Consider the following 143,059-nt stretch of genomic DNA (forward strand, 5'->3'; position numbering starts at 1 on the left):
GTAAAAATAGTGTATTGCAGACAAAATTAGAACAAGAAAACTAAACAATTTCTGAAAGAGGGACTAAATGCCTAAAGAAATATCAAAGTTTGCAAAAATTGCCCCGTAGCGTACTCATTTTACCAATTCATTTTCAACCAAATTAGTTTTTGACTTGATGGGCTGTTGTTACCTTCATAAACCTTTTCCTGGGGCCTGTCTGGATGCCAAAAGTGACTGGGTGGTAGACCACATATCTGCCGACCCCATCTCGCAGATGAGGAAGCAGAGGCCTAGGGCAGGGACTGCGCCAAGGCTGTGCAGAGATTTGATGCCCAGTGAGGACTTACACCTGGGGGGGCGGGGGTGGGCACAGGTGTGTGTGTGTCAGTGTTCACTGCAGTTCAGAGCCAGTTAAAATTTGAATTTCAGAGAAACAATGGATCGTGTTTTAGTATAGGTATGTTACAGGTATTGCAAATATTGTTCCTTTGAAATTCAAATTTAGCTGAACATCTTATATTTTATCTAGTGGCCCTACTGAGAGTTTACCCTGTGCAGATAGGACCCCGGGTGTCCCCTCTCTGCTCTCCATCATCCCCACTGGCCCTGGAGATCCTCCCAGGCTCTGTATAGACCCAACTCTGACCCAAACACCCAACCTTGCAGCCCCTTTAGCTGCCTCTCTTCTCTCCACAGTTGATCTTTCTGTCTCCTTAGCCACCACGTCTTCACTGTTGTGGCCACTCTCCATCCCACCAGCTCATCAAGTCTGGTCTCTTCTCACACCCAATTCGGGCCACAGCCCCTTCGAGCTCCTGGCAGCCTGTTGGCAGCCCAGTGTATGGGCATCTATCTCCTCCTCACCTGCTCCTTCTCAGTCACCCACGTGTCCCCAGAAGCCTGCCCCTGTCTCTTGCCCCCATTCCTTCCCGCTTCCTGGCAATCCCATTGACTCTCATGGTGAAGGCCCAGGTGCTGATATCTCCTGTTCTCTTTCTTTCTCCAGCTGGAACCCTCTCCCAAGCTCAGGCCTACTGGATGCTCCAGGGCCTCAAGGACCCTAGGTTGGCTACTTTGCTCTTCTCTTTGCTTAGAACCCCTTGATGGCTCCTCAGGCCCTTGGGATAAAGTCTGATCCCGTATCCTGGCAGACAAATTCCTTCATGGTCTGCCCCTGCTCACTTCTCCGGCCCTCCCTCTGAAAGCCACTCACAGTTCCCAGGTTTTCTCACAATCCCATTGGGCTTCAAATCATCGTCCTCCTCCCACCCTCCCCCACTCACCTTGGTGGACTCAGCGCCCATGTCATCTCTTCTGGAAAATTCTTACCTCCCTCCAGCCTGGCTTAGCTGCTGCCCGTATTCCCTCCATCTTATCACAGTGTATCCTAAATCACCTGCCATTTATCTTATCTCTCCCAAGAGACAAACAGGACTATGTCTTCTCCATCTCTGGTCCCCAGCACCCGGCCCAGTAAGTGAGCTTAACCACTGACTTCAACATGGATTTCACCTTCCTCCCTCATCAGCCTGATACCAGCCTAATCCAACTTTGCCCAAGCTCTGACCTCATCCTAGACCTCAGCTCCACTGACCCTTACCTCACCCTCATCCCTAAAGCACACACAAGAAAGGATTAAAGGCAGGTGTCCCCCATGTCCAGGGTACATTCTCCTGTCCCAGGAAGGACAGCATCCTGAGCCCACTTGAGTCTGCAGAGGTGAGGGGCGGAGCCTCAGAGTGTGTGTGTGTATGTGTGTGTGTGTGTGTAGGGGGGGGGGGTGTTGGGGGCAGGCAATGAAAGAGTTTATTCCTAAGGATGACTTCTGATTCAGATGGCAGCTGACCCCTGCCTCTCCCTGAAGCATGACCTGCAGGACAAGTTGGGATGGGGACCTGGGCAGCCCAGGTTCCAGACCTGGCCTGGTCTACTGGCCCCCTCTAGAGGACAGTCCTATTCCAGCTCTTACACTGCCTCTCCACAGGGAGTTCCCTGGACTTACTGTCTCCCACCTATTAGTCCACTTCATGGGTCTCCTTACAATTTGCAGACCAGCAACCATTCCCTTTTGTCTCAGCACAGGGTCACCTGTTTAAATCCCGAATTGCCTCATCCTTGGAGGCCCAGGTATGCTCCAGCTCCACAAGTCCTCTCAGAAGGCAGTGGGTCCCCGGCTGGCGTCTGACCCCACCTTAGTCACTGAGCTCCTGCAGCCCTGGGTCGGAGCCCCATACTCTGGTCAGCTTTGGTTCCTCCACAGGGGCCTCACTTGCTATCCCCAAGGGAAGTGTTTTCGAGCACAGGGCCTAGGTGTCCCACCCCTGCTTAGATGGGGGCTCCCAGAGGCTGAGACCCAGGCTTCTTCTCTCCCACTCCAGATTAGGGACCCCCAGAGGACGGGGCTTGGCTTTCTTCCTCCCCTCTCAGACTGGGGTTTTCCTGCAAATATGGCTCATGTGTCCTCCTGCCCTTCAGACTGGGTAAGTCCAGGGCCTGAGTCTCCCCTTCCTCCTTCAGAATAGGGGCTCCCTGAGGACTGACCCAGGGTCTCCCCTGAACCTCTCCACCTGGTTGTTGATCTCCAGAACATTCTAATCCACATTCTGCACAGCTCTCCCCACAGCCAGACGTGCAGGAGCCTCTGGAGCCTCCCCTGGGCCTGGGGCCTGGGAGGGCTTCCCCTGGGTCTGGGCTGGACACTTGGCTTGGAGGACAGGTCCTTCCTCTGGGACCGTGAGGCCCAGCGCCCACCCTGAGCTCCATCTCTGACCTCACAAGGGCTGTCTCAGAACGTGGTTTCCATGGCACTGCTGGCAGGAGAAGTGATGCTATTCTGGGCAGTTCATCTGGACTTGGCTCAAGTGGTACGGGCCAAACCCCTGCTCCACTGACCTCTCCTCTGGAGGAGAAGAGCAGAGCAGAGCAGCACTTGGAGCCACCCCAGGAGGGCTGAGGGGCGGGCCCTAGACCAGGGACACAAGGACAACGGAGCCCCAGCTGCGGGAGCAGCCAGAGCTTGGGACAGTCATGGAGAAACAAGACTGAGACCTGCTGTAACTGAGAAGGCCCCCAAGTGGACGCTGAGAAAGAAGGCCTTTCAGCAGAGTGAGTCTGACTCTAGGGCAGGGCTGGGACAAGGGGGCCTCTTCTGGGACCCAGGCCTGGGAATGCCATTCCTTGGGAACCATATGGGGAAGAGGTGACCATGTGACCATTAGGGGAAGAAACCCCAGTTGGGAGGTGAAAGCCTGGATGTCTGTTCTGGTTTAGTCCTGAGTTGCTGCATGACGCTCTCTCTGGGCTTGTTTCCTTACCTGTAAATTGAATGCTGGGAGGATCAGTGGTGGAGCAGATTGGGAGGATGTGTGGCGCTGGGCTGTCAGCAGGGTGAGGGGGTGGGGCCAGGAGAGAATGGAGACCAGCGACATTGGATTGAAGCAGGAGGGATGAGAATCAGAGAGATAGGTTATTGCTGGCGTTGCTGGAGTGGTCTCTCCCCCTTGAGAGGCTGGGGCTGGGGCTAAAGGGGTTCTGCAATCAGACTAGGGTGGTGACTGTGCTGCAGCTAGAGGGAATTGGGCTAGAGAACAAGGGGGATGGGGAAACTCAAGTTATATTCGTGCTGCCATTTCCAAGGAAAATGGGAATATAAGGAATTTCCAGGAATGGTGAGAAGGATAAACCTTGCTCTGAGGGGGGTATGGACTAAATGAATTTTTAGAAGCTCATCCTGTGTGCATATGTGTGTGTAAGAAAGAGGCCCTGGAAAGCCACAGTTTAAGTCAGCAGCAAGAGGGCTTGAGGTTAGACTCAAGGCAATAATAGCCACACGTGTGAGGGTGGAGCCACTGAGGGGAGTCTGTGGTTATCCCCACTGTCCAAAGTGTGTGTCAGACCTGGGAAGGTCAGAGGAGCTCTGAAGGGCCTGGTCCAGAGGTTAGGGTCCTGAGGACAGCATGGGTAGAGGGGGTAGGACTCCAGGACCTCTTCCCATTGGCTGAAGCACATCCAACCGCATGCCTACTCCCTGCCAGGTTGGCTGGGTTGAGGGGTTGGAACCAGTAGCAACTGGTCCTGTGGCTTCTCCTGGAGGCTGAGGTCTGATGACAATGTGGGGCCAGGTTCTGCACCCCCAAGCCCTAGTGACCTCTCTCTGCTTCCACAGTATCTAAATATCTCTGCCAGAATGACGCAAGCAGACAAGAAGAAGCGGTAAGCACTCACGCATTCCCCTATACCAGCCCCCCATCTCCCACCCCCAGTGCACCCAGTGCCCTCTCTGTCCCACTCTAAGCCTCTCCCTCATGCCAGCTGATGCCCTCAGTAGCTCATGGAGCCCAGAGAAAGGGCTTCTCCCACCTGTGCCTATAGTGAAGCACAGGCTGGGCCCTGGAGTGAAGGGAAGCTCAGAAAGACCTGGGTAAGGATCAAGGGGTTGGTCAGTGGTGGTGCTCAACTGAACTAAACTCACTACCTCTCACCCTCTCAGGCTCAGGTTCCTTTGGGGTGAAATAGAGGCCAAAGTCCTTGCAATGGCCAAGGGCCTACCTCCCTAGTCTGTTTCCTCTCTGACCTACCCCGACCCCAGCCCAACTCTGCCCACTCCAGCCACACTGGAGCTTCTTTACCTCAGCCTTTCAGCGACTGTTCCTTTGCCTGAATTACTCTTCCCATAGTTACCTGTGTCTTTGCTCAAATGCCACATCTTATTTATTTATTTATTTATTGAGAGAGAGAGAGAGAGAGAGAGAGAGGAGATTGATTTGTTGTGCCACTTATTTATGCATTCATTGGTTGATTCTTGTCTGTGCCCTGACTGGGAATCAAACTTGCAATCTTGGTGTATCAGGATGATGCTCTAACTCAGAGGTAGGGAACCTCCGGCCCTTGAGCCATATAAGGCCTGCGAAATCATTTGGTCTGGTCCTGCCAAGGCATTAGAGGTGAGTTAAATGTTTGACCAAATACAGCAGGCTAATTTTTAAGTTGATAATTTTGCATGGCTCATGGATGATGTTATAAATATTCAAATGGCCCTTGGCAGAAAAAAGGTTCCCTACTCCTGCATCTAACTGAACTACCTGGCCAGGGCTCAAATGCCACATTCTCAATGCGGTTCACTCTGACTGCTCTATTTAAAATCACACCCCACCCCTTTTTCCTTGCTCTATCTTTCCCCATAGGACATACTTCCTGCTCTATCCACCTTTCCTCTGCCTCTGTGGCACCTTCCCAGGACTGTTCTTGGGTCCCTGACTGCTTCAGGCTGCTCATAGGCTCTTCTTCGGGGCTAAGGAGGCCAGTCCTGGGGGCAAGGTGACCATACATGGTGATGCGTGGGAGCTGGAGTTGGATGGGAGCCAATGGATCATCCAGGCAACTCTATATCCCTCCAATGCGCAGCCCTGGGTTTGTTTTCCTGGGATAAGGACAGAGCAAGGACTGAGGTGGGTGAGTAATGAACATGGGGCCCCGCCAGAAAAGTAAAAGGTGGTGTATCCATGCCTGGTTCACATTTCTCACTCCCTCTGTTTACTCTTTGCTGTTGTGCGGCTGGGGAGATTTAAGAAGCCTGGGGCAGTGGGGGTGATGTTGCTATCCCAAGCAGGGCAAGGTAGTAAGTGCCTAGTGTCGGCTTCAGGCAGTCAATGGGGAGGGTCACCAGTCTTAACACGCACCAAAGGCCACACTTAGAGTTATCTCCACCCCTCTTTCTCCTCTTTAGCCTCTGCACCCCATCTCCTCCAAACTCAAGCTCTATCCCACCCCACCCCCAACAGATGATAGAGCCTATAACTCACTTTTTCCTCTATCCATCCAATCATGAGTTTATTAAATAAATATTTATCAAGCATCTACCATGGGCCAGGCACTGCAGAAAGTTTTGGGGATCGAATGGAAAGACAGATGAATTCCCCAGTTTTTATTCATCCCACTATAGATATTGGAACACCTATGTGTCTGGCACTGTGCTAGGCACTGAGAATATACCAAGGAGTAAGATCCTTCTTTCCTCTCGCCCTTTCTCTCATTTGTTCACTCACTCACTCACTCACTCACTCAACATCTGTTGTGTTGACCTGGTTTTGAGTGGGTGCACTTTGCAAACCCCTCATCTTTGGCAGAACCTGGTGCACATTTCAGGCCCGAGTGCTGTTTATAGAGCCTGGGAGCAGACTTTGTCTCACCCTGTGCTGCGTGCAGAATGCCTTTCGGTTGTCAGTCCTGCCTGATGTCTTGCCTGTGTCCTCAGGTACCTGGTTCCTGCAGGCAGGCAGATAGACAACTGAGTTCCACCTTCCTCCCTGCTCTCTCCCACTTGCTTCTCGCCCGGGGCTCCTTGGCACCACAGGTTGCACCAATCAGATCCCCAACTGCCCCTCTGCCAAGTGGCCTTGTTGGTGTGGTCTTCCCACTGGTACAGTCCCTACCAGAAAGAATAAGAGGCATAACCCGATTATCTACCCCCAGTCCCGCTCCATGTCCCCGTGGCACTCAGGTGTCTTTGATCCCAGCTGTCTCAGCAGCCCGGAGCAACAGGAGGTGTGTGTGTGTGTGTGGACAGTCCATTGGGTTACCCATTAACTCAGCCGTGAGTCAATGGGCTGATGAGTAGGTAGCAAGTGTACTTGAGTCTCACTTCTGCTTATGGGTTTGGGCTGCTGCTTCAGGTCCACCCGCAAGGTCAAGATGATCCCGTCGCCCGTGGTAATAAGGGTGCAAGCAATACTGCAGAAGGAGATGGTGCGAGAGTTCCTGGCCGAGCTCATGAGCACATTTGTCATGATGGTGAGTGTCATGATGGGGCTCTGAGGAAGGGGCACAAACCCAAGAATTCATGAGGCTGGGGCTCAGTGAGGGCAATCCATGACCCCTCCCATTGCTGGCCTCCTGGGTCACATTGCCCATTCCCGTCTCTGATCTGGGAGCCTGAGGGGGAAGCGTAGGAAAGTAAGGAGAGAGCTCTGCCTTTATCACCGTCTTTTTGGGAGAGAAAGGGCTCATACTCTGTGGAGGCAGAACAAAATTATGGGCTGGGGAGTGTCAGGGGGCATGACTGGAGGTGGGGAGAAGGGACACCAAGAGGAAAGAGATTGGAGAGAATGTTGAGTGTCAGGTTTTTTCTTTTTGTTAATACTTACCCAAGGATATTTTTTCCCATTGATTTTTAGAGAGAGTAGGAGGGAGGGAGGAGGGGGGAGAGAGAGAGAGAGAGAGAGAGAGAGAGAGAGAGAGAGAGAGAAACATCGATGTGTTATGTGCCCTTAACCAGGAATTGAACCTGCGACCCTTTAGTGTGCAGGCCAATGCTCTAACCACTGAGCACACAGGCCAAGGCAAATGTCAGGTTTTGAGAATTAATACTGAGGGCAAAGGGGAGACACTGAAGGTCTTCAAGCAGGGGAATGATATGGTCAGATTTGGATTTTTAGAAGGAAATTCTGGGAGTAGTGTGGAGTCTCAACAGAATGGGCAAGGCTGAGTGAAGTGAGGGGAACCAGTCAAGAGACTGTTGCAAAGACCTAGGATAAAGAATGGTGAATGGTCCAGGGATAGAGAAGAAAGCACATGTTTGAGGCAGTTGTAGACAGTGGAATCAAGGAGGTTTCTTAAGCCATAGATGTGGGGTAAGTGCCAAGGGGGCCATTCTGAGCCCTGGGCCCAGCACAGGGAGAGAGGTAAGGTCAGTTTGGACATGATCAGGTGAGGTGCCCGGGAAGAAATCTAGGAGGTGGTTGGTTATAGGGGCCTGGAGCTCATGACAGAAGCTTGGGCTGGACTTATGGAGTTAGAGTTCATCAGAATATGGGTGGTGGTTAAAAAACTGTTCAGTGAGAGTGTATATGAAGAGACAGTACGCCGAGGAGAGAGAATGAAGAATGGCACACAAAGGGGCCTGGGAAGTATCGGCCAGAGAGGTGGAAGGAGAAAGTGGGCGGTGACTGGTGACAGGAGTGTGGGGGGCCCACAGGAGGGAGTGGTCAGCAGACAGAGAAGGTGAGAACTGACCAGGGTCCATGCGGTTTGACAACATGGAAGTCACTGGGGACCTGGCAAGGGCTCTTTTAGTGGGTGATAGGACAGAAACGAGACCTCAACCAGGAGGTGCCGTATCTTGCAAACTCCCTCCTCCCCTGCTTCAGCTCTGCCACCTTCCCCAGCCAGCCTCTGCCCCTGAGGTGTAGCCATGCTTGTCTGCACCTTAGGGAGACCCAGGTCCATAAAAAGAAGGGGCAGCCTCTGGGAAGAAAAGTAAAGGCAGCCAGGAGCACGCCAGAGGAAGTGGGAAGAGAGGCAGGGTGTGTGAGACAGTGTAAGTGTGCCTGAGTGAGTGTGTGTGCACGCACGTGAATATGAGTCTAACTGCGTGTGTGTGTGTGTGTGTGTGTGTGTGTGTGTGTGTACACGTGCGCACGCCCCAGGATAGGAGATGATGGGACTTATGGAGCCCAAGGGACTCTGGATGCCTGGGTTCTTATCCTGCCTGGAGCAGATCTCTCTGTGCCTCGGAGTGTGCCTTCTCAGTCATAAAATGTGCTGAATGGGGCCTTCGTGGGCTTTGGAGATGGGTTTGAATTCTGGCTCTGCTACCTTCTCCCTGTGTGATCTTTCATAAGTATCTTAACTGTTAGCACTCCAGCTTCCTCGTTAGTAAACATGAAACTAACATTGAGCTGGCAGACTTGTGTGAGGAAGACCAAGAGCCCAACACCCAGTTCACATGTAGGACCCCTGTGTTGGTGTCTGGTCATTATGACACTCTCTCTCCCTCCCCCATTACTCACCTTCCTGCTTGGCTCCTGAGCTACGAGGACAGCACTGGATTCTGTCCTGCCTTAAAACAGGGCAAAGTAATTCATTTATGACAAAACATTCCAGTCCCATGAGGACTTTTAAACCTTGGAACCCTGGAGGCAGGAGGGTGCTCCTTGGAAATCTCTTAGGGAAAAAGGCACCACCCATTGATGCCTGCCCATGTCTGTGTTTATCTTCCTTTTATGGAGATTATTATTGAACACCTATTGCATGCCAGGCACTGATTCTAAACTAAGTCCCTTACGTGCAATACCTTCCCAATCCTCAGAGTTCCCCCCTCTGAGAAATTATCCCCATTTCTCAGAGGGGGAAACTGAGACTCCATGAGACTGGTACTTGCCCCAAGTCACATTTTAAGATAAAATTAAATCCAGTCTAGTCTAACATCATGGTCTTGACCCTTAACCTCTATGCTCTGTGTCTTTGTTTAGTGATGACAGGATTTCTAACACCCTGGTTTGTTAACGAGCCCCCAGCTGAGATAAGGCCCTCACTTTTGGGCTCCAGATAGTCCAAGACCTCACTCTCAGCCTTGTTTTCCCCATCTGTAGAGTGGGAGCAGAAACATTTGCCATTCAGAATTGCTGTGAGAATTAAAAGAAGTAACACATGCAAAAGAACTTTGGGAGGTTTAAGCATTGTGTTATTGTTTTTTGTTGGGCCTGTGCCAAATTGATAGGAAGTTCAATGAATCATCAGGGTAAAGGTTTTACAAGAGAAGCAAGTGTGACCTTGGGCTCCATTTACTGTGGCCAGGATGAGGGAAATGGGCTGTTCTACTCAGTTCCTCTCTGCCATCTATGAGAGTGTTGTCCTCGAGGCTGGCCTTCTGACTGTTGGAAGGACTTGGCCACATTCACTGACCAGGAAGGGAGGAGCTGCGCCATCAGGGATCTGAAAAACCAGCTGTGGACGTGAACTGGACCATAGGGCAGGGGTGCAAACTTACTCGTTCCAGGGGCCAGAGAGAGCAACTCAGAGTGGAGGGGGCCTGACTGCAGAGTGCCGACCTGTGCAAGGACACAGCTGCTACTGCTCCAGCTGTTGCCATGCAGGGTGGAATGTGGGTTTGCATTAGGCTTCTGATTCCTCAAGAGAAGCTGAAACTTCTCATTGTCAAAACTAAGTTATCGAAACCAAGCACGTGTGTTGGATGGATTAGGCCCATGGCTGCCACTTAGCAACCATGACACAGGAGACCAGGTGGGGTTTATTCGCTCATTCATTATTTTTAGCAAATGGCTCTGAGCTCCTTGGAAATAAGGACCCTTGGTCTTCAGACCTTCCATGCTGGCTCCACTCCCTGCACTTCCTGACACCTCCCAAACCTGTCAGTCTGTCCTGACCTCACTCCCCACTCCCCACTCCCACAGTCCATCTGTTCCTGTCATTTCCTGCCTCATCCTACCCTTGGCCCTAAGCTGGCCCACTTCTGGGCCCCTCTGCACCTGTCCTAGGGCTCTTGAGGAACCCAGTGGGCCCTGCTCACTGCCTCTGCCCTACTCTATCCAGGCTATTTCACTTTTCCTCAGACTTCCCCAAAGCTGCTCTGTACTCTGCTTGTTTTTTATTTTATTATTTTTTCTTTTTAAAGATATACTTTTATTGATTTCAGAGAGAAAGAGGGAGAGAAAGATAGAAACATCAATGATGACAGAGAATCATCGATTGGCTGCCTCTGGTATGGCCCACAGTGGGGATCAAGTCCACAACCCAGGCAGGGAATTGAACCGTGACTCACTGGTTCATAGGTCCACACTCAACCACTGAGCCACGCTGGTTGGACTGCCTGTTTTTTAAATCAGCAAATGGCTTGGCCTCCAGCTTGAAAGAGAAAACCATCAGGTGGGCTTCTGTGTCTGGCTCCTTACCCACCTGTCCCTCTCACCACCAGAACACACCTACCTGTGTATCCACATTTCTCCCCCTCCATTCAGGCAGGGCCCCTCCTTCAATCCTGTCAGTCCCATCCCTCAGTCTATTGAGATACTTTACCCCGTCCTTTTTCTCTCTCCTTCATCTCCAGCCTCTCCCTCTCTCGATCTTAACATACCAAAGTCTCTCTACTGAAAACAGCACAACACAGAATTAGACATCCCTCCCTTCATCCCATGAGCCCCTTCATTTATCACATTCTCGCTCCCTTCCTTCTCAGGCAGGTTCACAAAGGGAGGCCTACACTGGAGCCCTTCAACTCTTCCTCGCTACCTACTCACCTCTCAGCCTCTAAGACCTGGCTTCTGTCCTCATGGCCTCATGATACAGTGCTCATCACATTATTAATGACCTCTGATTGTCACATCCAAAGGGAGGCCTTCTCGGCCTTCATGCACTTGACCCAAAGGTTACACCGGACTGTGTGGACCACAACCTTCTTGGAAACTCTGCTTCTCCCTGATGTCCAGGATACACTCTCTCTCTGTTCTTCTTTCATTTCAACACCTGCTCCAGCGAGCATTTCTAATGCCCTCCAGGCTCAGCCCTCAGATGCCTTCTCACTCTGCGTCCTCTCTCCTGCTTTCGTCCTCCCTGATGGCTTCAGAAGTAGTCCTCATGTCCACAGTTCTCCAGGTTATCTTTTTCAAAAACTCTAGAACTATCAAAGGGAAATATAATATGAGTCATATATGTAATTTTAAATGTTTTAAAGAGGTAAAAAGTGACAAGTGAAACAAATTTTAATAATTAGATTTAATCCATAGAGCCAAAATATTACCAGTTCAACATGCAATCAATATACAATTATTAATAAGATTCTACATTCTCCTTTTCCTACTAAGTCTTTGATGAGTTTGTACTTTACACTTAAAGCAGCTCTCAGTTGGGACTAGCCACATTCCAAGCACATAATAGCCACATGTGGCTGGTGGCCATCACATTGGATGATACAAATCCAGACTCTGGCTCCCAGCAGTCTGGACATCTAGAGGTTCCTCGGAGTCAACATGTCCAAAACACATGGACTTTTCAAAGGAAGTGCTGAGTGTGGCCTTAAAGTAGACTATCCTTTTGTCAGGATCTAGGATCAGGTATTCCAGACAGAGGGAATAGCATATGGAAAAACACAGAGGCGTGCAGGGAGCAGTGTGGTTGTTTGGTTTGAGGCTGTCTGGCATAGGTGACTGCTTGGGATTCAAATTCTGGCTTACTACACGCAGACTGCGTACTTTGGCCAAGTCACTCAACTTCTCTAAGCCTTGGATTGTTTATCTGTCAAATGGGGAGATTGATAGTACCTAATGCATATGTTGGTGTAAGGGTTAAAGGAAGTGAGAGATGTAATGTTTACCAGTGCCTGGCACATAGCAAATTTTCAATAAGTGGTTATTATTACTTAGCGGTAATACTATTGCTGAACATAGAGAACACTGGAGCAGATACGAAACTGAGAGGCAGAGATTATAAAGAGTCTTGAATGGAGGCCTACTGAGCTTGGACTTTATCCTAGAAATGAAGGGGTGCCAGTGAATGTTTAAATGAGGGGCAGACACGATCAGACCTCTGTGTTAGAAAGGTCACTCTGGGTGCAAGAAGGAGGCTGAAAAAGATCTGGGAAGAATGTAAACAGAAGTGATTGGGTGTCGGGGAGGAGGGAAAGCTCTCATTTGTGACAACCAAGTTTCTGGTTTGGCCACTGAAATGGGGAACATAGGATGAGGATCACATTTTCTGAGATGGTGAGCTTTCAACAGAGAGTCCAAGATGCCTGTGGAACACCCAGGCTTCCAGCGGGTATCGGGAAACAGGGATGGGGCGCCCAGGTGCAGGTTTTGGGAATTTTAGTGCGGGAGGCATAGCTGGAGCCATAGACCTGGTAAGAAGACTCAAGAAGAGTGACTGGGGCGAGACATGAAAGGGGCCAGGGATGAAGCCCTGGGATCATCTACACTCATGAAGCAGATGAAGGAAAAGGATGTGGGAAGGAACTGTAGAGAGGGAGGGAGGGAGGAGGAACACCATGAGGGAGACATGTCATGGAGGCTGAGAGGAGGGACTTTCCAGGAGCAGAGTGGTTAAGAGAGTCAAAGTCAGCAGAGTCAAGTAAGATGATGTCTGAAGGGACCTTTGGGAAACCAGAGGGCCGGAGCCCTCTGAGAGCTGTAGTCTTGGTGAGATGTGGAAGCAGAAGCCAGATTGAGGAGGGAGAGCAAGGGAATAAAGGAGCCAGCCAGTGGGTTCTTTCCTGGAGCCTGACAGGAGGGGGAGAGGTATCCACAGGTGGACAGGAAGGCTGGGCTGAGGTGGGAAGAATTACTTTTAGGAAGGAAGAGACATGAGTCTGTGGGAGCCAGTGAAGGGGAGGGTGGACGATACAGGCAAGAGGGAGGCCTCTGCAGAGGAAGGGAGAGGCTGGGTGCAGGTTTGAGAGCTGAAGAGATAGGCAGATATAGACTCAGATGGGTGGCCGTAGGAGGTGAGGGCCTAGCTTCAGGCCTCTATTCTCCCTGCAAAGGGGGTCCATGGGGGTGTCACCTGAGGAGATCCAGCAGGTAGGGATGGATAAGAGCTGCAAGTTCAGGAATTACACATGAGGGCAATGGAAATGTTGCTAAGGGTGCGAGTCAGAACCCCACTGGCTCCCAGGACTGATGTGGCAGAGCCCAGGCATGAAGTTTGGAGATCCCTTGAAGAATCTTCCTTCAGGCTAGGCTTGAAGTGTGAGATGCTCTGAGGTTCAATCCACAGCAGCCAGGTCCGCCTCAAGGCCCTGCCATCCCCTGAACTTCAGGTGGGCTTGGGGTCTAGGGGTCTGGATGTGTCCATAAGAGCCTCTGTCTCCACTATCCCACTTGGGCTCCTTTTACACTCCCACCCCGCTCTCACTGGTCAGGTCTTAGAGGCCCTGACAGGGACAAGTAGGGAGAGGTCATGAGGAGGGAAGTCTCCGGAGGAAGAGGGCACGGCAGAGGGTCTCCCAGGGCGATTTGGGGAGGTCCAGGGCACAAGGGTGAGGAGCCCGAACTGAGCTCTGAGCCCTCCTCTGAGGTTGGGGCTTCTGGGAAGGCAGTCCTCTCAGAGGCCCTCCCTCGCAGGTGTTTGGCCTTGGCTCCGTGGCCCATATGGTTCTAGGAGAAAATTTTGGGAGCTTCCTCGGTGTCAACTTGGGTTTTGGCTTTGGAGTCGCCATTGGAGTGCACGTGGCAGGGAAAGTCTCTGGTGAGTGAGCCTGGGCCCTGACCGACTGTCAAGGCCAGGGATCCCCGGCAGGTTCTTCCTGCCCACCTCCAGCCATCCCCTTCTCCCAGCCATCCCCTTCTCCCAGTCATCCAGCGCCTCACCCACTGCCCACTTGGAGGGAGAATACCCGAAGCTCCCTTCTCACCCAGACTCTTCAAGAGCCTCCTTGACCCACCAGTTTTACAGACTGGGTCAACTTAGCCAAGCTATCTAATTTCTTCACTCCTCACGTTCCTTAATGATCAAATGGAGATGGTGGTCTCTGCCCCGGGTCCTTGTGAAAATTAAGTGAGAGTGCACTGCATAAATGCTTGCCTCATTATTACTGTTGGGGCTCTCAATATTGTTGCTGTTGTTGCATCTGCTCTCACTCTCCCGACACACTTGCCCACCCTGCAGGCGCCCACATGAACGCAGCGGTGACCTTCACCAACTGTGCACTAGGCCACTTGCCCTGGAAGAAGTTTCCTGTGTATGTACTGGGTCAGTTCGTGGGTTCCTTCTTGGCTGCTGCCAGCATCTATGGCATCTTCTACGGTGAGTGTCCTGTCCTGGGTTGTCCACTTCTGGCCTCAGCCTCCTCCTCTGAGTTATGGGCAGAGCTGATCTCAGTGTCCTGGCCTGTGAAAATGTCTGGGAGAGAAAAGCCCTGGAGATGCTCCCAACCCCTGCCTCCCACCTTATTTCTGGGACTACAGTGGGGTTGATGGAACTAGGGGAAGTTTCACACTCTAATTCGTCTCCACAGCAGCCATTATGAACTACTCGGGCGGAAATCTGACAGTGACTGGCCCTGTAGCCACTGCTAACATTTTTGCCACCTACCTTCCTGAGTACATGACATTGTGGAGGGGCTTCCTGGATGAGGTCAGTGGTTCAGGGTGGTTGTCCCTCCACAGGCCCTCCCCACCTCAGGAAGGGACCGGCAGGCAGCCCCTCGCCATAGAGGGATAAGAACTCTGATGGGAACTGTACTAAGATATATCTCTGCCAGGGGGTTCAGCCTGGGAGCACTGTTGAGGCCCTGGTTTGGCTAGGGGGCCTGGGTGGCTGCTATGGCATCTGCTCCACAGGTATTCGTCACGGGGATGCTCCAGCTATGTCTCCTTGCCATCACGGACAAACGTAACAACCCAGCCCTGCCAGGGACACAGGCCGTGGTGATTGGCATCCTTATTGTTGTCATTGGAGTGTCTCTGGGCATGAACACAGGATATGCCATCAACCCATCCCGGGACCTACCTCCCCGCTTCTTCACCTTTATTGCCGGTTGGGGCACAGAGGTCTTCAGGTACTGCCCTGCCCAGCCCACTCCGAGTTTTCTGTGGGTTTCCTTCATGTGGAGGGGTGGAGGTGATATGAGGAACAGCACAGGAGTCCTGCAGAGCTGCCAGTTGGTCTGGGGAGGCAGGAGCGGGTCCCGACCGTCCCTCTGATTAGCACGGTTGCAGATCCTGCTTCTGGACTGAATGTAACTCCTGCCCCAGATCAGCCCCTGTCCCTGAATCAGGATGAAGCTGACCAGTGTTTCAGGCTCAGGGGTGACTCCTGGGTTAGGATGGGGGTCACTCCTCTACTCTCAGGCCTAACCCGTCTCGGCATGAGGTGGATGCAGCTGCTGTTTCGGGTATCGGCCCCCTCACCAGGCCTCTGCCTCTTGCCTGCAGGGATAAGAATTGGTGGTGGGTGCCAGTGGTGGCACCGCTCCTCGGTGCCTACTTAGGTGGCATCATCTACGTGGTCTTCATTGGCGCCACTATCCCACGGGAGCCCCAGATATTGGAGAATCCCGTGGAGTATGAAGACCACCGAACACCTGTACTGCCCAAGACCATGCCTCACCAAACTGTGAACTCCTCCTGTGCCTCTGTCTCTGTGTCCCTCGACAACAGAACTCCAGTCCAGCCTGTCCCACCCTTAAGTGACAACATCCAAGAACAGCAATTCTAAGTAAGATTATTTGTGACCCCATCCCCACCACAATAAAGCCTTGTCCCACATTGGCACCCTTGCTTCCTGGGTGCCTCCTATGGTTAGGCTTCCCTCCTGGTTCTTCCAGGAACTCTAGGGTTATGCCCTAGCCCAAAGCTAGAGAATGGACCTAAGAGGCCTCCAACTCCTTCCAGTCCTGGGAGCTGTGGCGCCCCCTGGGGGAGAATGGGGAAAGGCCATAGGAAGAACAGAAGATCAAAAGATGCCAGGCACAGAACAGTGGACTTTCAGGCATAGGATAGGAAAGGGATGGCTTGGGGAAAGACCAACAGCTAGCTAGTGGGCAGTCAGTTCTGGGGATACCCTGAGCTGCTACCCCGAGCTTCCTTGGGATAGGACTCAAGACTCTTCCTCAGTTTTGGCCAGTCCTTGCACCAGATTAGACAAAGCCCAAGCATGATGTAGGTCAGAGTTTCTCTCCTTTTGTTGTTGTTGTCATTATTGCCCTACCTCACAAGCCATATATATATAATTTTAAAGATTTTTTATTGAATTCTAGAGAGAGAAAGAAAAATATCGATGTGAGACTAGAACATTGATCAGCTGCCTCCTACACACCCCCTACCAGGGATTGAGTTGAAACCCAGGCATGTGCTCTGACCAGGAATTGAACTGGCAACCTTTTGGAACACAGGACGATGCTCAACCAACTGAGCCACATCAACCAGGGCTAGACCCCTCATCTCCCCCATTACATGATATTTTAATACTATAGATACTAGGATACTGTATATCTGTTTGTGTATTTTACGTATGCCTGTGCTTTATACAGAAATAGTAAACTTTTTCATTTACTCCTTCCAATAATCCATTTTCTCTCTCTTGGGGGCAAAATTACCCCCACCCATGAAAATGCTTGATGTAGATAGACGGAAAGTATGTAAGGGGTTAGAATCCTCTTCCTTATTCCTGGTGTCAGAGCTGTCCCACGTTAAGAAACTCCAGAGCTAGAAAAGAAGATGCAGAGAGGCAAATCCTTCTAAAAGGTGTAGAGACAGGAAAAGGCCTCATGGAGTTCAAGAGGATAGGCCCAGAAGTTGGATGGAGGTAGGGCAGCCAGGAGACACCAACTCTGGGGCCAGACAGGAATCATCCTACTTTCTGGGATTCAGAAGGCAGCATTATCCATGGTTCCCATCATTGCTTGTGTGTTTATCCTTTCAGCAATTATTGAGTACCTCCTGTGTGCAGGCCTTGAGTGGAGGAGGCTGGGTCTTTGCCTTCGAGAAACACAGTCTAATGGGGACAGGAGTCAAGAGCTAAGGGGTGGAGAGGGGGCTACATGGAGACTGTGGGGCTCATAGAGGGCTCACAGTCTGGCCTCAAAGCTGAAGCCAAGGATGGCTTCCCAGAGGAGATACTGCAGAATTGGGGTGTATCCTTTCAGGGGTTGGCTGCTGCACTTTACAGATTGAGGGGACAGGGGGCAGAGGAGGCTGGGCTTTCTTCTGGAGGTGGGGACACGGAGAGAAGAGATTTAGAAAGTCCTCCTGAGCTGCTGTGTGCAGGTTGGTGGAAAAGGGAGATATTGGGGCCTGCAAGCAAGTATGGTGAGAGGCAATAATCCGAGAGGAGCAGCAGCGCACCTAATAGGTCAGTGCTGGTGGGTGAGAAGGGTTTTGCTTAATAACTAGGACTTGGGCTGGCACTGGATGAAGGAGTGGGTGAGGACAAGGCAGGAGCCAGGTCTTACTTTCAGTTTCTGGCTTGGGCCTGTGACACTGGAGATGTCTCCGCTGAGAGCAGAGCCTGGGAGGGAACTGGTTTGGAAAGGAAGATGACAAGTTATATGGTGGACATGTTGAGCTGGAGTTGTCTATGGGACGTGAAGGGCAAGAGATGTGTAGTCTTGGGCAAGTTACTCAACCTCTCTGGGACTTGGTTTTTGTTATGTTATTATTACCTACCATTTGCATTGCTGTGGATATTCAATGGAATAAAACATATATAATGCTGAGAATAGTGCTTGGCACATAGTAAGTGCTCAATAAACAATTATGTCTTTTGTATAGTCTGGAGTTCAAAAAAGAGTTGAAGAATGAGATTGAAAAAGTTGTGGGTGTGTGGATATAGCTGGGGCCATGGGAGAGTGAAAGGGTCAGTGAGCAGGATCTTAGGAGCACAGCCAGGAGGAGGCTGAGAGGTGTGCAGTGGGCACCTCAGGAGATTTGGCTGAAAGGGGCCACAGAGTGGATGGTCAGGGGGCATTGGAAACAATCCAAATGTCCATCTACATGGGAATAGATAGGTACATTGCACTACAGTCACATACAACAGGTTTGATACATAAATAAAAACTAAGGCACAATAGCTACCTGCAACAAGGAAATATTTTGGAGGCATAAAAAGCAACGCAGTAGACTGTATACAGTATGACACCAGTTAGACTGTTGACAAACATGCAAAAGTAACATATTCTTGGAGCAAACACATGATAAAACTACTTTAAAAAAGCGGGGAGGGGGAGGGAATGATTCTTCCAGGGATATAGGATTATAGAAATGGGAGATGAGATGGGGAGGAGCACAGGGGTGGTGCAAGCTATTAATAATTTTCTAGTTTTGGAGTTGGGAAAAATTTATGGGTTAGATGATTGTGCTTTTTAATATATAGCTGATATATACACCTACATGGGTTTCATGTATTTTAAAAGATGAAAAATGGCTATAGCATGAGAATAGGTGGTGGGAAGACTATAGGGGACCCAGGGAGAAAGGAGAGAGGTATGTCTGACATCCCAGAGTGGAGAGCTTAACCAGGGAACAGGCCTGGGGGCCACAGGGAAGGGCCCACAGCTGGAAGTCCCAGCCAGCTGCTTCCCCCTGTGACCCTGGATAAGTCTCTCTTCTCCTCTCTGAACCTCAGTGGCTCTGTGAACACGAGGAGAGTGGCCTTTCTAATTCCTGGTGGTTCAGAGCAGCATAACCATAAGGCCTCAGTCACAGGTAGGAGAGGCATATATGGGCCCCAGGGTTCTGGTTGCTACCCTCCTCTGTCCCTCACTGACTACTTCAGCCTTCTGGCATCTTTATGTCCCTGGGAGATGGTCTCAGAGCCAAGGCAGCCAGTGGGTCCTCCAGAACCCCTGCCTACTGTCCACTGCTCTGCCACAGACCTGCTCTAGGCCTGTTGCCATAACATCCTGCAGATTCTGATCCCAATGTCAAGCTAGATGAGCCTGACCCATCACAGAGCACTTCAGTAGAGCACAGACCCCTTTCATTCCCTTGGCAGATGTTGGCTGAAAGCCTATAGCATGCTGGACACCATTGCAGTGCTGAGGATACAGGAACAAAGAAGATTCACAAAAGTCCTTGTTCTCATTAGAGCTGATATTCCGTGCAAAACGTGTTAGAAGGAAAAGCAGGAAATGGGGATAGGAAGTGTGTGGGTATAAAGACAGGCCTCACTGAGGTTACTCTGAGTAAAACCTGAAGGGGGTGAGGAAGTGAGCCATACGGACACAGAGGAAGAGCACGCCAGGCTGAGGAAAGAGCCAGTGCTAAGGTTCTGAGGTGGGAACATGGAGGGGCCACTGCTGGCATGGGGAGGGGCGGGGGGGTGAAAGAAAATGAGGTCAAAGAAGAGGGATAGGATAAACTGAGGCCAGGCTTAGAGGAGAGGTGAGACCAAGGCTTAGGGTAGAGGGCGAGGGAGGTCCCTGGAGGAGAGAGGCAGGTTTCACTGCAGGGAGGAAGAAAGGAAGGACAGGATAGGAAAGAAAGCAGGATTGGGGGGGGGGGGGGGGGCAGGTATCATGGTGCCTGTGGTTTCTTATCTGGGTTCTCCTCTCTCTCAGGAGCGCGCGCACACACACACACACACACACACACACGGAATCCCTCCTGTAACTACTCCCTGGCTGGACCCAGGAAACATACCCGTGCAGCTCTGGGAGCCAAGCTAGGACATGAGCCGTGGGAGTCCTGGCTCCACTCCCAGGCCCAGTATGGGCTGGATGTGTGACACGGAAAGGATCCCCTCCCTTCCCTGGGCCTTGATTTCCCTATCTGTACAATGAGGCCTCAATCTGTTGGTGTCTGGGGAGCCCCCCAGCTCTAACTTCTTCCAGAACTTGGAAGCCTCATGTTATACTAGTTCCCTACCCACCCCATGCCCTATCCCAGCTGAGGCTGTAGAGGGGGACAGAGGTGGGGCAGAAAGAACTACTAGCTCTAGACCAGGCCTCTCCAGAGCTTTGCAGATAAAGGTTTGCTGCTCAGCCTAGTGGTCCTGGCTTTGGGAAGAGCCCTTACTCCCTTGTCCAGCCTGTTCTCCCACCCCCACTCAGGGCCTCTAGGGGAGAGGCACCCACAGGTAGCACCCTGGTCTGGCTGGTCTGTCCCTTGGGTGGGGTTTTGCAGCCCTGGAAGGGGTGGGAGTAGCCATCTCAGGCCAGGCTGGGGTGCGAAAACTCTCAGGAGGAGGAGGCTATGACCACTCAGAGCCCAAATCTGACCTCGGCTCCTTACCCACCTCTATGCTGACTCTGGAGTGGGAACAGCCATGAGCCCAGACCTCCTGTGCACCACAGAGACCAGCCTACGGCACCTAAGAGCACAGAAAAAGGCCAGTACACCTGGATCAAAATACTAGCTCTGCTTCTCACTAGCTGTATGATCTTAGGTAAGACAGGACAATTACAGTTCCCACCCCATAGGGCTGCTGGGATGACAAAATGAGCTATGCCTGGCATGTAGGGAGTGTGTTTGTTGTCACTCTAAACCTTCTTATAGATCTCATGCCATCATGCCCATCTCATATCCAAGGAAACTGAGGCCTGGGGAGATTGGCTCAGTAAGGGGTAGAGAGTAGGGATTTTAGTCCTTATTGATATGATCTTGGCTAGTTGTTTTTTTTAAAAATCCTCACCTGAGGACATTTTCATTAATTTTTATAGAGAGAGGGAGAGAAAAATCAATGTGAGAACTACTGATCATGCACCCTGACCAGGGCTGGGGATTGAACCCACAACCTTTCAGTGTGTATGGGATGACACTCCTACCAACTGAGCCACACTGGCCACGGCAACCTTGGCTAGTTTTTGTTTGTTTTTTAAATATAGTGGAATGCAGTCTGTAAACATGCATATTACATACAGGTACAGTTAAAATAACACTAAAAACAACAATAAGAACCACACAAATGCATAAATCCCCCCAAACACTCAAGTGCCCCTCATCAAACTTTGGCAGGTCATTGAACCTCTTGGGCTTCAGTTTCCTCATCTGTAAAGTGGGATAATGAGGCTCAGAGGAGTAAGGTGCTTCAGGTTTCAGTTTTGTAATCCATGGTGATGGAGCAAGGTTGAAGGCCGAGTTTTTTTTATTTTTATTTTTTATTGATTTCAGAGAGGAAGGGAGAGGGAGAGATAGAAACATCAATGAGAGAGAATCATTGACTGGCTGTCTCCTGCATGCCCCCTACTGGGGATCGAGCTGCAACCCAGGACCCTTCAGTCCCCAGGCTGATGCTCTATCCACTGAGCCAAACTGACTAGGGCAAGGCCAAGTAGAGTTTTCCAGACTTCATGGTCTCCCCTTGTGTCTGTGCTCAGGAGCCAAGGGCAGGAGGACCTGGGTGAGTGGGGGCTGTAGGCTCAGGGACTGAGAGAGAAGACACACAGCTTAGGGCCAGGCATACCCAGGCACAAAGATGAGGCCAATAAATCTACAGTTGCACCTTTGAGTCCTTCAGGGACTCAACCACATACCTGCTGACCGATAAGGATTCCTCACATGGGGGTCACTACAGCTCCCTACAACAGCCCGGCTAGGGCCAGCAAGAATGTGTTCTTGCCTTCCCCACACCCCATACCCAACACCCCACATTCCCTTGCCTGTGTCCTGGCTTCTGGCCCCAAGTGAAGAGATATTAGAGAATATGAACTAAGGGAGGTCCATTACTAGGGTTAGGAAAACTGGATAGGTGGTGGACGTACCAGGAAACAGTCTGAAGGTTGGACATGCTAGATTGCAGGGGCCTGTGGGACATTCAGGGAAGATATGGGCCTGAGCTAGAGAGAGAGCTTTGAAGCCCAGGGTGGCATTTGAAAGCTTGCAGATGGTGGATCAGGGAGGGATGATGAAGCCCTGTGGAGCACCTATGTTTAAGAGAGGAGGAGGCCAAAGGGAAGGAGGCACCCAAGCTCTATGATGTCCCCTGGATCTGGAGCCTGAATACTCTAGGGCCTTAAATGAATTGTGTCCTGGGGCCTCAGGAGGTTCAGATGAGTCAGGGCAAGAGAAGCCCACACTCTCCTAGGAAACTTGGAAGAAAATCCCAGAGACCCTCACCCCACAGGACTCCACTTAGTTCCAGTTTCAGCTCTGGTTCTGGGAATCTCTGACTCTTGCCCTGTCTGTAGCTTGCTGCCCTGTAGATTGTAAGGTGCCCAGGGCACAGTTCTCAGAACCCTTCGCTTTCACAACCACCTCCGCACCCCAGCCCAACATGATCTCACTAACCTTTAAATACCATTCTATGCCAACAGCTGCCAAAATTAGATTTCCATCCCAATTCTGTATCCAGGCATTATCTGTGGCCTCCCATGTACAACCACCTACTGGACAGATATTCTTCTCCCAAGCCTGCTCTTCCCACACTGTTTCCTGTTTCAGTCAATGGCAAATTCATCTTTCCATTACTCAGGTCAAAACTTTGAAGTTGCCCTGACCGGTTTGGCTCAGTGGATGGAGTGTCGGCCTGCGGACTGAAGGGTCCCAGGTTCGATTCCAGTCAAGGGCATGTACCTTGGTTGCGGGCACATCCCCAGTAGGGAGTGTGCAGGAGGCAGCTGATCGATGTTTCTCTCTCATAGATGTTTCTAACTCTCTATCCCTCTCCCTTCCTCTCTGTAAAAAATAAATAAAATATATTTAAAAAACCGAACTTTGAAACTATACCTTCCTCCTCTCATACCCCACTTTGCAGCTACCAGCAAATCCTATAGGTGTTACCATTTCTCACCACCCCAGGTTTGAGCCACTGTCACCTCTTACTTATATGATAGCAGTGGTTTTCTGACTGGTCTCCCAGGCTCTTCCCTTGCTCTAACTCAGCTCTACAGCACCTGGAATGATCCTTTCAAAATATGAGCTATAGCTTATCATTTACTTCCCTGCCCTGTCTTCCAGTAGCCTTAAGGGCCCTGGTACTCTCTCCCTTATTCATTCCCTTACAGCCTGTAAGGAGGCAGGTATAACTTCAGAGTTTTAAAAAATTTTTTAATTGATTTTTTACAGAGTAACTTCAGAGTTTTTGACCTGAGAAAAAAGGAAACATTGATGAGAGGGAAACATCCATCAGCTGCCTCCTGCATGCGCCCTACTGGGGATCGAGCCCACAACCTGGGCATGTGCCACAACCAATAATCAAACCAGTGACCTCAACCACTGAGCCACACCAGCTGGCTTTTTTTTTTTTTAAATACTGGTTCTCTCTGCAAGAAAGAGGATCCAAATAAATAAAATCAGAAATGAAAGAGGTGAAATAACAACTGACACCACAGAAATGCAAATGATTGTAAGAAAATACTACACAACTATATGCCAACAAACTGGACAACCTGGGTAAAATGGACAAATTTTTGGAAACATAAAATCTCCCAAAACTCAGGAAGAATCAGAAAACCTAAACAGGCCCATAACTACTAATGAAATTGAAACAGTAATTTAAAAAAACTCTCAGCAAACAGAAGTCCTGGACCGGATGGCTTCACAGGGGAGTTTTACCAAACACTCAAAGAACTAATACCTACTTGTATTGTCCTCAAACTATTCCAAAAATTTCAAAAGGGAAGACTTCCAAGCTCTTTTCACAAGACCAGCATTAACCTAATTCCAAAGCCAGATAAAGACACTACAAAGAAAGAAAATTACAGGTCATTCCCTGATGAACATAGATGCTAAAATCCTCAATAAAATATTAGCAAATCAGATCCAGCAATACATTAAAAATATCATATTCTATGAGCAAGTGGGATTTATTCTGGGGATGCAAGGCAGTACAATGTTAATAAATCAATAAATGTGACACATCACATAAACAGACTGGAAGACAAAAATCATATGATCATATCAATTGAGGCAGAAAAAGCATTTGACAAAATCCAACCCCCATTTCTGATAAAAACTCTCAGCAAAGAGGTAATAGAGGGAACATACTTGAACATAATAAAGGCCATATATGACAACCCTATAGCTAACATCACATGGGCAAAAACTAAAAGCGTTTCCCTTAAGAACAGGAAAAGACAGGGATGTCTGCTTTCACCACTCTTATTCAACATAATACTGGAAGTCCTACCCACACTGATCAAACAAGGAGAAAAAATAAAAGGCATACAAATTGGAAAGGAGGAAGTAAAACTATCATTTGTAGATGACATAATATTGTATATAGAAAACTCTAAAGACTCCATCAAAAAACTCGTAGATTTAATAAATGAATTTAACAAAGTAGCAGGATAGAAAACTAACATCCAGAAATCGATGACATTTTTATACCCTAATAATGAACTTTCAGAAAGAGAAACTAAAAAATTAATCCCATTTACCAGTGTAACAACAAAAATAAGATACCTTAATCAAGGAAGTAAAAGACCTACTCAGAAAACTATAGGACACCGAAATAAGAAAAAGAGGAAGATACGAAAAAGTGGAAGCATTATATCAAACTATACTACAAAGCCACTGTAATAAAAAACAGCCTGGTACTGGCACAAGAACAGGCATATAAATCAGAGACCCAAGTAATCGACCCATATCATTATTGTCAATTAGTATTTGACAAAGGAGGCAAGAGCATACAATGGAGTAGAAACAGTCTTTTCAAATAAATGGTGTTGGGAAAATTGGACAGGTACATGCTAAGTAATGAAACTAGACCACTAACTTACCCAGATAGAAGAATAAACTCAAAATGGGTAAAATACTTAAATGTAAGGATATATGTATGTGACTAAAACCATAAACATCCTAGAAGAAAACATAAACAATAAAATCACTTACATCTCACTTAACAGAATTTTTGCTGATATATCTCCTAGGGCAAGAGAAATAAAGTAAAACAATAAACAAATGGGACTACATCAAACCAAAAAGCTTCTACACAGCAAAAGAAGCCACCATCAAAATGAAAAGGGAACCTACTGTATGGGAGAACATACTTGCCAATGATACATCTGATAAGGGGTTAATTTCCAAAATATATAAAGAACTCATATAACTCAACAAAGGAAGACAATCCAATTTTAAAATGGGCAAAGGACCTAAACAGATAATCTCCAGAGAACATACAGATGGCCAAGAGACATGAAAAAATGCTCAATATCGCTAATTATCAGAGAGATGCAAATTAAAACTACAATGAGATATCATCTCACACCTGCCAGAATGGCTACTATCAATAAATCAACAAACAGTAAGTGCTGGTGAGGATGTGCAGAAAAGGACCACAGTACACTACTGGTGGGAATGCAGACCAGTACAGTCATTGTGGAAACAGTATGCAGGTTTCCTCAAAATATTAAAAATGGAACTGCCATTTGACCTAGAGATCCCACTTCTGGGAATATATCCCAAGAAACCAGAAACACCAATCAGCAAGAACATATGCACCCCTATGTTCATAGCAGCATTATTTACAATAGCTAGATCTGGAAACAGCTAAGTGCCCATCAGTAGATGAATGTATAAAAAAGCTGTGGTACATTTACACAATGGAATACTACATGGATATAAAAAGAAGGATCTCTTACCCTTTGCAACAGTATGGATAGACTTGGAGAATATTATGCTAAGCAAAATAAGCCACTCAGAGAAAGACAAATATCACATGATCTCACTTATATGTAGAATCTAATGAACAAAATAAACTGATGAACAAAAAGGTCCAGAGACATGGATGCACGGAACAGACTGATAGATTTCAGAGGGAAGGTGGTGGGGGTGTGGAGATTAACCAAAGAATTTATATGAATGTATGCATAGCCAATGGACACAGATAATAGTGCTGTGAAGGCCTGGAGTAGGGTGGGAGTTAGCAAAAAAAAAGGGGTGGGGGGTGGGGGACATCTGTAACACTCTCAAGAATAAAAAACAAATTAAAAAATGAAAACGTGATACATTCAAGCTAATAAACTCTTCTAAAAAGTTTTAAAGAGTTTTCATGAGGCAAAGTGTAAAACACTCCCCCACACCATCCCCAGGCTGAGGATATATACTGCCCTCTCGTGGCCATTATAGGAAAACCCCTCTGTTGTGGGCGGGGGAGTTGCTGGTGTTCTCAGCATTTGTACAGTGTAAACTTTCTTGTCTTGACCTCATGGGTCATGCAATCTCAGGGCCTCCAGTGTGAGCTGCCACTGCTCTGTGTAGTGGAGAGGACACAGGTCTTGGAGTCAGACCTAGCAGGAATATTAGATTTCCAGTTGTTAACTGAGTGATCTTGGGTTACCCCACTACTCAGAGTATACTAGTGAAATGGGGATAATAAGAATAGCTACCTCATGGGGCTTTGAGGAGTAAAATATGAACACTATGCTTAGTGCATATTATGAGCTCAGAAGAGATACTTGGGAAAGTGTGGGTACATAAGGACTTCTGACTTCTTCACCCAGGTGTCAGACTTGGGGTGTGTGTGGGGTAAGGGGGTGTGTGTGCGTCTGAAAGCCTCAGCCCCTATCAGAGCAACTTTGCGACTGCTCTGTTCCTTCCCTCTAACTGAGCTGCACTTGAGACAGTCCTGGGACAGGCTCCAGAGATGTGACCGTGCTGAGATGCCAAATGACACTGGCAGACTCTCCAACCTCTAAGACCCTGTCTCTCCATGACCCTCCCAATGGCTCTGGGCAGTGTACAAGGAGGAACTATTACCCACCCGCCAGATGGGGAGACCAATGCCCAAACACTGGAAGCAAAATGCCTGGAGTCACACAGAGCTGAGGCAGCCAACTGGGCATCCTAGCAGTTCAGCTGGGCTCTCTGCACCCAGGTCTCCCAGGAGGCTGTGCAGCATGAAGCCTGTGGTGAGGGCAGCCCGAGCCACTGGGAATATGCCCAGGCAATTGTTTGGGAAAGATGATGCACCTTATCCTAAAGACTCAGGCCCCTCCTGGCCTAGGGCAGCTCTATGTTGGGAAACCCAAGGCCTGGATATCCAGTCCTGGCTTGGCACACACAAGTGAGATCCCATGGAGCCTTGTTCCTTCGGTCAGGGCCTTTGTAGACAGGGGCTGGATGGGCTTAGAGAATGCCCTGGGGAATTGTGAGCTCTAAAAGGCCTCGAGAGATGGTAGGGGACATCTGTGCTGGGGTCATGTGGGGAGTTTGGGAGAATTTGCCTGATGAGTGTGGCAGAGGTGGCACAGCAGCAGGTTCTCCTTAGAGAATAGACTCCAGGCTTTTAGGCATGAAGCACAAAGACAGGCACCATGTGGGAAGGACATGCCAAACCTAAATCTCAGGACCTTTGGTTTGAAACTTTGCACCTCCCTCACAAGACCTAACACCGCCCCTCCCTCCCCGCTGAGGCCTGGCTGGTCCTGTCCAGGACACCATCCAGGGGTGCTTCAAACAGACCTGCAACCTGGAGGGCTGCTTTCATCTCCAGTCCCACACACAACCCCCTACTGCACGCCAGGCGGGCACCACTATTGAGAGGAGTCAGCTCTGCCAGAGGGAATTCCAGAGATAAGAACTTGATTTCTGGAAAGCTCTGGCCCCACAAGCAAACTCCTGCTGGAGAGTGTGGGGCTAGAGGGGGGAGCAAAAATACACCCGATTCTTGGGGAGTAAGCGTGGAGTCTTGGTCCCCACAGGCTCTATGTATGGGGTGGAGGAATATCTTTTCCTTTGGTCCACATTCATGTGGTCTTGTCCAAAGCCACTGCTCAATGGAGAATGAGAAGCAGCTTCTTTTTGCTGAGGGGATCTGGGGTCACTTTGGCGATGCGGGGGCCGGCTCCCTGCTGCTCCCCGGCACCCTATCCTACCTCCTGGATCTCCTGAAATCTCTTCCCTCTTTGCAGCACCAGTTCCCACCACCCTTATCCTCTCACTTGGATCGCTCCCAGAGCTCTCAGCTGGGCCTCTTACCTGTTATTCCTTGGCAAACAAAGTCCATGGCCACATCTGTTGTTTTTGTACAACCCACAAGCTAACAATAGTTTTCACATTTTTAAAAGGTTAGGCAAAGGAACAATATGTTGTGACATAAAAATGACATGCGATTCTGATTTTATAAAATTGTTATTAGAATGGAGTTCTAATACTCACTTGTGTATTGTCTGTGGCTGCTTTCACACTACAATGGCAGAGTTGTACAATGGTAGCTGCAACAGAAACTACAGTTCTAAGCCTCAAATATTTACTATCTGGCCCTTTACAGAAAATGTTTGCTGGCTCCAGCTCTAGATCATGAATCCAGCCAAGCTGTTCTCTTAGAATCCCCCATGGCTCTCAAGTTGACCAGCCTACACTTTCAGCTTCATCACCTGTACTTCCAGTTGTCTGCCCACTCTGGGAGATCCCTTCCTCAAACCCACCACAAGCCATACACCTGGGCTTGCCTCATGCCCTTTACCTTCACTTGGCATACTTCTCCTCCATAGGGCAGTCTGCTATCTCTAGAAGCAGCTCAAATGCTTCCTCCTGTTTCTCTTCCTCACCAGAGGTCCTTCCCCCAACATGAAAGCTAACCTAGTCCTACCATCCACAAAAAACTCCTTGTATAACACTTCAGCTTTTAATAAGACTAATGAACGATTTCTGCCAGACCAACCCATTCCACTATATATATTCAGGTATGTGTCCCCTACTGGATTACTAACTAAAGAACAGGCCACATCTGCTCCCCACAGCCCTAGTACAAGGCTGGTGCTAAGTAGGCACACAAGTATTCACCTGAAGAGGCATGCTCAGCACTCTAACCTTTTACTTGGCTAGTATTATGGAGACTAAAGATGCTGACATATTTTCCAGATATCAAGTATAATTTTTATAAATGTTCAGCACCTATGATAGGTTAGGTACCTCTACCTATGTTATCTCATTTAATCACCACCACCCTGGTGAGGTAGTTTGATACCTCCATTCCACCAACTGGCAAGTTGTTATATGACAGCTGGAATCTGAAATCAGGTTTCCTGCCTCCTGCTGATTCTGAGATGCTCTCAATATACAGTTCACCCACTAAACCCATTGATTAAAAGATGTAACAAATGCCTGTGGGCTTCCTGTTGGGTATAGGGCCACTGAACCTGTGCTAAATGGGCCCACATAAGGTGGTTTTATAGATCATCTCTTTCCTCCAATTTTCTGTTCCCACAGCTGTACCTGATGCTTTTCAAGGCAGATTGTCTGGGTTGGACCAAAGGCTAGCCCTGCTCTGTGAAAATTAAGTGCTAGTTTTGTAAAGTCATTTCTCAAATCTCCTGTTGATCTGGGCTTGTGGCTTGTTTTGGAGCAGAAGGAAGTTGGAAGTTTGGCCTCTGTGCTGAGGGTGCCAAGGGGGAGGGCCAAACTGGTAATGCACCTGCCTTAAAGGAGCTTAAAGTACGCCTCCAGGGGCTGCTGGGATAAGCCCTGGACTGTCCACATACTTTTCTGACTATTCAAACAGAAGTTCAGCGCTCAGACATAGGGAGAGCTAATATGGCTGCTGAAGGCCTGGGAGAAAGCAACACAGGCAAGATAAGTCTACCTGAGACTCTTTCTCAACCAGAGAGAAGGTGCTGGGGCTACTCTGGTCACACATTGAGGCCACAGTGTGAACGTGGCAGGAGGAGCTTGTTCTCGGCCATCATGGTGGATCGCTGAAGTGACTGTCACCAGACACGCTCAGTGATGTGGTATGAGGTGCTCCCTGGAGTCTAAAACATGGAATTCTTTAAAGCCACCCAACTTCTCTGCTAGGTCTAGAACTAATAGTACTGAGAACCATTAAAATAAGCTCAACTAGATATATCTATGACAGTTTTTGGCAAAAGACTGACATAAGATAGCTGGGTTCAACACAACACATGTGATTCTGGATATAGTGTATCAAATTCAATGTTTGATATTTCAAACTGAGAAGTCTGCTTGTGTCTGTGATCAATCTGGATTAAGAAAGCAAGGTACATCTAATGTCGCAGGCATTTTCAGGAGATGGATGGATAACTGGGATAACTGAGGCTATGACTAAGTGTCATAAAGGGGGTTTCAGGCTAATATTCTGGTTTGTCCAAATCAAGTCCAATGTCTAAGCCTCTGAGCAATCACAGTGAAGGTGTGAGGAGCTTCTGCAAATACATGACTGAATCTCTAGTGACTGTGCAGCCAGCATCTGGCTGCACAAAGACACTTCATACAGAGGGATCAGAGGACAGGGGATTTCTGACACACTCATGCTTTGAACGTATCAATATAAGACAGTATGAGAGGCTGTAAGTCCACCAGGAAGTTGGGAATAAGCATGATTTATCTGCTGGCAAATGAATCCCCACCTAATCATTCTTTCATCTAAGTGCATCTTGAGCTTCTCAGTCCTGGACATCAAAGTAGTCAATTACAGCCTCCTTTTCTATCTTCTGTAAATTATTGCTCCCAGGATTCCTGAAAAGCAAACAAAGAATAATCCATCTTTTCTTTCTGGGGGAACCCAGATTCAGGTCTTTAGAAAGTTAAGGATTGGGTGATTTATCATTTGTGAAACTCTGATAACAGAGCCCTAGCTGGTTTGGCTCAATGGACAAAGTGTCGGCCTGTGGACTGAAGAGTCCCAGGTTCGATTCCTGTCAAGAGCACATGCCTGTGTTGCGGGCTTGATCCTGAGTAGGGGGCATGCAGGAGGCAACTGATCAATGATTCTCATCATGATGTTTCTGTCTTTCTTTCCCTCTTCCTTCCTCTCTGAAACCAATAAAAATATATTTAAAAAAAAAAAAGATAGCAGGGTCTGCATGAGCAGAAATTTGGTGATGGGTGCATGGGGGTTTATTATATTAATACTATTTTCTCTATTCTAAAAATTTTCAAGAACACAGTTTTATATAAAAATTAAGCAAGCAGCCGAAACCGGTTTGGCTCAGTGGATGGAGCGTCGGCCTGTGGACTGAAAGGTCCCAGGTTCGATTCTGGTCAAGGGCATGTGCCTGGGTTGCGGGCACATCCCCAGTGGGGGGTGTGCAGGAGGCAGCTGATCGATGTTTCTCTCTCATCGATGTTTCTAACTCTCTGTCTCTCTCCCTTCCTCTCTGTAAAAAATCAATAAAATATATTTGAAAAAAAAAAATTAAGCAAGCAAAGGCCGGGGGGAGGGGAGCGGGGGGGGGGGGGGGAGACAGCATGGCATAAACAGGCCAATGACTACACATGGTTATGCCCAGGTGGTACTGGAGGCGGCTGTGGAATAGTATGTAAAATACTCCACCTGTTTCCAAAACCACTGCCCATGTAGACCGCAATCTGCGCTGACTGGAATGTAGGCCACCTACTTCCCAGTGATGATCGGGACTGACACTGGGGGCTACATGGCCCCAGACGCTCCTGCTGGGGCTGTGTCCAACGGGCAACACCCAGCTGCTCTATCTGTCCCAGGGGAACAGCGGTTGCTATGACCCTTATGTTGACCCTATAAACTGCTCTACCCATGCTCCCAGAGGTTTTGTGTAGGAGGTACTGCCAGGGCTTCTGTGTGGAAGGCCAGAACAGCAGCAGGAGCCCTATGGGTTTCAGAGCAACTTTCAACAACACTGCTTCATCACAGTAAGGCAGCCAGCCTCCCTCTGCCAGGGAGATGGGGAGGGACAGTGTTCTCCTTGCTCCTGAGAGAACACCTGGCAGACTTGCTGTTGCTTGCCAATGTGGTTTTCCTTTTTTCTTTTTCTTTTCTCTTTAAATTATGAATGCATGTTTTTGTTGTAAAAATGACTCAAATCGTATGAAAGTAGAGCAAAACATGAAAGACCCCCTCTTTCCTGCCAACCCCCCACACCAATCTTACTTCCATCCAGAGTAACTGTTGTAAACTGCATGATGTTCCTCAATCATCTGGTGTGACAGGCTGAATCCACTTTCCAGTGTCTCCAGCTACACCATGGAAATGACATCATAACTGACCTTCCTTGAGGGGAAGTGGGCATAGCAAACATCAAATGGGAACCTCTCTGGCATGATAAATGTGTCTGACATCCAGTGAAACCTTATATATTTGAACATGGAACCCCAAGGCCAGGCCTGAAGAAGCCACCAATGGCTGGGGCAGCCCAGGATAGCTCAGCCCTGCTAGCTTCTCTGAACAGCCAGGACCCTTTGGAAAGCAGCTGAACAATCCTTACTTGTCTGACTGTCTGTGATGAGGAATTGGGGGTGGAGGCCGTGCCTGCATTTCCTTTTCAAGTACACTTGTCAACGTGGTAGTTGGACAAACAGACTTCCCTCTGATAAAAGAACACAAAATATTAAGAAGTGAGAATTTTTTGTGGAGACAGGCAGACAGCTAGAAATCCCGTCCATGACGCTATGATGTTGCTGAGCACTCTCTGATATGACTGTCTCCGCTCAGGCATGGTCACCTTCATTTAACCCTCGTCCCTTCCACCACCGGTTACCTGCTTTTTCTCATCTCACACTTAATCCTAGATCCTCCTTGTCCCCTCCTGTGTCACACATTACTGCCCCCGTTTCCTCTAATGGCAAATGCTGAGTCACAGTGCAGCATTCTTTCTGTTTCCATCATGCCAGAAGGGAAAAAGGGACAGATGTGATGAGCAGGCCCCCAACCCACGCCCTCAGGGTCTGCTCCCTCAGCCTGAGGAATGCTGCTTCCCGTGACCGATGTGGATCTGGGCAGACGTGAGGCTTGTATTCTTTAGGTGGGTCTGTTCTGTGGATTGAAGCTTTGGCTCTCTGAATGGACTTTTAGATCACCTCAGAGTGGCTGTCCCAAAGGAGAACTGTTCTTCCAGGAGAGGAAGTAGGAAAGCAAACACTGACAGACTGCTTCCCGGGTCCAGTTTGCTCCACCAAGCAGTTCCTCCTATGATGGCAAGACCAACCCACCTGACTGCAATGACTACGACATTGCGCTTCGGTTCACTGTCATAGCTCACGCTCTCCAGGCCGTACACTTGGGCCAGTTCGTGGATGATCCGGCGATGGTCTCTGTTCATGGGAGGGAAGAAGTGGCTCTTCTTATTGTTCTTTCCCTATATTACGGGAAAAGAGAATGAGTGATAAATTATCTTGGAGTCCAAATACGCTTACAAAGTGCCTTCCCCCCACACCAGAACAGCCTGGGTCAATAGAGAGGCAGCTGAGTTTTAGAGGCCTACAGTGCACAGCACTTCACTGACTGCCAAACAAGGACAGCAGTTTGGGAGGATGAGGGCTGATGCACTTCATCTACTGTCAGCCACACAGTAGTAGCTGCCTAGGTGAGGGACAAAGGTAAGTGAACTAAGACTTAGACAGTGATTGGCTTCTCCTGAGGAGGCCTATAAGTGTGGAGAGGGTGATAATCCCAAGAAATGACTAAATAAATATAAGACTTACAAAACAAGAAAATCTCACTTCCTAAAAAAGTACCTTCTGCAGTAAAAATCATTTATATGCAGATACAGACACCCAAGCAGAAAAATACATTTGCTCAGGCCCAACCAGTGTGGCTCAGTGGTTGAGCATCGACCTATGAACCAGGAGGTCACAGATTCCCATTCAGGGAACATGCCTGGGTTGCAGGCTTGACTTCACGGGCAGCCATGCAGGAGGCAGCCAATCAATGATTCTCTCTCTTCATTGATGTTTTGATCTCTCTCTCTTCCTTCTTCTCTGAAATCAATAAAAACATACTAAAAAGAAAAAAGAAAAATACATTTGCTCAGGTTTCCTAATTAGAAGAGGAACAATTATTCCATTTCCTCCTTTGTGTTAGTATCCTGCTGGGAAGTGAGAACAAAGGGAGGAATGGAAGGGGGCAAGACAGATGGTGGGAAGGAAAACTTCATTAGATATGAAGCTAAAGCATCTCATCCTCACTCTGAATCCCCACTGAATGAAGAGGAAGCCACTGTGTAGCTGGCTGCTTCTGACTAAAGACTTCTTTTGCTTAAGCTACCTCCTCAACATCCCTGGCTGCCTTCAGGAGAGAGGCCTCAGTCTCTCTTTTAAAAAAAAATTTTTTTTAATTGATTTCAGAGAAAGGGAGATGAAGAGATAGAAACATCGATGAGAGAGAATCATTGGCTGCCTCCTGCATGCCCCACACTGGGGATCAAGCCCGCAACCCAGGCATGTGCCCTGACTGGGAATCAAACGGTGACCTCCTGGTTCATAGGTCGACACTCAAACACTGAGCCTTGCCGGCTGGGTGAGGCCTCACACGCCTGAGACTCCTAAAAAAGTCTATGCCGTTACTCTTCAGCTCTAGTCAGCCATCTTTTTACTTTTACCCAAGGATTTCTTTTCTGCTTTTGGAGTAATAAAGAACTAGTGTGTCCTATTATACAACAGCCCTTCAGAGGGCCCAGCACGTCTCCCTAAGTATCTCACATAGTCTTTCAACTATCACTATTGAAAGCCCTTGTCCAGGTTTCTTCACCCACCCTTAGGCAATGAACTAGGATGTTTATTTACATGTAATTTTACTGCAGATATCTTTCCTAAACCAGGACAGGGGTTCTGTGGATATTATTATGGCTGGGCTTTTGGGAAAGGCAAGAATCCTTAAAAGGAAGTTGTGACTTTTCTACAACTACTCTATACCAAGAGTGTTTCTGGGACTTGATTTTTTATCAAGCTGGCCTCAGAGATATGTCCAATGGTATGTTTTGACTTCAACCTTATCCACGGCTTCCACAAGGGCTTTCATTTCCTTCTCAACGTCACTGACAAACTTTAGGTCCTTCCTGAAATGAGAAATCACGACAGTTAACTTCATCTGTTTCTACTCTTTGAAAATCCCTCCTGCCCACCCTTTCTGCCTATAAAGTGGGGACAGGGGTAAGCGAACTAAATGAACTATAATGGACAATGTGAGCAAAAAAACTGCAGAGGTCAGGAATTGTCAGATAACAGAATGTTGATTATGACTGAACTAAGAAAGAGAAAACAAATATGAGAAAGGAGAAGATGGAAGAAGAAATAGCCATCAGAGTGCTAGGAGATAAGTGGACAATAAGAGCTGTTACTGCCCAAGTGAGGCCCCATGTGACTGAGACCTGGGTGGACAGAGTTGGCATTTGGCCAGTGTTTAGGCTAGTCCAGCCCTGAGAAGGCCCAAACACCTGCCATAGGGGACACACGGATGGGGACACACACACACACACACACACACACACACCAAGTTCAATTCTTCAAGGGATAGTTCTGAGAAACCAAGAGAAGGATTTTTATTAAACATCATATAATATCCTGTAACAGATACATAAACTTTAACTCGCTCAATCACAGGAGTACATATTAGTTCTATCTTAAAAGACCAAACATTCTTATAAGCCACAATCAAGAAAGTCAGTAACAAGTTACATACCTGGCATCTTCTTTCAAACTGTCACTAAATTTTGATGCTGAAGAACGTACATTGAAAGGATCAGAATCATCACTGATATGAAATGCCTCTGCTAACTGCCTAAAAATAAGAGAAGAATATGTAAATAAAAGGAAAGGAGGGGGAAACTATCTTACAGTAACACAAAGTGCTCACCATGTCCCAAGTTCTTTATACATTAACTAGAGGCCCAGTGCATGCATGAAATGTGTGCACTGGTAGGGTCCTTAGCAGCTGCCGGCCGCCCTCCCTTCCCCCTGATGGCCCCGCCCCCTGGTCCAACTCCCAGAAGACCTCCTGGGAATTTGACCAGGACAATTTGCATACTACGCTTTTATTATATAGGATGATCTCATTTTGGTAAACCCGATTATTAAGGAAAGAATAATAACAACTTGGGACAAAATATAGTATTGTCTTCACAGAAGAAAATAAACAAGACAGATCTATGTGGGTCCAAGCAAGCCACAGGATAAGATAACATTGGGGACTTAGATTTTTTGGTGAAAAGAAGGCTGGGGGTTTGAGAGTACTGGAAACGGTCAATGAGGGATGAGGTTTCACCTAAACATTAAGTAGACCTATAAATATTAAAATTAACATCACATTATAGAAGTCTGGAAAATAATCCTGTTAACAACATAAGCACTGCATTTTTGTACATTTCCCTCCCAATAAATACAATGCAATCAGTGCATATAAAACTTTGCCTCTTTTTCTCCCCTATCATTATGTGATTAGCTTTTCTCATATTACTGTTTAGTTTTCACACATACTGTTTTAATAATGCGTAATCTTCTAACTATGTATATCCCGAAATTTACTTAAACCTCATCCCTCATTAAATAAAATAAAGGTAGCACTACAGAGCACTGAAAAAAGAATGTCTTGTTAAATGGTACTGGTCAAATGAATATTCATATGAAAAAACACTGAGTCATGACCATCCCTCCTCATATACCATGATCATAAAATCAGTCTAGGTCAACCATAGCTCTAAATGTTAAAGGTAAAATAATATAGCTTCTAGACAGTAACAAAGAATGTCATCATGACCGGAGAAAGACAAATATTTCTTAAATAGGACATAAAAAGCCCTACTCATTAAGGAAAAGACTGATAAACTGGACTACCTTAACATTAGAAACTTCTGTTTGCCCTAACCAGTTTGGCTCAGTGGATAGAGCGTCAGCCTGCAGACTGAAGGGTCCCAGGTTCGATTCTGGTCAAGGGCATGTACCTTGGTTGCAGGCACATCCTAGTAGGGGGTGTGCAGGAGGCAGCTGATCGATGTTTTTCTCTCATCAATGTTTCTAACTCTCTAACCCTCTCCCTTCCTCTCTGTAAAAAATCAATAAAATATATTTTTTAAAAAAAGAGAAACTTCTGTTTATCAAGATACCATGAAGAGAGCGAAAAGGCAGGAAGTATGAAAAAATACAATATATAAAACCAACAAAGGTCTCATATCCAAAATATATAAAGAACTCCTACTAAACAATACGAAAAAAGCCAGACAACACAACTTAAAACTATGTAAAAGACTTGAGTAGGCACTTCATAAAAGACAACATCCAAATGACTAATAAACATAGGAAAAGGTTCTCAATCTCACTGGTCATCAGGTAAATATAAGTTAAAAGCTCATTAACAGCAGGCTACACATCCATGAGGAATGGATTAAAGTAAAAATACTGACAATTCTAGGAGCTAACAAAAATGTAGAGCAGCCCTGGCCAGTTTTCCTCAGTGGTTAGAGCGTTGGCCCTCGAACCAAGGGTCAAGGGCACGTACCTCGGTTGCAGGTTAGATTCCATGTCCTGGTTGGGCACATGTGGGAGGCAACCAGTTGATATGTCTCTCTCACATCAATGTTTCCCTCTCTCTCCCCCTCCTCCCTCCCTTCCACTCTCTAAAAATCAATGAAAAAAAAATATTCTCAGGTGAGAATTTAAAAAAAAAAAAAAAAAAAGGAGCAATAAGAACTATGACCCTGCTGGTGAGAGTGTAATTGGTACAACCATTTTGGACACTGTTTGGCAGAACTGAATAGAGCTGAACATATGCATACCCTATTAATCCCTAGAGTGCCGGGGAGCGCAATCTCGCTCCTTCTGTCTTTCGCCAAAAGTGCCGGGAGCACTTTAACATTATATGTTTTGTTCAAATTTTTTTTCTACTAGTATTTTATAATACAATCAGCAAACAATATATGTCAAAGATGAAAACAAAATGTAGTAAAGGTTTCCTTAAGTTTTTGAATATGTAACTTCATTTACTTGCGATTCATAATTTTTTTCTTAAACTGCTGTAAAATCAGCAAAAATGCCTTGGCAATTTTAGCATAGTTCCTAGGATATTGGTTGGCACTCAAAGGGTTAATAAGCAATTCTACTCCTAGGTTTATATTCAATAGAAACAAATACATGTATGCACCAAAACAAGAATTTTTTTACAGAACATTATTTATAATAGCCCAATGCTGATAACACAGATATCTATTAATGGTAGAAAAGATTATGATATATTGATACAATAAAATAAGTGGGAATGAAAATGAACAAAGTACTGCTAGATGCAACAACAGGAATGAATGTCACAAATGTAATGAAAGAAGCCAGACAAAACTAATGCAAGCTATATGATTTCATCATTTATATAAATTTCAAAAACAGACAAAACTAACCTAAAGTGTCAGAAGTCAGAATAAGAGGTTATATATCTCTGTGGAGTACAGAGAGGATTCTGGCAATTTTCCATTTCTTGACATGGTGCTGATTATAACACTGTATTTACTTTGTGATGACTCACTGATCTATGTACTTCTGATCTTCTACATATATATTATACTTCAACATGTAAGTTCACTAAAAAATTTTAAGCCTCAAAAAAAAAATAATTTTAAGCCTCTTTTCTCCAGTGGAATCAGGAAGTCTGCTAGTCATGGATAAGCATGCTGTGCATGTGATGTTTATACCGTGCCCAAAACCATACGAGCTCATGTTTCAGAAATATGCTGAAATCGCGTTAAGTACTTTATCCTTAGATACTTCAATTCTTGATGATCAAATTTCTCTTGCTGTCCAATAGCAGGAAAATACGCAGAGCAGGAGCGAGTGAATGTTGAAGGGTTGCTTCCTCCCAGTAGTTTCACAGAGCTTAAGGACAATTAGGAGAACAGCAGTTGACATTACTTACTTTTTCCTTTCTAAAGCTGAACACTCCTCATCACATTCCAGCCTTGGGAAGTAAATGAAAAAAAATAAAGTCAGGGCACAGGTTTCACAGTTTCTAGCTAGTAGTAAGATCTTAGTTATTAGTCAACCTGGAAACAGAGCAGACTCTAGGCCAGAGGATGGCTGGATGAGGTCCTTGTCAAGGACGGGTGGGCAGGCCTCTGAGTTATGAAAGTTGAGAAATCCTCAGAAGGGCCTCAGAGTGTCCCCTGCCTGCTCAGTCCTCAAAAATGCTCCCAGTATCCCTCTGACAGCCCCACCTCCACCTCCTGACACAGCTACCACTCTGGTTCTCTGTTCTCGAGTGGGTCGGGCTAAACACATCTGCGCCTCTGCTTCCTTTGGCTACTGGCTGGAGTGAGGCCTGGAAAAGTCTCTTCTAGGCTCAGCTATACACTGAGTAGAATTCATTGGATTGGATTGTGTGTAACTCTTAATATCAAAGGTTTGTTGAATACCTTTGTGTACATGGCTTTTCTGTGAGGTACTGAGAAATGAATTGTTCTGGCCCTTTGGAAATTAAGCCTAATAGGAGAAAGAAGGCATAGCCACACATTTTTAAATTACCTGGCTTGCTCTAGCCAGTTTGGCTCAGTGGATAGAGTGCTGGCTTGCAGACCAAAGGGTCCCGGGGTCAAGGGCTCCTCCCCGGCCTGGGCCCTGGCCCACGCCCTGGTTGGTGCGCATGCAGGAAGCAACCAATTGATGTGTTTCTCTCAAATCAAGATTTCTCTCTGTCCTTCCCTCTCTCTTCCACTATCTCTAAAAATCAATGGAAAAATATTCTCGGGTGAAGATTAAAAAAAAAAAAATTACCTGGCTTGGTGAATTTCCTTCTTAGTAATTAACTTGCTGATCTCCACTGAATCTCCAAGCTGCATGTCTGTTATTTTAGAGGCCATGGAAATAGCAGCTATTCTGAAGTATAAAAAAGAAAGGTAAGAAAAGGCATTGCAGTTTCACAAGAACTTCCTCATACTAGCTCAGTGATGGCGAACCTTTGACACGTGTGTCAGAGGTGACACACGAACTCATTTTTTTGGTTGATTTTTCTTTGTTAAATGGCATTTAAATATATAAAATGAATATCAAAAATATAAGTCTTTGTTTTACTATGGTTGCAAATATCAAAAAATTTCTATATGTGACACGGCACCAGAGTTAAGTTAGGGTTTTTCAAAATGCTGACATACCGAGCTCAAAAGGTTCGCCATCACTGTACTAGGCACACAGAAGACTTCTTTCAAGGCATATCTATCACTCAACAATTTGTGTGACCTGGAAACCCATCTATTATAAACTACTTACATGCTGATGGCATATCTCCTCAATCAGATTCCTAGCAGCTAGCTCCACAGGACACTATGAGACAATCCACTCCTCAGTGCTCCCTTGAACATCCAGGGCAATGCCTGGGACTCTGGGGGTATCCCAACACTGCCACTCTCTGTTGTCTGCGTACTCCTAAAGTCCTATCTCCATGGCACATCTCTGTATCCATGGCACACAACCATCCATTCCTAACACTTCCCCTTCTGTGCTCAGATCCCTGTGTGAACACATGGGTCCCAAGATTTCTGGAGGCTACAAAGACGGTCAGAAACCCCCACCCCAGGGGAAGAACACAGGACTTGGTCCTAGCTGTGCCACCACAACTGGAAGGGCATTAAAATAACTTCAGGACATCTTCCCTTCTGATTTCATGGTGTAATAAGACCAAAAGGGAGAGAGAGAGGAAGAAGGAGGAGGAGAAATAAAGAGGTTATTTTATAAATTAAAGTTCAGGAAGGAAAGGTACATAAAGCAGAACCTTTTCTTTGAACCAGAAAAATGAAATTCAAGAAAATTTTCTTAAAAACTTTCCAACTTTTACAAAAGTTGCAAGGATCCTACAATAAACATGTGTATTCCCTTTACTTAGATCCACCAATTGTTACCATTTAGGTAGCACTAACCTTTGATAAGTACTGGATGCTTCAGAGCAAATCATGATCTCTTTTCTTCGTCCACATTCACACTGCAGCTCAATCTGAAAGAAGATTAACAAGGAGAGACATTTAGTACATGGCAACCATGTGAATAGGCAGCTTTCCCTTTTAAAGCCTCTCTCAAATCAAACCACGGCAAAGAGAGAGACAGTGAGTGGCTGCCCTCCGAGATGGAGGAAGTTAGCCTCACTGCAATCTAAGTGATAGCTGAGATGCCCCTTTCTGGGAACTACTCTTATCCTTAACCCCACCTGAAAGGACAGGCCTAGAATGGAGTTTTTACCACTGAACCAGAGACACACATCTGACCCAGAACCAGTCAAGGTCTAACCAACTATTCCTCATCCCACTGCTTTCACGTCCTCAGGGGGGCCTTGCTTAATCCCTCAGACCATGTTAGCCCCCTTCTCACATACTCTCACAGCTCCCTCTACACGGGTGTAATACTCCTTCTTGACACCAATCATAATTAATTGAGTAATTAATTATCTGACCCATCTAATTGAAGGGATCATGTGTCTCCCATTCACTGGTATAGTCCCAACACCTAGCAAAACATCTTGCACAAAACAGACCTTTATATATTTAAAAGGCCATTTCAAGGTGGGCCGACAGAAATCTATGCAATTTATTCCACCTTTCTCTTGCTAACTTAACTTGCAGTTTCTTGCAACCAATGACCTCTGATAAGGATGCATGCCCAGGCGCCGCTACAGGCAGTTCTAGACTCATTAGCAGCCTGAGAACCAGAGTCTATGCTGCACCTGGAGCTGGGAATACACACCTTGGCTTTGCAAGCAGTCACGGGGCAGGGTGAGCTGAGGTGGCAGGGTGCCATGCAGGGGTGGCCACAGTCAGCTCTGGGGGTGGTGCAGGGCTGCTTGCAAGCCTCATCCACAAGACACTCTCCTTTGTGACAGAGTCTCTGACACCTGTGCATCCCACACGGTAGCGCAGCACTGCAGGGTAATCCGCAAGAGATATCAACCAGGTGACACGGGATGTTGCTTCGTAACTAGGAGAGAAGGAAGTAGTCAGATTTTTTTCATCTCCATGTGGGATTTGGGGTGAGTTTTAACTTTCTATCTAAACATTTCTAAACTTTCAAAAAGAACATCTTTTCTTTTTTTTTGAAAAAAAATATTTTTATTGTTTTCAGAGAGGGTAGGAGAGATAGAAACATCAATGATGAAGAGAAAGCTGCCTTCTGCACGCCCCACACTGGGGATCAAGCTCACAACCTGGGCACGATTCACAGGTCGATGCTCAACCACTGAACCATGCTGGCTGGACAAGAACATTTTTTTCAAAAAGTAATTTTTATCTGAAAAAAATTAGGCGACTTTTCAAAGTCTGAAAGTTTAGTTAAAAAACAAATATGAACCTTATTTAATAATGCTTGTTAAGATACAAAAGGATATATGGGAACAGCCAGGTATGACTTGGGATATAAACTTCCCAAGGTGGGTAATAAGCATATGAAGCCACATAACTAGGAGTATTTGAAATGCTGTGACCAACTGGGGGATCAGACAATCTTTTCCCTAGGGCACTGAGTTGACAGAGAAATCCTGAGAGCTGGGGCACTGATGGCCCATGGCTTCAAGCTGCTGGTAGGGCTGTTTGTGTGTTGTTGTGTTTTTATTGATTTGGAAAAAAGAGAGAGAGAGAGAGAGAGAGAGAGAGAGAGATATTGATTTGTTATTCCACTTATTTATGCATTCATTGGTTGATTTTTGTATGTGCCTTGACCAGGGAATCAAACCCACAACCTTAGCATATTGGGATGACACTCTAACCAACTGAGCTACCTGGCCAAGGCAGGACTGTTACATATAATTAAATATTCAACTCTCCTCGTATCTCCTAACTCATAGTCTCCACAACTTTAGACAACTCTGTCATTTAAAAAATTAAGTCAATCAGCCATTGTAACTCCCAACTCATTTTTTCTTAGAAATGCCTCCTTCTAGGATTCCTCACTCCAGGAAAAAGATGCAGAAATTGTATTCCTAGGGAACCAAAGGTTACTTTTATATAATCACTCAAATTCTTTCAAGAATTCTCAAAATGAGAAACATACTTTGACTCCAGTGACATATAATTATCACTTTTGAAGAGGACTCTGAAGTCTAGGGTGTACATGCTTGTAACACTTTGGAATCAGTATTTTGGTAGATTATAGTTCCCAATCATTAAACACTTACCTACTCTACTACCAGGGTGCTGGAGGTAATTTTTGCACATTAAGTGCCCTCTGCTGTCCCCTCCCCTAATGACTTGGCTATATTCTCATTACCCTTTAGGATGTTATTTCGTGTGTGTGTGTAGTATATAGTTATGCAAAGTATACCTTAATATACTTTTATATACTTTTTTCCTTTTCCTTTTATATTTTTTACTGTTAATCCTCAACCAAGGATATTTTTCCATTGATTTTTAGAGAGAGTTGAAGGGAGAGGGAAAGACAGAGAGAAACATCGATGTAAGAGAGACACATCGATTGGTTCCTCCTGCACACACCCCAACCAGGGCTGGGGAACCTGCTACCAAGGTACATGCCCTTGACCAGAATCGAACCCTGGATCCTTCAGTCTGCAGGCCGACACTATCCACTGAGCAAAACCAGCTAGGGCAATGATGGCAAACCTTTTGAGCTCAGCGTGTCAGCATTTTGATAAACCCTAACTTAACTCTGGTGCCGTGTCACATATAGAAATTTTTTGATATTTGCAACCATAGTAAAACAAAGACTTATATTTTTGATATTTATTTTATATATTTAAATGCCATTTAACAAAGAAAAATCAACCAAAAAAATGAGTTCGCCTGTCACCTCTGACACACCTGTCATAGGTTCGCCATCACTGATATAGGGCATGCCTTAATTTTTTTTTTAAGTGTCAATAGCAAACCTCTGCTTCTTGGGAGTATTAATTTTGAGAAAAAATGAGACTAACAACTCAAAGTAATTCAATAAAAATAAATCTCTGGCTGGAATAATGAACATGACAGAGAAAACTTACCTCATGTTTGCCCATGCACCATTTCTGAGTTAGGAAAGTACAAGGCGGACACTTCTCTTCGCTATGACAAGAATGATATACTATAGAAAGAGAAAGGAAAAATTAGAAATAGTGGTTAAATAAAGCCACATAAATTATTACACATTATAATGGCGTATGATAGGGAACTTTTATACTTGGAGTACTTAGCACAGCCCCATGGTCTATCCATTCTACTTATTCTTTTGGCTCTACCTTACACAGCAACTGCTCACTTCTGCTCAGACACCTTTGTTACTCATCCACCTAACATGCTTCCGCTGACCCCTTTCAATTTCCTTGCTGCCTATAAGAGGCAGTTGATCCAAACTTACGTCCTACAACAAAGCCTTCCTTAGCTGACCACACCCTGCCCTGAGCTCTCTGACAACCCCCAATGTCTTAGTTCTTACGTGGATGGCTTACTGCCATGTTATCTGGCCCATCTTCATGCAATAATTAGTTGTGTTATGTGTACTTAATTACCATCCTCTTCCTCTCAGGGAGAATGTAAGAATCTCAAGGTCATGGGATATTTTTTCTTCCTCTAAATCTCCCTCTGTGTCTCACAGCATATTGGATATACCAAAATCACTCAAAAAAAGTTAAAGGAATGCTGAACAAAAGCAGGCTAAAACAACAAAATTCACAAACGGTTAAGTTCATACTATGGACATTAACCAACAGGCTTTGGACTCCAGCTGTAACATCTGCTAATGAGTGTAAAGGAGAGTGGGTGAGAACTGGCTTGAGCATTTACTTCATGCTGGTGTAAACACCACAGCAGGGGCTTGCAAACTAAGCTGGGATGGCCATCCTAAGATCCTCATGGAAGAAACTTTTCACTTCAAAAAGTACTGGTAGGTGGAGGGATAAATGGTGATGGAAAAAGAAATAACATAAAATAAAACAAAGAATTTACTTAGCCCTAGCTGGCTTGGCTCAGTGGATAGAGCGTCAGCCTGCGGACTGAAGGGTCCCAGGTTGGATTCTGGCCAAGGGCATATGCCTGGGTTTCGGGCTCGATCCCCAGTAGGGGGTGTGTAGGAGGCAGCCGATCAATGATTCCCTCTCATCACTGATGTTTCTGTCTCTCTCTCCTTCTCCCTTCCGTTCTGAAATCAATAAAGAAATATATTTTTTTTAAAGAATGTACTTAATTCTGTTTTACTTTATTAACTTAAAAATTGAGAGCTAGTTGTCTAATTGTCAGTATGAATCAGATGGCCAAAGTCACCATCAAATCTGGTGACCTGAGTAATTTCAGGTTTGCCCCTGGGTCTTGGTTAAATGAAATGATGGACCTCATATGGTCCTAGAGCAGTGGTTCTCAACCTTCTGGCCCTTTCAATACAGTTCCTCATGTTGTGACCCAACCATAAAATTATTTTCGTTGCTACTTCATAACTGTAATGTTGTTACTGTTATGAATCGTAATGTAAATATCTGATATGCAGGATGGTCTTAGGCGACCTCTGTGAAAGGGTTGTTCGATCGCCAAAGGGGTCGCGACCCACAGGTTGAGAACCGCTGTCCTAGAGGAAAGCCAGTGACACAAAACTAAATAGATATGAAAACATGGGTGATGAAATAAAAAAAAAAAAAAAATCTAAAAAAAAAAAAGGAAACATGGGTGATGATAAGTAGCTTTTGGCCTGGTGTCTGTAGCAGACCATTAGAGAGAAACTGGAAACAGTTTAAATGTCCAGCAACATAAGTTATGGTCCATCTATGCAACAGAACACTCCACTGCCATTGAAAAATCTATTTGTAAAAAATATTAATTGATAAGGAAAAAGGCTAAAATTACAATAAGAAGAGAAAATGTTAGTTAAAATGAGTAAGTTCAACCCTAGTCAGTTAGAGTATCAGCCTGTGGACCGAGAGGTTTGGGTTTGATTCCCGGTCAAGGGCACAGCATGTACCTCAGTTGCAGGTTGGATCCCTAGCCCTGGTTGGGGCATGTGGAAGCGATCTCTCTCTCTCTCTCTCTCTCTCTCTCTCCTCCTCCCCCACCCTCGTCCCTCCCTCCCTCCCTCCTTTCACCCTCTCTCTCTAAAGATCAATGGGAAAAAATAACCTTGGTGAGGGTTAAAAAAAAAAAAGAGAGAGAGAGAGAGAGAGAGAGAAAGTTCAGTAGAATCCCACCTTTATTTTAAAGGGGAAAAAACAAATATGTATTCTGCCCATGAAAAAAGATCCCCAGCCCTGACTGGTTTGGCTCAGTGGATAGAGTGTTGGCCTGTGGACCAAAGGGTCCCAGGTTCGATTCCAGTCAAGGGCATGTACCTTGGTTGCGGGCATATCCCCAGTGGGGGGTGTGCAGGAGGCAGCTGATCGATGTTTCTCTCTCAATCGATGTTTCTGACTCTCTATCCCTCTCCCTTCCTCTCTGTAAAAAACCAATAAAATATATTTAAAAAAAGAAGAAAAAAAAGATCCCCCAAAATACACACTAAGTTTAATTCCTAAAAGAAGACTTAAATGATATTTCAATGTTTTGACTTTATCTTTTTTCTTTCTTTTTACATAATAAACATATATTGCTTCTATAACAACAAAACTCGTTACTTTTAATTTTGTAAAAAGATGCTCAACTTTGAAATATGCACCAAAAGTGGAGGTCACAAGGAAAGAAAAAAAATGTCCCTGAAAGACAAGACCAGTGAGGGCTTCTCCTGGCCTTTCAGGTGTGTTTGACATCTAATCACAGATCCATCTTCACAGAAGCAGCTTCTGAGCAACTGTGGGGGCAAGGGGTGCCATCACAGCATGACCTCAGAACAGTGAAGACCATCATGCAACATTCTAAATGACATGGTGTGAGAAGGCTGGAAGGTGTGGAGGCAAGGGGATGGGACCCACCTGGATGGTCACAATCATGGACTCTGGCACAGGTTTGGGTACACACAGGGGGCCTGGTACCACAGGGAACTGGAGGGTAGATCACTGATGCACCACAGTGGCAGGATAATTCATCAAAACCTGGTGGAGCAGCGGGTGAAACAAAATAACCCTTCATGAGTTTGGGATGAGCACACACATATTACACACACACACATATACTTTTTTTTTTTCTTTTTGGGGCTTATATTTCTAGAGGAGAATAGGCTACTATTTTTTTTTTTTAAATCCTCACCTAAGGATATTTTTTCCATTGATTTTTTTAAAGAGAGTGGAAGAGAGAGGGAGAGAGAGAGAAAAAAACACTGATGTGAGAGAGACACAACAATTGGTTGCTCCCGCATGCCCCCAACCAGGGCCGGGAGCCTGCAACCGAGGTACGTGCCCTTGACTGGAATCAAACGACCCTTCAGTCCATAGGACGATGCTCTATCCACTGAGCCAAACTGGCTAGGGCTAGGTTACTTTTTATTTTTTAAGTTTGTATTTTGTGAAAAGTGTGGAGCAGACAGATATAAAGTGTTTCATTTTTATCTACAATGAACTCTAAGACCATGAGCTTAAGACAGTGTTATATGTATTTTATAAATAATAGATCTATAGGCCATCTCTTTTTGAGAGAACAACATGAGACTTCCACTAAAGGTACAGCTCTTTAACTCTTTTGGTTAGGAAAATGATAGAGATTATGAGAGCACAGTAACAAACATACAAAAATATACATTTGATATAAACCTCAGAGAGCCACTGAAGCAATTAAAAAAATTTTTCATAGTATAATCAACATCGATGGTGCTTGACATATAAAGTTGAAATGAAGCACAGAGCTACATGTGAGTTTATTAGGCACAGGTTATAAGCCAAATCAAAATGAGAGCTCACACGGGACAGTTCTAAGAAGCAGCCCACTTAACCCATAGATCCCAAGGGGAACCAGTTCTCCAACTCGAGGTCTTGATAGAGGCCAGGCCTTTTGATCATGGTTCTCAACTGGGACACTAGAGTTTGGAAATGCTGGAACCTCTAGAATCTACCACTGCTCTTTTCTAGTCAACACTCTCCAGCAAACCCTTCAAAGGTTAGACGATGTGGTAGAAAGAGCCCTGTAAATACAGTCAGGAGACTTAGGCTCCTAGTTCTAGACCTATTATTTATTTGCTCAGGGACTGTGGGCAAGTCCCTCTGAGCTTTTTGGTCAAATGAGGATACCAAACTTTTACCTATTCACTCAACAAAATTATTGTGAGGATGAGCTGATATATGTGAAATAGCTGGGTAAAGGGGGCCATGTATGTTTTTCTGTAGAACTCCATGTGTGTGATCTGTAACAAAACACTGACTCAATGCCTTTTTGAAATGAGATGAGCCTAGCATTCCAGAGAAGACATAATTATGGGAAATCTGACTTGGGCCAATCTTTTTTAAATTTTATTTTATTGATTTCAGAGAGGAAGGGAGAGGGACTGAGAGAGAGAAACACCAATGATAAGAGAGAATCATTGATCGGCTGCCTCCTGCATGCCCCCCTACCGGCGACTGAGCCCGCAACCCAGGCATGTGCCCTGACTGGGAATTGAACCAGTGACTTGTGGGTTCCTGGGTCAACGCTCAACCACTGAGCCATACCAGGCTGGGCTTAGGCCAATCTTTTAATGCAGCAGTTCTAAAAGTGCCCTGTTGATCCTTAGGGATCCCTGAGAGTCTTTCAATAAGTCCACAAGGTCAAAATTATTTTCATAATAATACTAAGATATTATTTACTTTTTCTACTATGTTGGTGCAAAAACAAAAAACCTGCCAGGGCCTTAGTGCAAATCAAGGCTGCAGGATCAAACTGTGATCACTGTATTTTTCACTGACAAGTACTTAATAGTAAATATAAAAATGTCAGTTTCACTTAAGAAAGTTCTTGATGAAGCAGCAAAAAAACAAATAAAAAAAACCATCCTTGAATCTTGAATATGTATATGTTAATATTCTGTGGAATAAAATGGAGAATCTGCATATAATGCACTTTTGCTGCACACAAAAAACTCGGGTTGTGCCCTGGCCAGGTGCTCAGTTGATTGGAGCATTGTTCCATATACCAAAAGGTTGCTGGCTGATTCCCAGTCAGGGTTACATACCTACGTTGTAGGTTCAATTCCTGGTTGGGGGAAGTATAGGAGGGTCATAATAGGTGGTTCTCTCTCACATCAATGTGTGTGTGTGTGTGTGTGTGTGTGTGTCTCCCTTCCTCTCTCTAAAATCAATAAAAACATGTCCTTAGGTGAGGATTTAAAACAAACAAACAAGCAAACAAACAAACAAAATGGGTTTTGTTTTTTGAAGAATTGCACTTCTCTGGGTTGTGAGCTAAAGTAACTTTTTTTTTTGTCTAAAGTTTTACATATGTCTTTTTCCCAACTGACCCCCCCACACACTTTTTTTTTTTTTTTTTTACACAGAACACCATTTTTACTTGAAATAATGACTGACAAACTATGGTTATTCAGACTTGGATATTTGGCAGACAGTTTATAAAAAATGAACAAAGTGAGCCTGTCACTTTATGAAAATGACTTTGCTGCCAACGATAAAATTCAAGCTTTTGAATAAAAATAGAATATTTGAAAATATGTAATTATCACTATGATGAGCTTGACAATTTGCTAATACTTTTCCTAAGAGTTTTCTGATGATAATTATAGTCGTGAGTTTTTAACAGTATAACACAAAATTTGTCAACACTTCAAAGATATGCATAACCCAGTGAACAACTCTTTTCCAAATGATCAATGTATGACATTGTGAAGTCATGCATGGGTAAAAGATCCATTCAAAATACAAGAAAAACCAATGAATTTCAATGTGACCGAGAATAAAAACAAAAACACTGACTTAAGTACTTTCTGAAATGAAGTTAAGTTTTGGTGTAATAGCAAAAGAGAATACCCACAATTATTTGTAAAAGTTCTAAAATACTCAATTACTTATTTAACTAACTGTGTGAAGCTGCATTTTTTCCATATGCCTCAACTATATTGCAATAGATTGATATAGAAGCAGATATGAGAATCGGCTACCTTCTATTAAATCAAGCATCTACTCTAATTTTTTTGAAAATATAGTTAAAAAAATTATTATTTATGTTAACATGCAATGGTAACTACAATTTAAAAAAAAAGAAGTTAATATTTTAAAAATCTCGTTTTAGCGCCTCATATGGTAAACATAGATAACTATAACTCACATAAAAAGAGTTCTTTAGGGTTCTCAATAATTTTTTAAGAATGCAAATAAGTCCTGTGGCCAAAAAGTTTGCAGACTATTGCTAATAATACAGAGCAGTATTTTCAACCAGTGTGCTACAAGAATTTTTAAAACATGCAATACCTATTTAGTCAGGGGCATTGACCTCCTTTCCCTTAGATTGTCAAATAATCAAATAATAAAATGACAACAGCCAACACAACAATAGCTGTCCAGTGTGAATGTCCTGTCCTGACCATAAATATACAGGTCAATAATACAGTTGCATCTTATTGGTCACATAGCATAAGGTTGCATCTGATGGTTAATTGTTGGTACCAAAAATTCTTATAAACAGGTATAGGCACCTGATTTTTTTAAATGTCACTTTGGAGCAAAAAGGGTAGGTAACTACTTTTTTGTGTGTATGTAAATCAATCAAAATTATACCTATATTTTTTGTCAGATCGGCAAAAAATATAATACATTTCTTGGTGTGCTGCAGAATTTTAGTAATTAGCTTATGTGTGCCATGAAATGAAAAAGGTTGAAAATCACTGATAGAAAAATTGCTAAGGACAGAACCTGGGTCTATAATATTTAAGAAGCAAGTAGCAAAAGAGGTATCCATTAATGAACCTGACTCCATCTTAGGATCATTGCCTACATCCCACGTTTCATATATTTAGGGACAATATAGCACTAAGAATAACTTTTTTTTTCTTAAAGTCTTTTTTATTTTTATTATTATTTTTTTGGTTAATCTTTACTCGAGGATATTTTTCCATTGATTTTTTTTAAGGGAGAGTGGGAGAGAGAGAAAAAGACAGAGAGAAATATCGATGTGAGAGAAACACATCAATTGGTTGCCTCCTGCACAAGCCCTGATCACAGCCCGGGCCAGGGAGGAGCCTACAGCCAAGGTATGTGTCCTTGACCAGAATCGAACTCTGGACCCTTTGGTCTACAGGCTGTCTTTCTAATCACTGAGAAAAACTGGCTAGGGCACGGAATAACATTTAAAAAAAACTTAATATATCTGAAATATTAAGACTTACTAGTTCAGTAATTCATACCACTCTAAGCATATCATTCTCTCAAAATATATTATGCCTAAATTCCCAGAAAATTCTTATAATAAAGTATACAGTGAAGACACTCACTGGCTTGCCAGCATGTCTGGCAGTTCCCACGATGACAAGGTTCTTCACATCTATGAAGGCCACAACGAAGTTTCCTCCCACAAATCAAAGGACATTTGTGCTCCTTATCCTAGGAAGAGGATTATATTTGTTTACAAAATTATCTGTTTTGTTTTTCATAAACAAGATAAATAATAATAATAATATATAGATTATTTATATAAAAACCTAAGCGACCATTGCTATGACACACACTGACCACCAGGGGGAAGACGCTCAACACAGGAGCTGCCCCCTAGTGGTCAGTGCACTCCTGTGGTCCGCGCCCTCCCACCCCCACCCCGAAGGCCAGCCCTAATGGGTCCCGATTGGCAGCCAGGCCGAGGGACCCCACCCATGCACAAATTTGTGCACCGGGCCTCTAGTAATAATAAAAGCTCTCCATATTTATGAATGAAATGATGTCTGACTTTAGCTTCAAAATAATCAGGGGAGGCAGAGTTAGTGGAGATGTGGGTATATGGGACTAATAGTTTCTCTGCTTTTGTGTATGTTAGAAATTTTCAATAATAAGAAGTCTTTAAGCCTTCAAACACTAGCTTATAAATAAGTCTTGATATACTGTACAAATTTATTACTCTTCACCATGTCAATAAAATTTAAAACAATTATGTATTTTTTATATATACACACATTCACATAAATGTATTACGTATGTACCAGTATAGGTGCATTACCTTGCTACTGGTACTGTGTTATCTGACTGCCAGGAAGTGTTTTCTTTATTTAGTTCCACAGAAGTGAATATTACAGAACTAAAACTTGCTCCTTTCAACAATGCCACACACATTTTACCTACTAACTTGACCCAAGGAGTATATGAAACCTGAAGCCCGAGTTACTAAGCACAGGCCAGTCTGTGTGCTGGGACAGCACACAATCTCCTGTGGAGAACTGCTCATCTAGCAGTCTTGAGCTCTGGGGCCTGAGGCCTCTGTCTTTCGTCTTTTTCTTCCTCCATGTTGCCACTGACTGACATTTTAACCTGACTGAGGTCAGCTTGATTGGGCAGCTCTCTGACTCCTGCTCAGGGAGCCCCTTCCAGTGATTTCTAAATCTGGGCTGCATTCCAGATGGCCGAGGCTTCCAGAAGCCCAGCTCCTGAATGAATGCAATCTGACTGTGACTAATGATAGGGCCACTTACCACACAGCATATCTCATTACATTTATGCCGTCCACACAACCTTTTCTTGCTACACCGCTTGTCGCACATAAATGTAGCATCTGCTGTGGACAATTGAAAAGAAAAACAAAGCAAAGGCTATAACATATATCTGAGTGACTGCAGGCTTAAGCAATACATATATAATAATGAAAATAAGCACTGGCCGGTGTGGCTCAGTTGTTTGGAGCATGATCCCAGGCTTCAAAGGGTTGTGGGTTCAATCCCAGTCAGGGAACATACCCAGGTTGTGAGTTTATTCCCTGGTCAGGGTGCCTGTTGGAGGCAACCAATTAATATTTCTCTCTCTCTCCCTTTCTCTCTCTAGAATCAATTAAAAATTTAAAAATAATTATGTAAATAAGTGGTAAAAATGTTAATAGTGAAAAATGCATATTAAAATAAGATACCATTTTTTACTTGCCAAATTGTCAAAAAACAGAAAACAGGACGACTAATATACTGTATGTGTGAAGGTATGGAAAAAAGGCATACATATTTAGTGATGAGAGTATAAACTTTTGGAGTACAAATGTATCTATTAAAAATTTAAATAGTGCCCTAGCCGGTTTGACTCAGTGGATAGAGCCAAGGACTGAGTCAAGATTGAAGGGTCCTGGTTTTGATTCCAGTCAAGGGCATGTACCATGGTTGCCAGCTTGATCCCTGGCCTTGGTCAGGGTACGTGTGGGAGGCAACCAATTGATGTGTCTCTCTCACATGGATGTTTCTCTCTCTGTCTCTCCCTCTCCCTTCCACTCTCTCTAAAAAAAAAAAAAATTAAGTGGTAATTTCCATTTTAAGAAATTCTTCCTACAGATATACTTTCAAAAAAGGTAGGACACTAAGAGCCCAATAACAACAAAAACATAAATTAGATTTCATCAATATTAAAAACTTTTGTGCATCAAGGAACACTTTCAAGAAAGTGAAAAGACTTTCCCATTTGACTACCATATTTTCTCCTAATAGATTTTAGTGGCTATGCTTATGGGACAGATTAAAATTGCCATGATCTAAAGAGGGAGGATGTTTTTGTGACCTCCTCTTATATTAAATGACTAAACAGAAAGAAGAAAAAAAAGGGGGGAAAAACAACCCACACACAATGGGAGAAAATATTTGCAAATCATGTTTCATAAGGATCTAGGATCCAAAATATATACAGTAGGTCCTCGGATTACGTCAGAGATCGGAACCCACCTACATAAGCACCTACGTCACTCACATGGAGCACATACACAGCAGTAATGAAGTGAAACAGTAAAAAAAATTTAAAAGAAAGATAACAATTCCTGACCTTTACTTGTGGTAAATAAATAATAAAAAACATAAAGTACATATGTACATATGTCAAAATGACAGAACTTTTTTTTTTTAATAAGTAAATGAAGATGGCGACATAACCACAAAACATAAACCGAGGACTGTCTGTAAAGAACTCGTACAACTCAACAACAACACAATTTGAAATGGGTAAAGGACTTGAACAGATTCTTTTCCAAAGATATAGAAATGGCCAAATAAAAAGTTCAACATCATTAGTCATTAGGGAAATGAACATCAGAACCACAACTTAGCACTTCACATCCACTTAGGACAGATATAATAATATTAATAAAAATAAAAAACAGAAAATAACAAGTGTTAGGGAGAAATTGGAACCCTCACTGCTGGTGAGAATGTAAAATGGTATAGCTGCTGGCTGAGGCCCTGGTTCCAGGTATCCAATATCCTATAGAGCCTTAAGGGGGACAGGCATCGAAGTCTGTGTGTAAAAAAGTTTGCTTCATTAGTCATGGGTGGTGTAGCTCAGTTGTTTGGGTGTCATGCCATGCCCTGAAAGGTTGCTGGTAAGATTCCTGGTCAGGGCACATGCCTGGGTTGCGGGCTCAATCCCGGTAAGTGTGCAGGAGGCACCTGGTTGATGTTTCGCTCTCACATTGACGTTTCTCTCTCTCTCTCTCTCTCTCTCTCTCTCTCTTTCTCTCTCTCTCTCTCTCTCTCTCTCCCTCTCCCTTCCTCTTTCTCTAAATATCAATAAAAAAATATTTTTAAAAAAGCTTGTTCCATTAGATATTAGTTACCTTCACTTCTCTTCAATATTTTATTACGAAAAATTTCAAACATATAAAAAAGATTAAACAATTTTACAGTAAACACTTATATGTTCACTACCTAGATTATACCATTAGTTCCATTAGTTATTTTTCCACATATCTATTTTCTACGCACCCATCAATTTATCTTTTTTTAATGCATTTTAAGGTAAGTTGCAGACATGAGCACACTTCCCCTAAAATTGTCAGCACTTCATTAATAAGAATTCAATTTGTTTCTTCCTTTTCTTATGAGGTAAAGTTTACATACAATGAAATGCACGAATGTTAATTGTACCTTCACTGAATTTTTACAAATACATAATCCTAGGAACATTACCTTTACCCCAGAAAGTTTCCTCATGCCCCTTCCCAGTCATACCTTCACTTTTGAGACTGGTACATGGAAGCTCCTATGGAAAAAGAAAAAGTAACTACTTTGAGAATAAATGAAACAAAACAACTATTGTATAATGCTAAATGTAACATGTATATCCCAAATGTACTCTACTTCTCTGGTAATTTATTCACCAACTTCACTATCTGGAGCAAGATTAGCCCAGTCCCTATATTAATATGCTTTACTTACAACAAGGCCCCAGGCTTACTAATTTTTCATGCAAATATAATTTTAACAATCTTTGTGGTCTGTCCTCCAAATGCACAGATTAGGTATTATAAATCTAAATGGAAAGAAGGGCTGCTAAAGGTAGGCAAAGCAAAGAGAAATAACTGCCTATTAAGGGTATATACAGACAAAACAATAAAAAATTGAAAATATGTAACAATCCGGTATCATTTAATGCAGGAGCAAACAACTCTACACACTTAAGAGCATTACTGACAACCTAGCTGGACTGCAGCGAAGTGGGATTAGAGTACGTACACCTGTGGCATTCAAAGTTTTATTACTGTGGTTTGCATTGTGTGAATGGTCCCAAAGATCTATCACATGTAATTTTGTTGAAGCATGATCCTGAATAACATGAGGCTGGTGCGTGGGGAACAAGCCAGTCATTTGGGGTAGAGTGAACCTGGCTGGCTGTCCAACAACTACATTTGTATTTGGCTTTGATGCCATTCATTTACAGGTTGCATTGTACTCAGAAATAAGTAAAATGATAAAAACATTAGTTCTTAGTAAAAATGACCCTGAAAATAAAAAAGGGCAACCACTAAAGTTGATAATAGAAGTGAAGAGGTCAAAGAAATTGAAGCTTTTGGCTAGAAGATGTTTTAGATAAATTAATGAGTTGGCTAGGTTTGATGATACCAAAAAACTCCCTATATGCTCTCTAGAGATATAAAGCAAAGGTGACTCATGACATTGCCTGAGTGAGTTTTTCAGTTAATGCTAATCCTGGGCTGTACAGAGGAAATGACATGCTGGAGTGGTATCTACAACTGCAGGGAAAGGCAGAGCTCCCATGAATCTCTATAACAAATATGAACTACTAATAAAAACTTAAGCACAGTATTCTTTGTAAAGAGGCAGTAATATATGCCATATATTTCTCAAAGACTCCCACCAAAGTGATTAAAACAACCTTTGAAGCTTTAAGAAATGTTTTACTTATCTAGAAAACTTACTTACATGGAAAAGGTCATTCCATTACAAAAGACAATTCATGAAAAATCTACATTCATGAAAAATCTGGCTGGACAATGAGTTGATGATTACCAGCATTTCGAAGAGATTTTTTTTTTTTACTTTGTCAAAGGGTTGAACAGAATTCTTATATTGAGAGTGAATTTGTATAGCAATTTTACAATAAGGCTTTTATTTGCAAAAATTTACACATAGCTTTTTAAGAATACTCTCACTGCCATAGGGTCCACTATTAGAGGGAGTGAGGACACAGAGTGAATGAGAAGCAAAAAAAAGGTGAGTGAAAAAAGGATTACTAGGAAGAAAGAAGCAAATCGACAGTAACCATTTTGAGTTCATGCGTCCCAACATTGCTTGTGATTCTTTGTCACAGAGAGCACCTCTGGACATTACTAAATTTGTGATTACTAAATCATAGCATCTCAGACTTCCAGTTGTATTTACAAAGCATAAAGTGGCCTTCTACCTGACATTCAGAACTCCTTTCTGCCCCTTGTATTCTGTGGTTTCTTTCAGGAAAAACAAACAAAAACCCTACAATGCTCACATAACTTTTGCAGGTAGACAGTGGTTTTACATTTTGTATTTTATTCTGAAACTTAACTATTAATGCATCTCCCAATTATGGACTATATCCTCAGAATCATTTTTAAGTCAGCTGGTACCCAGACCTTGGGCTGTATTTAAGAAATAGAACCAACGGCTCAGAATTTTGTGGGCACCCCAGCCTGTGCTCTGCTGGGACGGGGCCGGCATGCACTGAAATGACTAGTAGTAGGTCAGAGAGCAGGGTAGATCAACATTCAGTTTGTTCCTCAAGTTGATTACCCAAAGACTTCCACAGGAAGGCTTCCTGACTCTTCTGGTACAGACAGAGGAATGGGCACTAAGGCCTAATTTCAAAATGGTAAGACACCCTTTTTATAACACAAAGTCCAATTCAAACTGCCCAGGGTAGAAAGTAGACACACTGATTAACTTGTCAACTTATAAAACAGTTGTATAATAAGTAACCGTGACCTTGAGAAGTCTGACTTCCGTTACTGGCTTCTGGGAGTTAATATTGAAGCCCTTGCAATATTATGCCAGATAAGAGTGTCATTGTTTGTCTGGGGCCTTGGGTCACAAGTAACTTGGGTTCTAGTCTAATAATATGATTTAGGGTCAGGATGGCCACACTGGATAGTCTTAGGGTGGGAGATGACCACACTGGAGAACCAATGATGTGATTTAGGGTGGGGGCTTTGGGCCACACAGTATGAGTAGACCTCTGGAAGGACTGGAGACTGAGATCAGCTACATTGGCAGTCAATCATGCCTATACAATGGAACTTCAATAAAAGCTGGGGGAGCTTCCCTGTTTGGCAATACTCCACTGTACACCCTGATGCTGAAAAAGTAACAATGTTCCAACTCCATGGGGAGAGGACAGCTGGAAGCTTCACATTTGGTACTTTCTCTGACTCTGCCCTACATGCCTCTTCCTTTGGGTGACTTTAATCTGTATCCTTTTCCTGTAATATACTGTAACAATGACTATAACAGCTTTCACTGAATTCTGAGAGTCCTTCTAGAGAATTATCAAACCTTGAGGGTAGTCATGTGGACCATTCTAATTCAGCAGTTGTCTAAACTCTTGCAGTAGGTGTCAGAAGTGAGGGCGATCTTGTGGATTATGTTCCCTCTAACTTCTTAGTTAATTCTTTGCATCAGTGCTATTGTTGTTCTCTTCCAGCATCTAGCATTATCACACTTGATTTGCTGAGCTATACTTGTCTTATCCCCATGACTGGCCTCTGAGCTTTTATTGCCAATCCCCTCTCCACCCCAGATATCTATCCTACAACCATAGTAGGTGTCAGTATACACTGGCTAGACTAAACAAATCATACATAGTATGACAAGAATAAAACTGAGGTTATTTTGATCGCCCCCCTCTTCCATAATCACCAATGTAAAAGGCATTGGTGGCAAAAACTATCATTTTTTAGGATTTACCTTTGTTCTGAAAGAGCATCTGCAGGAAATAACTGATGTGCGAGAGCATGGTCCACAGTCTCCTTCATGGCAGAGCTTTTCACAGGTATGAATGAAATCTTTAATAAAAATGAAAAGAGCTAGGAATGAAAATTGCAACAACTCATTGCAGATTCCCCCACTCATTAGCTACACTGGTCTGCTACCTCTGTCCCCTAAAACTCCAGAATCAGAGTTGAGGGAAGAAGGATATCATCAATGCTTTCCCCCCTATTTTCCCTTCATCCAGGAGGCTGAGCCTTTTCTAGCAAGGACAGAGTCCAGCAGTAGTCACGGCAATATGCTTTGGATTGCACGGTGCTTTGCCTAAGTAAAAGAACAGATCTGTTTTGCCCTGTGTGGCTCAGCTGGTTGAGCAATGTCCCATGTACTGAGAGGTCTTCCATTTGATTCCTGGTCAGGGCATATGCCCGAGCTGTGGGTTTGATCCCAGGCAGGGGCAGTGCAGGGAGGCAGCCAATCAATGGTTCTCTCTCACCAATGTCTCTCTCATTTCTTCTAAAAATCAATAAAAAATTTTTTTTTAAAAAAGAATACATCTATCTCTTTCCTTATTTAGGCCCCAAGTCTCCAGGTTATACTTAAATCTCCTTAAAATTGTAGCCATGGATGATGTTACTAAAGTGCTCCTGACTGGAAATCATTGGAGAGTCAAAAATGATAAGAAGCCACGATCTACAATCTCATAGGCTCGAACTCTGTGAACACCTGGTGATAGATGGCGTGCCATTCATGCAGTTAAGCAAGGTTTAGGACAATTCCTGTCTCAAGGACCCCTCATAGTCTCTTCAGTTTAATTGTATCTTTGATTCTAATGTCTATTTCCCAAAGGTAACATATAGTTGGATCTTGTTTTTGTTTAATCCATTCACATTGTTATTATTGATATTTAGATATACGCCTGCCATTTCACTTATAGTTCTTTAAAAAAAATTTTTTTTAATATATTTTTATTGATTTCAGAGAGGAAGGGAGAGGGAGAGATAGAAACATCAATGATGAGAGAGAATCATTGATTGGCTGCTTCCTGCATGCCACACACTGGGGATGGAGCCTGCAACCTGGGCATGTCCTTTGACTGGGAATCAAACTGTGACCTAATGGTTCATAGGTCAATACTCAACCACTGAGCCATACCGCCAGGCAAGAGTTATTTTCTTAATGGTTATTTTAGGGCTTACCATATGTACCTTATCAGAATCCACTTCAGATTTAAATAACTAACCTAATTCCGGTGAGATATAGAAGGCTTATTCCTATATAACTATATTCCCTCTTCTCTTTTGTCATATTATTGTTAAACATAGGACAGCTATATGTTACAAACCCAATAATATACTGTTATTACTATTTATATATGTTATGGTCTATTAAAGAAGTTGAGAAAAGAGAACAGTATATATTTATAGTTTGTTATATTTATCTTATTAACCATTCCTGGTGTCCTTCATTTGTTCCTGTGAATCTGAGTTACCATCTGGTATCATTTCCTTACTCCAACACAACATTGATCCCACCCACCTCCTTTGTGCTGTTATTATCAGATATATTTCCACAAATAATCCAATTACATACATATTATTTTATACAACTGCTTTTTAAATAAGTTGAGAAAAGAACTTGGCATTCCCATTATATACTGTACTACAGGCCCGATGCAGGAAATTCGCGCAAGGGGCTCCGCCCTCGCAGCCACAGTGGCTTGCCTCGCCCTTGCAGCCCCAGCTTCCCCCGTAAGGACATCTGGAGGGTCGTTCAGCTGTCCGGTCTAATTAGCATATTACGCTTTTATTATTATAGACTAGAGACCCGATGCACCAAATTTGTACAAGAGTAAAGCCTTCCTTCCCCTGGCTGCCAGCACTGGCTTCCGTCTGGTACCCGGGACCGGGGCTTCCCTCCAGTCCTGGCTTCATCCGGAAGGATGTCCGGAATCACGTCCAGAATGATGTCCAGTCTAATCAGCATATTACACTTCTATTATTATAGATATGTTGGTGTGCTTAAAAATGTCCCACATTTCTCTGAGGCACTGTTCATTTTTCTTCATTCTATTTTCTCTGTTCTTTGGATTATACAATCTCTATCAACCTATCTTCACATTCATTCATCCTTTCTTCTGCCAAGTCAAAAATACTGTTGAGCCCCTTTAATTAATTTTTCATCTTAATTATTGAACTTCTCAACTCCAAATTTTCCATTTGGTTCTTCTTTATAATTTCCATTTCTATTGATATTCTCTATTTGATGAGACACTGTCTTTATACCTTCCTTTACTTCTTTAAGCATGGTTTCCTTTAGTTCCTTGAACATGATACCTTGATTTTTGTTAAATCTGACAAAGGTCACTCTCACAGAACACAGAAACTTTCTGTTGCCTGTGTCTTTTTCCATTTCTTTGCATACTTCATAATTTTTTGTGGCAACTCTGGATACTGCTTTCTTTCTCTCTCTCCATAGTATTTCTGTTGTTGTTTATCTATTTTGTGACTTGTCTAGGCTACTTTAGTGAAGTCTATTTCCCCTCTGGTATGATGTCCTTGGTGTCACCCTTTGGATGGCAGAGCCTGGGATGACAATGGTTTTAGCAGAGCTCTCTCTCTCTCTCTGATCACTCAGTTAAGTTGTCTGCCTCATTTGGTACTACCCTTACTCTTGAGACTCCACTAATTGCTGACTGGTTGCTCTATTGTTTTCAACAATGCCTTGAGGCATAAATTGCTCAGCATCTGATCCAAGGAAATTTGGGCAGGGGTCGTTTTTGAGGCAAGTCTATGAAGTTTGTTTGACCCCAGAAAGGCTCCTCTTTGCCATCTCTTCCCATTTTTTTAAAAATTTTTTATGGTGGACTAGTTGGCCTACAGTTTAGCTTGTTGCTCTTAATTAAGAGGAGTTATTGTTTTCTAAAGGACCTTAGCCCTGAACTTTCCCCCACACTCTGTTTCAAATTGAAGTCAGTTCCTTTGGGGAACACTTTGGAGCTTGCTTTCTTATAAACTGCCTCTTCCCCTGGGACGTGTAAGCCACTATTTTGGATGCCAGATGGGATAGTACTCTCTGGTTTTCTTTGCTTAATTCTCGTAGTGTTAAACCTCTTCCCTGCAAGTGAGCCAAGGTGAGGGTGACTGGGCCCAGTATTCTCACATATTGTGATTAGGGTAGAACATCCGACTCATGGGTAAAGCTGTATGAAGGAAGGAAGCCCCCAATCTCTCAGCTGTGCTTACCCAAATTTTAACCTCTTTAACCTGGAGTTAGAGGGCATGAGAAATGCAGTAGTCTGCTCCACCCAGTAAAAAACCCTTGATTGGGAGCTGAGGGCAGAGGAAGCCCTGTCTTCTTGAGCACACCCATCCTGAATGAAGCTTTTGTTAAGTGCTGAGCTGGGGGTGGGGGGAAAGGAAGAAGGAAATGGGTTGTGACTCAAATGACATAGATTCTTGCTGTTCTGAGTTTTAGTAGATTTTCTTCAATAAATATTTCTTAATTGACGTATGCCTGTAGAACAGTTTCCAGAGACTTTAAATGGTTGGTTTTTTAAAAAATAGTTTTTGCCAGCTATGCTTATTTTGCTGGGGAGTGGGTCCAAATAGCTGCTCATGCTACCATCCTGATAGCAGAACTCCACCTAGTCTCTTGTACTAAAGCTAAATGTCTAGACTGGAAATTTCCTCCGGTGAGATACTAAAAGACTTAAACAAGCTTTCTACAGATATGCCAGATCTGAATACACTTGATTTTGAGCTTCCCAATCCAACTCAACCTAGTTCCTTAAAAGTTTGTCATGATTAATTATCCTTGAATCCCTTGACCAGGTCAGTTCATACTAATAGTTACTATCCTTTTCTTGCTCATGTCCCTTTGCTTTACTCATTTAATATTTCGTCTTTCTCTCATTGCCAACAAGATATCTCAGCCTCCGAGTAGGATTTCTGGTGATTACATATGAAATTCTTACAAAACTGACTCATGTGCTTTCTGAGAAGGGAAGATCTTTACCATCCTTCTTGATTTAAAAATCATTTGATCTCCATCTCTATCTCATAGGGCTTATCTGAAGATAATCCAGCTGGTACAAGGAAGAAGTGTCTTCCCTCCTCCTCCCTCCCTCCCTTCAGAAAGAAGTTGCCAGGTCATTGCAAAACTGTACATGTATATTTCCTAAAGACTGCCTCAGAAAGTCTCAGTTAGAAACTCAGACTAGTACTTTATAGCTAAAACTTTGGTTTCTGTATCCAAGTAATCAGAAGCCACAGGTCAGAAGAAAGGAAGAGCCACTAAAGGTAGGATAATCATTGACAAGAAAAACAACAACAAGAAGTTTTAACAAAAGATAAAACAATTCAAACTGCTCATTGGTATGGGGAAATAGCCTGAGAAACCTCAGCAGTCTCTGAGGGCATCACTGTATTCAGCATAATACAGTAACCAAGGTTCAGAAAAATGATGACTCTGGGTCATTAATGGGAAATAAATTTTCTTCAGTTACCTCTGTTTAAAGAAAGAAGATAATTTTAGAAAAATGTCCATCTAAAATTATGCTCAGAAGTATTATCCTCAGCTAAATGGAAAACTTTGCTATAAAGAATGACATTTGAGTGGTCCAAATGGCTAACGTTTTAGTGTATTTAGAATTTTAGTTAAGATACTCCTATTATATGAAAATGCTTTTTTTTTTTTTTAAATATATTTTATTGATTTTTTACAGAGAGGAAGGGAGAGAGATAGAGAGTTAGAAACATCGATGAGAGAGAAACATCGACCAGCTGCCTCCTGCACACTCCCTACTGGGGATGTACCCGCAACCCAGGTACATGCCCTTGACCGGAATCGAACCGGGGACCTTTCAGTCCGCAGGCCGACGCTCTATCCACTGAGCCAAACCGGTTTCGGCTGAAAATGCTTTTAAACATTGAACCCTGGATTAGTAAAAGTATATCTGGAGTTTGCTCCTCCCCCTCTCCCCCATAGAATAGTATCTTAACACAAGTGATCTGAGTTAGCAATAAAATACCCAAATCAGAAAGATAAATCACTTGGGCAGATGTGAATTTTCTTAACTATATTTGAGGAGGAAAGGATATGTGCTCATATAAATTTGATCCTAATATTTAGAAAAACCTCTGATATTATAACTAGGATTTAAAATGATTTTGCTTAAGTAGTCATTGCTGCCAAACATTTACATTCATCTGTCTACTAGTTACCTGAGGAACCACAAGACAGAGGCTTGCCACACACTTTTCCACATGTAGGGACAGGATCCATGCACGTTTTCCGACCACTACTTCCAAGTTCTAGCAATTGGCTGAGTGGAGTTTGCCCACAAGGGCAATAGCGTACCAGATGGGGGAGCCGTGGGCACGGCTGGCAGGGCTGAGGGTGGCACACCTGAGAACACATGTGGTTCCCACATTTCAAATCCCTGTTAAAAAACAACAACAGACTATTACACAATTGTTGCATAAAATACAGCTTTATTCTAACTGAGAAAAACATAAAAACCTTACTTGCCACATATCTTTAAACAGCCAAAATCCCCAAATCCATCGGACTTTCCTATGTCCGTTCCACATAACACATCTCGAGAGGTGTTGCCACAGTAGCACACTTTAGGACATAATTTCAAAAACATGAGATTAGTTACCTGTATGGGTTCTTAAAATATTCCAAATAATCTATAGGAAAACACAAAATACTATTCATTAGTGTTGATCAGACCTGATGCAGAAATGAATGTGGCTTACACAGCGGCTCTAAGTCCCACCTAAGAGCTTCATTATATAAGGAAATAAAAAATTATGTGACACTCTTGTGCCTCTGCAGCATATCCTGAAAACAGTAATAAAGTGAAGCAAGACTCTAAATTAAGCAACTAATATCTGGTCCATAAGGCCATAATTGAAAACCAAGAATTGTGAGCTGAGTTTGAAGTAATCATGTTCAAGTATTCACACTAAATCAAAATTTTCAATAATTTGAGACTTTTATTTGTTAGATAGGGAAACTAGTCTAAAATCTATAGATTTTTCTGTGAGTTCAAGAAACAATGGATTCCTTTATTTCTTGGGGTCAGCAATGAATGCGTTATGTTTAAGAGTTATGTTTCTGATGTATTAATAAGTAACAAAGTCTGATAAGAATTTTCATCAACTTACATAATTTTTCTAAGTGTCACTTTACATTTTCAATTTATAATGAAAATTTATCTCATTAAAATCAGTCTATGCAAGCCCTAGCTGGTTTTGCTCAGTGGATAGAGCGTTGGCCTGCGGACTGAAGGGTCCCAGGTTCGATATTGGTCAAGGGCACATGCCTGGGTTGCAGGCTTGATCCCCAGTAGGGGATGTGCAGGAGGCAGCCGATGAATGATTCTCTCTCATCATTGATGTTTCTATCTCTCTCTCTCTCTCCCTTCTCTAAAATCAATAAAAAAATATTTTTAAAATCAGTCTATGCAAATATACCAAACCCTATATAATAAATGCAGTCCAGAAGAGAAGAAAATAGAAATTATGCAGATCTAATGATGCTTTCCTTCTTTCTCAGTATAGATATCTACTTGCACAGAAAACCAACATCAGAATAAATATAACATTATAAAATCATAGCAAATCTTAAATGCATACATTTAGTAAAACATAAAATAGAATGCTTCTAACAAAACATCAGAAATAATACTCATAAAAACTGTATTAAAAAAATGTATCTTTGTCCAGCCAGAGTGGCTCAATGGTTGAATGTCCACCTACAAACCAGGAGGTCACGGTTGGATTCCTGATTAGGGCACATGTCTGGGTTGCAGGCTCAATCCCCAGTGGGGGATCCACAGGAGGCAGCCGATCAATGATTCTCTCTCATCATTGATAAACTAACTCACTCACTCTCTCTCTCTCTCTCCCTTCCTCTCTGAAATCAACAAAAATATATAAATAAAATCAAATCTACTGTCCAGCCCTGGCCAACTAGCTCAGTTGGTTAGAGCATTGTTTGGATATGCCAAGGTTTCTGGTTCAGTCCCCAGTCAAGGCGCATACAAGCATCAACCAATGAATGCATAAGTAAGTGGAACAACAAATCGATGTCTCTCTCTCCCTAAAAAAATAAAATAAAATTTATTGTCCAAATTCTATAAGACAATGAACTATACTGGTTTTATGAAACAAAAATAATGAAAACTATCTAAGCATTAATATATATCTCTAGTTCTCTCTGTCCAAGGCGCAAAGCTAACAGTCTTTGTGACTACAGGTTTGAGACGAATCCATGTCATCAAGAAAACCGTAAATAAGGCTCCAGAAAAGTACACAAGTATTGCTGGATGGTGTGTTCACCACTTACCTTGGTTCAGTATGATGCGGCAAGGCTGGCACTGACCCCCATGGCACAGCTCAGCACAGTGGTGCTGACCACAATTCAAAACATTCTCACATGGATTAGAACAGTGGACTGAGACAGCCTGACCACAGCGAACTGTGTGCCTGTAAAGACAGTAGGTGTAAAGACAGCACTGGTCTAATGTTGGACATTAAGTTCCTGTTTGACAGCTAAACTAGTACAAGCCCTCCCCCAAAAGCTACTAAACCTTTCTCTTGACCCCGTTTCCCCCACTTTTTGTTTCCCTCCTCCAATCCTTATCTCCTTAATTACTCTGCCCTTCTCCACTAGCTTCTTTTTCCTCCTTTGCTTTCCTTACTTCCCATTCTGCCTCTCTGTCCCCTATTTTCTGACCACTGAGGAACTGAAAGCTACTCCTAAGTTTTTGTTATATGCGATTTCTTCTGAGTTCCCATGAAGCAGCATGCAGGAGGGGAAAGGGCCTGGAGCTCGCACAGTAACTTATAGATGGCAGTAGGAAAGTTGGAAAGGTGTCGCTAAATATACATTCTCAGAATGAGAATGGCATCTCTTGGGACTTGGCACTTTGGCATTTTATGTAGCTATAAAATTTAAGAACACACTATATGTGACTTTGATTCAGGATGGGGAAATCATTCTGGCTTTGTTCTAATAAACATTCTGAGTTATCAGCTAGTGAAGGACTTGAAGCCAGGGCTTTCAGACAATTGTCTTCAGGTCTCTTTCCAGTTTAATGACTTAGAACTTGGGAGTCTATTCTCCTACATGAAAAATTTTATTCTATCCCCTACTCCTATTTCAAGTACATATTTTGTTTTAAAAAGTCACTGTTATAGCCCTAACCCGGTTTGGCTTAGTGGAGAGACCGTCGGCCTGCCGACTGAAGGGTCCCAGGTTTGATTCCGGTCAAGGGCATGTACCTTAGCTGCAGGCACATTCCCAGTACGGGGTGTGCAGGAGGCAGCTGATCGATGTTTCTCTCTCATCGATGTTTCTAACTCTCTATCCCTCTCCCTTCCTCTCTGTAAAAAAATCAATAAAAATATATTTTTTAAAATGTCACTGTTAGAGATTTAAGACGATCAGTTGCCAGTGCTCAGCATCATGGCTAACATCAACCCCTTGAGGAAAACACTATCATCTCTACTTTATGGTAAGAGAACGAGGCTCAATGAGACGAAACAACTTGCCCAGGTCAACTAGTTAGTGGCAGAGCCCAGATATGACCTAGTCTTTCTGACCCAGATCCCTTGTATGTGACTCTCAGGCAACACTGTTACCCTCCTAAGTTTAGTAAACATTAAACAAATGCATATTATTGAAAATCTGCCTGATCCCATTTCGTTGAATGGTTCAAAAATGATTTTATGGTCTTCCTGGGCCTCAGAGACATTCCACAGTTATCTGTGATATTTGCACTGACGATGCAGGAGAAATTATATTGTAATGAAAAAAGGAGAGGCTCTGGGGTCACTTATTATTTCATTCAACACTATTCACTGAAAACCTCCTAGATCAGCCGTGGGCAAACTACGGGCCCGTTTGAAATGAATAAAACTAAAAAAAAAAAAAAAAAAGACCGTACCCTTTTATGTAATGATGTTTACTTTGAATTTATATTAGTTCACACAAACACTCCATCCATGCTTTTGTTCCGGCCCTCCGGTCCAGTTTAAGAACCCATTGTGGCCCTCGAGTCAAAAAGTTTGCCCACCCCTGTCCTAGATGCCAGATACTATGCTAGCCACAGGTAAATGGTTCCTGCCTTCTAGACCTAAAAAGGCCTGGGTTCAATTCTGGTTCTTTCACCCAGTAGAGAAGAAAAAGAAGTCCCTGTCACGTTGGCTTTTCTTACCAAAAAAAAAAAGTATTTTTATTGATTTCAGAGGGGAATAGAGAGGGAGAGACAGAAACATCAATGATGAAAGAGAATCATTAATCAGCCACTTCCTGCACACCCCCTACTAGGGATCGAGCCCGAAACCTGGGCATGTGTCCTGACCAGGAATTGAACCATGACCTGCCAGTTCATAGGGCAATGCTCAATCACTGAGCTGGGCTGTCACTAGGCTTTTCAATAAGTAATCTCACTGTGCATAGAACTTCATAATCATTTATAAGATTGCAGAACAGGATCGAGGCAGCAAAAAAAGCTACTATTTAGAGAAAAGTACTATTTATGCCTACATTTATTTATTAATGGTAGTAAATAAGTACTATTTACACCTACCCACTAATTTTTTATTTTAGAGATTCACACTGAAATGATCAATGAGGAAAAATAAGTCTTCTTTAGAGTACAATTCTAACTTTACCTGGTTCGTCCACATTCACATGTTTTAGTCGTAAAGGCGGGACAGGGTGGGCAAGGTCCAGGATGGCAGAGACTAAAAAAGAAAAACTTGGATGAATCAATCATACATATAAACCAAATCTGAACAAAGCTGCCCCAGCTGGCTCCCATTGTAATATGGCAACAAATGCATCTACTAAGAAATGTTTTAGTATTTGTCTAAAGTTTTGATTAAATTTAAACAAAGACAACAAGAATGTTTTTATATAAAAAGAATTAACAGCATTATCATCTTTAGGATATTTAGCCAGAAAAGTAAAACCCAAGTCAAAATACTTGTTTTATTTGGGTCTGATGGTCAGAGATGACATTTCCAAATATGGTCTTGGTCCACTTAGTGCAGTGTGCAGGGATAAAAATTGCTTGCCATTCATTTGAATGGCACGATGGCCAATGGAGTCTTTTAGAGCCTGAGCAACATAATAGAGCTCAATTTATTAAGTCCATGAGAAGTACAGACATTTTCTCATCAGCTAGTGAAATAATAACCAGACAGTGGGCTAATGATGGAAACAGTTGACATGAGGGGAAGAAGCCAAAGAAAAAAAAATAAGCCAAAGAAAAAAAAAATTACAGAATGGAATTATATATTCAAATAAATACTGCCATCTTCAAAGCAGATAATCTGGGGATGTGCCCGCAACCAAGGTACATGCCCTTGACCGGAATCGAACCTGGGACCTTTCAGTCCACAGGCTGACGCTCTATCCACTGAGCCAAACTGGTTAGGGCAGCCACCACACATCTTGATTGTAAGACCTCAGGTTCAACATTTACTCCTGCTCCATGCAGAAGTACCGAGATAACATTCTGATGTCTGTTTCACTCTTACATTTCAGTAATATAAGCAAGAATTACCATTTTCTGACCACTTACCCCATGCCAGGCTCTGTACCAAGCCTCCTATATGCATCAATTCATTTAATAATCACAACTCTAAAGTTCTACAAGTTCATATCATTATTATAGTACAGACTCAGAGAAATTAAGTAACTTGTCTAACATCACATAACTGTTAAGTGACTCAAACCCAGGAACTAAGCCTTGGTCTGAGGTCAAAACTTGCAGAAAATGCATTGTAACTGATTAATTGTTTATTATTGCACATTTATCTTACTATTTAGACTGAATATGTTCTAAAGCTCTCTACTTATTGTAGGGAAGAGATTCACATCCTAAACATACTGCCAACAGGACCCTTCACAATTACCTTCCCCCAAACAGAACTCTGTCTTATATACTCTTTTTGACCTGGATATCAGTGGGGGATGTTTCGCCTTGGAAGTCAGCAGAGTAATATAGTGAGAAGAGCACTGGCTTTGTAAATACCAGCTCCATCATGTCCTAGCACAGTGACCTTGGGCAAGACATTTGGCCTTTCTGAGCCTCATCGGTAAAACGGAGATGACAAATATCTATATACATCACTGGACTGTTTGAAGGATTCAATGACTTAACTTTTATAGGATAAGTGCTCAGTAAATGATACTATATTGCCCTTTACTCCATTGTGTTACATGCTAACCAGATATGTACACTCAAAGCCATGAGCAAAATGTGTCCATCAAGAATGCCCAGGGAGCCCTAACCGGTTTGGCTCAGTGGATAGAGCATCAGCCTGTGGACTCAAGGGGCCCAGGTTCGATTCCAGTCAAGGGCATGTACCTTGGTTGCGGACACATCCCCAGTAGAGGGTGTGCAGGAGGAAGCTGGTGGATGTTTCTCTCTCATCGATGTTTCTAACTCTCTATTCCTCTCCCTTCCTCTCTGTAAAGGATCAATAAAAATATATTAAAAAAAAAAAAGAATCCCCAGGGGTTTAGTATTCCAACTTACAGATTACAGGAATGTGGGCAGTCCTGTCCAGGCTGTTTCTTTCTACAAACTTCACCACAACTATGTGGGATTTCATTTCTGCTCCATTCAGGATTCTTTACCTTGCCTAAAACACATCAGATCGAACAGTCAAATGGTACAAACTTCAAATGCATCCTAGACTTTAATGAAATAATACAACATAACTAGACAGCATGGAACATCAATGTGGTTTTCATTACTTCAATAAACATATTATCCCAAATCCTAAAATAACATGTTGAATATAATGCTATTAATCAAAAGCTTCACTGAGTATGATAAGTCTTAAATGGTGGATTACCTGGAAAAGATAAATACAAGGTTATTTTCACTTATAAAAATGCCCCTTTGACTAATGGACACATTTAATCCAAGAAAAACACCTACAAAATAAGCCTTCTATAAATGGGCCCTTGAATGAATATGGGAATATCTCTATAAGGGCCAAAAAAAAAGGGAATAAGGGAAGAGAGCAAAGGGGGGGCGGGGGGAGGCAGAGAGAAGCAGTAAGAGATGGAAAGAACAGAAGTACCCTATTCTAAAGTAGGCATGAGGGGGCTATATTTTTATAATTAATGTCACTCCGCAAATGTTTAGTAAGCACCTTCCGTCAACTGAGCATAGAGGCAAGAAGAGTAAAACTGAGGCACAGGACTCCTCCTTGCCCTAGAGCAGGGGTGGGGAATATCTGGCCCACGGGCCACATAAGGCCCACAAAATCATTTGGTCTGGCCCTGCCAAGGCATTAGGGGTGAGTTAATAAAATGTTTGACCAAATATAGCAGGCTACTTTTTAAGTTGATAATTTTGTATAGCCCACGAATGGTATTATAAATATCCAAATGGACCTTGGCAGAAAAAAGGTTCCCCACCCCTACCCTAGAGAAATTCTCTTGGACAATTTACACCCTAAATCAGTGGTCACCAAACTTTCGGACCTCACCGGTTGGCGACCACTGCCCTAAATGATAGTCTGTCCCCAGTCCTTGGGCTCTGCATTTCTCTCTAGTCTCTTTCAAAACTCTTATTCATGCTGTGAGGCTTTCATATACCTAAAGGCCAATGATCTCCAAATCTACATTTTCTGCATTGCCCTGAAGTCTCAAGTTTCAGTCCTACTTGTCCAACCATCTACTGAACATCCATACTTGGTGTTTCAAGTCACCTCAAACTGCCTACATCTGCAGCCAAAGTTAGCATCTTGTCTTCCCTCTTACACCTCTCATTCCTTTTTTAAAACCTCTCATTCTTCAGTGTTCCCTTTTTCTGTCAGCAACAGCATCACTGTCAGAGTCACACATTGATTTTTAGAGAAAGAGGGAGGGAGGGAGACATATCGACTGGTTGCCTCCCTCATGTGCCCCATCTGAGTGACTGGGCCAGGACTGAACCTGCAATCCAGGTACATGAACTAGAACCTCAGACTCTTGGGTGTGTGGGCCGATACTCTAACTACTGAGCAACACTGGCCAGGGCGAACTGAGCTATTTAAAAACAGGAAGAGTATTCCGTAAAGAGGGAGAGCACAAGGATAGTTAGTAATGCTGGTCTATAGAAAAATCTCTCTACTATAAACATTAATGACTGACTCATTGGGTTAAAATAAAGTATACTTCAACACTACGTTCCGTATGCTGCTCAAATCTGGACTATCAAAATTATTACAGCTAGAAGTGAGAAGAAGCCCATGTCTATACCTGCCTTTGCCATTTGGTCAGCTCTAGTCTAAAGTGAAGACCAGGGAGAACTGCACCACAGCTTGGAAATAGCATGAGCCTGGAGGACAGGATGTAAAGACCCTTCTCCAGAACACTCTACCAAAGTCATAAAGGTCTGTGACTCTATCTGTTTGATGGACAACATGCATATGTCTAGTAGACCCCTGTAGCTTTGAAGTCTTATTAGTAACTTCTAAAACATGCCTAACAGACCACCTCTCCTGGGCTGGGAACTGAAGTACAATGCATGAAGTGGATGCATTGTATGTAAAAAAAACTTACCACAGAAACAAGTGTAGGTATTAGGAACATGTGCAGAAACGTTCTGACAGGCAGGGCACCGCCAACCACTCTGGCCATCTGCCAAAAAAAGGGGGTAGAAAACAAAAATAATTTCCTTTAAAAAGCACACATAATTTTAAAAAATTTATACCTATAAGAAGCTATAACATTGAAGCAGTGGTGGTAATTTCCATGTTAAGGATTTAGACATTAAAGAAACAAAATCACAATTCTGAATGCCTTGCTTAAATACTGTATTTAGGCTTATATTTATATATAAGGACTTTAGATACAATGAATCAAGTGGGTATCCATTTTGTTCTTTATTTAACTGAGATATAAATGACATATAACATTATGTGAGTTTAAGGTGTACAACATGCTGCTTTGATATGTTTACATACTGCAATATGATTACCACAATACAATTAGTGTTAGCAAATACCTCCATCTCATCACATAATTTTCATTTCTTTTTGTAGTGATAGGAACATGTGGTTTTAGCCTCATCGGTAAAACGGAGATGACAAATATCTATATACATCACTGGACTGTTTGAAGGATTCAATGACTTAACCTTTACAGGATAAGTGCTCAGTAAATGATACTATATTGCCCTTTACTCCACTGTGTTACATGCTAACCAGATATGTACACTCATACACATATATTTAAAATATATTTTAAAAAATATATACATATGTACACTCAAACACATATTTCTCATTTTGTTAAAATTTATTTTAGAGAGAGAGAGAGAAGGGGGAGAAGAAAGAGAAAGAGAGAGAAAGAAAGAGAGAGAGAGAGAGATAGATTTGTTGTTCCACTTATTCATACACTCACTGGTTGCTTCTAATATGTGCCCAACTGGAGTTTGAACCCACAACCTTGACATATTGGGATGAAGGTACAACTAACTGAGTAACCTGGCCAGGGCCTATTACAGTATTTCTAATGTCAAGGTAACCATTATCTGAATGTTGGCTTGAAAAAAAAGAAAAGGATAAAATATTTAAGTACATGTATGAAAGCCCAGATATCTTAAATTGGAAGAAGAGCCACAGTTCAGAAAGCATGTTATTAACATTTGCATTACCCATAAGTACTAGTATCCTTTGAGAAAAGCCCACAAAATACTATGGAGAAGATTTCTTAAAGGCAAAACAACTTTCAAGTATGAATTAAACAGAGGCTTTCTATAAATTTTCTAAAGCAAACTATACAAGAAATGTTTTCTATAGTTGCTACCTGGATAAAAACCACCATTTTCAGTAGACGTGACTGATTTTATTTTACCTTAAATATATTTTAACATTGTTTTGTTTAGCTGGTTTGAGATCTACAGCTTAATACTGGCCATCTGAAATATATGATTGAGATAACATATTCTCCCTGCAGATAAAATATTCAAGAAGAATTAAATAGCTTTTTAAAAAGTGAATATATCAAATGGGTGAGAATAACTACTCAGAAGAGAGAAATGACTGACCTGCTTGAGATGCTGGAGACCTTGCCCATTTTTTAATGCAGTTCAAATGAAACACGTGGTAACAGCTCTGACAACTCCAGACTGGGGCCGTGACGCGAACCAATTCACAGCACACCATGCACTCATATTTTTCTGTAGTTAGTTGTTCAACTAGAGAACCTGTTTAAAAAACAAAACAGATAAACTCAAATATAGAAAACCAATCCTCACTTTAGTCAACCAAAGATCAGCAAAGCATTTCAAAGAACCCAAACACAGAGGTTTTAAGGGATGTCTGAATCTGTTCAGAGACAGGCCAAGAGGAGGCAGGAATATGCTGAGGTAGAAGATTTAGGAAGTAGGTATTCAGGTGGGAATTCCCACAATTGAGGAAACATTCCTAAGAAACGGCCCATCAATGCCCCTCATCACACAACTTGAACATCCACAGGAGCAGCACACTGAAGGGCCCTGCCTTGCCCTACTTAAACTGGGGTGCTCTGAATCGACCAGACCCATGGATTCAGGCTAGGATGGGGGTCTGAATGGTCAACTGCAAGAAATTGAAGCCTGGATAGCTTCCCAACAATCCATGGTGGTGAGATAGTTCTTGCCCTGAAAGTCTTTTTTTGATTCTCTCAATAAAGATATGCTTAGTGCCTATCACAAGCGCATAGTAGGGTTACTAGACACAAAGAGAAACAGTCCCTGGCGTTAGAAGCTCGCCATCTGGTGAGAAAGACCAGTGTAAGGCATTATAAGAATCCTCTCAGACTTATTCCTCAATATCTTCACCTACTTCCAGACTTTTTCCTCAGCAAAAGTCTTTCTATCCCAAGTATAGTCAGGTGCTCTCAGAGATGAGTGTATAAATATAAATACATATATTTTAGTTCATACTTTAGGCATTTATTTCACAATGTTATTTTGTTTTTAAGTCCAAATAGGTTAGAAGGATAAAATAACCTTAAATTACCCAACCGAATGCTGTGTTAACGCACTTTATACATATTATTTAATTCTCTTAACAAGGTTAAAATATTATCATTTTATAGATGAAGAAACCGAGGCTCAAAATGATTAAAATCACTTACACAAGGTACAAAACTGAAATTAAAAAGCCAAAATTCAAATTCATTGCTATATGACCCAAAAGCTCACATTTTAATCCTTTAATGGTATTAGCTCTCCTAAGATTACTTTGTTTGTCCAATTTAATAACAAAAAAAATACAAACCCGCAGGACTGTATGCTCTGTGAGGCAGGGACAGTGCCTCGTCTGCCTTGCGCACTGTAGTACTCCCAGTTTCTGACATATACCATGTGCTCAATAAATATTTGTCAGGTGACTGGATGAAGGAACAAATGAGTCAAGGAAGTTACATTTTTAAAAAAATACTCCATCTTTGCATCAAACTCAAAGGGAAGTTCAGCACAATTAAGGACTGAAATACACCTTTCCACTGGATGTGGCAATAGGAAGCCATTCATGACCTTACCAGCAGCTCTGAGTCACGTGGTGATGATGGCAGAGGAATTAGAAGTTAATGAAAATAGGGAAAGGGGTGGGGGGGCGGGCGAAGAAAGGCAAACAACTCTTGATTTGATTGTAATGGAAGGATAGGAAACACTACAAGGGAGGTCATATAACAGGGTAAGTTTTTCTTGTGGAGGGTAGAACAGACTTGGGAAGATCTTCAGCTTGAGAACATGGAATTGTAAATGTGAAAAAACTGATGCAAGGAAATATAGGAGGAAAAAGTCTAGAGTAGTTTTAGATGAAAAGGAAGGACAGCTGACCAAAGTCATACAAGAGAAAATAGGCAGTCCTGAAAGCCAAATGAAGTTGGAGACCACTATTCAAAAATATTTATTAAGCCCTGGCCAGTGTGGCCCAGTTGGTTGAACATCGTCCCATGCACCAAAAGTCTGCCAGTTCAATTTCCTGTCAGGGCTCAGGTCCAGAGGGTTCAGTTCCCGGTCAGGGTGTGTATGGGAGGCAACCGATCGATGTTTCTCACATTGATGTTTCCTTCTCTCTCTCCCTTCCTTTCAATCTAAAATCAATAAAAGCACATCCTAAAAAAAATTTACTAGAACCTACTGTCAGGTACTCTTTTTTTTTATTGCTTAAAATATTACAAAGAGTAGTACATTTGTCTCCTTTCCCCCCCAACCCCCGACCTTCCCCAGCCTCCCCTACCCCCCAGTGTCTTATGTCCACTGGTTATGCTTATATGCATGCATACAAGTCCTTTGGTTGATCTCTTACCCCCTCAACCCTCCCAGCCTTCCTGCTGTAGTTTGACAGTTTTTAAAAAAATATATATTTTATTGTTTTTTTTACAGAGAGGAAGGGAGAGGGATAGAGAGTTAGAGACATCGATGAGAGAGAAACATTGATCAGCTGCCTCTTGCACACCCCCTCCTGGGGATGTGCCCGCAACCAAGGTACATGCCCTTGACCGGAATCGAACCCGGGACCCTTCAGTCCGCAGGCCGACGCTCTATCCACTGAGCCAAACCGGTTAGGGCGACAGTCTGTTTAATGCTGCTCTGCCTTTGTATCTATTTTTGTTCATCAGTTTATAATGGTCTTTATTATACATAAATGAGTGAGATCATGTGGTATTTTTCTTTCACTGACTGGCTTATTTCACTTAGCATAATGCTCTCCAGTTCCATCCATGCCGTTGCAAATGGTAAGAATTCCTTCTTTTTTACAGCAGCATAGTATTCCATTGTGTACATGTACTCAGGCACTCTTTAGACATTTAGGATATCCAGTGAACAAAACAGACAAAAATCTTCTGCCCTATGAAGCTTATTATCTAGTGGGGGAAAGTAGACAATAAACAAATAAATTATGAAAATATGTAGCATCATCAAATAGTGATATGTTGCTATGGAGAAAAATAAACCAGGAAAGGAGGATAGGGAATGCTAACAGTGGGGGAAGTATGGTTTTAAACAAGGTGATTGTAGAGGCTTTCCTGAGAAGGCAAATTAATTGCAGCAGCACCAAATCTGTACTATTATGTAATTTCCTGGAACAGCATTCTGTTACCCAGGAAGAGGAAAGATAGACTGCACCATCAATCCAGGGATGTGATTCTACCAAACGGTTTGGCAGAAGGATAATACTTCAAATGACCTACGATAAGATCCGCCTAGAGAGGGAATACAGGTGGGTAGGAGGCTGGCAAAACTGGTAGTGGGTGGAAGAAACTGAAGGAGCCAGAAGGACAGGAATCTATGGTCAGAGAGTGGAACATAGACTTTAATATTTCAGAGATGGGGCATTTCCAAGATTATTTCCCTGGTAGTGGGTATGGAGATGGAATGAAGGCCAAAGTCCCTGTGGTTAACAATATCAAAGAACTTGAAGATGGCACAATGCACATGATCACTAAAGTTACTCAGAATAACAGCAAGATATATGGTAAATTAGTTCACAAATTTGAACATGCCTTAGAATCACCTGGAGGCTTGTTAAAAGGTAAGACTGCTGGGTCCCAGAATTTGTTTAGTAAATCTGAGATGAGGCCCAAGAATATGCTTTTCTAACAAGTTCCCAGGTGTTGCTAATGGCTGCTAGTCTGGAATTACACTTTGAGAACCACTGTGGTAAAGAAAAGATGTAGCTATTAGCATTAATGAGGGCTGGGAGACCTGGAGGCTAATAAATGATAAGATATGTCGGGTGATGTAGTTACAAGGTAATGTGGCATTAGGTTCAATGAAAGAAGGATTTTAAAACAAAGGTAGAAGAATGATTTAGTCTGTCTCCATCAACTACCTGCATTCCTTCAACAGCCTCCTAACTTGTCCCCTTGCTTCCTTAAAGCCTAATCTCCACACAGCAGGCTGAATGCTCATTTTAGAATGTTAGTAAGATCATGCCATCCCTTTTCCCAAAACCTTTCAGCTGCTTCTCATGTTCTTACTCAGAACCAGATCTAAGAGCCTCACATAATCCAGCTCACGTGATTTCTCTGATCTCCTCTCCTAACAGCTTCCCCACTACCTTCACTGCTCCCGATCCTGCCCTCCCACCCATCTAAACCTGTTTCTGCCTCTGCCTAGAATGCTCTTCTCCAAAGAGCCACAGGGTACACTCCTTCGCTTCTTTCTGGTCTCTCTTCAAATGTCTCATCAAAGAGACCAACCTTTCCTAAACTAGTGCCCCTGTTACCCTGTCCTCTTAACCTGTTTTATATTTCTTTTTAGCTTATCACCTACCTGACAAATTAAAAATTTAAGTGCTTTCTACTTGTCTTCCCTACCAGAATGTAAATCCCATTAACACTGTATTTCTACTATCTAGAACTGCTTGGCATACAGTATTTACTCAGTAAATATGAATACAGTGTTCTCAAGAATATGTAGGGATGTGAGGCCAAGAAAGATTTGTTAGGCAGAACTCTAAGATGGCCTCCAAGACTCCCACCCTGGGGTATGCATTTCCTGTATAATCTCCACCCCTTGAGTATGGTGGGCTGATCTAATCAGGAGAGTCCTTTTAAAATAGTCTAGAGATCAGAGACAGACATCAGAGAGGTTTGAAAAATCTATAGCAGATGCTTTCCTATAGGCCTTAAAGAAGTAAACTACCAAGTTGTGGAGAGGGCTCATGTGGTACAGATTAGCAGGTGGCCTCTAGGAGCTGAGAGTGACCCCCAGGCAATAGCCAGCAAGAAAATGGGGAGCTCAGTCCTACACACAAAAGGAACTAAATCCTACCAACAACCAGTGAGCATGAATGAGGACCCTACACCTCAGATGAGATTGCATCCCTGGCCAAGTTTCAGTCCTGTGAGATTGAGTGAAGAACTCAGCTAACCTGGACCAAGACTCCTGATCCACAGGAACTGTGACATAATAAATTTGTGGTATCTTAAGCCACTACATTTGTGATAATTCATTATGAAACAACTAGAGGCCCAGTGCATGAAATTCGTGCACGGGTAGGGTCCCTAGGCCTGGCCGGTGATCGGGGCCTTCCAGCTGCTGGCCAGGGCCTTCCTTTGTTACGTGCTGCCCCCTGGTGGTCAGCACACGTCATAGCGAGCAATCGAACTCCCACAGGGACACTTTGCATATTAGCCTTTTATATATATAGAAGATAGGAGACCATTAACCAGCCTTACAAATTCAGAAACAACTCTGGTATAACATTGCCTGGCTTCACAAATAAGTTGAGGCCCCAAGAATGACTGCCTGGTGAAGCAAATTAGAACTAGAAGCACTGTTTTCACATTGGCCTATAAAAACAGACTCAGGCAGGTGGTGGCTTCACATGTTAGGCTGTATGTCACATTAAACTGGAGGGAGATGAAAACTGTGAAGGTCCATGAAGCTATTTGGTCTAGGTCAGTGTTCGGCAAACTGCGGCTCGGCAAACCGCAGCTCGCGAGTCACACATGGCTCTTTGGCCCCTTGAGTGTGGCTCTTCCACAAAATACCGGCTCTTCCACAAAATACCGACTTCTGCACGTGGGCCACGAAGTTTCAATCGCACTGTACAGGCGCGGCCGCACGTGGTATTTTGTGGAAGAGCCACACTCAAGGGACCAAAGAGTCGCATGTGGCTTGCGAGCCGCAGTTTGCCAACCACGGGTCTAGGTGAAATATATCCTCAGGGCAAAATAAGAAGTGTCTTCAAATATTACGAGAAGATGATTTGCAATGAGGGGGAGGGGAACTCTAAGGAGAGAGACTAGTTGCTGTGGAGCTCCAGAGGCCAGAACTTGAACCAGAGGATAGAAAGTATTTATAGTAAGGAAGTTTTCAGTTCAATGTAAGGAAGAACTTTCTAACAGTCAAAAAAGATACAGTCTCACCAGGCCAGCGTGTCAGTGGTTGAGCGTTGACCTATGAACCAGGAGGTCACGGATTTGATTCCCATTCAGGGCACATGCCCGGGTTGCAGGCTCGATCCCCAATAGGGGTGTGCAGGAGGCAGCCAATCTATGATTTTCTTTCATCATTGATGTTTCTATCTCTCTCCCCCTCTCCCTTCCTCTCTGAAATCAATAAAAAATAAAAAAAAATAAAAATACGGTTTCTGCTTCTAAGGAGCTTATAAATAAGTGAAGAGCACCGACACATAAACAAATGGTGGTTTTCAGTGTAACTGCTATAATAGAAGCATGCATATGTAAGGGAAAGACATATCACAGGGCTGGAAAAGATTTATTTTATCTGTAGAGGTGAGAAAAGGTTTCCTGGACATGTGACTAAACTAGCTTTTGAGAAATGAGTAAGAATTCACCAATGAGCTGAGTGGTAGACATTCTAGAGAGAGAGCCAAAACATGCAACATCATGAAAAGATAAAAAGATATAGAGTCCAGGGAATAAAATGTGATGGGCAGCAGAAAATGGGGTTGTTGGGTAAGGCAGAAGCCAAAATCTGTAGGTGATGAAAAAAAGTGAACAAAAGGGGGCAGGGTGGTGGTAGTGACACAATTCAATACGTGTTTTAGAAAAATAACTCTCTGATCCTAGTGTAAGAGATGAACTGAGAGAAACTGGAGATGGCGAGATTAGTTAGGAACACTTGCAGATGAGCAGACAAAAGATGATACAGGCCCTAACTGGTTTGGCTCAGTGGATAGAGCGTCGGCCTGCAGAATGAAAGGTCCCAGGTTCGATTCTGGTCAAGGGCATGTACCTTGGTTGCGGGCACATTCCCAGTAGGAGGTGTGCAGGAGGCAGCTGATCAAAGTTTCTAACTCTATCCCTCTCCCTTCCTCTCTGTAAAAAATCAATAAAATATATTAAAAAAAAAAAAAAAAGATGATACAGGCTGGAACCAGGAGAGGTAGTGGAGATATTATCATCCTCTACTTGCGCTTTCATAATTCAAAAAAATCTTGCACTGACAAACAAAATAGGTCCAGAGGCAAGAAGGCATGAAACAGACTGACATATCACAGATGGGGGTAGAAGGGGCAGATAGGGAGAGATTAACCAAAGAACTTATATACATATATGCATAACCAATGGATACAGATAATAGTGTGGTGAAGGCCTGGTGGGGTGTGGCAGGGGCTGAGAAGAGGGGGGAAAGGGGAGAAAAATTGGGGGACATCTATAATACTGTCAACAATAAAATAAAATTAAAAAGTTTTAAAAAGCAATAAAGAAATATTCACCCATACAGAAGAAAAGAGAACACAAAGAAGAATAAGTTGCTACATTTTATAATATTATGGTACATTGTGTAGTCTTCTGTCAGTATTTATTATCAGTTATTTAGTTTATGATAAGAAAATAACTTTTGATTACTCATTCTGTCTTGGACTGTATGAAGATCTATATTTTTATTACAAAATTTAATAAAGTAAAAAAATTTTTGCTACTAAATATCTATACCATCCATATATGCATTTTTCAAAACACTTACAAAATTCCTTATTTAAGAAAAAAATTCTGCCCTAACCGGTTTGGCTCAGTGGATAGAGCGTCGGCCTGCAGACTCAAGGGTCCCAGGTTTGATTCCGGCCAAGGGCATGTACCGTGGTTGTGGGCACATCCCCAGTGGGGAGTGTGCAGGAGGCAGGTGATCGATGTCTCTCTCTCATCAATGTTTCTAACTCTCTATCCCTCTCCCCTTCTCTCTGTAAAAAATCAATAAAAATATATTTAAAAAAGAAAAAAATTCCTTATTTGTATTTGCTTATGACATAAAAAGTAAGTAAATAGTTACACACTGGGGAGAGGAGAAGGTGGTGGCAGAATCGAGGCAGATGATGAACAAGGACAGAGAGAGACTTTTACACTGTGTACTTTTTTTTTTAACCAAACCTGAGGATATGGTTTTTTGTGTGTGTTTTTTAAAATATTTATTTATTTAATATATTTTTATTGCTTTCAGAGAGGAAGGGAGAGGAAGACAGAAACAGAAACAACAATGATGAGAGAGAATCACTGATCAGCTGCCTCCTGCACGTCCCCCACTGGGGATTGAGCCCACAACTGGGGCATGTGCCCTGAACAGAATCGAACTGTGATCTCCTGGTTCATAGGTTGGCGCTCAACCACCGAGTCACACAGGTCGGGCTGTTTATTTTTTTTAATTGATTTTAGAGAGAGAAGGGAGAGAAGGAGGCAGAGAGAGAGAGAAACATAAATCAGTTGCCTCTCATACACACCCCGACTGGGAATCAAACCCACAATCTAGGTATGCGCCCAGACTGTGAATTGAACCCCCCACCTCTTGGTGTATGGGATGATGCTCCAACTAACTGAGCCACCTGCGTACCTTTTTATACTTTTTGACTTCTAAACTGTGTGAATATATTACCTATTCAAAAAGTTAAAATCAGAAAAACAAAACATTTCCTACCCATTTAGGTAGATTTACCTGTGTGTGTTTCCACATTCTTTAGCACGGGGTTCTGTTTGCCTCGTGGGAAAGATGCAACTTGAGGATCCTGCCTCCTTATAGCACATTTCTCCAGGTCAAGCCTTCTGGAAGACTTGTTAACAACTGCCAAGTTCCCATTGCTGCAGGCAGATTTTGCTGGTCGTTCATTAAGATTATCCTTTGGAATGGGGACCATGCTGTTTCGGGGCCCTGCACTTGTATGTCGTTGACCCTCCTGTTTTGGTGGATTCCTGCCTGGACGTGGCCTCGCCCCCTCCACTTCCCAGGGAGGCCTTTTCTGTGAGTGTCTTCTCTGTTCATTGCGTCTGGCCCCAGTCCCATCCAGTACTCCTTTTCTAAAGGATGTATCTGAAGAGTCAGGGTGGATAACCCCCACAGGTTTGATATTTTCAGATCCGGCATCCTCGGGCTTGGGTGTCATTCTGTTACCCCACTCACATTTGAGTTTCCCCTTGACTTTTGGTCCTCTACCATAGCTATATACAAACTGGGCTGCTTTTTTTGGTTTTGCTCCCCTGGGATCTGCACCAACAATTTCCTTCTCACTTTCAGAAGGGCTGTGCTCTCTGAGCTTTGTCCCACTCTCTGATCTGGCCACACTTTCTAAGCCAGATACATCTGAGGTCTGGTCAGTTACACTTTGTACTCTCTTGACTTTGATATGCTGCTTTTCACTCCTCAATTTCTGTACAGGTTGATTCTGAAGGTTCTTGAGTGATTTATTAGAAGCAGAGGATTGGAAAGAAAGCTGTTGACTCTTAGGTTTGCTTCCTGAAGGATGGTAACTGTACTGATGAACAGCAGAGATGTCATCATAAGGGATTTGCCTGGAAAGGTGACACGGAGGTGGTGAACTGTAATTTCTTCTACCAATCCTATTAGAATCTAGTCTTCTTTGACTCCCACAGTGTAGACCAGATTTTTTCCTCTCCTGAGGAATGAACTCAGAAGCATCCGTATTGAATTTAAAAGTACCTAGGACACAAGAAACAGATATGCCAGGAAATTAATCAGTTAACCATGAAGCCCATCAGGCCGTAAGCCATATCTAAAAATTATTTTCCTAAGGACTTTGTATAAAATGGGCTCTTAGTAAAACATGTTTCCTAAAGAGTCAAATAATAGCTAAGTCAGAGTTTTTGCTCCTTTTGTTTTGATTTACATTGAAGTTTTCATAGATATCAAATAAGAATGAACTTGTTTACTCAGAGATGAAAATATATTTCTTAATAAATACATACATTCTAAAAGTAAAAAAACAAAAACAAAAACAAAAAAACAAAAACATGTTTCCTTTGAAGGTGCTGGGTTCAAGGTGTTGTGGAAGACTGATCATTGCATGTCCAGTAGCTTCACCAATAGCCAGCGCTGAGAGTTGCTAAGTAAAACTGCTCACCTGGGCCATCAGGCATTATTTATACATGCATTTACTTTAATAAAAAATTTAAAGTCAGCAAATAGTTCAGAGATGAGACAACAGTCAGCAGGTTCCATGTAGTCTTTCGAAACTCTAATGCAGCATTGTGCAATATCAAGTAAACAGGCTTAGCAACCAGCCAAATCAGTTTGAAGTTTGGCCCTCCAACTTATGCTACAAGCTGAGGTATATCACTTGATTGCTTTTTGCCTAGTGTCCTCATCCATGACAAAAGACGCTAATACTATTTTAAAGGGTTATTGTGAAATTTAAATATGATTTCACATAGATAGTACTTAGCATAGTAAGTACATTAGTTCTCATCTCTTCCCCCCAGGAATATGTATTAGCTGTCCCATACATAACCTTTATAATATAGTCCAGAATCCCAGAGTCTCAAAAATTAAACATATGCCCTATTCATTTATTCTCCCCAAATGCTTCTTTGTATAGTCAACTTAGTCTCATTTTATCTGGAGCACAAAGACAAAATTATTTGCCTCAGGATACAAAACTAGTTAGTAGCCAAGTGAGAACTATATGTAGCATATAGAATATACTATGAATTTATAGGGCCAAAGAGACATGGGCTTACTTATTGTCTTTATGGAAGTTACATAGCCCCTGTTTTCTTATATGTAATGGAGATAATAATAATTCCTACATCAAAGAGTTGCTATGAAGAGTAAAGCAAATTAGTAACATGTATAAGGTGGTTAAAATGGTGCTTTATTATAGCTGTTAGGATTACAGACTATCTGAGACACACAGACCCAACCACAGATGGGCGCAGTTCACCGCCTGGGGGCTTTGGGTTTAATAATAATCCGGTTAGGTACTTTGTTAGGTACTTAACAGGTGTCAGGCACTATTTTAAGCACTTTGCATGTGTTAGCTCATTTAATCCTCCCTCACATTCCTGATGAGAAAACTGCTACACAGAAAGAGCAAGTAAGTTGCCCAAGGCTACAAGGGTTTTCTAAAGTGGATTTAGAATTCCACCCCAGGCTATATGGTTCTGGAGACCATGCTCTTTCACTATCGCCATACTACACTGTCAGAGGTTGGGCAGCTGGTACCATAGAAACATACACAAAAGAAGTGAACGAGATCATAAAGGTCATAGGGTAACCTCTCACTCAATCCAGAATTTGTTTTGAAAGCTTTCATATAGGCAGAATTCTTGGGATGGGGTGGAGGGCTTTACGAAATGACAAAAGGATTAGACAAATTCAGAAACTGGCAGAGAAGGTGGGAATGGATAGATTAGACCAAGTGGGTATTGTGCTGTCCTTTCCTGCTTGAAGAAGTAAGGTCGGAGAGAGAGGCAGAAAAAGGGTCAGTAAATAACTGGTAAAAGATGGGAAGAGGGCGTTTCCTGTTCAGCAGAAGGGAGTTGATGCAACTGGAGATTTTAGACAGGGCAGTACCTACTCATATACAGAATACGCTCCACTAGACATGATGCCATAGGCAAAGCTCTCAGAAAGAGCCTTAAGAGACATAAGGGAAAAAGGGCACATGAACCAGGAAACTGGACCTGAGACTCACACAGACCTGAAACACCCTTTCCCCCACACTATTTTAAGGAGCTGGAAGTCACTCAGTAAATGGTAGGCCTCATACCAAGGCATTGTTGTAGTGCAAGTGGTACCCTAGGTCCAAGATTACATGGCAGCACTGTAGGTGTCCACGGGTGGGTGGAGCAGAGTAAACTGGAGATTATAAAGTCCAGAGACAAAGCTGGCATAGGAGTCCGCACATGGGCAGAAAGATAGCCCCCAGGACTGGGCTGCTGTTTGAGAACAGAGGCAGGCAGGCAAGAGAACGAAACCTTGAGTGGGGATGGAGGTGTGGGTTAGAGATCATGCTGAAATAAGAACATTGGAATAGAAACTAAGGCAAAAGCAAGCTCTGGCCAGTAAGAGGGAGTGGGGAGACCTTTGGAGTATGGACTTTGTCTCTCAGTAGACAGGGCGTTGGAGGTTGTAACCTGGGGCACAACACTGTTGGCTGAAACTATGACTCACAATTAGTCCCATCCAATTCTTCTCCAAACACTGAAATGCACACCGGAAGTGAGCCTGAGATCATTGGGTCCATTTTAGAGGAGGTGGGAAAAGAATGGGTGGTGGAGTAACAAAGGCCAGTATGAAAGGTTCCCACCCACCAAGATGACTTAATACCCAAATCAGGAATGGGGTACACCAATGCAGTGTGTTCTCCAACTCTCTGGCCAAGATCCACCGTAATAAATACATTTTATCTGCCATCCAGTACACAAATACATCTATACTCTTCTTAGTACCCTAACAGCTGGTAGACAGCAGAACTAAGACTCAAATCAACGACTGTTTACAAATTTCATGTTGCAAATTGCTGCCCTGTTTTTCAGAAAGAGTGGGGCCTGAAACCAAGTCAATGTAGTGGGTTGCGACAAGTAATTCTTCAAAAGAAATAGAAAATCGTGTACTGAGAAAGTAAGGAAAACCACTGCTTCCCGAAATTTTTGTTTCTCTTTTATATTTATGTATGTGTGCACTGAGGTCTCGAAGTTTAATGTTTCTTCTCGGTTACTGTCCGAAAGTTTGCAAAACAAAGATCTAAGGTGCACTCTGAAGAAAATGGAAATGGATGGTACATTAATAGCCAAATGAGGCTGTCTCCATACACAGAGGTTAACTCCGGGAGAGGAAGTGAGCTAACAATTACGGAGCAGGTAGAGTACAGGGCGGGAGCCCTCCCAGGAATTAACTTAATTACTCCCAACTGACGGGTGAAGATGACTCAGGCACACCGCGAGTTCGTGGAGGCCGGGATTGGAAACCACAGGTGTTCGGCGCGAGCCCCCGCCGCTGCCCCGGGACGCGCCGATACACCTTATGCACAGCGTGCAAAGCCACTAGGCGTCGAGGGCCCGCCAGTCACTGACGCCCGCTTCTCGAAGATCAGTGCAGCCGCTGCCCGGGGAGGTACGGGACAACCACATCGCCGCGCTGGGACAAACCCGCTCTCCCTGGATACCCAGAGGCCGGGTTTCACGACCTAGTCGAGGATGGTCGAGGACTCCGTAAGCACGACGCGCGCGCGGCTTGGCCCTTCCGAGCCACTATCCCCAACCCTAGTCGGCGCCATTCTCGCGATATGAATGGCCGAAGCCCTAGGACCCGTCCCTGACCAGACCTTCGCAACTAGAGAAGGGCCCACTCCCACACGGGCCAGAGCAGTACCTGAGACAGGAGGAGCCTCCGCCATCCCGTGCGTGCCGCAACACCTACAGCGAGCCGTGCAGCCCAGCAAGCGCTGTCACCCGGTCACGTGCCCTGGACTTCCGGCGCCGAGAGAACGTTCGCCTCAGCGCGCCGGGTAGACGGGCCACAGAGTTTGCGCGGCCCGAGTTAACTGTGTGGTGCGTCCCTGACGTCAGACAGTTGCGCCACGCTCGGGGCGGAAGGAGGAGACAAAGTGACTATAGCTTGCAAGGAATATGGGCGGGGGCGCGGGCACTTGCGTAATCATCGTTTTCGTTTTTAAGATTCGCTGTGCTCCTGCTACTATGCCCCTTGCTCTCCCACCCACCCAATTTCCCTTGGTCTTCTGAAGTCAGCTCGGACATCATCTAGAGTAGTTCACGTTAAAAAACACACAAAACTGCCCAGCCCAGCTGGCCTGGCCCGGTGGTGGAGTGTGGACCCGCGGTTCCATGTTCGCTTGGGTTGCCCGGATTATGGGCTGAATTCCCTGTGTGCGGCGTGCAGGAAGCAGCCGATCAACGATTCTCTCATTGATGTTTTTATTTCTTCCTCTCCTTTCCTCTCGTAAGTCAATACAAAATAAATATATACACATATATAAAATAAAACAAAATTAAGTGGTCAAAAGGCAATCTTGGGACAAACGATGTGCAAAACAACGGGTAATATACAAAAAGCTCTTACAAATCAAAAAACGGTAAACCACATGTTAGGAATGGTGAACGGGCAGATGACAACAAATAGGAGAGATACAACATGAGGGGGAAAGTTTGGAGGCGCTGATAGTTTTTAAAGTATAAAATATAAAAACTTAAGTGAATGTGTGGAGTGTTCGTTTTGTTGTTGCATTACAGAATAGAACACAACATTTAAGTGTGAAGCATCTACATTTGTAAAGTAATTCACTGGCCCAGGCTTTCATGAGAATGGGGAAATGGATTCATTCATTCACACACATTTTAATGAGTACTCTGTCTCAGTCAGGCATCACTTAAAGTGTGGGGAACCGATATAGGGTTAAGCCTCAGACTGACCTATTAGCAAAATCACAAACAAGTCTTCTTCCGAGTCTTAAACAACCCAATCTGAGAGGTGGCTGCTGATTTACACGCGCTGTCATTTAAAAACTAAAAATGGGGGAATTTGCCCTGACCGGTTTGGCTCAGTGGATAGAGCATGGCCTGCGGACCAAAGGATCCCGGATTCGATTCCTGTCAAGGGCATGTACCTTGGTTGCGGGCACATCCCCAGTAGGGGGTGTGCAGGAGGCAGCTGATCGATGTTTCTCGCTCATCCATGTTTCTAACTCTCTATTCCTCTCCATTCCTCTCTGTAAAAAATCAATAAAATATATATTTTTTAAAAATGGGGGAATTTGCTGGAAGCCGACCCACCCTTGCTGCTTGATGCAGTCGCTGCAGGGAAGAAACATCTGCACAGTTTATGTTTCAAGGGACCGGGCATATATGACATATGTTTGCTCCCCCTCTTAAGTGCTATGTGTTTTAACCAGGACCACCTCCCAGAGAAAGGTTGTTTCCCCATGTTAGGGGTTAACAGGACTAAGGAAGAGAATAAATCAGTAAATCCCCCTAGTGTTACAGAAATACCATGTACTACTTATGAAGAACTTGGACTAAGACTGTTGGCAATAAATTTGGGACTTGTTGGGTCCACATCCCCAGGGGTCTGCCCACCAGGGAAAGCACTAAAGCCTATACCCCTGGAGACCCACTGACACAGGGCAGTCCCAGGGAAGGCAAGCAGCGAGGTTGGGAGGACATAACATTTACTGGGTAGGATAAACTCCTTCAGTCACTTCCTTGTAGCCTATCAGTAGAGCAATAGAATAGTGACCTTGGAATAGCCCTTATAATGGAACACAGAGATTAACCTAGACAAGATTAAAATCAACAGAACTAGATAGAGACAGGATTATGGAAATGAAACTAGGAACTGTAGAAGGTTTCCCGAAACATACCATGCTGTAATTATAGAGACATGCTTATGGGATCAAATAGTATAAATATAGATGTAATAGAACAAAAAAGAGAGAACCCAACCATGCTGACCACCTGAACGCTGCCTCCGTGTCCTTCCTTCTTCGCCGACTCCGTCCACAGCCTTGGGAACCCCTGGACCTGCTGGGGCTGGACCCCAGCACTAAAGTGCTAGAGGTAAATGGTGAGAAAATATAAACATGGTTCCTGCTGTCATGAAAAGAATTGTCTAGTAGGGGAGATAGCCCTATCCAATTTGGCTCAGTGGATGGAGCGTCAGCCTGTGAATTCAAGGGTCCCAGGTTCGATTCTGGTCAAAGGCATGTACCTTGGTTGTGGGCACATCTCCAGTAGGGAGTGTGCAGGAGGCAACAGATCGATGTTTCTCTCATCAATGTTTCTAACTCTCTATCCCTCTCCCTTCCTCTCTGTAAAAAATCAATAAAATATAAAAAAAAATAGTAGGGGAGATAAATGTATTTTTTTTTGGCTTTACAGTTGTGAGCACACAAAACATAGTTTATTCTTGTATTATTATTTATTAATAGTTATTTGCCCACCCCTGTATTTAATCATCCAAATATCTGGAAGATAACGAAAAAAAACACATTGTTACCCAAACAAACCTAGTATACAGCTTATGAATGCAATACTAAAAATCCTATATTCTTTCTACCTCCGTCTTCTAATTCACTGATTGGATCCTCAGCTTCCCTTAATCTGCTGTGTATTCCTTCCAGTGTGTTCTTTATTTGTGCTAGGTCATTATTTATTTATGCTTTCATAATTACTATATCTTTTCTCATGCTATTGAGCATCTTTACCATCATTACTCTGAAATGTTTTCAGATAAATTTATATCTATTTCATATCTCTTCTTCTGGAGAACTCTCTTGTTCTTTCATTTGGAGGTTGTTTCGTTGTCTCATTTTGGCTCCCTGCTTGGGTTTGTGACTATGTATTAGGTAGATCTGCTATGCCTTTCAATCTCTAGTGTGGGACAGTGTCAAACGCTGTTTCTCTAAAAAGTAAATTTTAATGTGAATCAGCGACCTCTTATTCTTGGGTCAACCACTGAACCACACTGGCCAGGCAAAAACTAAGTAGTTTATATTTACAAATTAACATTTGTGAAATAACTACAAATTATGTTGTTGTTATGAAATAAACTAACAGAATAACAGTATTAAGACTTACTAGGATCTCTTTCAGAAAAATGTGGTTAGCGCTGGTGGGGTAGCTCAGTTGTTGGAGTGTCATCCTGATATACCAAGATTGCAAATTCCATCTCCAGTCAGGCACATACAAGATTCAACCAATGAATGCATAAATAAGTGGAACAACAAAAAGTAATGTTTCCCTCTCCCTCTAAAATCAATAAATAAATAAAGAGAGAGAGAGAGAGAGAGAGAGAGAGAGAGAATGTAACTAGGATTCTTTCAGTAGAACAAAGGATGAGAAAAAGAAAGCTATGTGAAGATTCAGAGGGAATAGCATATGCAAAATCTATGAGGAAGGAAAGAGCTTGAAGTCTTCAAGGTATTAAAATATTTGCTGGAGAATAGTGAGAAAGAGAGGGACACAGTATGAAATTGCAGAGGTGGTTAAAGAGATAATGCAGATCACCCACAGGCCATGCTGATGAATTTTATCCCAAGAGCGATAGGAAGGCTCTAAGCAAAGATACACTTAACGGATTTCTCTTGCTCCTAGGGGAAGAGTGAATTGTGGGGAGCAAGAATAGAAGTGGGCAGACCAGTTACATTTTTGTATTATGCAAATGCAGAATATGATGGTGGCCTTGACTAGAGTGACAGCAAATGTGGAGAAAAAAGGAAAGATCTCAAGTATATTTCAGATATAACCATTATAGTTTCCAAACTTTTTCCAAACAATAGGTGTGATGTGCTCTCATTATTTTGTGTTTCTGATTACTGAGCCTCACATTTCTTAATGACATTTATGTTTCCTCTTTTTAAATTTCTTATTCATATCCATTGCTCATTTTCCTATTTTGTTTCTGATTAGTAATGAGCCTGACATTGCTTAATGACATTTGTTTCCTCTTTTTAAATTGCTTATTCATTTCCATTGCTCATTGCTCTATTTTTCTTGCTGATGGTTTCTTGTATATGATAGATATCAATTCCTTGTCAGCTTTAGAAATTTCAATTTTTATCTTCCATGAAGTCTGTTATTTTTGACAGATCAGTTCATCAAACAAACGTGTTATCATCTTTAGAAATTACCAATTTTATCAGTCTGGGTTCATTCAGGAGAGAAGAACTGCACAGTAATTTGAACAGGAGAGGAATTATTTATTTAAGGACATATTAACTATAACAGGGGAATGGAGTAATAAGGATTGGCTAATAATCAAAAGAGCTGGTGTGGCTCAGTGGCCTGCACACCAAAGGGTTGTAAGTTCAATTCCCAGTCAAGGGCACAAACCTGAGTTGCAGGTTCGATCCCAACTCCATTTGGGGGGTGTGTGTGTGGAAGGCAACCAATCAATATGTCTCTCTCATACTGATGTTTCTCACTCTTTCTCCTCCTTCCCTTCCATTCTCTCTAAAAATCAATGGGAAAATATCCCCTGGTGAGAATTAACTAACTAACTAAATAAAAGAATCAAAAGAGAACTCTAAAAGAATACAGGATTAGCAATATAAGGAATAGCCCCTACCTCTAAGGTTGATTGAGATAGTGTTCAATAAAGATCACCCCAGAACTGAGGTGCAGACCTTTTAGAGAAGACGTTCCTGTGGCTCACTAGCTGGCAGGAAGCCACTGCGGTGCTGTCCTGGCAGAAGTTGCCAGAAATCTGCCTGGCCAGTGTGGTTCAGCATTGACCTATGAACCAGGAAGACAAGGTTTGATTCTGGGTCAGGGCACATGCCCAGGTTGTGGGCTTGATCCCTAGTAGGGGGCATGCAGGAGGCAGCTGATCAATGATTCCCACTCATCATTGATGTTTCTCTTTTTCTCCCTCTCCCTCTCTAAAAAAGTAAGTAAATAAGTACATATATATATATATACACACACACACACACACACACACACACACACACACACTATGTAATAAAAGGCTAATATGCAAATCGACCGAATGGCAGAACGACCAGTCGCTATGACATGCACTGACCACCAAGGGGCAAATGTGCGCTGCAGGAGCTGCTCCCTGGTGATCAGTGCGCTCCCACAGGGGGAGTGCCACTCAGCCAGAAGCTGGGTTCACGGCTGGTGAGCACAGCAGCAGTGGCAGGAGCCTCTCCTGCCTCCACAGCAGCGCTAAGGATGTCCGGCTGACGGCTTAGGCCTGCTCCTCCGGGCCCTAAGCTGTCAGTGGGACATCCCCTGAGGGCTCCCATACTGTGAGAAGGCGCAGGCAGGGCTGAAGGACTGCTCCCCCCCCCAGTGCATGAATTTTGTGCATCAGGTCTCTAACACACACACACACACACACACACACACACACACACACACATATATCCTTCCTATATAATAAAGAAGTAATATGCAAATAACCCTCATGCCCTCACAGGATGGCTGCCTATGACCAGGCTGGCAGGGGGATTAGTGAGGGACGACCAAACGACTGAACAGCAGGCTGTGTGGGGCGACCAGGCCAGCAGGGTGGCAGTTGGGGGCAACCAGGCTGGCGGGAGGTGGGGGTGGGGCAGTTGGAGGCAACCAGGCCAGCAAGGGAGGGCAGTTAGGGATGATCAGGCTTGTATACAGAGATAGTGAGGGGCGATTAGGCCGGCAGGGGGGACAGTTAGGGGCAATCAGGCAGGCAGGCGAGCAATTAGGAGCCAGCAGTCCAGGATTGTGAGAGGGATGTCCGACTGCCGGTTTAGGCCTGGCAGTCGGACATCCCACGAGGGGTCCCGGATTGGAGAGGGTGCAGGCTGGGCTGAGGGGGACTCCCCCCTGCCCATGCATGAATTTCGTGCACCGGGCCTCTAGTATATATATATAAAAGAGGTTGCCATAAATCTACCTACTGTAGGGTGTTGGGAAGAGCCATGTATAGAGAGGTGTCTCACAAGAGACCCTCCACTACAAACCGCCTGAGGGGGGATGCCAGAAGAAGTTTCTGGCTGCTAGCTACCATACACTGAAAAAGCCAGCTGCTGAAGAAGCCATAGGCCTTACAGGAGCCAGACACTGGAGAAGCTGCCCAGAGCACAGAAGCCTAACTAGAAACAGGAAACAAACCTCTTTTTTCCTGCAATCTCTCTCTGGTGCCCTCTACTGACAAAGCTTAATATCTAAGAGCAGGAAAGGGATAAATATTTAAAAGGCCCAAATCCTGCCGAAACCGGTTTGGCTCAGTGGATAGAGCATCGGCCTGCGGACTGAAAGGTCCCGGGTTCAATTCCGGTCAAGGGCACATACCTGGGTTGCGGGCACATCCCCAGTGGGAGATGTGCAGGAGGCAGCTGGTCGATGTTTCTCTCTCATCGATGTTTCTGACTATCTCTCTCCCTTCCTCTCTGTAAAAAAATCAATAAAATATATTAAAAAAAAATAAAAATAAAAAAAAAATAAAATAAAAGGCCCAAATCCATTTCACAGAGCAGGCAAAAAGGTAAATTTGGAACTGAAAGGCAATAATTTATTTATTACTGGTGCACTAGGAAACCTATTCATTATTTTCAAAACTTGTAAATAAATGGAAGTAAATAAACATTTATTCTGACTTTCCTATTTTATGCAAAGAGCTGAGGTTCAAAAAAACCTTAGCATATTGTTTGTGGATTCCAAATAAATAAACTGGAGGACTGGCTGTGAGAGAGATGGGTTTATCAGGACTTACGTGCATACTGGTGGTGGCTGACCAGTGCAATCTTCCACCAGTCCCATCTAGCCTGCGGCCAGCGGGTGCGGGGGTAGGGAGGTGTTGGGGGTTGAACGTGCCAGAGAACAAGCTGTATTAGATAAAACACTAGCTGTTTGCAATCTGGGTCATATCTAGAAGCAGTTTCTCTGTGGCCTTTCTTAGGCCAAGGAGCTGGCCAGGCTCCCAAGGTCTCACAGTCCATTTACAGATGGTTTTCACTATACCAGAATTCCCGCAGGGTGGGAGAGGGAGCTGGAGCATGGAACGGAGCCCATGTACCCATTTACCATACACCATAAACAGTACTTCCACAACATACCAAAACTTATGACAAGCAATGAAAGCAGTGGTCAGATAGAAATTTATAGCTGTAAATAGTTACATTAAAAAGAAGTCCTGACAATGGAGCATTATTCAGTGCTAAAAAGAAATGAGCTATCAAGCCAAAAAAAACACATGGTGGAAACTTAGGTGCATATTACTTAGTGAAAGAAGCCAATGTAAAAAGGCTACAAACTGTATGACTTCAACTAGATGACATTCTGGAAAAGGCAAAACTATGGAGGCAGTAAAAAAATCAGTGGTTGCCAGGGCTCAGGGGGAGGTAGGGAGGTACAGGCAGAGCACAGATTTTTAGGACAGTGAAACTATTTTGTATGGTACTTCAATGGTAGGTATATTGTCAAAACCCATAGACTGTACACCACCCAAAGTATGGACGTTGAGATAAAATCTATCAATATAGGTTCATAAATTATTAACAAATGTGCCACTCCGGTACAGAATGTCTATAGTTGTGGGGTTGGAGTGGGGGGTGCGGTTGTGCATGTGTGGGGAAGGGAGTATACGGGAACTCTGTATTTTATGCTCAATTCTGTTGTGAACTGCTGACACATGAAAGGCTGGTGCATGTGGCATTGTGAGGCACCCAGCAAGGTGGAGGAGGGAATGTTGTTGGTGAAAAGTTGACTGTGGAAAGGAGGATGGATCATGAAAGATCCTGAAATCAGGCAGGAATTTGGACTTGCTGTAGCACTCCCAAGAAAAGAAAGAAGCCCCTGCTTTTTTATTGTTAATAAACCCTCATATGAAAATAGTATGTTGCAGTTAACAAAGTACTCATGACAATTATCTCCATTATTCCTCACAAGAGCCTTGTGAGGTAAGCACAATTTTACTAATAAGGAAATAGAAGTGAGGAGGCTACCTAGTAGCTATTACATAGCAGACCCAGGGCCCAAGCCTGGATTGTTCCTCAATCTTTCCTCTATACCACAATGCCACCGGGTAAATTCGATTTCTGTAGTGGAGTTTTTAGGCTGAAGTGACATTAAAATTATATTAAATTTTTAAAATTGATTTTTAGAGAGAGGAAGGGAAAGAGAGATAGAAACATGGATGAGAGAGAACCACCAATATTGATTGGCTGCTCCATGCATGTCCCTTGTCAGAGATTGAGCCCATAACCGGGGCATGTGCCCTGACCAGGAATCGAACCGATGACCTCTTGGTGCATGGGTCCATGCTCAACCACTGAGCAACACTGGCCAGGCAACATTAAAATTATATTAAATTTGGTTTCTACAGTGGAGGTTTCAGGCGGAAGTGATATTATTAAAGTTATATCCTTTTGAAAAATATTTATTGAGTATAAATAAATGTCCTATACATTAAATATCAAGAAATATTCATTACTGTTACAAGTCAGGCTGTAATACTGAGGGAACCATAGAATAAAACCATCCACTCATGACATAGTATTAATTCCATTCCAATACTGGACACAGTATGCTTTACTCACAAGACATAACAATATTCATCAAAAAAGGCCATCACTTTAACCACCTATAATACCGCAAATGATTTTGAATCATAATATGACGAGTCCCAGAAATCCCATCTGCCTTATCAATTTTATCAGGTCAATTTGAGATAATGGAGTTAAACTATCATAAAATCTAAAGAGTCCCATTTCCTTGATTTTATTTCAAATTATAGGAATGAAATCATACATGCCCATTGATACTTTTAAGTAAGTTAGTCTTTCCTAAGAGAAAAGGAATAAAAATTTAGTACAAAGAAAGCATCACCCAAATGTTGAGTCTCTTAATGGGAAAAAAAAAAGAGCAATGTAATTAACTTTTCCTTCAAAGAAAGGAAAGAAACCATAATCTGTTATGATAAATTTGGAAAGATAAATATTTCCTAGTCCCAGAATATGTATTTATTTTACAAGATGTACTTGAGCGATGCAAGCCTATGAAGCAGGGATCTGTGGCAATCCGAATTCATCCACGAGAACTCCATCCTGTAAAAAGGAAGCAATGTTTAGTGCCACTATTTATTTTTTTAAATTTTTATTAAATGTACTGGGATGATATTGGCTAACTGGATCACAAAGGGTTCAAGTGTACATTTCTAAGATACAAGATCTAAATAGTATACTTTGTGCCCATCACCCAAAGTCAAACTACTAGTATACCTTCCATCCCTACCACTTCCCCACCCCATTCCCTGTGATAATCACCACACTGTTGTCTGCCCATGAGGTTTAGTTTTATATCCCACATGAGTGAAATCATGTGGTTCTTTAGCTTTTCCTGACTTATTTCACTTAGCATAATATTCTCATAGTGCCACTATTTTTCAACTGATTAAAAAAAATGATTACAAATATTTAATAGTTAAAACTCATCTCCAAATGTTTAATCAATGAAAATCAAAATCAGAAGATGAGAGATTTTTTTTTATGAAAGGTAAGGAAGGAAGTGATGAACCTGGACAAGAACTAGAAGAGATCAAAAAGATGATCTTTACAGGGTAAAGGAAGAGTAAGAGAGAAACAGAAACAGAAAGAAACTGCAGTGTAAATCTAGAAACGGGAAAACAGGGCTGGGAGGGTCCAGGAGGAAAGGCTGAGGAGTTAGTCCTTGCCTCCAGATTCCCATTTTCACTCTCATCCCTAAAGTGAGCAATTAACTTTTATAACTTCCCAAATCCTTGAAGGAGCAGTGCCCCAGAACAGGCAGTTATCGCCATAACATACTGTCCTACAAACTTATAGGCAGTGATACTGCTATCAATTTAGAAACCATATCCCAACAGCACTTTAACTTAGGAACCTGTGACCTTCTAGAAGTAGACCTAACATACATGCTTCAGGGAATTAAAAAGGTGGGCTATGGTGGTATTCATAAAAATTCTTTCACGTGTGCTGATAAAAAACAACCTATGCACCTGAAACCCTGAAGTGGCCAGAGGTGTGGGGGTGGTGTGAGGGAGAGAAAGGTAAGATGACCCCAAGCTCAAGGCAGATGGGAGGAGTAGAATAAGGGAAGACAAGCATTCACAGAAAACAGCTATAAGGGACCTGAGAAATTACCTGCCGCTTTTTGCTGCCCACATTTTACAGGTGGAAAAACACTGATGAAATTCAGAGAGAAGACATGAATTGCTAATTTGCTCAAAGTTACACAGTGAATAAAGGTAGAGCTGAGACTGGTTTCCACTCAAGTATTCTGTCAACTACATTGTGCATGTTGGGAGATAAGGAAAACACCAGGACTGTAAATGTCCAGTGGCAACTAAGATGGAATCAAGATCTAAGATGGAATGAGCAGGATTTCATATGCAGCAAAATTTTATCCTATACTAGAGGCCCAATGCATAAAATTCATGCAAGGGGCTCGGTGCTCGCAGCTGTGGTGGCTTGCCTCGGCCCTCGTTCAGCTGTCCGGTCTAATTAGCATATTATGCTTTTATTATTATAGATAATAAAGAGCTAATATGCTAATTAGACTGGACAGTAGAATGACCGTCTGGACAAAGTCGGGGCTGCAAGGGCCGAGCCCCTTGCATGAATTTTGTGCATCAGGCCTCTATTTATAATAATAATAACCATGTCACTTTGGACAGGGCTTTAAGTTCACAAACCCCTTACATACAAGATCTAATTTGATCTGCACAACAATTGTGTGAGATCATACCTGTATTTTACAGATGCAAGGACCAGAGAGGTTCGAAACAGCTAAGTGATTTGCCAAGGTCTCAGTCAGTGGCAGACTTTAATCCAGTGTCCTGCTTCTTTTACCGTATTGAATTAGAATCATTCTACATTAGGTTTTATACTTAAATTGTTAATCCCTAGTTTAAAAACATCCACCCTCTAATTAACCAGTGTTCCTGGAGAGTAGAACTTTCTTTTACTCTGCAGCCTAGCACAGTTCATGCATGTGCTGCTGATGTTTTTCCAGGAAATGTCTAAAACTTAAAAGGCACTCAGTGCAAGTTCACAACAAGGGTAACTTGTACTATTACATAAATTGTCACTGTATAAAAACATTCCTGGGTCTCTGTGCCACTGTCTACACAGCCTGTTCATAATCCAATGTGAGAGAACTGGGCTTTCAAGGGCACTCAAAATCATGACCGAGACAGTCTTTCCTTGTTTTAACTTAATAGTACTTTTTAGAATCCCAGACTGGTGATCAAGCGTAAACCTTTATGATCTGCATAGAAATTACAAACAGAAAAAGCTTTCACCTTATTCTTTGTGTCAGTGGGAACACCTTCTGGAATTGCAGGTGCAGATGCAGCTTCATCCAAGTAAGAACTGTCTTCGTCTGCCAGAAGTTCATCACCCAGTGCATCCAACTCTGAAATTGAAATAGTCAACATAAAAAAAAGTGTGGAACCAAGAAAACTGGCAGCTTGTGTTAAGAAAGCCCAATTATTTATTAGATGAACATATAAAAACAAAGGAAAAGGGATTATTAATTTCTATTTTCAAAATAAAAGATTAGCATTATAAGAAATTTTCTATGGAACTGATGTGATAAAATCTATGAAAAACAAAAATCAAAGTAAAACAAACAAAACAACCATTCTTCATGGGGTTATAAGGCCCCCAGTCTTCGTGAGAAGAATCTATAGTTATCAGTTGACCAATTCAAATTAGAAAATCCTGATAATATTAAATGTAAAAAATTCTCTCATTTATTGATGAACTTGAAAGAAGAGAATGAAAATAGGCAGAAATTGTTGTATACCACGTGATCATTACATGAATCAGGCTTTTCAAAAAAGTATATGGTAAAGTGAGTAGAAAGTGCCCAGGAGGAACAATAATAGCAGGCAAAGACGCATTAGGGGAGATTCTAGATGGGAAATAAGAAAATTAAAAAATGAGTGGGGTTGGGGAGGCTCTAGGCAAAAGCAGAACATGGAGATGGGGCCTGCAACCCAGGCATGTGCCCTGAGTGTAAATCAAGCTGTGACCTCCTGGTTCATAGGTCGATGCTCAACTACTGAGCCACGCCAGCCGGCAGGGCCCTACTCATCCTTTAGGTCCCATATCCCAAATATGTTAGATTCCCCAGTTATGTGCTTCATGATATCCCATACTTCTCTAACCACTTGTGCTCTTGCAATTAACTACTTGAAAGAAGCAGTTTCTTACCCCTGCTTAAGAAGCTTCATGAATTCAGGGGTCATATTTGTTTTCTCCAATGCTGAATCTCCAAACCTAACAGTGTCTGGTATATAGTAGATGCACAATAGTATTTACCAACTACTGTTTCTTGATCTGCTTTGCTATTCTGAGGGACAGGAGTTCCAGTAGCAAAATAGGGAGACCAAAATCAAAAGGAAAACAGCAGGGAAAGGCAGTGTTTAGATACCAAGCACCGGTCAGCAGAGGCCTTTGTGTGGACCTTCCTTCAGAGCTTGTCCATCCCAGAGCTGTAGGTTGAGTATGCAAGTCCAATGTGGCTGCCACACAAGCTGTCTTCCCAAAGGCTGGACCATAAACTACCTCTCAAGTAACCCTCACAGGAATTTTCTCTAGCATTTGGGGAAAGGTCCCAGGCAGTTGCTCCTTCCAGACTCTAAAGCTACATATGCATTGCTCTTCCCATAACTTTACCTGCTTCTAGGTCATCTTCATCTAACTCTGGAGTGCCATAGCTACGACTCAGTGCTTCTTGGATTTCGTTTGCATCTTCCATCATATCCTCTAGCTGGTCTTGTAAATCCTATAGGAATATATGACACGATTTTTATTCATTTTTTACCATTTTACTCTGCCTCTTGCCCCTACTCTCTCCTCTGAACTTAGAAGTAATTTTTAAAAAGATGATGTACAAAAAAATGCAGAGCACATACCAAGTTCTCAACAACTGTTAGCTCTCCTCTTTTACCTCAGTCCTTGGCTAGTGATTATTTTTAGTCAACAGCTGAGCAGATGCTCCACTAAAGGACAGGTTCAAGCAACTCCTGCATGTTCCTTCTCATTGAAACTAAAAGAAAGCGAGCTTAAGGAAGTATTTTAAAAAAATAAAAAATATGAACAATAAAATGGCAATAAAAACTTATCTATCAACAACTGAATCTAATAATAATAATAAATGAACAAGGAATCTAATGAACAAAATAAGCTGATGAATAAAATAGAACCAGAGGCATGGAAATGTGGAACAGACTGACGAATCTCAGAGGGAAGTGGGGAGGGGAGGCAAGAAGAGATTAACCAAAGAACTTATATGCATACATTCATTACCCAAGGACACAGACAATACAGACAATAGGGTGGTGAAGGCCTGGGGTAGGGCAGGATCCGGGTGGAGGGAGGCAACGGCGGGGGGTGGGATGGGAGGGGAGACACATCTATAATACTCTCAACAATAAAGATTTTAAAAAATAATAATTATTTAAAAATCACAAGTTTGAAGATTTTCCCTAACAATAACTATAAATATAATTGACCTATATAATCCTCCTCCTGTTTTTGGTGGTAAAAATGTAAACTTAAAAATAAAGAGGGCCCTGGACAGTGGTTCTCAGTGGTTAGATCGTTGGCCCACGCATGGAAAGGTCATGGGTTTGATTCCCAGTTAAAGGCATGTACCTGGGTTGCAGATTAGATCCCAGGCCCCAGTCAGGGAAAGTGCAGGAAGCAACCAATAGAAGTGTCTCTCTTACATTGTTGTTCTTTCTCTCTGTCTTTCTTTCTTCCCCTCCCTCCTTTCCATACTCTCTAAAAATCAATAGAAAAAATATCCTCTGGTGAGGATTAACAAAAAAAATAAATAAATAAATGGAAACAAAACTGGCGATCTTGAATTTGAATTTAAGGTGCCTCATGGAAATCCAAAGTCCTAGTGCAAGAATAGATACTCATCATCTGTCATTATAGAAAGTTTACCTGAAACATTACATCAAGCAACAACTACACTACCAACATTTTTCCTAATAAAAGGAGAAAAAGAGGTAATTGAAATAAGCAAATTACTCTTCTTGAGTTAGCCAAAGACTGTGTAAGAAAGGAGGCAGTAGCAGAAACAACTGAGTGGTATAAAAAAATTATACTGGGTCTGCCATGGTTGGGGAAACAGAAATAGAAAAAGGAAAGGTTTGAGATCTGAGACCGGGCTGGTGAAAACCATTGACTGAGGGCATAAATCATCTGTGAATAATCTACTGTGCTTAAGTGGAACACTACTCCAAGGCCAGAAAAAGTGTAAAACCAATCTAAGAAGGGGTACAGCATAATAAAGGGCAGTTGTATAATGGGTTGAAGAGCTAACTCTGGAGTCAGACATGTCCAAGCTAAGTATTTTTCATTACTCCATGAAAAGTAATGTCTCTAAGCTTTAAATTCTTCATCAGTAAAATGGGATTATTAAAAGCATACTTCATAGGGTTATGTAAGAATTTATTGCAATAATATATGTCAAACACTAAGCACTTAATACTGTATATCTTCACTCTGTTAAGGACATGCAGAAAATGTACTTTTCACATTACTGAAGACTCCATATAACAGGGTAGTGTTGATACTGGAGAAGGCCCAAATCAGCATCACTTACACTTCAGAACTTCCAGAGCAGTGGTTCTCAACCTGTGGGTCTCGACCCCTTTCACAGGGGTCGCCTAAGACCATCCTGCATGTCAGATATTTACATTACGATTCATAACAGTAGCAACATTACAGTTATGAAGTAGCAATGAAAATAATTTTATGGTTGGGTCACAACATGAGGAACTGTATTTAAAGGGCCAGAAGGTTGAGAACCACTGCTCTAGAGCAATGCAAAACATTTGAAAACTCCTTCCTAGCCCCCAAATCAGAAGTTTGTTTTTCCAAATAAAGGGTAGAAAGTAAAATGGAAAAAACATTTAAAAAAATTTTAAAAGCCCTGACCGTTATGGTTCAGTGGTTAGAATGTCAGCCTGCGCATGGAAGGATCATAGGTTCGATTCCCCATCAAGGGCAAGTACCTGGGTTACAGGTTTACTCCCTGCCCCAGGTTGGGGCTCACATCCCAGCCAAAGCATGATCTCAAGAGAAATGCTAATTTTAAGGACCTAATGACATTATTAAAAATATAAAGAACATTATTAGAAAAGAGAACCAACTCCACACTAGGACTGTTTTAAGCATTCTACATATATCTCCTCATTTGACACTCATGACAATCCTAGGAGATGGACAGCAACATAATTACTTTACAAATGAGAAAACAGACTAAAAATCATTGAATTAGAGGTAATAGAAAACTGGGTGTTTATTGGTGCTTATTATGTGGCAGGCATTGTGCATGTAGATACACCAGCTCATTTATTTCATCTTCATACTAGCCATATGTGGTATTAGGAACCTTGCATTAACAAGGAAAGTGAGACCTTAGGTGCCCTTTCTCAAAGTTACTTATTTGTAAATGGCAGGCCCAAAGGTCAATCCCTTTTGTGCCCCTCCCATCACATAAACATTCATTTGGATTCTTTCAGAAACTAGTGCATTCTTGCAGAAGCCAGTATATATCTCACCTCGATCTGGTCAATTTTCACTTGTTTGTATGCTTTCTTCATTTCCTTTACTCCCAGTTTCATAGCATCAACCTAAAAAAAAAAAAGGTTAAGAGAAAACACAATGTCTTAAAGAGCCATGCTGGTTAAACTGTCTTTTAAAAACCACGGGAAAGAGCACAAGAGTACAAAAATAAAATAAAATCACGGGAAAAGGTGCCATGGAAGTACCGTGGTCTTGGTGTCTTTCAATGACTGGATGGTGTAATTGGCTTGCTCCATGTTAAATGACTGCTGGGCAAGATTGTCCCGCTGCTGCTCATACCTTTGTAGAGTAAATTGAGAATGGCAAATGTGAGATATAAATCCTCAAGAAGAAAGTATGTCTAATACTAAATAAGAATTTTCTTTTTTAAAAAGAGTTTTAAAATTAAATATACAATAAAATTGGCCAAAACAATCACTCTAACCCAGCAATTTTCAACCTTGTTCATTTCATGGCACACATAAACTAATTACTAAAATTCTGCGGTAGACCAAGAAATATATTTTTTTGCCAATCTGATAAGAAAATAGATATAATTTTGATTCATTCACACCAGATGACTATTGTTATGTTGGCTGTTGTCATTTTTTAATTTGGCAATCTAAGGGAAAAGAGGTCAGTGTTCCTGACTTGTCAGGTATTGCATGTTTTAAAAAGTCTTGCAGCACGCCTATTGAAAAATCACTGCTCTAACCAAGTATCATTTGATGCAACCCTCCAGCCTTTTTCTTTTGTATGTATTTTAGTTATAACACTATTTTCCATTTAATGTTATAACATTTGTTGCTACAAGGTGTTAATATATATGTGTCTTTATAATGTTTTACATTATTTCCTATGCTAAATTCCCAGAAGTGGAATTCTGGGGCAAAGAGTAAGACTATTTAAGGACCCTTAAATCTCCTGGTGGGAGAGAACAAATATCCAAGATTCCCAATTTTACAAACAAAAATTAAAAAGGCACACTCTAGCCTGGTGGCGTGGCTCAATGGTTGTCAACCTATGAACCAGGAGGTTGTGGTTTGATTCGTCAGGGCACGTGCCCAGGTTGCAGGCTCGATCCCTAATGTGGGGCGTGCAGGAGGCAGCCAATCAATGATTCTTTCTCATCATTGATGTTTCTATCTCTCTCTCTCCCTTCCTCTTTGAAATCAATAAATATATATATATATATATATATATATATATATATATATTTAAAAGGCAGACTCTAATTAAATAAATAATGGAAGAACCAAACCCTATAGATTTGGGCAGTCCAATACAGAAGACATAAGTCACATATGGCTAGTTAAACTTAAACTGTTAAAATTAAATAAAATTAAAGCTTCAATTCCTAGTCATACTAGCCACATTTCAAGTGTTCAATAGCCACCCATGGCTAAAAGATTTTGAACTGCACAGCATAAATATAACATCCCTATCATAGCAAAAAGTTCTGTTTAAATAGATGGTACACCCTGGCTGGTTTGACTTAATGGTTGGAGCATTGGCCTTCGGACCCAAGGGTCGTGGGTTCAATTCCCGTTCAAGGGCATGTAACTGGGTTGCGGGTTCACTCTCTGCCCCTGGTTGGGGAGCGTGCAGGAGGCAACCTGTAGATTCTCTCTCTCTCTCTCTCTCTCTCTCTCTCTCTCTCTCTCTCCTCCTCCCTCCCTTTCATTCTCTCTGAAAATCAATAGAAAAAATATCATAGGGTGAGGAGTAAAAAAAATTTTTTTAATGGATGGTGCTACAACAGATGTTGCTGAATATATAGGGGAAGAAAAAGCCAGCTAACTATATATGTACATGAAATTTGTAATTACATGAAGAATGCTTATAAAATGGTATAAAAACCTGAGGGGATGGAAGATCATTTCTTTTGGTCAAACCTGTGAAAGAAAGGAGATTATGCATATAACTTACATCCGCTTTTGCTTTAAAACCCGCAAGGCTTTCTGCTTGACCATATTCTGAGGAGAAAATAGATTTTAATGAAAAGAAGTAAAAAGTATATATATGGTAAAATAAATCTTCCATATCCCCAAATGTACGTATCTACTTATTCTCTTCTTCAAATTAGCAGATATGGTGTCTCCTGCATTATTTTTCAACTCGCAAGCACAGTCATTAAGCCTCAATTCTTCTTTCCCTTTGCATCCCATATCTCAGTGAATGAACTGCATGTCTTTTTCCTAGTGTATATTTATTCCACCCTCAGCCCCAACAGTGCTGATTTTGTATATCCAATTACCTTAAGGAGATCCCCAATTTGGACATCCTGCTATCCACTCAAACTCAAACACACACAAACTCCTCAGCCTGCTCTCTCCTTGGAAATGACTAACAACAGCCCCATCGATCTCTCACTTCTTATATGAAAACCTTTATATCAACTTTACCTTTCCTCTCTCTGTTGTCTCTTCATGAACAGTTATTACTGATTGTCAGAACTCACTTTCAAATTGAATCATATCATTCTCCTGACTACCACCATGGTTTAAGCTTTCATCTCATCAAATCTAAATGAGCTTTCCTGCCACTAAAATGTCTGAGGAAAGCTTATCTCTTCCCCTGTCACTTTCTATATGGTTCCATAAATCATTTTATTTGTCTCCTCTAATGAAGGGAAAGCAAATGTTATTACTTCACAGATATTAATAATACCCAACATTTACTGAATGTTTCTATGTACTAGACACAGTACTTTGTAGGTCACATGAATTACCTAATTTAATCCTCACACTATTAAGTAGATATTATCCCCATTTTACAGATGGGAAAGCTGATGTTCATTGATGCCAAGTAACTTGTCCTCACTCAAACGGTTAATGTTATAAAGATGGAAGCAACAAAGGTAGTTCTAGATCCACAATCCATGCACTTTAGTATAGTATTCTGTTTCTATGTAGCAGAAGAGGAAAATAAGAAATTAGGTGACTTTATCAAGGCCACTTTTTTCCCAGCATGCTACTCCTTAATCAGTCTATTACACCTATCTAACAGGACCAGCTTGGCAACTCATTATGCCTGAACATGGCTCGGTCCTTCTCTCCAGATTTGCCACTTTCTCAGCAGAATATGCTAATTCCCACATACATGCTTTTGGATATGTGATCAGTATCTTCTCTCCATCAGATCAAAGCCCCAGTCTCCATCTCATATCTGGTTGTAAACTCTCTTCCTTCACATAGGTTTTCTACTTACCAGACTATGAGCATGCCTTCTGTATCTCTCACCAGTCCCTCACCATGTGCTATTTCCACAGGTGCTTAAATTAGGCTGTCACAGCAGCTCCTGCCTACCTTACCTTTGCAGGACTCTCCCTCATCTTCTTGATCTGATCCTTATACTTTACTAGCTCAGCATCCAGTCGAGAAATTTTCTTGTCAATGGATTCTGCCCTGCTGTCCACCTTAAGGGAAAAAAATAAAAGGCAGTGGTCATTATTATAATACTAGAGGCCCAGTGCATGAATTTGTGCATGGGTGGGTGGGGGGTCCCTCGACCTGGCTGGCGATCGGGGCGATAGGGGCCCATCTGGCCAGCCGGCCGGGGCGGGCAGTGGGAGGTTGACCACGGGGAGGTTGGCTGTGGGAGCACACTGACCACCAGCTCCAGCGTTGAGCGTCTGCCCCCTGGTGGTCAGTGCGCATCATAGCAACTGGTCCACCTGTTGTTCAGGGGACCACCAGTGGTAACCGTCCATTACGCTTTTATATAGATAGATAGATACTTACAGGAGAAGAAGCAAGAGAGAAAGGAATATGGAGGAAGAAAAGAAAAATCAAGAGGATCACATGGTGAAGGGTGGAAAACACTTTGGAGGTCCAGGCTTCTGGGCTCTTTACCAGCATGTGCCCAAAGGGGTGGGGTGGAATCCCCAGACAGAAACTTTGGGGCGGGGGTTTATACACTATATTCCACTCCCCAGATTCTGACTTTCCAGGGTCTCCCTCAAGTGCGTCTGGGCAGAAAAATAATTTGAGAGTCACTGGACTAAGTGAAATTTTCCTAGAATCAGAAACTAGTCAGGCTAGGGACTCAACCAGGTGTGTGAAATGAACTAGTGCGCTGTAGACTGGCTGGAGCTGGAGCTCTAATGCTGTTCCCTAGATAGAGGGTGGTGGCTTAATGTCCAGGACCAGGTTTCTGAATTTTGTTACTGAGATCCAGGATCAGGTACAGATATGTTGACCTAGGATGTCAAGAGAGTCCTGACGTGGGAGAGGGATGAAAGAGGGGTAATGACAAAGTGGGAAGTGTGTATGGTATAAGGAAAGAGCGAGTGGATGCGGCAGCGGGCATCAAGGGTCAGGTGCCAGTTGGGGGAGACAGCGATAGGCCAGGGGTCCCTGGTTTGTGGCGTCAGGAATGACCTGGGTAACAGGAACAAAGGTGGAGTGGAAAGGGCCGAGGAGTAATGGGCCCGGGACCGGGAATGGGGTGGAGGAGTAGGAGCCGGGAGCCGGGAGGTGGGTGGGGTAAAGGGGTTCAGAGGCCCAAAGCCTAGCTATGTGTGGTCAAGCGCCCACCGTGCCAATGCAGTCAGTCAGGTTGGGCGGCGGAGCCTTCGGTTTCGCTTTTCCGAAGAATCGGTTCATCTTGGCGGCGAAGAAAACCCAAACACTGGAGCAAAACCAGAAACGGAAGCAGAGACAACACCGCCTCGGTCTTAACTTCCGGTTCCCCGTGCGCAAGCGCACTGTGCCTGTCGGAGTTTCCCGATCCCTTTGTCGGGTTTTCAGCTCGGCCTTTTCCGGGGAAGAAGAGCTCCAGGAGATTGGAGGTGCTGGATAGAAAGTCAGCAGGGGGCGTGGCCACGCTGGACGACGTGAGGGCGTGGCTTCAGGTCAGCAAGGCGGGGCCTCATCTGAGTGGGTGGGACCCAGGGCGGCTTCCCCAGCATAGGGTAGGGGCGGGGTTCGCCCCAAGGGGCGTGGCCGGAAGGCCGGGGCGGGGCGAGACGGGCAAGTAACGCCGCGGGGTTGCACGGATCGGTGCTCAGCTCCCACCGCTGGGCAGGCGACAAGTGCGGGTCTGGCGGAGCGCGGTGGCGCGCGGAGACCGAGAGGCGACCGCGGGCGGCAGGGCCCCCGGCGGCGCGCCACTCGGCCGGGCCGAGAGTCGCGTCAGTCGGTGTTCCCGGCCGAGCGCGGTCCGCCTCCCTCTCGGCGCTCATCCGGCCTGAGGGCGGCCAGAGGGCATGTGGGACCCCACAAGGGCGCCGCCGCCGGTGCTCGCGGGCCGCGGGTGAAGAGGAGAGTACGGCCTCACTCAACCCAGAGCAGAGAGGTGGCCCGGAGCGAAGAGGGGTTCCGGAGCGAAGAGGAGGTGCTGAGCGAAGAGGAGATGTTGAGCGAACAGGTGGCCCGTAACGAACAGGTAGTCGGGAGCAAAGAGGTGGCCCGTAACGAACAGGTAGTCGGGAGCAAAGTGGTGGTCCGGAGCGAAGAGGTGACCAAGAACGAAGCGGTGACCGAGAGCGAAGAGGCGGCCCCGAACGAAGAAGTGGCCCAGAATGTAGAAATGGCGGCAGCCGGACTCAGCGTGACCGTCACCCACAGTGAGCACGGGTGACCGGGTGGGCCCCGTGCCGGGCCAGGAAACTCCGGCAGGGCCTGTGTGTATCGCCACGGGTCCTCCGGAAGCGCGTGTCCTGGTGTTTGTCCTGGCGTCCGGAAGCGTGGGTTTGTGTCCGCGGGGCTGGTTTTTGCGCGGGTCTTGTGTCAGCACACCGTTCCCTGTGGCGCAGCATTTTGTTTCAGGTCATTTGTTTGATCTTCGCCTGCGTGCTCCACGTCGTGGCCCCGGTTGTACGTGTTCATGTGTGGCCTGCACAGTTATGGTGGGTCTTTGTGTCAGGCTTGTATTTGGCCATGGGTATGGCTGCTGTGTGACTCGTGTACACTGTTTGCGTGGGCCGTGGGTCCAGGCATACACTCTGGGCACCTTTTGGGTCTGTCTACTGCTGGAGTTGACACCGAACTACACAGTGAATTCACGGACGAGCCACGTCCATGAGGTTTCCTCGGGACCAACCGTGGGAGACCCCAGGGCCTCCGATCTGAAGACCAGGATGCTGGATCCTGCAGTTTTGAGTGATCCATCTAGCTGTTCTCTGTGAAGGAGAGTTGCTAACACCCGTCCCAGCCCTAGCTGGTTTGGCTCAGTGGATAGAGCGTTGGCCTATGGACTGAAGAGTCCCAGCCTGGGATGCTGGCTCCATCCCCAGTAGGGGGCGTGCAGGAGGCAGCCCATCAATGCTTCTCTCTCAGCATTGATGTTTCTCTCTCTCTCCCTCTCTGAAATCAATAGAAATATATTAAAAAACAACAACACACCTGTCCCATTGACTTCCAGTCTGTTGAGCAGGCTCAAGGCTTAGCCTGGTGCATGGTAAACAGACTACCTTCTACTGACCACATACCTGAAAGAGAATTGGCATCTCTGCTCCAAAAAGAAATTTCCTGCTGTTTTGAATTTATTCACTCATTTGTCTATTTTTTGTTTTGTTTTGTTTTTTGTTAATCTTCACTTGAGGCTATTTTTTCCATTGCTTTTATGAGAGTGGAAGGGAGAGAGGGAGGGAAGGAGAGAGAGAGAGAAACATTGATGTGAGAGACACATGGATGGGTTGCCTCCAGCACCCTGGCACACAGGAAACTGAGAGTGAACCTGCAGCCCAGGTACATGCCCTTGACCAGCACTTGATCCACTGACCCACACCGGCCAGGGCTCATTTTTCTGTTGACTGAGCACCAACCATGTATGTGTCCAGGTGTGCCCAGTGGGAGAGACTTGGAGGGAAAACAGTCCCTTGCCCATTATAGCAAAGAAGACAAGGCCAGTACAATACAGACTACAGGGCAGTCAGGCCACAGGAGGCAGATGGCTTGTGATAAAAAGCATGGACCTTGGTATCAGATCAGATGTCAAGTGCTGACTCCACAGTTGGGTCTCTATAGACAGGTCTTAACTGGACTGACTCACAGTTTACTTATCTGTGAAATGGGGAATAATAGGTAGTACCTACCTCATAGAGGTGTTCTGAGGATTAAGTAAGATAATGCATGAAATGAGACTGGTCAGCCTCTTGTGCATGTTAAGTACTCAGATATTAGCTGATATCACTAATGTTAGTTATAACAGTGGAAACAAATCCTTGAGCAGGTCACCAGAAGCTGGACAAATGGGGGAGGGCTGATTGGAGTAGGGGGCATATGAATTGGGCTTTGAAGGCTGAAGGCTGGCTACATAAATATAATGAAGTGTCAGCCTATATTGGTTCATGTGGAAAATTTTTCTTAATTGAACCCTTTTCTCTCTCCTCAGGCAATGAGAAGCACGACCTTCATGTTACCCCACAACAGGGCAGTAGTGAACCAATTGTCCAAGATCTAGCCCAGGTTGTTGAAGAGGCCACAGGAGTCCCGCTACCTTTTCAGAAACTCATATTTAAGGGTAGGCATTTCTCTTCCAACTTTGAGCCCTTATAGCTAAATGACCTATTTATAATTGCTTAACCTTACCTAATGGTAACTCATAGCTTTCAAAATTGGACAATTCTTATTTGCTGTTTATTCATTTATTTCTTCAGCAAATATTTATTGAGGACCTACTATGTACTGGACACTTCCAAACATTTGGACAGGTATAAGAGTTGAAGTCACATGAGGGTGGCAGAAATCTTACCACTTTAAAAAAAAAATTATTTCTTTATTGATTTCAGAGAGGAAGGGAAAGGGAGAGAGAGATAGAAACATCAATGATGAGAGAGAATCATTGATGGGCTGCCTCCTGCACACCCCCTACTGGGGATCAAGCCTGCAACCCAGGCATGTGCCCTTGGCTGGAACGGAACCTGGAACCCTTCAGTCCTCAGGCTGGCGCTCTATCCACTAAGCCAAGCCAGCCAGGGTGAAATCTTACCATTTTTAATGAAGCATATGGACTTTTAATGAAGTCTTCCCTGGCTAAGTTATATCCTCTTCCCATTGTATGTTAACATGGCACTCCCTACCACTTTGGCATAACTTATATTGAAGTTACTATTAAATAATTGTTTTTGTAGTTGCTGAATATCTGATTTCTCGGTTAGAATAACAAACTCTGTGAGGGCAGAGAAACTGCTCTGTGTCCAATGCTCAGCACAGTGCTGACACAGAGGGTGTTGAATGAACACACTTACCAGGAGCCTGGCTGTGGCAGGCCCAGTGGGTGATGCTGATTTCTGCCAGACCTACCCACTCCACACCTCCACCCTCTGTCTTCCCATTCTCATGGTAACCCATTATTTTGCTATCTAATGGGGCCAAATTTATCTTATTTGGTGCCAGTCACAAAGAATTTAGTGATGAGAAGTACTTGTATTTATACTTCACAGTGTAACTCCTTGTTTTTTATTTTAAAAACATTTTGCTTTAGAATTATAAAGGGAATAGAAATTCACATTTCAAAATACAGAAAGCACAAAGAGGAAATGCCCTCCTGGCTAAAACCTCTCATAACATTTTAGCATTTTTCTCAGCCTTTTATTTTGTTTATTTGTTCTGGCTTCCAGAAGTGTGGGTTCTTGTTTGTGGACTTTTTTTTTAGTTGAAAAAACTAGGCTTATATTGGTTATACAGTTTTTATAACATTTTTTTCTTATAACACTGGGTTATCAACATTCATTGTGGCCTTCAAGTTTCTTTTAAAAAATGAGCTTTAATGCCTACAAAATCTTCTATTGTACTGATGTATAGTTCATCACCCCCTATTCCTGAATTTTTGGCTCTTTCCTGTTTCCTCTCTATATCAGTGGTTCTCAATCTTCCTAATGCCGCGACCCATCAATACAGTTCCTCATGTTGTGGTGACCCCCAATTTCATTGTTATAAATTGAACATAATTAAAGCATAGTGATTAATCACAAAAACAATATATAATTATGTATGTGTTTTTTGATGGTCTTAGGCGACCCCTGTGAAAGGGTCTTTCGACCCCCAAAGGGGTCGCGACCCACAGGTTGAGAACCGCTGCTCCATATGAATAAGGTTGCACTAAAAATTACTGTAAAGTGTTATTGTGCAGGTACACATCCAGTTATTTGTTTACAGTAATAGCTGAAGTGAAATTACTGAGTCAAGACACCTAGTTATAGAAAGATCACACCAACTTATCCTCTTCTCATAAGTGAACACACTTGCCTCTCTCCTGTACCCTTGCTGAAATCTGTTTTCAATGCTGTGCAATTGTTACAACTTGGCAGTCTTTTCTTCTCTTCAGGACAGTCTCTGAAGGAAATGGAGAAGCCATTGTCTGCAGTTGGAATACAAAATGGTTGCCGGGTCATGTTAATTGGGAAAAAGGTAAATTACTTTTTCCACCAGAACACAACCAAATCAAATGCTAAGGCCTTTTATGCGTATTTCTGTGTAGAAGGCAAAATTGGGGACCTAGATGCTGCATTGGTGAAGCACTCTCTAAACAAATGTAGTCTCCATTTGTGTGATGGGTTTACCAGTTTTGTTGTTCTCATGCCCTCTGGCTTCTGTTGGTTAGGGGTCTCGCTCTGAAAGTCTAGAGCAGCTGTGCTGCCTCAATAACATAACTTTTGTGTTGGTGGTAGAACCTCAGTCTGGTTATAAGATGCCTAAGACAGGCCTTACTTGGAGGGGATTTGCAAAAGAACAATTTGTTAAGCCTGGAGATTTAAAAAATAAATACAAGTTTTAGGCTCTCTCCCTTTAACCACCCTTTTTACTAAAATCTCCCATTGGGTAAAAAACTGGCCAGAAAGAAAGGTTCAGACTAAAGAACTAAGGGAGAAAAAGAGCCAATTAGTGACAGGTGAGGACAATAGCCTATTGGTGATGAGAGAGGGCCATGGCCAGCCCTGCATTGTGACACAGTGGAATTGTTGGTCACATGAAATTCCCTTACTTTGAATGAGGTGGCAGACTCAGAGTGGAGAGAGAGTGAGATTAGCAAAGTAGAGGCAAAGAAAATCCCATCCAGACTTGGAACTGCTAGGAGACTGGCACTCGGGATTTCGCCACAAAGTAGAATGTGAATAATTTGGAGTAGTTTAAAATCAGGAAGCTATTGGCTCTGACTGCCAATTGTTTAGGTGAGAGAAGGGGAAATATTCTAGATTTCTTGCTCAAGGGTCCCGGAGAATGGTGATGGGTGGGCAGAACCCAAAGGTTGAGTTTGAAGAAGCTCTAGGACCCCTGATTGGAGCTGTCCTGGGGTTTGTAAAGCCAAATCTGATTCAAATCTCAGCTCTACTTCTTTTGGGCTATGTGACCTTAGGTTACAACAACCTCAGTTTCATCATTTAAAATAGTACCTACCTCATTGGGTTTTGATAAGGCTTAAAACAATCATTCAGGTAATGTGCTTGGAATAGTATCTGGCATAGAGGGAATGATAAATAAAAGTATTCATCATTGTCATGTTGGTGGATAACATTTTGTAATTCTATTTAAAGGAATAGAATTCCACCTATATAGAAATTCTGAATTCTTCACAGGTGTTCAAAATTTGTTCACTCTCCAGGGATCAGTTTGGCTATTGATGATCATCCCCAGGCTGAGGTTGAGTCTGGCTCTATTCTCTGAATCCAAATTGTCAGGACCTTGCCAGAATGTTTACCTAATACCTTCTCTCTACTCTAGACTCTTTTGTAGATAGAAAACTTAATGTATATCCTCCAATTTGCTTTCCAAGAAGCAACAGAGTTAAGGCTTTGTTTTTGGTGAGTGGTTTAGTCTGTGGTAAAAAAAAAATTTTTCTGACAGGGGATAGTGTTCTTGGTAATTATTGGCTTTATTTTATTCTTAAACATTTTAGAACAGTCCAGAGGAAGAAGTTGAACTAAAAAAGTTGAAAAGTTTGGAGAAATCTGTGGAGAAGATAGCTGACCAACTGGAAGAGTTAAATAAAGAGCTTATTGGAATCCAGCAGGTAATTTTTTGTGGGCTTTGACTTTGTACCTGCCCTAAGAACTTTCTTTTTTGGTGTGCCACAGAATTTTAATAATTAGTTTGTGTGTACCATGGGATAAAAAAGGTTGAAAATCTCTGGTCTGGTTTGTTATAAAGTGTTTAGTAAAGCAAAGGATATTTTGTTGATTCATAGAAGATACAAGTTGAGCGGATCTTAGTGGGGTGGTCATCCAATTCAATTTCTTATATTAAGAGATGGTTTCTTATATTAGAAATCAAGTAAGGATTAGAAACAGTCCCAAACCACATATTTGTCTTTGACTTCCACATTTTATAACTTTAATGGATGTGTGGTTATGTTTTAATTACAAAGTAATACATGCTGATTGTATATAACTTTTAAATAAACATATGAACACTATTATAGAAAATAGAAATTACCTATAAGGCCCCAACTCAAAGATAACCATTACTAAAGACTGGAATTTACTTTTCCATCCTTAAGAAAATATTTGATATGGTGTTATGTACACTTTGTAAAATGTTTTTTTATTGGATAAAAATGTTGAACATTTTCTGTCATTAAAAATGACCATACTTTTTAAAACTTACTTAGCATGGTTTACTTAACCAATTCTCTATTGTTTATCACCTAATGTTCTTTTTTTTTTTTTTTTTTTGGTCCTTCCAACTTTTTAATATATACATCTTTTTTTTTTTTACATTTTCAAACATACAGAAAAGTTGAAAAAATGAGCAGAATGAATGAACATCTGTACATTCCCTACTTAGATTTAACCATTCAAAGCATTTTGCCATGTGTATTAGTTTGCTTAGGATGGCTTAAACAGTAGAAATTTATTTTCTCACAGTTCTGGAGGCTGGAAGTTCAAGATCAAGGTGTGTGCAGGGTTGGTTTCTTCTGAGGCCTCCCTCTGACAAATAATCCAAGTTCAGTACCACTCATGTAAGCATACTGGAAAGCAGCCTTCCCAGGACCAGGAGTCTGCCCTCCAATTCTAACAAACCAGTGCTCTCTTTATGCACCATGGCAACTTCTTTGTTGTATCATCTTCCATTTCTATGAATTTTATTATCATTGGCTCAACTCACAGTTCCTGTGGGACAGGAGTTGGCATGGCTGAGCTAAGTTCTTTGCTTAGGGTTTCACAAGGTTGAAATCAAGATGTCTACTGAGCTGCATTTCTTTCTGGACCTCAGGGTCCTCTTTTTAAGCGCCTGTGGTTGTAGCAGAATTCAGTTCCTTTTGTAGTTGTAGGGCTGAGAAGCCCATTTCTGGGTTGATCATAAGCCAGGGGCTGCTTTCAGCTCCCAGAGGCCACCCACATTCCTTGCCGCCTTCATCCTCAAGTCAGCTTTGGAGAACTCACTACATCAAATACCTCTCCTGTTTCAAATACCCGATTTCCTCCTATCTCCTAATGTTCTTTTGCCATTTTTCATAATGCTTCTTTGAAATCTTTAGACATAAATCTTTTTTGACTATTTCTGATAGAATAAATTTTTTAGTTGAAATTGTTGGCTAATGTTTACTACATGTTGTCAAATCTGCATCTGTAACTCTCGGCTTTGATAAACATCTTCAGAGATCCCTGTTGTCACCAGCTAACTGGTCATTTGGCCAAGCAATGTGAATAAACAGCAAGACAATTTAATAAAAATAATGTAAATGCTGCCATTTGTTAGCATGTCTGTGTCAGGAATTATATTAAGGGTTTACATATATACCTCTTTATCGTCACAGTAACCCTATGGGGTGTGGGTATCATAATCCCCATTTTAAAAATGAGGACACTGAGGCACAGGTAGGTTAAGTAACTTGCTCAAGATCACAAGCAAGTAAATAGCAGTCAGAATTCAACTTCAGTCCTATCAAACTCTAAACCCTGTGCTCTTTATGTCTGGCTCTTGTGTGCACGTATACTCTTCTGGCTTCACTAAAGCCAGGCCTCAGGAGGCATTTGCAGCCCCAGTGGTTTATTTTAGAGCGGCCTGTTAGAGTGTTTAGGGTGGCCCAGGGCCAGCTTTCATTTTTCCCCAAGAGATGAAGTTGTGGGTCTGAGGTCTGGCCCAGCCTATTGGGAGGAATATGGATTCCAAGTGTGGCTCCTTCATCAGTACCTCAGCTTGGTGTTTTTCATCAGCTTCAAGGAATCCTTGCGAGAATGCATTATTTCTCCACAGGGTTTTCTGGCCAAGGATTTGCAAGCTGAAGCTCTCTGCAAACTCGATAGGAAAGTAAAAGCCACAATCGAGCAGTTTATGAAGATCTTGGAGGAGATTGATGCACTAGTAAGTAGATATTCACCTGAGAAGAACTAATTTCCTTTGACTATATTTCAGCCAGTTTCACTCTTTCAGTAATGAGGCCTTATTATCTGAGGATGTTGAGCACCTGCTGTATGTGAGCTACTGCTAGGTCTTAGGTGAATACACAGAAAGATAAGACAATTCCTGATTTCTAACCACCCACATCCCACTAGCATAGGGCTTCTCGAATTTTTATTAACATGTGTTAGTAGCACCTAATCCTCATGAAGCTTGGATCCAAATGGTCTATGGTCTCATGGTCAGAGAAACACAGGGCTTCACTTTCCTGATACTCATGTGACTGATATTCCACTGAGCTTATTACTTGTACAGAATTCAATCAGACCCAGTTCTTGTGAGGCTGTTGGGAATCATTGACACCACTTTCCCTTTTACAGATGATAATAAATTAAATAATATTTCTAGCCTGATGCCTCATTCTTGAGGGTGAACTACTCTGCTTGGGATTTGAGGATGGGGTAATAGGGAGGGGGCTTATAAAAAAGAAGCAAAAGGTGCTTTCCTTGCCACAGTGACCTCATGGTATGACCACAACATAGTATCCATACCTAGGAAACAGTGAAAGAACAAAGTCCACATTACAGATCAGTTTCTATGGCCCAGACACAGAACAAAGGGAGCTTTTATAGGAGCAAAAGCCATGGAAGGGTCATGTAGGATGCCGACCCAGAAAAATTATTCCTGAAATTCATGTCTCATTCCCATTGGTGACCCATGACCTACTTGGTGTACTATGGATATTTCTGATGTGTTCTTACGTCATTTTTACCGAATTATTTATGTGTCAACTTATTCTTCCATAGGTTCTGCCAGAAAATTTCAAAGACAGTAGACTGAAAAGGAAGGGTTTGGTGAAAAGGGTTCAGGTGAGTTGTGTGGTAGGGCATTACACAGTGTAAAGCAAGCATGTAAAACTTGCGGGCTGCAATGCCTCATTTATTTGGCCCATGTTAGCCTTTGAGTTTGACATGCGTGGTGTAAAGGGTTGGTGTATGTGTTTATCTGTTCAAAGAAGGATATAGTAGAAGTTGCGTGGCTTTTTTTTTTGTTGTTGTTGGTATTCAGCATGAACCCAGAATATAAGAGAATTGCTCCTTTCATGTTTCTGTAATTATGTTTGAATTTAAACTGATTGGGAAGGAAGATCACTGGAGGGCAGATGGGCTGATACATTGTACAGTTCTAGGAGGCACCATTCATATGTACAGTGTACCCCTGAAATTGTGCAGTTGCAGTGTCAAGGCTTCCTTTTGGTGGTTATGGGCCTAGAGCATTGTCAGAAACCCTGGTACTGCTCTTCCCTCTACCTCCCTATCCTTTTACTTTGGAGCCCAGGCACTCCCTGTGCAGCCTGTTTCAGCATGAGCCAGTCACCCATAGGTTCTCCAGAATGGTTGAGCACAGAACTTTGGGGTTGGCTAACTCTGGGTGGACCCTCACTGCCCTGCATTGATCTTTCAGGCATTCCTAGCTGAGTGCGACACAGTGGAGCAGAACATCTGCCAAGAGGCAGAGCAGCTGCAATCCACAAACTTGGCCCTGGCCAAATGAGGAGAGGTGGAGAGAGGCTGTGCTGCCCTGAAGAACAGTGCCACCAGCTCTGCCCTCTGCAACAGGAGTTACCTGACTTCTCCAAGGCTGCTGGGTCACTTGGCCAATTGCCAGTTTTCTTTCTCCTACACCTCGGCATATTTCCCTGCTTAAAATCCTCCATTGGCTACACCTGCTCTCAATGAACAAGTACTGTGTTTATAATCTTAAATAGAGCTCTTGTTTGTTTTCTCATTCTGCCTCTGTGTGGCTGTGCTGTCCACAGCCCACCTTATCTTGGGAGGGCCCAAATCTTCCCATGTCTTTTGACCTTTGGGTGCTTTCGTTTGTCCAGGGGTAGTTTAGATTTATAGGCCACCCTGGTCTTCAGATACATGCGGCCTTTTTGCCCTTGTGGTCCCATTGTCCCATAGATGTAAATCAGAATCATTTGGAGGTTGTATCTAGTCAGGAATGTTGGAAATAGCTTGGAGCAGGTTTTTGGTACACAGTAGTCCAAATATCCCTCATTGTGACCTAATTCTGGAATAGCTGGTTGGGTTGTTGGTTCACAGACTCTGTATTTACTTTCCAGTGAACCTGCACAGCCACGAGCCAGGAGATCTCAGGGGGCCATTCCTGGGGTGTGGCCTGGGGTTGATGTATGGGCTTCCTTGTCCCCTAGCAAATCTGTAGGAGGTTAGAACCCAGTGTTGGCGGAGTCTCTGGTTAAAACCGGGTTAAAATCATGTCTTGGGAAGGGCATAGAGGGAAACAGAGTGAGTAAAGCAGGCAGATGGTGAAGACAGCTATAAACTTCTCAGGAGTTCCTTCAACGGCATTTCTGTCCACTGTACTGTCCTGAGATCTATATTTCCTTCAAGGCTGTTCCTGTTCATTTTGTGGCCTTCCTCACCCCACCACCTATTGTTTTTTAAAACTATATACACATCAGCAATCAGAAGAGTGTTTAAACTATTTTTTTAGGGGAGAGAGAAAGAGAAACATCAGTGTGTGAGAGAAACATTGATCGGTTGCCTCTCGTAAGCATCCTGTCTGGAGATCAAGAGTGGCTCTGCAGGCTAGAACTCTTAAACTGATCAGCTGCTGTCACCCCATTTTTTCACACAGTGCTCAGGAGACAGGCTCCCGATAGGCCACTCTGAAGCCAACCTGATTTGGCACACAGGGCATCACTGAAGTCCTAGGAACTTAGGACCGTGTGGGTGGGACTAGGATAAGGTGGTGTGGAGAGGACAAGTGCATGAAGGTCAGGGCCCAGCCCAGCCCACCACCAACTGTAATCAGAGCAATTCAGTACTTAACTGTTTTATGTAGTAGCTGTGTCACCTTAGGCCACAAAACATTCAATGAAAAGTTACTGTGTGCCGGATAGTATTTTAAGTACTCTTGATATACTAGTCATTTAATCCTCATACAACCTAGGAGATAGATACTAATCCATGTTAGAGATGAGGAAACTGAGAGAGCTTAGGTAATTTGCTAAAGTCATAGAGTAAATAACTAAGCCAGGACACCAAGCTGGGCAGTTTGATTTAGAGGTTATGCTCTTATCTCTACTGTGCTGTCTCCTAATTAACACAGGGTTGTGTGTTCGCTCTTATTTTCTCTTCCTTTCCTTCCTTCCATGTTGGTCTTTCCACTTGCTCTCTGGTCCTCTCTGATTCATTCTCCACAGAGCATCGTGAGTGATGTAAAGTACAAATCTTTCCATGTCAGTCCCTGCTTAAAAACATCCAATGGCTTCCCTTTCCATCTCATGCCGGGCCACTCTCCTGTTTGCTCCGTGTGGTCAGCCAGTCTGGTCTTCGTTCAGGTCCTCAGATGCTCTGTACCCTCTCCTGCCCCGGGGTCTTAGCACTCACCATTCCTCTGTTTGGACAGCTCCTTGCCACCCTTCCACCATTCCCATCCCTTTCCTAGGTAACTTCTATTTGTCCTTCAGAACTTAATGCCTCTTTCATGGACTGTCTGAGAACATATCAAGCCCCCTCTCACAGCTTGTCATAACTTTTCTTTCACAACAAGTATCATAGTCTCTGATGGTTTATTTATGGGATTATCTAATTTAATATTTGCCTTTTATACTTGACTATAAGTTCCCTGGGTTAAGGAGCTTATTTGTCTTGTTGATAGCATATTTCAAGCACATTGTCTGGTTTATAGTAGATGCTCAATAAATATTTGTAGAACAAATGTCAAACGCATTGGAATTTACAGTATTAACAGTCATTATTTAAGGATTGAGCAAAGAGGCCCTAAGTCATGGGCTGTTTAGCAGATGTACAGGGTGGTTACTGGGGCCTGGTCACACAGCCTTCCCTGCACAGACCTACCCATCCAGAGGGAATCTGCTTGTGAACAGGGAGAGAACATCCCTTCTCAGCTGCCCGCTTTTCTAGAACATGATCCGCCCTACCTCAGGGGAATAAATGGGGCTCTGTGATCCCAAAAACTTCCTTCAGCCTAACAGAACTATAAGATCCTCCACATGCGGTCTATTTAGTCAACAATTCCTAATTATCTTCCATAATGTAAAGGTTACCTCCTTTGAGAATCCCTTTTTTATCTGGTGGTTAAGCTTCTTTTAGTTGAGAGAACCAGAAACATAATTTCAAAGACATTGTTAAAATGGAAATTTATTGACAGGGTGTCAAGTTATCCCATGTAACTGGAAGTTCAAGGACAGCTGGATTTCAGGAACTCAAACACTGCCTGGAATCGCTCTCTATATCTTCTTTGTATGTCATCATCTTTCTCTCAATCCTGCTTCTTCCATGAAGTAGGAAACACATCTTACAGCTTTGCTGCCAGAGAGGAACTGAGTGTTTTCCTTGTTTCCAATTTGAAAAATCCTAAAGAATCTTATGGCCAAATCAGCTGTGGCCAGAGCAGCAGGGTCACATGACATAGATAGGGTCTTTAGGGGCCCACACTTATATTTTGGGGTGGTTTTCCAGAGACAAGGCCACAGTTTCTACATCTGTAAAGTGGGAATTAGGTACTTTTTCCATTGTGGTGCCTGGCACATTGCTCAGGCAGAATCTTTGTGATTCCTCATTGTATGAGTGGAAGCCTGGGAGAAAAGGGTCACTGATGCTTGGCTGAACTATATGCCACTTGAGTATAAGACTGGTGTCCCACTTAGAGCAGAGACTTTTAAATGTCACAAATATCCATTCCGCTACAATAAGTAAACCTCTAGTTTTCAGCTTAGCACATGGCCAAACAGCTAAAAACTGTATTTCCCAGTCTCCTTGTGCTAGGATGGACAAGAGAAGACATCGTTTTAGCCAATGAGATGAAAATATTATGTACATCTTATGGGAAGCATCTTCAGAGGCAGTTTGCCATTTTTTCTTTTCTGAGGGCTGGAATGTAGACAAGATAGCTGGATTTGGAGCAGCTGTCTCTGACCTTGAGGTAGAAACTGATGAGGATGGCAGACTAATAATGTAATAGGTCTATGTGAAAGAAATGAACTTCTGCTTAAGGCACGGTTATTTCAGCTTTTCCGTATCTCACTGCCCAGATTCATTTTATGTTACTCATATGCAGGGGGAAACAGGAGCTTCTGTTGTCAGTAGCAGTGGAAGGGCCTATAGATGACTTCCCTGTCCCTATAATAGTTTCAAATCTATCAGCAGCAATTCCTGCTTAGGTTCCCATTTCTGGGTTTTAGGGAATGTTAGTTCCTGCCTTGCCTGCCCCCACTTTCCTCTGAAATGTGTGTGCTTTCCCAGAGAATTTTCTGCCTTATCTGCCCTCACTAGAATAGGAATCGGTGTCCATGTGAAATGCTCCCATCTGGTCAGGCCCCCTACACTCTTTTCCTTACCACCATTATCAAGAGGTTCTCCCTGTAGGCTTTAGCCTAAAGAGGGGATAGTTGACATATACTATATGCTGGGGCCTCTGTGGTCGGCTTTCTGAATGCTCTGTATTCCTGAGGGCCGTTGTATGAGTGCATGTGTGCTGTGTGCTGGGGTTGTGTCTAATGTCAATGTGTTTAACAGCCAGTTGGAGTGGATGTTGGCCAAAAGAGAGCAGGTTCTGGAGTCATCCTGCTGTGGGTGGCCAGGGTGCAGGGGGACATCAAGGGCTTGAGGCAGCACCTGTTCCAACTGTTACAGACCTAGTTCAAAACTTTTATTTTTTTGTCTTGTTAATCCTCATCTGAGGCTATGTTTTCCATTGACTTATAGAAAGAGTGGAAGGGATGGGGAGAGGCAGAGAGGGAAACATCGAGGTGAGAGATTGGTTACCTCCCACAGTTACCAACCAGGCTGGGGATTGAGCCTATAACCAAGGTATGTGCCTTTGACCGGAATCAAACCTGCAACCCTTCAGTCCAAGGGCCGACGCTCTAATCACTGAGAAAACCAGCCAGAGCTAGTTCAGTATTTTAACAAACAGTTTAGTTGTACTGTGTACACTATCTGAACATCAGCTGTGGTTGTGTGCATGTGTGTTTGTGTGTGTGTGTGGCGGGGGGGAGGCTTGGGGTGCTGCGTCAGCCAGGGAGAAAGCCATGAAGGGTTGTGGGACCCTCACAAAGGCTTCTGAAGCTGGGGCCATGCACCCAGATAGTGGCAGAGAGCATAGGTCTCACCTAGGTTCTTGTCCTTATTCAGACAGGAGCACTGAGCAGAGAGAGTGCTGAGGCCAGGGGCTGGCCTCTCAGAACCCTGACCTCAGAAAGGGATCTCTCAGGGGACACGTGATAGGGTTGAGGAGCACTGGAGCAATGGCAAGGACATCAGTTTCAGAGTATGGAAGATGGGACCAGATCCACAACCTCCTCCCCAGGGTCCCCGAAAATACTGGCCCACTTGGCTGGGTTGGGCTGGATCTTTTATTTCATGTCACATCCTCTCCACTCCCATCGCTGTTCTCCAGCCTGAAGCTTCATGGCTTACAAGGTTCCTGTGGGATCAGCATTTGCCATCCTTCACGATCTGGATGTCCTGTTTGGTTTTCCTAGGATCACAGGAGACAGGGATGAGGCCACCTCCTCAGGAACTGTAATGCACCCTTCAGGGACCTTGGCGAAGTTCATTCAGACACCCTGCTGAGCCCTACCACCCACTTAGTGTATGGTGGAGGGCAGACCCCAGGGGTGCCTGGGCATCTCTCTATAGCTTTTCCTTCTTGCACACACTCCCCTGGGAGATTTCAGCTTCCTGGGATCTCAACCACCACAGCATACTGATGGCTGCAAATCTTTCTCCAGCCCAGACTTTTGTCCTAAACTCTAGCCATATCTCCACTGGGATGTCCCAGAGGTTCAACTGTCCAGAGACATCATCACCCCACAAACCTGCTACATCCCTCTGTTTCTTACCTTGGCACATGGCACCACCAACCGCCCAAACCCACAAGTTAGAAACCAGCATGTTGTTTTTGCCTCCTCCTCCATCATCCCTCACATCTAATCTCACAGCTGTCACTTCTCCCCTGATATAATCCTGAGTGTTTAGTCATGACCTAAGTTAGACTGTCCTGCTGCTCTCTTGCACATCTGTCTAGTACATTCTAGCTTCCAAAGACTTTCTTCTCTTCTATGATCTCACTTAGCTCTGGCCAGCTCAAGTGTCTTATTAGTGAAGACATGAGACTAAATGAGTGTTCAGATGTACCAAGGTCATATTTTGGTCCTTCCTCTCCAGACTCATTTCTTGCCTCTCTCCTGTTCTCCTTTAAATTTTCTACTCCAGCATATCCAACTTCTTATATTTCCTCAAATATAAACTTTCCCTTCTAGATCTTTCCAAAACTCATTTCTCTATTTAGAATTACCTTCCCTTGTTTCTTCATTTTCCTAGCTAATTTCTACTTACACCTCAAAGCTGGGTAGTCTGGCCTACCCTTGCCCTGTACCCATAGAACCCTGTGTACTCCCATCCAAGCCTTTAGCATTCTATTCTGTAGTTAGCTAACAGTCAACGTGGCTTCCCCCTTAGACTGACTGACTGCCCCAGAAGGCCAGTGATGCTGTCTAGCTTATGCCCTGTTGTTTCCTCAGTGTCTAGTACATAATAGGTGCTCAATAAATAATTGTTGACTGGATGAATTAATAATCAAATGAAGTCACCTAGTCAGGATCAGTGTCTTCACTCCCTACCTCCCACCAGCTTCGGCTTTCTGCTTAGAACCATGTGCATGAATTACACTTGTGCCCATTCCATTAGGAGCAAATGTTGGGGGATTCTTCCTAGGTCAGGTGTGTGTGAAGGAGGAGGCAGGTCAAGTCTTGCTCCTTTCAGACTTGTATGCAGCAGAGATGGAGCCCCACGCAAGCAAACACAGGGGAAGGTGGGGAGTGGACTTACATCCGGGCTAAGCAAAGATGGCATTCACTTTCATATGTGACCCCGTCAGTGCCGCAGACCAGGTTGGATGTCTGGGAACAGTCTGGCGACTCTGCCATATGCTCACAGTAGGGCTATGAGAGAGAAGACGGGAGGGAGGGCACTTAGGGATTCAGAGGCACCGAGGGGAACCCAGGGCTCTGCTTGTAGCCAGAGTGCATTGATCCTGCTGAGCCTGGGTGGGGGGATTTCACTGCTGGCAGGGGCTTGATGCCAGTTTGGGGACTTCGGCAAAGGGGCTGGGCCTGCTCAGTCTGGAAGGACTAATCCATGGAACACGGCTCGGGAAACCACCCTGGCCACTGTGGAGCCAGGGGAGTTATCTGAGCAGGGGTGTAAAGGAAAAGAAACGCTGGTTTTCCAGCATGGATGGGAGGGCTCCCTCCGCAGAGGGAAGGCCAGAACTGCAAGCGGCTGCCTTACCATTCTTGAGAAAACAAGCTTTTCTCCTGACACTGGCACTCCTGAAAGGCAAAACAGCAAGAATTAGGTGATGTCTGCTCTAGGCCCCCCAGTCCAGGGATCTGAAGACTGCTTCAGAGGACCTGTTCCAGCCACTGGCCAACCTCGAATTCCTCACGGAAAGGCAGTGGTCACCAGACTGTGGGGCTTCCAGAAAGCTGGTATGACCTTGGGTTACATGAACAGAGAAAGTCTAGAATTAAGAGCAGTCCAGCCTGTTGCTTATTAGTCAGATTCCACTGGAATTATGTCCCATCCTATGTAATAAAGAGCTAATATGCTAATTAGACCGAACAGCAGAAAGACCATCTGGATGACCTTCCGGACGAAGCCAGGGCTGCAAGGGCCAAGGCAGCCGAGGCTGCGAAGGCTGAGACAGCCAGGGCCGAGCCCCTTGCACGAATTTCATGCGTCGGGCCTCTAGTGTAATAATAAAAATAACAGTCTGTGCCAAATGAGAATACATGATCTTACTACTCTTCATACCTCTCTCTTGCTGTGTAATGGAGGAATGGAGCCAGCGATGGGTGCTGGGGTCTGCTACCTAGAGCCCACCTGCGGGACTGACACCTTCATTTCCTCAGCTGCCAAGAGTATTGGCTATTCATAGTGAGGTCCTTCCTAGGAATTACTCTCAGAGAATGGAGCTACCTCGCTCAAAGTCCCATCCCCTATCCAGGAACAGCCCACTTCCAATGACAGATTGATGCAGGTACAATAGGCCGAACCCCTCGTCTCTATTCAGAACAATGCTGAAGGGCCTCCCCAGCTCCAAGGCTCCCCGTAGGCTCATCAGAGTCAACGACCCTCGTCCCTCATGGGTCTTAGCCCCATAAGCCGCATGCAGATCTGAGTCTTTCCTGGGGAACTGGACCAACCTATAAAGGAGGCTCAGAGGTCAAGCAACACAGCTTGTTAGGGCAGAGCTGGGATTTGCACACAGGTCTGTCACTCCCTAACCTGGCTCTTCCCGCACACACTGGTGTGTTCCATGGCCTCAAGGTCTGGATGAACTGCTTACAGGACCTGAGCAAATTGTGAGGTGACTGGTGAGTGTGACGGGTGGATGAGACAGGAGCCATGTCTAACACCACAGGTGGAAGGAAAGCGGTTTATGTAGATTGGAAAAGGGCAGGATGTTTCCTAAAATCTCTGAATGATTGTCTTGAGGCCAAGGGAGACCTCAACTTGCTAGGGCAGAACCTGTCTGAGAAAGGAGGCTTCAGGTTTGGGTTCCGGAATGTTCTCTCAGTGGGAGTCATGCCCCAATGAAGGGGGCTGTCTCCAGAAGTGGAAAGTTCTCCATCAATAGAGGCTTACAAGGCACTGGTTTTAGCTCCGCCTGGGAATGCTATTACAAGAGATTTCCAAGTTAGAGAGGGAAACGGGAACTGAGACAGTGACCTCTGGTGTGCTGTTCACACCTGATGTTGGGCATCAAAATGCAAACCTAGCCTTGTCACCACACTGCCCCAAAGCCATCCATGTCAATTTCTAAAACTGGACATTACCAAATGTCCTGCAACAGGAGAGCGGATAGACTATGACACACACATACAGTGAGATACAACTCAGCCATAAAAATGAGCAAACAGCCCTGGCCGGTTTGGCTCGCTGGGTGGAGCGTCGGCCTGGGGACTGGGGGGGTCCCGGGTTCGATTCCGGTCAGGTGCATGTGCCTTGGTTGTGGGCACATCCCCAGTGGGGAATGTGCAGGCGGCAGCTGCTCGATGCTTCTCTCTCATCGATGTTAAAAAAAAAAAAAAAAAATGAGCAAACAACTGATAATGTGACAGCATGGCTAAATCTCAACAACATGCTGAGCCAAAGAAGCCAGGTACAAAAGATTACATACTGTGTGGAGGGGCACCTTGGGCCAAGGTCAAGGGCAGACTGGAGGAATAAACGCAACTTAAGTGACATGCTAGAAAAGGCCAAACAAATCTATGGTGGAATACAGAGCAGTGGTTGCCTCTGGGAAAGGGGTGGGGGGTGGGGATGACTGACATGGAAATTTCTGGGGTGACAGAAATATTCTGTATCTTGATAGGGGTCTGGGTTACACATTTATATGCACTGTCAACTTTCATTGAATTTTGTGCCTTCCATGGTAGCTGTTAGGGGACAAAAAAAAACACTAAAAAAATATAAAGCCCTTCCATGGCTACCTGTCAGGATCACTAAGCTCCTTCATTTTATGTTTAGGGCACTGCATGAGCTGCTCCCAAACTTCACCCTGGACTCCCTTCCTAGTACACACACCTCCATGTTCCTACACTCGCAGCCTACTCTTCCTAGAACAGGCTCTACTTTGGCTCATACTGTGGCCTCTGCCGGAAATGTCCTTATTCCCCTTCTCCTATTGTCTCATACCCTTTTCTCAAGGCTCAGATGTACCTTCCGGAGAAGCCTTCCCTGATGGCCCCCAGGGTTTCCTGAGCAGGCCTGGATTTAGGCTTCAGTTTTAGTTTGTTTGGGCTGCTATAACAAAAATCCCACAAACTAGGTGTCTTAGAAACAAAACAAACATTTGGGGAGCATTTGAGATCTTGCTCCCAGTATATGCCATCAGTTTGGCTCAAATTCTTTATTAAAAATAAAAAATAGCCCGGCTGCTGTAGCTCAGGGGTGGAGCATCAACCCAGGAACCAAGAGGCCACCGGTTCACCGGTTTGATTCCCAGTCAGGGCACATACCCAGGGGTTGCAGACTCTATCCCCGGGGGTGCGGAGGGTGGGGGGTGCGGGGGGAGAGCACAGGAGGCAGCCGATCGATGATGTTTCTCTCTCAATGATGTTTCTGTCTCTATCCCTCTCTCTCAAAAAAAAATCAATTTAAAAACATTTTAAAAATAATTAAAAAATAAAAACATATTTATTTATCCCAGTTCTGAATGTGGGAAGTTCAAAGTCATGGTGTCAGCAGATTTGGTGTCTGGTAAGGGCCCTCTTCCTGGTTCATAGCCTGTGCCTTTTTGCTATGTCCTTAATGGTGAAATGGTGTAGGCAGCTCTCGGGGGCCTCTTTTATAAGGGGACTAATCCCATTCATGAGAGTTCCGACCTCATGACCTACTTTCTGGTCACCTTGGGGATTGGGATTTCAGCATATGAATTTGGGGGGCCACCATCATTCAGACCATAGCAGCAGCTTTCATGCCACAATGTGCTGTCCCACTGGGTCACTCCTGTCTTCCTATGGGCCTGAGTTCCCTAGGGCTCCCCTTGCCTCTGCCTCCGAGTGTCAATGCCCCCACACTGCGAGTGTTCAGGAATTGACCCCTAAAGTGCACTGTGGGGAAGAGTTCAAAACCCTGTGGTGTCAGAGTTTCTTCCTGGAGGATGTGAGAAGTTGTATTTACCCCAGGCTGCCCTGGACTTGGGTCCAAGATATCCCCTTCTCACTCAGCCAAGGCAGGAATCTGAAATGGGCACAAGGACTCCCTTCAGGGCAGGCCTCCTCAGTGTTCCCACCAGGAGAAGTACTTGGGGAAAGGAAGCCAGGCTGTGAGTGAGCAGGCCATGCTGGGACAGAAGCCCCAGACCCAGTCTCTGAGTCCCCAGCTGGGGAAATGTCTGTGGGACTGGCCATGAGGTCGATGGCCTTGATGTCCTGCCGGGCCTCGCCCTGTAACACCATGGCTTTGTCTCCTTGCTTCCCCCTTTAGTCTTCTCAACAGCAACCAGAGTGATCCTTTTACAACATACCTGCTGAAAACTCTTCAGTACCCCCCATTTCACTCAGAGGAGGAGCCAAGTTCACATTGGCTTTCAAGGCCTCACGCACTATAGTTCCTGGTTGCCTCTATTATCTCCCCTGCCTCTCACGCCCCTCCAACTGCACTGGCCTCCTTGCAGTATCTCAAAGACTCATACCTCAGGGCCTTTGCACTGCCTGTTCCCTCTGCCTGGAACCTTCTTCTTTCAGATATTCACATGGCTCACTCCCTCACCTCCTTCAAGCTTTGGTCAGACATCAGCCTCTGAGGAAAAGTTCCCCTGATTTATCCTTACAACCCCATCCCAAACCCATCTCTCTGCCTCATATTTCATCACCTTCTAACATACTGTTTAACATACATTGCACCTATCTTGTCTACTGTTCATTCCCTCCCACCATCACCCCATTGGATTTAAGCTCACTGATATGTCTGAAGGGTCAAGAACAATGAGAACAAAGCCTTATAACACAACAGGTATGAGACTGCAGAGGTGCCCCAGGCTCTGAGGAGGCCCCATTTCAGCTGCACATGTCCAATCCAGGGCAAATGCTCCCAGGAAGAGGGCTTTCCATGTGTTCATATGGCTGCTCTCAGTCCCACAGCGATAGCCTGTCAGCATGGATGGAAGCTAAGAGGACCCAGGCCAGCCTTGCTTCCAGACCCACCAGCTTGCAACCAGCAGATGAGATAGGCCTGCTCCTTTCTGCCTCCCTGATCTCTAGCCCGGTAGTTGCTCAGTGCAGCTTTGAACTAGGACAACCTCGTACTTTACAGCTGGGGAAATGTAGGCCCAAGAGGGGAAAGGATTTTTGCAATTCTAGGCCAGAATCAGAAACTGAACCCAGATTTCCTTTCTCCTAGCCCAGGGCTTTCCCCATGATGGTCGGAGGGGTGCAGAAAAAGTTATATGCAGCCTGGCCAGTGTTGCTCAGTGGTTGAGCATTGACCTATGAACCACAAGGTCATGGTTTGACTCCCAGTCAGGGCACATGCCTGGGTTGTGGGCTAGATCACCAGTGTGGGTCGTGCAGGAGGCGGCCGATCAATGATTCTCTGCCATCATTGATGTTTCTATCTCTCCCTCCCTCTCTATTCCTCTCTGAAATCAATAAAATAGATATTGTTTTTAAAAAAATTTTAAGCCGAAACCGGTTTGGCTCAGTGGATAGAGCGTCAGTCTGTGGACTGAAAGGTCTCAGGTTCGATTCCAGTCAAGGGCATGTACCTGGGTTGCGGGCACATCCGCAGTAGGAGATGTGCAGGAGGCAGCTGATCGATGTTTCTCTCTCATCGATGTTTCTAACTCTCTATCTCTCTCTCTTCCTCTCTGTAAAAAATCAATAAAATATATTTTAAAAAAATTTTTAAGTTGTATGCAGAAAATTGAAGCCTCATAGAAGTGCTCCAGGCCCAGCCTCTGCCCCCACCCCAAGCTCACCTACCAATGCCAAGCCATAGAGAATCCAAGCTCTGCCCACTCACCTCTGTCCACAACGAGGAGGGCAGCCAAGGCCAGGGCGACCACCCACAGACGGACAGCCATGCTGATCCTGGGTTGGTGTCGGCTCGGCTAGTGAAGCCTGGGCCGGGGGAAGGATGGGGGCCTGTTTATAGTGCTGAGCCCTCCCCTTATCTTATCTGGGGCCAGATGGAGAGGCCAGGAGTGGCATCCTGCGTAATCTCTGCACCTTGGCATCCGGCTTTCTCTACGCAGAGATGCTGAGCTGAGGTGGGGTGGGACTGTGGTTATTGGGCTGGCAGATTTTCAAATTGAGGAAAAGTTTGGACAACTCACAAAGTTGATGCCAGTCTGAGGGCTGGAGCAAGAGGGAAAGGAAATTGGAAGTAGAAAGAGAAAAACAGAGAAACCAAGTCAGAAGAGAGAGAGAGAGAGAGGGAGAGAGAGAGAGAGAGAGGGAGAGAGAGAGAGAGAGAGAGAGGGAGGGAGGAGAGAGAGAAGGCAGTTCAGAAAGGAAGAGGAAAAAGCAATTGGAAGGTAGCAGGAGGCAGAGAAAAGGGGCTGGAATGCCTCTAACAACCAGTTTTGTGACCTCAGAAAAGCTACTTTTTAAAACTTAGCCTCAGTTTACCTGTGCACAAAATGGGGGTGATAATTCTGGCTCTGTCTACCTCATAGGGCTGCTGTGAAGATGAGAGTGTTGATAGTAGATGGGAAAATATTTTGCAGGGTATGAAATGAGGTATAAAGATAAACAGAAGTTTACCTTTTCTTTCTTTCTTTCTTTCTTTCTTTCTTTCTTTCTTTCTTTCTTTCTTTCTTTCTTTCTTTCTTCTTTTTGCATCATATGAAGGTACAACTGACGGGGAAAGGACAAAATAAAACACTATAAGGGTTTAATGCAGACAAGATCAGTATCTAAAACTGCCCCATATTTACGCAGTATTTATGAATGAGATATTTGGTTATCTGCTTTCAAAGAATTTCTGATTTATTAAAAGAATAACAAGCCCTGGCTGGTTTGGTTAGAGTGTCAGCCTGCATCCCAAAGGGGCGCAGATTCAATTCCTGGTCAAGGGCATGTACCTGGGTTTCAGGTTTGTTCTCCGCCCCTGATTGAGCGGCAGAGAGGCAACCAGTTAATGTGTCTCTCTCACATCAATGTTTCCCTCTTTCTTTCTTTCTTTCTTTCTTTCTTTCTTTCTTTCTTTCTTTCTTTCTTTCTTTCTCTCTCTCTCTCTCTCTCTCTCTCTCTCTCTCTCTCTCTCTCTCCCTTCTTCCCTCCCTTCTACTCTCTAAAAAGCAATGAAAAAACATCCTCAGGTGAGGCTTAACAACAAATGCCCGGCAGGTGTGGCTCAGTGGTTGAGTGTCAGCCCAGGAACCAAGAGATCACAATTCAAATCACAGTCAGGGCACAGGGCACATGCCCAGATTGTGGGCTCAATCCCCAGTGGGGCACATTCAGGAGGCAGCTGATTAATTGATGTTTTTCTCTCATCCATGTTTCTATCTCTCTATCCCTCTCCCTTTTTCTCTAAAAATCAATAAAACATATTAAAACAAATTTTAAGCCCACAAAATTTTATTTACATATTTGGATCAGTAATTTTCAGCTCCATCTGCAGATTAGATTTCCAATGGGAGAATTTAAAACTACAGAAGCTGGACCTCACTCAAAAATATTTGAATCAAAATTTCAGCACTTGAAAAAAAACTTTTATTTAGGAACATTTCAAGCTTACAGATAAATTGTGAGAATAGTTAAATTAGCCAATGGGGAGGATTCTTGTCCAAGAAGAACCCTGTTGGCCCTGGCCGCTGTGACTCAGTGCTTAGAGTGTCAGCCCACATACCAAAGGGTCTCAGGTTTGATTCTGGGTCAAGGGCACATACCTGGGCTGCAGGTTCAATCCCTGGCCCCAGTCAGGGCACATGCAGGAGGCAACCGATCAATGTGTCTCTCTTACACTAATGTTTCTCTCTCTAAAATATAAAAAGAAGAAACCCTTTGGGGGTCCCAGGCAGCCAGACAGTCACCCCCACAGACCAATAGAAGCCCCAGATCTGCAGCCCAGCCCAGCCCAGCCTGAGATCCGTGACTCAGTTTCAGGATCCTCCTGCCCCTCCTAAGGAAGCTTCATAACCCTCAGGTGCCTCTGAGGCAGGTGGCAGCTATCCTTTTACTGTTTAGCAGAGCAAATATTTAATGATAATTTCCTGTCCCAGAGCAAGAACATCATCTCATAAAGGGAGGGGAACTTAAAGGTCATCTATCTGTCTCCCATCTCTTACTCAGGCCTTATAGCAGCCCACCAGCAAGTCATTCATCCTCTAGTGATGAGGCGCTCACTACCTACCAGTTTCAGTGTTGGATGGCTTTGAACACACAAGAGGCTGGCTTCCCTGGTATGTTATGTAGAAGAGAAATTACGTGGTATAAGGGGAGAAAGTGACAAAGGGAAGGAGGCTGCTCTTTTAGATAGTGACACACGAGCAGAAGGAGCAAGTCCTGCAGAAACCTGTGGGAAGAGCCTGCTAAGCGGAGGAGCTGCAAGCGCAAAGGTCCTGGGATGGGAACAAGCTTGGCATGCTCCAGAGGCAAATATCAAGGCGCCCATTGTGGTTAGAGTAGAGTAAACAAGGAATTGAGTAGCAGGAGATGAGAGCCAGCTCTTACTCGGATCCCAGCCCAGCCACCAACTTGGGTGAACTTGGGTGCATCCCTTCACCTCTGGGCCTGCACATATGCTCCTATCTGAGAAGTGAGCACACTGTTATGTACCAACACCAGCCTGAGTCCCAGGGCCGCTGTGAGGGCCTGTGAGGTGAGATGTGTGTGGCTGTTGTGATGCCAGGAAGCGTCTTGCTTGGAGGATCCTGGAAGTAGGCAGAGGCCAAGCCTTAAAAGTCCTGGGCACCTACCCAAGTGCTAGGATCAATACAGTAAAGGCAGAGGTGCTCTGAAACTGGGCTTGAGCAGGGGAGCAGGTGATTCCTCCATCTCCTGCCCCTCGTCAGAGTGAAGGCTGGGACATGTGAGCTGGCTGAGCCAACACTCCCTGGCCTACCAGTAGCCTTCATGCTGCCTGCTAAGACCTGGACTGGTGCCCAGCTCCTCAAAGAATACAGCCCCTCCTTGATGACGACAATGCAGGATCCATTAGGTCTGAGTCACAAGCCTTGCTGATAAGTGGAAGGAACACTGGCCTTGTTGTTTTTTATAAGGTGGGTGAGTTGAGCTCAAGCAGGCCTGAGTCTGCCAGATGGCACAGACAGTATGGTCAGCTTGCTCCTGGACTATCCCTGGCCCCTCAGCCTACATCCTGTTCCACCCTTCCTCCAGCCTCAAGTCCCCCACCTGCCCGTGCACCTGCTATGAGCAGCCCAGGTGTGGGCACCCACTCCAGGGAGGCCTGGTCTAGGCACAGCCAGTTCCACAGCCTGTCCTGTCCTGGACTCCTCAGCCACCTGAGTCCAGGTCCCAGTTCTGGCCACTTCCCATTCTGCCTGGTCTAAGGCTGTAGGGCCCCACGATGTCAGTGGGAGGAAAGGGCACCCCTCTACTCCTTCAAAGGGAGATATCATCTCCTTGTTTGGGATCTGACTTCAAGAAGGACTCAACGAAGGGAACAACTGAAGTCATTCCTCCATGGGGATACCCACCCTGCCATTCAATGGACACTTATTAAGTACCTACTGTTGGGTACTGGTCATGGTGTCAGGTCCTGGGGCCGCAGAGATGAGTGAGAAACATCCTGCAGTTTACAGTGGTGGGGAAGAGGAATGGACACGTGGACACTTGAACCGGTATTTATAAAATGCTGTGGTTAGAGCAGTGATAGAAATAGTGATAGCGATATTCATGGACATTCACTCAATATAGCCAAAAGTCAACTTACCATCAACTTACCCACCCAAAGATACCCTACCTCCCAGTCCCCCAATCTGGGTGCACAGTGCTACCATCATCCAGGTGCCCACACACTTACTTCTACATTCAGGGAGTCAAGTCTTACTGATTTCACCTCCTCTCCATCTGTCATATCCATCACCTCCTTTACATTTCCTCAGTCGTTGCTCTAGTTTGGCCTCCATGATCTCTCACCTTCCTTACTCATATTGTCTCCCTGCCCAAGGCTTCACCAACTCAAATTCATCCTCGATTCCACTTCCAGAGCAAGCTTTCTGAAATGCAAAAAAAAAACCACATGATCCCCCTGCTTAATATTATTCAATTATTATTAATCAATTCAATTAAAAGTATTCAATCACTATTGACTCAAGGATGAAAAGCAAACTCCTTGGCATACAATACACATCCTCCATGACACATCCTTTGCTGGCCTCTTGAACTTTATCTCTTGCCACTTAACCCTTCACTCGATTAGATAGAACCACCCACCAGGCTTCTATGCCTCCAAGCCTTCGCTCATGCTGCACCCTCTGCCTGGCATGCCCCTCTGTCACTTCCTTTTCGTTCTTTTCACAGGACCTCAGCTCTCACCATTTTGGGCCCCTCATCTGTACAGACATCTATCCTAGCTGCACCTGTAATGCTCCGTGGCTTTTTCTTGCTTATGTGAACATCTTCACTTTCTTAGAGAGAGAGACTGAGAGGACATCTGATTCACCTCATATCCCCAATGCTCTGCAAAGGACCTGGCACCCGTGTATTGACTATATGGATGCATCCAGGACTGAATACTTCAGGACAGCAAGGAGCCCAACTCCAGATTCTCAACTGGACTCGAGGGCTTCAGAGAGCTCTGAGGACCAGGCTGGTCTCCAGTTGGCCCAGTAGGTCCAGTTAGTGACCGCTGTATGCTGTGTCCATAAGGGAATAGAGGTGGCACTCTATTCCAAGGATCACATTTTTCTAGTTTTTGGCCCAAGAATCCAGCATCTCCTCCAACACCTAGATGTAGTGCTTCACTCCAAAAGCCATCCCAAGCTCATCTGCAGGGCTCACAAACATCAGCTTTAGTACCTAACTTCTCTCGGTGCATGGAATTCTGGCATGATCATTATCAACGAGGAAGGAATTTTAGTCCATTCCTCACCCTAGAAGTGACCTGAGATTACAAGAGAGCTGGTATTCTGGGCCGTGTGTCATCCAGGCAATTCCACTCATAGGCATAGCTCAGAGCTCAAGTCCTCTGAGCTTACATATGAAAAAACTTATAACAAAGGCTCATGAGACACTGTTTCTCCCCTTCCAGAGCTCTAAGGGTCTTTAGAAAGACGACCAGTGGTTATTATGGCCAGGTGTGATGTGATACCACCCCAGACTTTTAATTCATGGGTTGCAAGCAACAGAAACACAGTCTTGCCAATTTAAGCAGAATAGGAATTTTCCAGAAGAGCATGTGGTTGTCTTAGGTTGGACTCACTCAGGAGTGATATTAGATTCCAAGTAATTTTCTGGGAAGTGGTTCTAGTAAGCTGTGGTAGGGGAATGAGGATAAGCAAGTCAAGGAAGGGAAGGAAACCAATAGTATGCATTACTGAAGTTACCATTGTGGGAAATGGGGCCTCAGTGCCCCCAGGGATGGCCAGAAAACTGGAACACATCTCAGTTATCCCCCTGAGGGGTGAGGGAGCTGGGGTATGTATCCACCAACTCCCATCAGTCACTGGTAGAGCTGCTGGAGGGAGATCCTTCACTCCCTGCACTACTGGCCTGCTTCTCTGCTATCCCTGGGCATCCAGAGAAAGCCCTCAGCCAAAGGACTGCAGGGGTTGTGGATAGAAAAGCAAGTATGCATGGGAGTGGCGAGTGCCAAGGAGATATTGGGGGGCGGGGGGCGGACACTAACAGTACCTGCTACCAGAGTTGTACAAAAATTAGATGAAAATCCAAAGAACTAGGCCCAAGAATTGGGCCCCCGAAGCATAGCAAGAGTCATGTGTCTACTTTCTGAGCATAGCAAATATTTAGCAAGTGCAGGGAAGGTAATACATTTTTATGGACAGTCCCATAAAGATTGTATTCCATGGGGAGGGTAGGTCTCCATAGCACACTTGGGATCCTGTTAGCAGAAGAAGGGAAAATGTTGCTGGTGATACACTAGCCACAGATATCACAAAATCTTCCCCATATGGGAATCCCTCACCTATAGGATGAACTTACTCACAGGAGCCCAGGGCTTCCTAAGCGGGACCAATTAGGGACCCACGAAGTTGCATGGATACACAGGAGTGCTACACAGAATAACAGTTCCCAGGCTCATGTGGGTTAGTTGGAATGCTCTGGCCTGTGCAGTGCCTCAGGGGTCAGAGAGGAGGCAATGGGGTCATCAGAGTCTGGGCTATGGAGTCTGGAGACTTTGCCTGTGGGATCTTTTTAAAAAATATATATTTTTATTGATTTCAGAGAGGAAGGGAGAGGGAGAGATGGAAACATCAATGATGAGAATCATTGATCCGCTGCCTCCTGCATGCCCCTCCCTGCACCCCCTTAGGATGGAGCCCGAAACCCGGGCATATGCCCTTGACCAGAATCGAACCCGGGACCCTTCAGTCCACAGGCCGATGCTCTATCCACTGAACCAAACAGGCTAGGGCTGCCTGTGGGTTCTTGATCAAGTCATTTCACCTCTGAGCTTCAGGTCCTCGCCTGTGATCAGGGCTACCACGTGTGGTTGTGTGGAATGTGCTCATCTCCAGGGGATGCAGTTCACGGCCATCATACATAATTGGCACGGTAATGTTCAGTTCATTGGAGTGGTGGCAGGGAAGGAATCCAGCTCCTTAGTGGCAACCTCCACAGGCCATGCAACGTGCTCACAGGATCCTGGAGTGTGCTGGGAGCCCCAGAGCCTTGTTCCCAATCTCCCACTCCCACGTGTCTCCTGGGAGGCTGCCATCACACTCTCCTGAGGTTGCATTCAGTCCCAGATGTATTCACACAGTCTCCAGCTACAGACAGGCTTGCTACACTCAGTCCGATTGCCACAAGCTTACATCATCCTAACTTTGTGGACTTAAACATTTGAGGGAGCTTCTCCACAGCCTCCTTCAGTGTACAAACAACCAAGGGGAGACTCTGATTGAAGAGGACAAGTCATGTGCTTGTGTCTTGGACCCATCAATGTGGCCAGAGGATTGGCCTTTTATGATTGGCCAGGCTGGGGTACATGTACCTTGTTGCCCAAGCAGCAGGATAAAGCAGTTAGTGACTGTTTGGCCTGGCAAAAGGTAGGACCTGAGAGCCCCAAAGGCTAGTCTTCCGTGCAGGTCCTCAGAGTCCTGGAAAGTCTTTCCTCCCCTCTGTGGCCAGTGTGCTCCTGGCAGTGTGCACACCTTCTGGGGGCAGCGTGCTCACTCCCAGCCAGGAGCTGTCAGCAGCCCATGGGCGTGGGTCCAGGCAAGTGAGGGAGGGTTCGGTTCTCAGGCTCAAAGGCACTTGCTAAATATTTGCTATGCTCAGTGTTGTTGCTATCCCCCTTTATAAAAGAGAGAACCAGCCCTCAGACAGATTTAGGATTTACCCAAGATCACACAGCTGGTAAGTTCTACAAGAGGCAAAGCTTATTTTTAGTGACATAAACAAATCAGTGGTTACTTCTAGGTTATCATTTGGGGAGGTTTTCCTGGAAAGGGCAGGAGGTGATGGAAATGTTCTATATATTATTCAGAGTGATAATTACCCTGATGCATATAATTGTCAAAATTCATCAAATTAAATATTTAAGGGCTGTGCATTTCATAGTATGTAGATATTTAAAAAACTGAGTAACACTTCAACTTTAAATTGCTACCACCAGGTGGCAGTGGTGCCTAATGCCCAAGAGACTAGTGTGCTGTGACAGATTCCTGAGTGCTCTTGAAAGCTTGACGCATTGTTTTGTGGGCATGTATTTTTAATTTAAATCAATTGTATTATGCTGGCGATCTCTTTCTGCTCCTTACTCTCCCCCACCCATTCAGCTTTGTCTTTTAAAGATCTATTTACATTGCTATGTGGATATCTAGTTCATTGCTCATTACTGTGATAGAATATTCCAGTGATGAGTGAGTGCCTCGTTGGGTCCAGCTCTCCAACCATCACAAATAACCATAGATAAAATAACCTCTTTATGGACCTGTGCTAAAATTTCTCTAATTATATGGCCAGGAGTGGGATCCTTTCTACCTCTACTCATATTTATTTATTTGAACTTTAAAAAAACCCTTATTTCTTGTGCTAAAACAGCTGAATCAAAGCAAATATCTGAAACAAATTAAAGGAACTATTTGCTGTGAGTCTTTTTATCTTCTAGGCCTCCTTGCAAAAGGTAGTGTTATTTATGATGTGGCTTAAATTTACAAAATAGTATTGCTGACAAAGATTTGGACCTCCAAATTGATAATCATGGATTTTATTCTACTGAATAAATTTCTCCCAATTCTTTGTGATAAGACTGCTAAATTTAAGCAAAAACCTAACTTTTAAATTAAAGGTGATGTTTCAGGACAACTTTTTAAAATATATATTTTTTATTTATTTTTTTATTTTATTGATTTTTTTTACAGAGAAGAAGGGAAAGGGATAGAGAGTTAGAAACATTCATCAGCTGCCTCCTGCATGCCCCCCACTGGGGATGTGCCCGCAACCAAGGTACATGCCCTTGACTGGAATTGAACCTGGGACCTTTCAATCCGCAGGCCGATGCTCTATCCACTGAGCCAAACTGGTCAGGGCTAGGACAACTTTTAATGCAAACTTTTTCAACAATGGCACTACTGACAATGGGAAAAATCTCCTCAGGTCAGGATTAACAAAAACACCACCAAAAAATCTAGCATTTCCTATATTAAGTGACTACAGGATCTTCCGGCCCCTCCCCACATCATTTAACAAATATCTATTAACACCCAGAAGTGGTATCCCAACTAACACAGTTTGGGCACTGTGGGGTGAGTTTTGTTACAGTGAGATTGCAGACAGGCTGGGCATGGGGCAGGGGCCTTGGTGAGGACCCAGGGAAAGACTCTTTCCACACTCTTGGCTTGTCATGTGTGGAGGGTGACTAACCCAGGTCGGGAGGAACTGAGGGGAAGGAAACCACATCAGCAACCACGATGAATGGCAGCAGAACATGCCACTCCAAAATATACTGCTTTGGTCCCCCCTTTTCTGTGGTTTTGCCTTCCACAGTTTCAGTTACAGTCAACCGTTGTCTGAAAATATTAAATGGAGAATTCCAGAAATTTTAAATTGTGTGCCATTCGGAATAGCATGATGAAATCTCACCCTGTCCCACTCTGCCCTCCCAGGATGTGACTCACCCCTTTGTCCAGGGCATCCACACTGTATATGCTCCCTGTCCGTTAGTCACTTTGTAGCCACCTCAGTTATCAGGCCAACTGTCAAGGTATCCTGGTGTTTGTGTTCAATAATCCTTATTTCACTTAATAATGGCCCTAAAGCGCAAGAGTAGCGATGCTGGCAGTTCACATATGCCAAAGGGAAGCCATAAAGTGCTTCCTTTTGGTGCAGACCTGGGGGGTGGGTAGGGGATGAGCAGAGGGGAGTAAAAGGGTGGGGGAATGGGAGACATCTGTAATACTGTCAACAATAAAAAGTCTATAATAATAAAAACGTAATATGCTAATTAGACCAGACGTCCTTCCAGACAAAGCCGGGGCTGCGAGGGCTGAGCCCCTTGCACAAATTTCATGCATCAGGCCTCTAGTTATATATACTAAAAAAGTGCTTCCTTTAAGTGAAAATGTGAGTGCAGTACAATAAGATATTTTGGTACAATAAGAAATAAAAGGGAGTCACTATTATCAAGCTGCTAAATTACTAAAATCAAGTAGGCTGAGGCATGAGGAAATAACATATCATATTTACATAACTTTTATTACAGTATACTAGTATTGTTATAATTGTTCTGCTTTATTATTAGTTATTGTTGTTATGTGCCTAATTTATAAATTAAACTTTATCACTGTCTGTATGTATAGGAAAATACATAGTACATGTCGGGTTTGGTACTATCCATGGTTTCAGGCATCCACTGGGGGTCTTGGAACATATCTCCACAGATAAGGGGGGACTATACTGTACTGACTATTTCAAGCCAAAGGCACTTGAAAAACAGCAGATACTTGGAGAGGCTTTCTCTGAACTGTCCTTCTTTGTCTATAGACAGATCCTCCAAAAGGAACTCATTTGTCAATGATCCTCTCCCCAGGGGTATCGTCAACCAGGGAAGATGAACTCTTACCACAGGAGAGAAGAGTAGAAGTCAACATCACACACGGAAGATAAACTTTGTCACAAACCATCATACTGCCAATCTCTTCTTCTGTCTTTCCTAAAAATAATATCCTCTCCCCTAAGAGGCCTACACCGCCCTCCCCTTTCCTTATTACAATGGTATTTAATCCTGAATTCTAAGCCACCTCTGGGAGTTACTCATTTTCCCCTGGGTATCTCCCATGTATACATGAGGTATACATGTTAAGAAACTTCTGCTTGTTTTTCTCTAGTTAATCTGTCTTTTAATGTAGGGATCTCAGCTAAGAACTCAAAAGGGTAGAGATACAAGTATTTTTCCTCCCCTACAACAGCAAAACAAAACAAAATGTGGAAATAAAAACTCTGCTTTTCAGCTTATATGTTTGCCCCTGTCCCCAGAGGAGTGTATGTGTGATGCATCCCCAGTAGGGGGTGCCTGTCACCAGTGGTGGAGTCCCATATTCAAGGACTGGGATGGTTCTGACTCAACTGTTTCCCAGCATCCTCTTCCAGGTGCTCACCTAACCCTGGCTGAGAGACCAAGAACCCTGGCTGAGAGACCAGGTGCTCACCTAACCCTGCTGATGTCAGCTCCACCCAGAGTGACTTGTGGCTTTGAGCCAGGTCTGGCCCAGCCTCTCCGGGCTGAGGGGAAATCCCTGGATGCTGCTGTGCTCTTTGGAAGCCGTGCCAGTGCACCTAGCAGGGGGGTTCACCCGGGGCATTCAGGGCTCAGGAGAAAGTGTCTTTCTCTGGAGACATCTTGTTCCGGGGCAGGGAATGGTGGTGTCAGAGCTGTGGTTTCTCAGGACCATATTGGTGCTCAGGACAGTGGGAATCACTGTAGCAACCCCACTCCTACAGGGCACCCTCTTCAGAAGGGGTCTTGCCTTACCTCCTCCTACTCTATTCTGAAGGAGGAGTAACTCAGAGTTGTTTGTTGAGGTTCTGACACTAACAAGGACAAGGCATATCCTGAGGTGGATGCCTTGGTTGGGTTTTGCTAGGGTCAGTCTGGTCTGTTCCTTCCTGATAACGTGGTCAGAACATGATGTATGTGTTCTCTTAAAAACAATAAATACAATTCTGGCTACAAAAATAACTCATGTTCATTGTAGAAAATTGGAAAAAATATGTGTATGAAAAAATAAATATTACCCCTAACCTCACCACCTAAAGACGATCTCTTTGTACTTGTTGGTGAATTCCTCACAAGTTTTCTTTTCCTTTATGCATATATGTATATGTATTTAAATTAATTGAGATCAAAATAAGGATAAGTTTCATGCCTTACTTTTTCACTTGGCAGTTGAGGAATAGAGTGAAGAAATAAAAGGGAGTCACTATTATCAAGCTGCTAAATTACTAAAATCAAGTAGGCTGAGGCATGAGGAAATAACCCTATTCTTGCTGTAACTGGCCTAGGAACTAAAACTACAGAACTTCCCAGTCCTGTGCCAATTTCTGGATATACATTAAAACTCCAGAGTGGGAATGGCTGGGGGTGGGGGGGGGGTCAATCAAAAAAGGAGACATATGTAAAACTTTAGACAATAAAACAAACAAGCAAAAAAACCTCCAGATAACCCTCTGATAACCCCCCCGAAGAACTAAAAAAAGAAAGTTCATGTATCCAGGCAGCCTGACATTCATTATCCTCTAAGAGGGTCTAAACTAGCAATATGCCAGGGGAGGAAAGGTCAGGGGAGGGTCCTAACTGCACGACTATCTATATGAAAGGTCAGGGGGCTTACATCACATGACCAGCGCTATGCTTAGAGGAAAAGTCACCCTGAGGGTGAGTCCTTGTTTTCCTAGTTTTGCCCTTTGCCAGGCACCTGGGGCTCTCTGCTGTGGTGACTTTCTATACCTGGCCCGTTGCCCTTGCTCTGCTCATGTCTGTCTGTCTACCACACTACGACTGCTTTACTTATGTTGAATACTCAACATTTGATCTGTGTCTGGTATACAGTAGACATCCATTGAATGAGTTAGTAAATAAGCATTGATCATATCCAGGAGTGATCATTTCTTGCACTGAACCTGTGGTACTCAAAGTGTCATCCTTGGACCAGCAGCAACAAGAAAGCCTGGCACCTTGTTGGAAGTGAAAATTCTTGCCCCAATCTCCAACAAGAATTAGAGTCAGAATCAGAATTAGAATGGAGCCCAGCAATTCATCTTTAAACAAGCCTTCTAGGGGATTCTGATGCACACTAAAGTTTGAAAACACTGTACTGAATTGATAAACGACCATTTTAGTCTACTTCAAACACCTATAGATTTTAGCACATAGACCAGAGAAATTATGCCTAAATTGGAGAATACCTCGAGAAGGTGCTATTTTCAAGGTAAGCTAGATGAGCCAGGGAAGGCAATTCAGGCAGACAGCTGTATACCCAAAAGCACATGGGCCTGGATTAGCCTGGCCTTTGGAGGGATCTGTAAGTAGTTCAGTGGGAGGGTCACGCGACAGCAGGGAATGGCTTGAGGTGAGAATGAAGAAGTAGGCAAGGGTCTTAAAAGTTAAGTTTCAAACTGGGTCCTGGCCGGGTAGTTCAGTTGGTTAGAGTGTCCTGCAGTCGTGCCAAGGTTGAGGGTTTGACTGGCAGGGCACGTGCAAGAGTCAACCAATGAGTGCATGAATAGGTGGAACAACAAAATTCAGTGTTTCTCTCTCTCCCTTTCTCTCTCTTTCCATAAAAAATCAATTTAAAAAAAAAGTTTCAAGCTGGGAGGTAACTCGGTATTCCCTTCCCTTTCCCTACAGCTGTCCTGAGGACTGGCCTGAGTCAGACTTCTGAGGGCTCAGTTCCCGACAGCCTTCTTCCTTCCTCCTTCCTCTCCTTCCCTCTTCTCTCATCTCCTCCCTTCCCTTGAGAGCCTGGGCCAGCCCCACCCCTCCCCTCCTGGCCTGCCTGCTGATGTCAGCTCCACCCAGAGTGATTTGTGGCTTTGAGCCAGGTCTGGCCCAGCCTCTCCGGGCTGAGGGGAAATCCCTGGATGCTGCTGTGCTCTTTGGAAGCCGTGCCAGTGCACCTAGCAGGGGGTTCACCCGGGGCATTCAGGGCTCAGGAGAAAGTGTCTTTCTCTGGAGACATCTTGTTCCGGGGCAGGGAATGGTGGTGTCAGAGCTGTTGTTTCTCAGGACCCAAGCTTTCGTCACTCAGCACCACCCACCCCATGGGAACTGGCTCTGGGCTGACTCACAGCTGGACTGGTTTCCAGGGTCTTCAACTAAATTGTGCCTGAAGGCGACAAGAATGATAGCAGCCTTAACAATAGCTACTATTAATCAAGCACTTAGTGTGCTGGCACTATGAGTCACTCTAGGTAACCCAAGGCTGCTTATCCTATATAATAAAAGGATAATATGCAAATTGACCCTAACAGCAGAACAACAGGGAACAACCGGTCACTATGACACGCACTGACCACCAGGGGGCAGATGCTCAATGCAGGAGCTGCCCCTGGTGGTCAGTGGGCTTCCACAGGGGGAGCTCCACTCAGCCACAAGCCAGGCTGACAGCTTCGAGTACAGCAGAGGTGGCGGGAGCCTCTCCTGCCTCTGCAGCAATCGGACATCCCTCAAGGGCTCCCGGGCTGCCAGAGAGATGTCTGACTGCCAGCTTAGGCTCAATCCCCCTAGGAACAGGCCTAAACTGGCAGGAGGACATCCCCCAAGGGCTCCCAGACTGCGAGAGGGTGCAGGCTGGGCTGAGGGACACCAGCCCCCCTCCCTGAGTGCACAAAGTTTTATGCACCAGGCCTCTGGTAATAAATATTTTTCAACACCATCTTTAGCATTCATAGATACTATGACCAACCTATATCACAATTTCATAATATTAAACCATGAAATGTCACATGTAAAGGCGTAAGTAAAATAAATGTATAATATAAGAATATATATTTCCTGCCCTTGTGGGCAGCACATATATTAAAACTGGAATGATATAGAGAAGATTAGCATGGCCCCTGCACAAGGATAACACATAAATTCATGAATCATTTATATTTTTTAAAAAGTATGTATAGCTCAGTTGGTTAGAGCATCCTCCTGATTCGCCAAGGTTGCAGGTTTGATCCCCCATCAGGGCACATACATGAATCAATGCATAAGCAAATGGAACAACAAATCAATGTTTCTCTCTCTCTCTGTCTCTCTCTCCTTCCTCTCTCTCT

At 43.9% G+C, this 143,059-nt stretch overlaps 5 protein-coding genes and 2 non-coding genes across 15 annotated transcripts; 4 read left to right on the forward strand and 3 right to left on the reverse strand.

Annotated features, from left to right (window-relative positions):
- The first annotated feature begins 2,934 nt into the window (after positions 1-2,934).
- Positions 2,935-15,983, forward strand: AQP7 (aquaporin 7). 4 transcript variants are annotated; one of them, XM_070431360.1, is made up of 8 exons: positions 2,936-3,087; positions 4,148-4,194; positions 6,654-6,771; positions 13,833-13,956; positions 14,377-14,514; positions 14,726-14,844; positions 15,051-15,268; positions 15,645-15,983. In XM_070431360.1, the coding sequence occupies exons 2-8, from the start codon at positions 4,169-4,171 to the stop codon at positions 15,925-15,927; spliced, it is 1,026 nt and encodes a 341-aa protein (XP_070287461.1). In that variant the 5' UTR covers positions 2,936-3,087; positions 4,148-4,168; the 3' UTR covers positions 15,928-15,983. The 4 variants fall into 4 exon arrangements, with proteins under 4 accessions (XP_070287463.1, XP_070287461.1, XP_070287462.1 ...); XM_070431361.1 differs by lacking the exon at positions 4,148-4,194; XM_070431363.1 differs by lacking the exons at positions 2,936-3,087; positions 4,148-4,194 and adding an exon at positions 5,331-5,429.
- Positions 9,365-86,188, reverse strand: NFX1 (nuclear transcription factor, X-box binding 1). 6 transcript variants are annotated; one of them, XM_070431354.1, is made up of 25 exons: positions 86,092-86,188; positions 81,421-82,419; positions 73,072-73,230; positions 71,583-71,660; positions 69,562-69,667; positions 67,688-67,759; positions 65,355-65,494; positions 63,524-63,623; positions 63,221-63,438; positions 57,975-58,072; positions 54,708-54,780; positions 52,251-52,330; positions 51,066-51,174; positions 46,633-46,752; positions 43,750-43,829; positions 41,508-41,738; positions 40,691-40,764; positions 39,552-39,653; positions 38,698-38,739; positions 35,482-35,580; positions 34,792-34,858; positions 33,015-33,160; positions 32,291-32,392; positions 30,458-30,566; positions 9,365-11,395 (listed from the first exon to the last, which is right to left on the reverse strand). In XM_070431354.1, exons 1-24 carry the CDS (start codon positions 86,114-86,116, stop codon positions 30,494-30,496), a joined length of 3,393 nt encoding a protein of 1,130 aa, XP_070287455.1. In that variant the 5' UTR covers positions 86,117-86,188; the 3' UTR covers positions 9,365-11,395; positions 30,458-30,493. The 6 variants fall into 6 exon arrangements, with proteins under 6 accessions (XP_070287455.1, XP_070287456.1, XP_070287458.1 ...); XM_070431355.1 differs by lacking the exon at positions 9,365-11,395 and adding an exon at positions 31,957-32,042 and having other exon boundaries at positions 30,415-30,566; XM_070431357.1 differs by lacking the exon at positions 9,365-11,395 and having other exon boundaries at positions 30,415-30,566; positions 54,750-54,780.
- Positions 53,207-53,343, forward strand: LOC139021336 (small nucleolar RNA SNORA29). The gene has a single exon (XR_011473457.1). It is a non-coding gene; the product is annotated as a small nucleolar RNA SNORA29 (small nucleolar RNA).
- Positions 86,189-94,589: 8,401 nt separating the features above from the next.
- CHMP5 (charged multivesicular body protein 5) lies at positions 94,590-106,495 on the reverse strand. The gene is made up of 8 exons (XM_070431366.1): positions 106,330-106,495; positions 105,105-105,209; positions 103,721-103,767; positions 101,998-102,091; positions 101,788-101,859; positions 98,885-98,993; positions 97,504-97,616; positions 94,590-95,269 (listed from the first exon to the last, which is right to left on the reverse strand). The coding sequence occupies exons 1-8, from the start codon at positions 106,396-106,398 to the stop codon at positions 95,219-95,221; spliced, it is 660 nt and encodes a 219-aa protein (XP_070287467.1). The 5' UTR covers positions 106,399-106,495; the 3' UTR covers positions 94,590-95,218.
- Positions 106,496-107,050: 555 nt separating this feature from the next.
- On the forward strand, positions 107,051-118,844 carry BAG1 (BAG cochaperone 1). The gene is made up of 7 exons (XM_070431365.1): positions 107,051-107,360; positions 109,130-109,258; positions 111,065-111,147; positions 112,634-112,747; positions 114,934-115,041; positions 115,884-115,946; positions 116,542-118,844. Exons 1-7 carry the CDS (start codon positions 107,147-107,149, stop codon positions 116,629-116,631), a joined length of 801 nt encoding a protein of 266 aa, XP_070287466.1. The 5' UTR covers positions 107,051-107,146; the 3' UTR covers positions 116,632-118,844.
- Positions 118,845-121,468: 2,624 nt separating this feature from the next.
- Positions 121,469-128,775, reverse strand: SPINK4 (serine peptidase inhibitor Kazal type 4). The gene is made up of 4 exons (XM_070431367.1): positions 128,667-128,775; positions 123,426-123,466; positions 122,964-123,076; positions 121,469-121,611 (listed from the first exon to the last, which is right to left on the reverse strand). Exons 1-4 carry the CDS (start codon positions 128,725-128,727, stop codon positions 121,566-121,568), a joined length of 261 nt encoding a protein of 86 aa, XP_070287468.1. The 5' UTR covers positions 128,728-128,775; the 3' UTR covers positions 121,469-121,565.
- A 14,017-nt stretch (positions 128,776-142,792) lies between these two features.
- LOC139021384 (U6 spliceosomal RNA) lies at positions 142,793-142,897 on the forward strand. The gene has a single exon (XR_011473489.1). It is a non-coding gene; the product is annotated as a U6 spliceosomal RNA (small nuclear RNA).
- The last annotated feature ends 162 nt before the right edge of the window (positions 142,898-143,059 follow it).

This window comes from Myotis yumanensis, unplaced genomic scaffold, assembly GCF_028538775.1.
Source record: "Myotis yumanensis isolate MYYU_CA2020_CCGP unplaced genomic scaffold, mMyoYum1.0.hap1 SCAF_12, whole genome shotgun sequence".
NCBI classification, from domain to species: Eukaryota; Metazoa; Chordata; class Mammalia; order Chiroptera; family Vespertilionidae; genus Myotis; species Myotis yumanensis.

Excerpts from the sequence above, each read along its gene's own strand:
- BAG1 (XM_070431365.1), top strand. The coding sequence starts at position 107,147 with ATGTTGAGCGAACAGGTGGCCCGTAACGAACAGGTAGTCGGGAGCAAA. Across the intron at positions 109,259-111,064 it reads TCAGAAACTCATATTTAAGG|GACAGTCTCTGAAGGAAATG; the intron begins GTAGGCATTTCT and ends TCTTCTCTTCAG. Across the intron at positions 111,148-112,633 it reads TCATGTTAATTGGGAAAAAG|AACAGTCCAGAGGAAGAAGT; the intron begins GTAAATTACTTT and ends TAAACATTTTAG.
- CHMP5 (XM_070431366.1), bottom strand. The coding sequence starts at position 106,398 with ATGAACCGATTCTTCGGAAAAGCGAAACCGAAGGCTCCGCCGCCCAAC. Across the intron at positions 101,860-101,997 it reads TGAAAGACACCAAGACCACG|GTTGATGCTATGAAACTGGG; the intron begins GTACTTCCATGG and ends TTTTTTTTTTAG. Across the intron at positions 98,994-101,787 it reads TGAAAATTGACCAGATCGAG|GATTTACAAGACCAGCTAGA; the intron begins GTGAGATATATA and ends ATATTCCTATAG.
- AQP7 (XM_070431360.1), top strand. The coding sequence starts at position 4,169 with ATGACGCAAGCAGACAAGAAGAAGCG. Across the intron at positions 13,957-14,376 it reads CGTGGCAGGGAAAGTCTCTG|GCGCCCACATGAACGCAGCG; the intron begins GTGAGTGAGCCT and ends CCCACCCTGCAG. Across the intron at positions 15,269-15,644 it reads TGGGGCACAGAGGTCTTCAG|GGATAAGAATTGGTGGTGGG; the intron begins GTACTGCCCTGC and ends TCTTGCCTGCAG.
- NFX1 (XM_070431354.1), bottom strand. The coding sequence starts at position 86,116 with ATGGCGGAGGCTCCTCCTGTCTCAG. Across the intron at positions 69,668-71,582 it reads TACCTACACTTGTTTCTGTG|GCAAGGTAAAGAATCCTGAA; the intron begins GTAAGTTTTTTT and ends GATGTGTTTTAG. Across the intron at positions 52,331-54,707 it reads GGAAACTTTCTGGGGTAAAG|ATGCTACATTTATGTGCGAC; the intron begins GTAATGTTCCTA and ends TGTCCACAGCAG.
- SPINK4 (XM_070431367.1), bottom strand. The coding sequence starts at position 128,727 with ATGGCTGTCCGTCTGTGGGTGGTCGCCCTGGCCTTGGCTGCCCTCCTC. Across the intron at positions 123,467-128,666 it reads CCTCCTCGTTGTGGACAGAG|GAGTGCCAGTGTCAGGAGAA; the intron begins GTGAGTGGGCAG and ends TTTGCCTTTCAG. Across the intron at positions 121,612-122,963 it reads CATCTTTGCTTAGCCCGGAT|GAAAACCAAACAGGACATCC; the intron begins GTAAGTCCACTC and ends CTGTGATCCTAG.